At 38.1% G+C, this 144179-nt stretch overlaps 2 protein-coding genes and 1 non-coding gene across 15 annotated transcripts; 2 read left to right on the top strand and 1 right to left on the bottom strand.

Annotated features, from left to right (window-relative positions):
• Nucleotides 1–44407: 44407 nt before the first annotated feature.
• Nucleotides 44408–116639, bottom strand: PRCP (prolylcarboxypeptidase). Of its 10 annotated transcripts, XM_057749252.1 has the most exons (11): nt 114709–114836; nt 109003–109031; nt 106843–107104; nt 78404–78544; nt 75210–75311; nt 72297–72478; nt 71906–72063; nt 71033–71205; nt 55046–55210; nt 53952–54139; nt 44408–45154 (listed from the first exon to the last, which is right to left on the bottom strand). In XM_057749252.1, the coding sequence occupies exons 5-11, from the start codon at nt 75303–75305 to the stop codon at nt 44938–44940; spliced, it is 1179 nt and encodes a 392-aa protein (XP_057605235.1). In that variant the 5' UTR covers nt 75306–75311; nt 78404–78544; nt 106843–107104; nt 109003–109031; nt 114709–114836; the 3' UTR covers nt 44408–44937. The 10 variants fall into 10 exon arrangements, 8 of the variants coding, with proteins under 8 accessions (XP_057605235.1, XP_057605234.1, XP_057605230.1 ...); XM_057749251.1 differs by lacking the exons at nt 106843–107104; nt 109003–109031 and adding an exon at nt 116623–116639 and having other exon boundaries at nt 114709–114891; XM_057749247.1 differs by lacking the exons at nt 106843–107104; nt 109003–109031 and having other exon boundaries at nt 44408–44836; nt 44938–45154; nt 114709–116333.
• Nucleotides 61243–61315, top strand: TRNAG-GCC (transfer RNA glycine (anticodon GCC)). The gene has a single exon. It is a non-coding gene; the product is annotated as a tRNA-Gly (tRNA).
• A 103-nt stretch (nt 116640–116742) lies between the features above and the next one.
• DDIAS (DNA damage induced apoptosis suppressor) lies at nt 116743–135086 on the top strand. 4 transcript variants are annotated; one of them, XM_057749785.1, is made up of 5 exons: nt 116743–116812; nt 124028–124153; nt 129813–129974; nt 130935–131052; nt 132181–135086. In XM_057749785.1, the coding sequence occupies exons 2-5, from the start codon at nt 124044–124046 to the stop codon at nt 134773–134775; spliced, it is 2985 nt and encodes a 994-aa protein (XP_057605768.1). In that variant the 5' UTR covers nt 116743–116812; nt 124028–124043; the 3' UTR covers nt 134776–135086. The 4 variants fall into 4 exon arrangements, with proteins under 4 accessions (XP_057605768.1, XP_057605769.1, XP_057605770.1 ...); XM_057749786.1 differs by having other exon boundaries at nt 116812–116887; XM_057749787.1 differs by lacking the exon at nt 116743–116812 and adding an exon at nt 122705–122767.
• The last annotated feature ends 9093 nt before the right edge of the window (nt 135087–144179 follow it).

Genomic DNA, 144179 nt, shown 5'->3' with positions numbered 1-144179 from the left:
CACACACACACCGCAAGCTTGTACCCTAGAGGAGGGGCATGATGAGGACTCCGGTGTCTGTCTTACCCTACCTCTTTCATGGTCTCTCATCTTCCAACATTAACAATGTAACATTAACAGGTGTAATTTCTTCAGTCTCAGGAGTCAGAGTCTTTCCCTGTGTGCTCTGACTGTTCCCTGTACTATGATTTATAGTAGCTATTTAAATTATGTTATAAATTGTTAATTTGCTATAAAATCAATTTAGTGGGTCAAGACTAGCACTTTTGTAAATGAAATAAAATAGAATTGAACAAAACAGAAAATATTAGAGGGCATCCCCTAATGTAAAAAAAAAAAAAGTAAGAGTAATTTGAAATTTTTTATTGAAGTATAATTACTTACAGTATTATATTGTTTTCAGGTATATAACAGTGATTCAATATTTTCATACATTATGAAAAAATCACTACAATGAATCTGTTTACCATCTATCACCACACACAGTACTGACTATACATATTCCCTATGTTGTACATTAAATTCCCATGACATATTTATTTTATAACTGGAAGTTTGTACCTCTCAATCCCCTTCATCTATTTTGCCCATCCCCATACCCTCTCCCCTCTGGCAACCACCAGTTTTTCTTTGTATCTATGAGCCTGTTTCTGTTCTGTTGTTTGTTCATTTGTTTTGTTTGTCAGATTCCACATATAAGTGAAATTGTAGTGTTTGTTTTTGATTTATTTCACTTTGTATAATGCCCTCTAGATCCATGCATGTTGCTGCAAGACAAGGTTTCATTCTTGCTGAGTAATATCCCATTGTGTATATATATATACCACATCTTTTTTTTAATATAAATTTACTTATTTATTTATTGGCTGCGTTGGGTCTTCGTTGCTGCACACGGGCTTTCTCTAGTTGCTGCGATTGTGGGCTACTCTTCATTGTGGTGCACAGGCTCCTCATTGTAGTGGCTTCTCTTGTTGCAGAGCACGGGCCCTAGGTGTGTGGGCTTCAATAGTTGCGGCACATGGGCTCAGTAGTTGTGGCTCACGGGCTCTAGAGCACAGGCTCAATAGTTGTGGCGCAAGGGTATGTGGAATCTTCCCAGGGCAGGGCTCGAACCCGTGTCCCCTGCATTGGCAGGTGGATTCTTTACCACTGCGCCACCTAGGAAGTCCATACCACATCTTCTTAATTCATTTATCTATTGGTTGACACTTAAGTTGCTTTCATATATTGGCTATTATAAATAATGCTGTGATGAACATAGGGGTGCATATATTTTTCTGAATTTGTGTCTTCATTTTCTTCAGATATATGCCCAGGAGTGGAATTGATGGATCATATGGCAGTTCTAGTTTTAATTTTTTGAGGAACCTCCATACTGTTTTCCATAGTGGCTGCATCAATTTAAGTTCCCACCAATAGTGCACATGGGTTCCCTTTTCTCCACATCCTTGTTAACACTTGTTATTTCTTGTTTGTTGTTGTTAACCATTCTGACAGGTGTGAGGTGATATTTCATTTAAGTTTTGATCTGCATTTATCTGATGATTAGTGATGTTGAGCATCTTTTCAGGTGCCTGTTGGTCATCTGTATGTCTTCTTTGGAAAAATATCTATTCAGGTCCTCTGCTCATTTTTTAATTATATTGTTTGTTTTTAATTCCCAAAATTTTTGTTTCAGTTTTACATGAATATAGGCATGTGTGGTGTGTGTGTGTGTGTGTGTGTGTGTGTGTGTGTGTGTGTGTGTCAGGTGATGATTTTAAAAATGTATTTCTTACCACGGGTTGTGAAAACCACTGAAAACCACTGCCTAAAATTAAGTGTTCATGTTAGGAAATCTAAGTTTCAGTTTTGATGTATAAAGGTAGCTTCAGACCTTTAGAAATCAATCTTTTCTTTCAAAATTCCTGATTCTCAAAACGATTCTCCTCCGAAGGATTCATCAAAGAATTCAGGTCTGAAACTGAAAGCTGAATCATGGACAATTTGCTCTAGGTGGTATCTGCCCTTCCAATGCCCTGGGTCCCAGTACGCACAAGAACTTTGGCCCTCCAGGAGTGGAGCCGCTGTTTCCCCCAGTCCTGTGGGGCTCCTGCAATCAAGCCCCGCTGGCCTTCAGAGCCAAGTGTTCTGGGGGCTCTTCCTCCCAATGCCGGACCCCTAAGCTGGGAGTCTTACGAGGGACTCAGAGTTCTCACTCCCGTGGGGGAACTTCTGCAATACAATTATTCTCCAGTTTGTGGGCCACCCACCCAGTGGTGTGGGACTGGATCACATCACGAGTGTGTCCCTCCTACTGTCTTGTTGTGGTTTCTTCTTTATGTCGTTGTATGTAAAATACCTTTTTTGGTAGGTTCCAGTCTTTTTATCCATGGTCGTTTAGCAGTTAGTTGTGATTTTAGTGTGCTTGTTAAAGGAGGTGAGCTCGAGGTCCTTCTACTCCGTTATCTTGTCTCCCTGCCCTCCCAAGGAAAGAGTCATTGAGTCACTGAGCAAGGAGCTACAAGGCAACAAGATTTGTTCTGAAACTCATCTGAATAGCCCCAAAAGTATATTTTAGTAGTAGATCTGGCCCAAGGAACATATTAAGATGCAATGAACTGTTATTCCCTAGTGTTTTGCCAGACATCTCATAATCAAAGCTATCCTGGCTCAATTATATCTAATCACAAATGGTCTATTTTAATCCAGTGATTCTCTTCAGCCAAATTGAGTTATTCATGATTCCTAGAGTCAAATTTAGGGGCAGGCCAACTAGGCCACCTCCCAAGACCCCAATTTATAAGGAGCGCTAAAGCAAGTCTGGGTTATATAACGTCAACATAGATGTTTTAAAAAGTGACAGCAGCCCAGTTTACCAGAGAAACCCACCAACAAAGTCAGAAGAAAACCTCAGAGGGACTTCCCTGGTGGTCCAGTGGTTGAGACTTCACCTTCCAATGCAGGGGGTGCAGGTTCAATCCCTGGTCATTGAGCCAGGATCCCACGTGCCTCACAGCCAAAAAACCAAAACATAAAACAGAAGCAATGTTGTAACAAATTCAATAAAGACTTTAAAAATGGTCATCAAAAAACAAACAAACAAAAAACAAAACCTCACAGTACCTTGTGCTTTATAAATGAGAAGAGCACCTTGGAGTCCGGGTTGAAACACATAAGCCTGCCTCTCTCAGAATTCTGTGCTTCTGATGGGACCCTGGTCTCCTACTCCTCCCCATGGCCAACACTCACAGCCTCACACCACTATTTGCCTTGACCTTCAAGCTTAATCTCATATGCACTTCATACCGTTTAAGTCAGATACATTTTGGTTAGGGCATCCTCATCCTCTGGGCTCTCATCCCCCTCTTGGCTCTCTAGATCCAATTTTCTGATGCCTTTGACTTCAGAAGATACCTGAGGAAACCCTTCCACTGTATCCCCCTGGAAATCAGAGCAGTCATCAGCAAATCCCATATATCGTCAATCTTGTACTGTCCCTTTCCTTCTTGTTCTAACAGAAATCTGACCCTCTCAGCTGGTTGCTGTCTTATCTCCAAACTCCTTGTACCACAGACCCAGGTGAAGTAAATGTTCTCCTTTCCCATCCTGGTGCCTCTTGACCATTCTTACCCTTTCCTCCTAAAACTCCGAGCTTTAAATAATGTTGCCAGGCCACACTACACACTACCCTCTCATTATTGCTGTCATCTACTGACCTTTAAGTCATGCTCTTTCATTTCTTGGAGCTTGTACCTCACTTTTACTCTCAGTTATAATTCAATAATTTCACTGAGACATAATTTCAATAATCATATAGCTGTTCTTTCCCATGTCCTGGCTTCTGTGTTTTTGGACCTCATCTTCTCCAGTGATACTGTCTCATACCCCAACCTAATCACTCATGCCCATAGTCATATCCTACCCCTTATTATTACCAATAGTTGCAACTTCTACCTAATCTTAATTCCAAGCATGCCACTTTCTGATCACCACTACCTCTTATCTTTCCAGTTTGGGTATTCCAATTCCAACAAGTTTTTGACCCCACAAAGACCTACAACCTATAGATCCTACTTCTTTTCACCAGCCCCCACTATAGCACCCTGCCATGGCTTCCCTTTCCCCTCTGTCCAGCTTAACGTCTCTAATTTATCATAATAATTTCTCTCTTACATGCCCCTTCAGCTCTCTTTTCCTTTCTCACTTCATTGTACTCTTCTTGAAAAATTCCAGCCTCAGCGAGATCCACCTCTTCACTTCTCCTAGCCAGCACCTAAGCAGCTGAACCCGGCTGGAAATAAACACACAACTATGCTAACTGGTCTGAATTTAAGTTCATGACTCCTAAACTTGAGCAAACCCTTGGAGCTGCTCAGCAATTGTCTCCCTGATCCATTCACTCTCCCACTTTCTCAGATAAGTACAACATTTCATATGTTTTTCTCTCTGTAACCTCCACCCCTCTTTCATCATTGCTGTTTCTTTTGCATAGAACCTCAGAAGCTGCATCATCACATTTACCCTCACACGTGAGTCTGTGCTCACGTCCTCTGCCGTCCCTCTCATTATTGTGAATGGACAGTCTCCTCCTACCAAAGGCCAACCTGTCTACTCCTACAGTGATTCTTTCTCCTCTCCCTATAATCAACGGCATCACTCCAGAAATTCTCTTCTCTTTTACGTCATTGATCACTATCTCTCTACAAAATCATCCCCATGTGCATAAAAAAACACCTGAAATTCTTCATTTATAAAAAAATATTAATTTATTTGCTGTAAAGCAAAATTCTTGAAAATTTGGGCTTATGTTCTTTTTCTCCAGTTTCTCTCTTTCTGTTCTCTAGGGAATCCACCTCAGACAAGGATTCACTCCTACCATTTCATAGCTACTACTCTTACCAAGGTCTTTAGTAATCAACACTATCAAATCCAATGACTAATTCTTAATCATAGTTTACTTTGCCAATCAGGAACTTTTGATATATTTGGTCCCTCCCTCCTTCAAACATCATGTTTACTTGGAATCCAAGAAACTGAAATCCTCTTCATCTCACTGACTGCTCCCTCTTAGTGTCCTTTTCTGGTCCATCCTTATCTTCCTGACCTTTAAACATTGGAACACCCCAGGGCTTAGCCCTTAGATCTGCTCTCTTTCCTTCATATACTCACATCCTTGTGATCTCATCCAGTCTCATGATTTTAAGTACAACTGCCAGGCTGACAATTCTTAAATTTGTAAATCTAGTCCAGATTTCTCACCTGAGTTTCACACTTAAAAATCCAACTCCTTAATCAAATAACTCTATTTAAAAGTCTAATAGACATCTGAAATTAACATGTCTGAAGCCATGTCCTGATCTTCCCCTAAAACCTCTACTTCCACAATTTTCTCTATCTCAATTAATGAAAATTCCAAACTTCTGGCTTCTCAGGTCAAAAACTTTGGAGTCAACATTGACACCTTTCTCTAATACCAGACATCAAATCCCTCACCAAGTTCTGCTGGCTGTGTTTTCCAAATATCTACAATCCCACCTCTTCTCCACACCTACACTATTAGCTCTTTGGTCCAAGACAACAAACCTGGTTTGTTGTGATAAACCTACTACCCAGAGTCCCTATTTCCTCCCTTGCCTTGCTCTCTAAATCTATTCTCCAAACTTTTTTAAATGTGTAAGATTGTGTCACTCCTCTGCTCAAAACCTTTCAGCAGTTCCCATCTCACTCAGGGTAAGAGCCAAGGAGTTTCGTGTGGAATAAACTAGTCTCTATTTCCTCTGAATCCTGTATGTACCTGTAATAACACTTATCACACTGAATACTAATGAGCTTGCTTACCAGTCTGCCATTGCCTATTCTGTTAATTCCTTGAGAACATGGATTGTGGACACTTTTCTTTTTCTTTCTCATTGTAGTATTCAGTATGCCTAGTACACAGAAGGAGACCAATACATAGCCACTGAATTCTGATGGCACGTGGCCACAGTCTGTCCTCCTAAATACACAATTTTTCTTGAAGAAAAGACCCAGGTACATTCCCAGATAGACTATAAGCTCCATGAGGATAGAGGTTGCATCTGCTTCTTTCATCGTTCTGTCCTCAGCACCTAGTGTGATGCCTACTGCAGAGTGGGTGCCAGGTAAATGGCTATTAAGTGAATGAATGAATAAGTACTGCAGTAAAGGTCCTACAGCTCAGGCTGACGACCCACCCCCCACCAACTGTCATCTCCAGAACAGCTCCCTGTACTTTTCTGAGAGCAGGCTTCGAGCTGTTAACTTCTTTCAACAGTGCCGAGTTGGCAGAGAGAAACGGCTAGCCTCGTTTCCCCAGCTCAGCTGGCCCGGCTCCGAGCTGCATGGCTGGCCCTGGGTTGGGGCAGAAGCGGAAGGGCAGCTATAGATCACTGTTTCAGTGAAATGAGCAACACTTGCTTCCGCAGAGAAAATATCTTCTTTGTTCACCTTCGCCTCGACTCCGAAGAGCTCCTGACCAGCCAGTTTTGCCCCCAGATGCTTCCTCCTCCATCTCAGGAAGCCAGGAGCCAGGGCTTGCTCTCTTTTCTGGTGTGTGGTCTGAGTTTCAGCTCTGTCTGGCAGACAGTATGGAGGACTCCAGGTCAGCAGGGTCATCAGAATGCTGAGAGGAAATCTGATTGATGAGCAAGTGTCAGCAGGAATGAATGGGAGCCTTAATTAATGACTTCTGCCCTGTTTCAAAGAAAGGTTCCCTTACACCGAGTTCTCTCTTGTCTCTGAAAAAAAAATTGGGGTGGGGTGAGGAACTGAGGAAGAAAAGGAGGGAAAAACACCCCTATAATCCAAAGTTTTCAAAACGACATAAAGGAGACTTCAAAGACAGACATGGTCAGTTTTTTATGTGCGAGATTGGTTCAGTGATTCTCTCCTCTCTTTGTTTCCACGGACAGCTAGGCTCCATTCCAAAGCTAAAAAATAAAAGGCCACATTGTTCTGAGGGGAGCTAGCTTTTACAAGAAATTTCCTCCTCACCACTGGGGCAAATTAACTGCCTCGGCCCTGGGTGCTCTGGGAGCATTTCTTCCTGAGCTGGCTCAGCAGGCCAGCCTCCCACTCCTACTCGCTCAGACCAGAAGAAAAGCGTAATCCATCTAGTCTACTCAACAGACTTAGAAAACTGATCTGCCTAGTGGAAGATCACAAGTCAGGGTGATAATTGTGGTAATAGAGGTCTGATCAGGATTTATGTGCAACAAAGAGGTAACACTAGGGTACAGAAGGGTACCTAGAATAGGCAGTGTCTAAACTGAGGTTTACATTCAGGAACTTTAGCTTGCCACTCAGCATTGGACATCGGCAACATGCCTGGTCATTGAGTTGAATGATACAGCAGAATACAAAGAGGAAATTTCCAAATCACAGCTCAGTGAGTCACTTAAACTCTCTGTTCTTAGAATCTTCACTTCTGACTTGGACTCATAACATCTATTTCCAGGGGTTGCTGAGGAAGTGATAAAATAAGTACAATTCTTACATAGTACTTGGCACACAGAAGTTCATCAATAAATGAGAGCTTAGATAGGTGGAGGAGAATTAGCCCCCCTCAGAAGGATTTCACAGCCTAGTGGGAACAACAAGTGAAATGAAACATTGTGTCTCAATCAGTTCTAGCTAACAAATTACAGTAGACTGGGTGTATTGTAAACAACAGAAATTTATTTCTCACAGTTCTGGAGGCTGGAAGTCTAACATCAGGGTGCCAGCATGGTCAGGTCCTGTAAGAGCCCTCTTCTGTGTTGTAGACTGCTACCTTTTTGCTGTTTTCCCATTCATGAGGGCTCCACACTCAAGACTTAATTACCTCCCAAAGGCCCCATCTCCAATCCCATTGAGGCTGAGGATTTCAACATATATATTTGGTGGGAGACACAAACATTTAGTCCATTGCACACTGTGATATTACGAAGGCTATAAGAGGTATGCGTGAAATATAGGTATATATACAGATGGCCAACAGGCACATGAGAAGATGCTCAACATTGCTAATTTTTAGAGAAATGCAAATCAAAACTATAATGCAGTATCACCTTATACCAATCAGAATGGCCATGATTAAAAAGTCTACAAGTAACAAATGCTGGAGAGAGTGAGGAGAAAATGGAACCTGGAACCTTCCTACACTGTTGTAAGTTGGTGCAGTCACTATGGAAAACAGTATGGAGTGTCCTTAAAAAAAAAAATAGACTTATCATGTGGTCTGGCAATTCCATTACTGGGCATATATCCAGATAAAATTCTAATCCAAAAAAATACATGCACCCCTATGTTCATAGCAGCACTATTCACACTAGTCAAGACATGGAAACAACCTAAATGTCCACTGACAGATGAATATGTATAGAAGATGTGGTACATATATAAAATGGAATATTATATTTCAGCTATAGAAAAAAGAACAAAGTAATGTCATTTGCAGCAATGTGGATGGAACTAGAGATCATTATCCTAAGTGAAGTAAGTCAGAAATAGAAAGACAAATGCCATGTGATAGCACATATATGTGGAATCTAAAATATGACACAGATGAACTTATCTATGAAACACACTCACAGACACAGAGGACAGACTAGTGGTTGCTAAGGGGGAGAGGGTTGGGGGAATGAGGGAGTGGGAGCTTAGATTTAGCAGACGTAAGCTTTTATATATACAATGGATAAACAACAGGGTCCTACTGTATAGCACAGGGAACTATATTCAATAATATCCTGTGATAAGCCATAATGGAAAAGAATATTTTTTAAATGTATATATATGTATAACTGAATCACTTTGCTGTACAACAGAAATTAACACAACATTGTGAATCAACTATACTTCAATAAAAAAAAGCATAAAGCATAGTGTATAATATAGTAACCCTCAAGGGGAAGTTACAGCACAAATTTAACAAAGAGACCAAGTTTAATCTGAGTGTTAAAAATCAGGTAACATGTCACCAAGCAAAGGAAGCTGGGAGGATGATCTGAGGAGCGGGCACAGTGAAACCAGATCAAGCTGCTACTATGAGCTTTACAAATGGAGATAAACAGATGAGAGAGGTATTGGGATGACAGAGCAATCAACTTGGCAATGGGTTGGACGTGAGATTGAGGGCAGAGAAGTCAAAAATGGCTGAGATTGGGCTTGATGGCAGGAAGCTGGTGATGCTCCAAGGAACAAAAAACAAGGCAGAGTCAGGGCAAAAATGAAAAAACAAATTGAGTGGATCCAAAATCCAAACCAAAGGGATAATTTAGATTCTGATGAGCTGGAGGGAGGACATGTGGCTAATTTCGGCTTACGAGCTAAAATAATAACCGACCCCATTCTGCAATTCCATCACCTTTATGAATTACTGCTTCAGTACTGCTCCCTTCTATGACAATGGTTCCAGTGAGGGGAGAAGTGAAAATGCACAATTAAAGGGAACAGAACCAGATTGAACTGGACCCTCAGGGTTTCTGCTCCAGCAATTGGGGTTAGACCACATCCCCAAAAGAGTGGTGACAGTCAGAGCAGAGGGGAAGTCTCGCCTCACAAGTGGCTCCAGCTCTAGCACCTCCATCTCCAGCCCCACCCCCTATCAAGGTGATAGCTGATAGTACACCTTGAGAAAAGACATGACTTGTGTCCACATCAAATCCAGCTCTCTCACCAAAGGCATTGGGCACACTCAGTTTGTATATGAATGCTCCCACAAAAGAACACCTCTTCAAGACTGCAATAGGTAACTATTTCACCTAAATTTGTAGAGGCAGTGAAACTTAGACAAAAATGAAAAGGCACAGTAACTGCTCTCAATTGAAAGAGCAAGAGAAAATCCCTGAAAAAATAAGTAATAAAACAAAATAAACAACTTACCATGTAAAGAATTCAAAGCATTTGTTATAAAAATGTTAACTGAAATAGGGAAAAGAATAGATTTACACAGTGACAATTTGAACAAGGGACTAGAAAACATAAGAAGACCCAATCAGAAATGAAGAATTCAATAGCTAAAATGAAAAAAAAAAAACAAAAAACACCACACTAGACGCAATGAATAGCAGACAGTTGATGCAGAAGAATGCATAAGTAATCTGGAAGATAGAACAATGGAAATCACCCAATCAGAACAGCAAAAAGAAAAGCAAGTTTAAAAAAATGAAAACAGTCTAAGAGAACATTGAGATAACATTAAGCATACCAATATTCATATTTTATGGATTTCAGAAGAAGAAGACAGAGAGAGAAGGGATTAAATATTTATTTGAGGAAATTATAGCTGAAAACTTCCCAAATCTGAAGAAGGAAACATACATCCAGATATAGGAAACACAGAGAGTCCCAAACAAGATGAACACCAAGACATATCGTAATTAAAGTGTCAAAAGTTAAAGAAACCCACACAAAGACACATCATAATTAAAATGGCAAAAGTTAAAGAGAAAATTCTAAAGGCATCAAGAGAGAATCAAGATGGTGGAGTAGGAGGATGTGCGCTCACTCCCTCTAGCAAGAGCACCGGAATTACAACTAACTGCTGAACAATCATCAACAGAAAGACACTGGAACTCACCAAAAAAAAAACACCCCACATGCAGAGACAAAGGAGAAGCCACAATGAGACAGTAGGAGGGGCGCAACTGCATTAAAATCAAATCCCACAAATGCTGGGTGGGTGACTCACAAGCTGGAGAACAGTCAAACCTCAGAAGTCCTGAGGGTTCTGAGGCCCATGTCAGGCTTCCTAACTTGGGGGCCCAGCAACAGGAGGAGGAACCCCCAAGAATCAGACTTTGAAAGCCAGTGGGATTTGATTGCAGGACCTCCACAGGGCTGGGGGACATGGAGACTCCACTCTTGGAGGGCACACAGAAAAGTGTGCTCACCAGGACCCAGGGGGAAGGAGCAGTGACCCCATAGGAGACTGAACCAGACCCACCTGCTGGTGTTGAAGGGTTGCCTGAAGAGTGGAGGGCAGCTGTGGCTCACCGAGGAGACAGGGGCACTGGCAGCAGGGGTTCTGAGAAGTGCTCATTGGCATGAGCCCTTCCAGAGTCCACCATTAGAACCACCAAAGAGCCTGTAAGCTCCAGTGCTGGGTCACCTCAGGCCAAATGACCACCAGGGTGGGAACACAGCCCCACCCATTGGCAGACAAGCAGATTAAAGTGTCACTGAGCTCCACTCACCAAATCAGATTAAAGTTTTACTGAACTCCACCCACCCAGCCCAACCCACCATCAGTCCCTCCCATCAGGAAGCACCCACGAGCCTCCTAGACAGCTTCCTCCACAAAAGGGCAGACAGCAGAATCAAGCAGTATTAGCAGTATTTCATCTTGTGGAACTGAAAATCACAGCCACAGAAAGACAGAGAAAATGAAAAGGCAAAAGACTTTGTACCAGATGAAGGGACAAGATAAAACCCCAGAAAAACAACTAAATGAAGAGGAGAGAGGCACCCTTCCAGAAAAAGAATTCAGAATAATGATGGTGAAGATGATCCAGGACTTTGAAAAAAGACTGGATGCAAAGATCGAAAAGTTGCAAGAAAAATTTACCAAAGATCTAGAAGAATTAAAGAACAAACAGAGATGTGCAACACAATAACTGAAGTGAAAAACACACTAGAAGGAACCAATAGCAGATTAACTGAGGCAGAAGGGCGAATAAGTGACCTGAAAGACAGAATGGTGAAAATCACTGATGTGGAAAAGAATAAAGAAAAAAGAATGAAAAGAACTGAAGACAGCCTAAGAGACCTCTGGGACAACATTAAATGCACCAACATTCGCATTATAGGGGTCCCAGAAGGAGAAGAGAGAGAGAAAGGACCCGAGAAAATACTGGAAGAGATTCTAGTTGAAAACTTCCCTAACATGGGAAAGAAAATAGCTAAGCAAGTCCAGGAAGTGCAGAGAGTCCCAGGCAGGATAAACCCAAGGAGAAACACACCAAGACATACAGTAGTCAAATTGACAAAAATTAAAGACAGAGAAAAGTTATTAAAAGCAACAAGGGAAAAATGACAAATAACATACAAGGGAACTCCCATAAGGTTAACAGCTATTTCTCAGCAGAAACTCTGCAAGCCAGAAGGGAGTGGCATGATATATTTCAAGTGATGAAAGGGAAGAACCTATAGCCAAGAATACTCTACCCAGCAAGGACCTCATTCAGATTTGATGGAGAAATCAAAAGCTTTACAGACAAGCAACACCTAAAAGAATTCAGCACCACCAAACCAGCCCTACAACAAATGCTAAAGGAACTTCTCTAAGTGGGAAACATAAGAGAAGAAAAGGACCTACAGAAACAACAACAAAACCATTAAGAAAATGGTAATAGGAACATACATATTGATAATTACTTTGAATGTAAATGGACTAAATGCCCCAACCAAAAGACACAGACTGGCTGAATGGATACAAAAACAAGACCCATATATATGCTGTCTCCAAGAGAACCACTTCAGACCTAGGGACACATACAGACAGAAAGTGAGGGGATGGAAAGAGATATTCCATGCAAATGGAAATCAAAAGAAAGCTGGAGTAGCGATACACATATCAGAAAAAATAGACTTTAAAATAAAAAACGTTACAAGAGGCAAGAAAGGACAGTACATAAAGATCAAGGGATCAATCCAAGAAGAAGAGATAACAATTATAAATATATATGCACCCAATATAGGAGCACCTCAATACATAAGGCAAATGCTAACAACTATGAAAGAGGAAATCGACAGTAACACAATCATAGTGGGGGACTTTAACACCCCACTTACACCAATGGACAGATCATCCACACAGAAAATTAAGAAGGAAACACAAACTTTAAATGACACAATAAATCAGCTTGATTTAATAGATATCTACAGGACATTACATCTAAAAACATCAGATTACACATTCTTCTCTAGTGCACATGGAACATTCTCCAGGATAGATCACATTTTGGGTCATAAATCAAGCCTTGGTAAATTCAAGAAAATCGAAATCATATCAAGCATCTTTTCTGACCACAACGCTATGAGGTTAGAAATCAATTACAGGAAAAAAAACTGTAAAAAGCACAAACACATGGAGGCAAACAATACACTACTAAATAACCAACAGATCACTGAGGAAATCAAAAAATACCTAGAAATAAATGACAACAAAAACACAACGATCCAAAACCTATGGGATGCAGCAAAGGCAGTTCTAAGAGGGAAGTTTTTAGCAATACAATCCTACCTCAAGAAACAAGAAAAATCCCAAATAAACAATCTAACCTTACACCTAAAGAAACTAGAGAAAGAAGAGCACACAAAACCCAAAGTGAGTAGATGGAGAGAAATCATAAAGATCAGAGCAGAAATAAATGAAATAGAGACAAAGAAAACAATATCAAAAATCAATAAAACTAACAGCTGGTTCTTTGAGAAGATAAATAAAATCGATAACCCTCTAGTAAGACTCATCAAAAAAAAGAGGGAGAGGACTCAAATCAATAAAATTAGAAATGAAACAGGAGAAGTTACAACAGACACTGCAGAAATAAAAAGCACCATAAGAGATTACTACAAGCAACTATATGCCAATAAAATGGACAACTTTGATGAAATGGACAGATTCTTAGAAAGATATAAGCTTCCAAGACTGAATCAGGAAGACATAGAAAATATGAACAGATCAATCACAAGTAATGAAATTGAAACTGTGATTAAAAATCTCCCAAAAAACAAAAGTCCAGGACCAGATGGATTCACAGGTGAATTTTATCAAATATTTAGAGAAGAGCTAACACCCATCCTTCTCAAGCTCTTCCAAAAAATTGCAGAGGAAGGAACACTCCCAAACTCATTTTATGAAGCCACCATCACCCTGATACCAAAACCAGGCAAAGATGTCACACAAAAAAAAACATTGCAGACTAATATCACTGATGAATACAGATGCAAAAATCCTCAACAAAATACTAGCCAACAGAATCCAACAACACATTAAAGGGATCATACACCATGATCAAGTGGGGTTTATCCCTGGAATGCAACGATTCTTCAATATATGCAAATCAATCAGCATGATACACCATATTAACAAATTGAAGGATAAAAACCACATGATCATCTCAATAGACGCAGAAAAAGCTTTTGACAAAATTCAACACCCATTTATGATTAAAACTCTCCAGAAGGTGGGCATAGAGAGAACCTACCTCAACATAATAAAGGCCATAGATGACAAACCCACAGCAAACATCATTCTCAATGGTGAAAAACTCAAAGCATTCCCTCTAAGATCAGGAACAAGACAAGGATGTCCACTCTCGCCACTACTATTCAACATAGTTTTGGAAGTCCTTGCCACAGCAATCAGAGAAGAAAAAGAAATCAAAGGAATCCAAATTGGAAAAGAAGTCAAACTGTCACTGTTCGCAGATGACATGATACTATACATAGAAAATCCTAAAGATGCCACCAGAAAACTACTTGAGCTAATCAATGAATTTGGTAAAGTTGCAGGATACAAAATTAACACACAGAAATCTCTTGCATTTCTATACACTAAAAATGAAAGATCAGAGAGAGAAATTAAGGAAACAATCCTATTCACCATTGCAACAAAAAGAATAAAATACCTAGGAAGAAACCTAACCAAGGAGGTAAAAGACCTGTACTCAGAAAAGTATAAGACACTAATGAAAGAAATCAAAGAAGACACAAACAGGTGGAGGCACATACCATGTTGTTGGATTGGAAGAATCAACATTGTGAAAATGACTATATTACCAAAAGCAATTTACAGATTCAGTGCAATCCTGATCAAATTACCAATGACATTTTTCACAGAACTAGAACAAGAAATTTTAAGATTTGTACGGAAATGCAAAAGACCCCGAATAGCCAAAGCAATCTTGAGAAAGAAAGACGGAGTTGGTGGAATCAGGCTTCCTGACTTCAGGCTATACTACAAGGCTACAGTGATCAACACAGTATGGTACTGGCACAAAAATAGAAATATAGATCAATGGAACAGGATAGAAAGCCCAGACATAAACTACAGTCAACTAATCTATGACAAAGGAGGCAAGGATATACAATGGAGAAAAGGCAGCCTCTTCAATAAGTGGTGCTGGGAAAACTGGGCAGCTACATGTAAAAGAATGAAATTAGAACACTTCCCAACACCATACACAAAAATAAACTCAAAATGGATTAAAGACCTAAATGTAAGGCCAGACACTATAAAACTCCTAGAGGAAAACATAGGAAGAACACTCTTCGACATAAACAACAGCAAGATCTTTTTTGATCCACCCCTAGAGTAATGGAAATAAAAACAAAAATAAATAAGTGGGACCTAATGAAACTTCAAAGCTTCTGCACAGCAAAGGAAACTATAAGGAAGACGAAAAGTCAACCCTCAGAATGGGAGAGAATATTTCCAAATGAATCAACAGACAAAGGATTAATCTCTGAAATATGTAAACAGTTTATCCAGCTCAATATCAAAAAAACAAGCAACCCAATCAAAAAATGGGCAGAAGACCTAAATAGGCATTTCTCCAAAGAAGACATATGGATGGCCAAGAGCACATGAAAAGCTGCTCAACATCACTAATTCCTAGAGAAATGCAAATCAAAACTACAATGAGGTATCCCCTCATACTGGTTAGAATGGGCATCATCAGAAAATCAACAAACAGTAAATGCTGGAGAGGGTGTGGAGAAAAGGAAGCGCTCTTGCACTGTTGGTGGGAATGTAAATTGATAAAGCCACTATGGAGAACAGTATGGAGGTTCCTTGCAAAACTAAAAATAGAACTACCATATGACCCAGCAATCCCACTGCTGGGCATATACCCAGAGAACACTATAATTCAAAAAGACACATGCACTCCAATGTTCATTGCAGCACTATTTACAATAGCCAGGACATGGAAGCAACCTAAATGTCCAGCAACAGATGAATGGATAAAGAAGATGTGGTACATATATACAATGTAATATTACTCAGCTGTAAAAAGCTATGAAATTAGGACATTTGTAGAGACATGGATGGACCTAGAGACTGTCATACAGAGTGAAGTGAGTCAGAAAGAGAAAAACAAATATCATATATTAACACATATATTTGGACTATAGAAAAATGGTACAAATCAACCAGTTTGCAAGGCAGAAATAGAGACACAGATGTAGAGAACACACATAGGGACACCAAATGGGGAAAGCGGGGAGGGTTGGGGGAGAATGAATTGGGAGATTGGGATACCAAATTGTCACTCTAAATATATGCAGTTTATTGTAAAAAATAAAAAATAAAAAATTGAAGAAAAAAATAAAATAAAATAAAACTAAAGGCATCAAGAGAAACACAAAGGGTTATACATAAGGGAATATCCTAAGGCTATCAGCTGATTTCTCTGCAGAAAATTTGCTGGCCAGAAGGGAGTGGCATGATGTATTTAAAGTGCTGAAAAGGAAAAATCTGCAATCTAGGATACTCTACCCAGTAATATTATTATTTAGGATAGAAGGAGAGATAAAGATCTTCTCAGACAAACAAAAACTAAAAGAGCTCATCAATACTAAACCTACCCTAAAGGAAATATTAAAGGGTCTTCTCTAAGAGGAAAAGAAGTATATATAAGAAAGGGAAAATCCCACTAGGAAAAGCAAATCTATAGTAAGGACTGAGAATCAACCACATAAATAAGCCACTATGAAGATTAAAAGACAAAGAAACTGTAAAAGCAATTATAACTATAATAAACAGTTAAGAGATAAATATAAAGATGTAAAATATAACACTAAAAACACTAAATGTGGGGGAGGGTAGTGAAAATGTAGACCTTTTAAAATGTATTTTAATTTTAATTAATACCAGCTTAAAACAAGTAGATATAGTTACAGGTCAACATATATGAACCCATGGTAACCACAAATCAAAAACCTACAATATATACACAAAAACTGAAAAGAAAGGAACACAAGCATACTAAAAAAGAAAATCATCAAACCACAATGGGAGAAACAAAAAGAAGAAGAAATTAACAGAGAAGAACTACAAAAACAACTGGAAAACAAGTAATAAAATGGCAATAAGTACATACCTAGCAATAATTACTTTAAATGTCAATGGACTAAATGCTCCAATCAAAAGAAAAAGGGTGGCTGACTGGATAAAAAAACAAGACCCTTCTACATACTGCCTACAAGAGACTGACTTCAGAGGTAAAGACACACAGAGACTGAATATGAGGAGATGGTAAAAGATATTTCATGCAAATGAAAACAACAAGAAAGTGGGGGTAGCAAATAGAACTACCATATGATCCAGTAATCCCACTACTGGGCATATACCCAAAGAAAACCATAATCCCAAAAGAAACTTGTACCATAATGTTTATTGCAGCACTCTTTACAATAGCCAGGACATGGAAGCAACCTAAATGCCCATCAACAAATGAATGGATACAGAAGATGTGGCATATATATACAATGGAATATTACTCAGCTATAAAAAGGGATGAGATGGAGCTATATATAATGAGGTGGATAGAACTACAATCGGTCATACAGAGTGAAGTAAGTCAGAAAGAGAAGGACAAATATTGTATGCTAACTCACATATACGGAATCTAAAAATGGTACTGATGAACTCAGTGACAAGAACAAGGAAGCAGATACAGAGAATGGACTGGAGAACTCGAGGTATGGGAGGGGGCGGGGGGTGAAGGGGAAACTGAGAAGAAGCGAGAGAGTAGCACAGACATATATATACTACCAACTGTAAAAGAGTCAGTGGGAAGTTGTTGTATAACAAAGGGAGTGCAACTCGAGGATGGAAGATGCCTTAGAGGACTGGTGCAGGGAGGGTGGGGGGGACTCGAGGTGGGGGCATCAAGGAAGGGAGGGAATACGGGGATATGTGTATAAAAACAGTTGATTGAACCTGGTGTACCCCCAAAAAAAATTAAAAAAATCAAAAAAAAATTAAAAAAAAAAAGTGGGGGTAGCAATACTCATATCAGTCTAAATAGACTTTTAAAAAAGGTTATAACAAAAGACAAAATACATTATATAATGATAAAGGGATCAATCCAAGAAGAGGATATTACACTCATTAACACAGACACACCAAATACAGGAGCAACTCATTATATAAAGCAAATACTAACTGACATAAAAGGAGAAATTGACAATAATACAATAATAGCATGAGACTTTAACATGCCACTTACATCAATGGAGAGATCATCTAGATAGAAAATCGATAAAGTAACAATGGTCTTAAATGACACAATGGACCAGTTAAACTTAATAGATATCTACAGGACAATATATCCAAAAACAGCAGACTATACATTCTTTTCAAGTACACAAGGAACATTCTCCAGGATAGATCACATGTTGAGCCACAAAGCAAGCCTCAGTAAATTTAAGAAAATTGAAATCATATCAAGTATCTCTTCCAACCACAATGCTATGAGATTAGAAATCAACTACAAGAGGACTTCCTTGGCAGTCCAGTGGTTAAGACTCTCTGCTTCCAATGCAGGGGGTATGGGTTCAATCCCTAGTCAGGGAAATAACATCCCACATGCCACATGGGGTGGACAATAAATAAATAAATAAATAAATCTTTTAAAAAATCAACTACAAGAAAAAACTTCAAAAAACACAAACATATGGAGGCTAAACAATATGCTACCAAACAATAATGGATCACTGAAGAAATCAAAGAGGAAATTAAAAATTACCTAAATACAAATGACAATAAAAACATGATGATTCAAAATGTTTGCGATGCAGCAAAAGCAGTTCTAAGAGGGAAGTGTACAGCAATACAAGCTTACCTTACGAAACAAGAAAAATCTCAAATAAATAACCTAACATTACATCTAAAACAACTAGAGAAAGGAAAACAAAAAAAACCCCAAAGTTAGCAGTAGGAAAGAAATCATAAAGATCAGAGCAGAAATAAACAAAATAGAGACTAAGAAAACAATAGAAAAGATCAATGAAACTAAAAGCTGGTTCTTTGAAAAGATATACAAAATTGATAAACCTTTAGCCAGACTCATCAAGAAAAAAAGGGAGAGGGCCCAAATCAATAAAATTAGACATGAGGGAAGAGAAATTATAATGACACCACAGAAATACAAAGGACCATAAGAGATTACTACAAGCAATTACATGTCAATATAATGGGCATAGAAGAAATGTACAAAATCTAAGAAAGGTACAGTCTCCCAAGACTGAACCAGGAAGAAATAGAAACCATGAACACACCAACTACAAGTACTGAAATTGAGTCTGTGATTTTAAAACTCCCAACAAAAAATAAGTCCAGAACTAGATGGCCATACAGGCAAATTCTATCAAACATTTAGAGAAGAGTTAATGCCTATCCTTCTGAAACTATTCCAAAAAAAATTACAGAGGAAAGAACATTTCCAAACTCATTCTACAAGGCCACCATCAGCCTGATATCAAAATCAGACAAAGATACCACAGGAAAAAAGAAAATTACAGGCCAATAACACTGATGAACATAGATGCAAAAATTCTTACAAAATACTAGTATACCAAATCCAACAATACAATAAAAGGATCATACACCATTATCAAGTGGGATTTGTCTCAGGCATGCAAGGATTTTTCAATATCTGCAAATCAATCAGTGTGATATACCATATTAACAAACTGAAGAATAAACACCATATGATCATCTCAATAGATACATAAAAAGGTTTTGATAAAATTCAACATCCATTTAGGATAAAAACGCTCCAGAAAGTGGGCATAGAGGGAAGCTACCTCATATATGTTCATATATATGTTCATATAATAAAGGCCATATATGAAAAACCCACAGGTAACATCATACTCAACAGTGAAAAGCTGAAAGCATTTCCTCTAAGACCAAGAACAAGACAACAAAGATGTATAAAAAAAATAGAACAAGACAAAGGTGTCCACTCTTGCCACTTTTATTCAACATAATTTTGGAAGTTCTAGCCACAGCAATCACAGAAGAAAAAGAATTAAAAGGGATCTAAATTGGAAAAGAAGAAGTCAAACTGTCACTGTTTGCAGATGACAGAGAACTTTACATAGAAAATCCTAAAGATGCCACCAGAAAACTACTAGAGCCCATCAATGAATTTGGTAAATTTGCAGGATACAAAATTAACACACAGAAATATGTTGCATTTCTATACACTAGCAACAAAAGATCAGAGAGAGAAATTAAGGAAACAATCCCATTTACCATTGTATCAAAAAGAATAAAATACCTGGAAATAAAACTACCTACAGAGGCAAAATACCTGTACTCCAAAAACTATAAGACACTGATGAAAGAAATTGAAGATGACACAAACAGATGCAAAGATATACCATGTTCTTGGATTGAAGGAATCAATATTGTCAAAATGACTATACTACCCAAGGCAATCTATAGATTCAACACAATTCTTATCAAATTATCAATGGCATTTTTCACAGAACTAGAGCAAAAAATTTTTTAATTTGTATGGAAACACCAAAGACCCTGAATAGCCAAAGCAATCTTGAGAAAGAAAAATGGAGCTGGAGCAACGGAGCAGGATAGAAAGCCCATAAATAAATCCACGCACCCATGGTCAATTAATCTACAATAAAGGAGGAAAGAAAACACAATGGAGAAAAGACAGTCTCTTCAATAAGTGGTACTGGGAAAACTGAACATCTACATGTAAAAGAATGAAATTGGAATATTTTACACCATACACAAAAATAAACTCAAAATCGATTAAAGACCCAAATGTAAGACCAGATATTATAATTCTCCTAAAGGAAAACATTGGCAGGACAGACTTTGACATAAATTGCAGCAATATCTTTTTGGATTCATCTCCTAGAGTAATGGAAATAAGAACAAAGATAAACAAATGGGATCTAATTAAACTTAAAAGCATTTGCACAGCAAAGGAAACCATAAACAAAACAAAACAAAACAAGACAATACACAGAATGGGAGAAAATATTTGCAAATGATGTGCACAACAAGGGATTAATTTCCAAAATATACAAACAGCTCATATAGCTCAATAACAAAAAACAAACAACCCAATCAAAAAATGGGCAGAAAATATAAATAAACACTTTTTCAAAGACATACAGATGGCCAAAAGGTACATGAAAAGATGCTCAACATTGCTAATTATTAGAGAAATGCAAATCAAAACTACAATGAGGTATCACCTCACACCACTCAGAATGACCATCATCAAAAAATCTATGATTAACAAATGCTAGAGAGGGTGCTGAGAAAAGGGAATCCTCCTACACTATTGGTGGGAATGTAAACTGGTACAGCCACTATGGAAAACAGTATGGAGTTTCCTTTAAAAACTAAAGATAAAGCTACCATATGATCCAGCAATCCCACTCCTGGGCATACATCTGGAGAAAACTATAATTTGAAAAGAGAAATGCACCCCAATGTTCATTGCAGCACTATTTACAATAGCCAAGACATGAAGCAACCTAAATGTCCATTAACAGATGAGTGAATAAAGATGTGGTGTATATATAAATATACAGTGGAATACTACTCAGCCATAAAATATAATGAAACAATGTCATTTGTAGCAACATGGATGGACTTAGAGATTTTCATACTAAGTGAAGTAAGCCAGACAAAGGCAAATATCACATGATATCACTTATATGTGGAATCTAAAAATGATACAAATGAACTTATTTACAAAACAGAAAGAGACTCATGGACATAGAAGACAAACTTACAGTTACCAAAGGGGAAAGGGGGTGCAGGGAGGAACAAATTAGGAGGTTCTGATTAACATATACATACTACTATATATAAAATAAATAACTACTAAGGAACTACTGCATAGCACAGGGAACTATAGTCTGTATTTTGTAAGAAAACTATAAGGGAAAAGAATCTGAAAGCGAACACACACACACACACACACACATACGTGAATCACTGTGCTGTACAACTGAAACTACCATAATGTTATAAATCAACTATACTTCAATAAATTATTAGTTAAGTAATTAATTTAAAAAATTGTAATGGGCAGAAGACCTGAATAGACATTTTTCCAAAGAAGACTTACAGATGGTTAACAGGCACATGAAAAGATGCTCAACATTGCTAATTATTAGACATGGAAATCAAAACAACAATAAGATATCACCTCATACCTGTCAGAATGGCTATCATCAAAAAGTCTACAAATAACAAATATTGGTGAGAATGTGGAGAAAAGAGACCCACTGTACAGTGTTGGTGGAAATATAAATTAGTGCAGCCACTATGGAAAATAGTATGAAGTTTTCTCCAAAAAATGAAACCAGAACCCCCATATGATCCAGCAATTCCACTCCTGGATATATATCCAGAAAAAATGAAAACACTAATTGAAAAAATACATACTCCCCAATGTTCATAGCAGCACTATTTATAATAGACAAGATAAAGAAGCAACCCAAAGTCCATCAATGGATGAATGGATAAAGATGTGCTATCTATATACAGATATATATATGTATATAGATATACACACAATGGAATTTTACTCAACCATAAAAAAGAATGAAATTCTGCCATTTACAGCAACATGGATGGACCTAGTGAATATTATGTTTGGTGAAATAAGTCAGACAGAGAAAGACAAATACTATATGATATCACTTATATGTGAAATCTAAAAATTAAAACAGAGGATTGCATATAGCAGAATAGAAACAGACTCACAGATTTGAAAAACAAAGTAGTGGCTACTAGCAGGGAGAAGAGAGGAGGAAGGGGCAAGATAGGGGTATGGGACTGAAAGATACAAACTACTAGATATGGAATAGATAAGCAACAAGGATATATTGTATAGCTCAGGAAATTATAGCCATTATCTTACAACTTTTAATGCAATATAATCTGTAAAAATACTGAATCACTATGCTGTACATCTGAATCTAATATAATATTATAAATCAGATATACTTCAATTTTTTTAAAAAGGAGGGAAATTTGCTTAAAGGAGATCAACCTGCAGTGAATCCTTAGGCTCAGGGTAATTTGCATGCATCATGGAGTCCTTTGGGGAATGCTGATGAAAGGAGCTTCATTTATCCAGATTCATTTTAACAGGAATTTTAACAGGAATCTGGAGGCAACTGGAACTGCTATCTTTTAGAGAATGTGCTCTTGTAGACTGCTCTTGCTCTGGCCTTTCCCCCTCCCCCACTCTCTCCAAGCCACTAACACAAATACATTTCATAAGAAAAAGAATTGAGAGACTTCATTTCCATAGGACATAGAATTTAAAGAAATAACTTGAATCTCAATCAAGAACCACCTTCCACTTGCCGATCAAGATTGGGAAATCAGGGAATGATTTCCCAAATCACTCCAAACAGGAAGTGACTCTATACAGCTTCTTTCCATCATGGGTAGACCTCAAACCTTTTACCTTCGTTCCCACCTCAGTACTTTTTATACTATTGGGGAAATATAACTAAAAACAAAATCTCTTCCCAGTCCAGAAACCTCCACAAAGGCCAAAGAGAAAGAAAACAATTTTATTAAATTGTTTATTGAACAATTTAAAAAGTTAAATAGGTATTAAACCAGAATATGATGCAAGCACAGGCAATCCCCTAAGAGATTACAAAGACAGAAAGAAATCTCACCCTTTTATATAGCTGTTATGAGCTGAATCTTTTCCTCTTCAAAATTTATATGTTGAAGTCCTAACCCCCATAACCTTGAAATATGACTATATTTGGAGATAGGGCCTTTACAGAGGTGATTAAAAGAAGAGCCCTAATCTAATCTGACTAATGTCCTTATAAGAAAAGGAAATTTGGACACACAAAAAGCCACACAACAGAAAGACCATGTGAGGACGCAGCAAGAAAGCAGCCATGTGTAAGCCAAGGAGAGGCCTCAGAAGAAACAAAATCTGCCAGCACCTTGATCTTGGACTTTTAGCCTCCAGAACTGTGAGAAAATTAACTTCTGTCATTTAAGGCAACCAGTCTGTGGTATTTTGTTATGGTAGCCCTAACAAACCAAAGCTAAGCAGATGCAATCCATTTCAAACATGTTTTCAAGTGAAACAAGAGCTAATCCTCAGGTAAGAGGACTTGTCACTTGTAGTTTACTCTAGATTCACCTGGTAATTGAGGTGGCCATCTATGTCTACTAATTGGTTTTATCCAAAAGAAAAATAAACTTCTCATATCTTTAAGAAAGGAGGTAGTTTTACAACTTGGAGCAGGGCATCCCCTGAGGTTGGGCCCCTACCTTCTTCCAGAAATTGGGATATAGGGGTTCTGTCTCCTTTAATGGTTACCTTTCAAAGAAAAGGTTCCCAGGATGGATGATGATGCCATTGTACAACAATGAGAATATATCTAATGCCACTGAACCATTCACTTTAAAATGGGCAACATGGTAAATTTTACATTGTATATATTTTGCTATAATTTTAAAAAGAGAGATTATTCCCAAATCCTTGAAAGACATTCCTGGGTTGTAAAACCGGCAAGATGCTTTTAAAAAGATTTCCATACATGTCAGAGGGGTAGAGAAAGAATTTGTAAGTTTTCTTTTAAAAAATGCTTAAGGAAAATGAGGGGAGAAGTCTCTTTTCTTACTCTCAACAAGGAAAATTAAGGTCCTTATTTTTAATTTGTTTGTGCCCTTACAACTTAAATTCTATTCCTTAATTTCATACTTAAGGAAACTGAGGTCCAGAATGATAAAAAGAATTTGCCTGAGGTCACACTGTTGGTGAATGCCAAAGCTTGAACTTGAATTCAGATGTCCTGACACCCAGGCTAGTGCTCATTTCTGAGATCCCTCCAGAGACAGTAAAGCCCCTATACCTATATCTGGACAAGCAGCGTCTTATCTTGACGCTGACTGCCTGGCTGCTGTGCATATTAAGGAGTCAGTGTCCCTTGGTGATGTCTGTGTGACTAGAGCCAACACAACAACTCATCTCAGTTTAGGCCAAATATAAACCACCAAGAATCCTCTCCGGGGCCCTCACTCCCTGCTGCGAGGGCAGTACCCAGCCATGGTGCTTAGGGAAGGACCCCTGCTTTCCTTTTTAATCTGTCTTGACTTGGACAGATGGTATAAATTCTGTACTCCCCCTCTGCTTCTAAGCCAAGGAGAAGCCCTTTGAAGGCAAGGCTTTGAAGAAGCAAAGCTTTGAAGGGGTTAGGAGAGAAAAATTTGGTGTTTGGCCCAATGTGGTGCCATCCCCAAGAGCCTGGCTTATACTGTTTCAGGCACTAGCAGTAATAGCGACTATTTCTACAGCACTTAACAGTTTCCAAAACCCTGTAAAACCACTTTTATCATCACAATAACCTTCTGAGTAAAAATGGAAGACTTTATACACATCCACTACCTATCTTCCCCTTCCCCTAAAAATACACCTACACACACACACACACACACACACACCCCATACCACATATACCATTTCACACTCCAGTCAAAATATACACATACATCTTTTCCTTCCACATCCAACCTATTATTTTTTATTTAAAACCCTTCAGGACATTCAGGGGTTTGACCAAGTTGGTGACACAGGAGGCTCCTGAACTCTTGTCCTCCCATTCACACTCCAAATATACAGCTACAGACAGAGCAATCCCCTCTGAAATAAAGAAACTAGCTGAGCAACTCTTACACATCAGGCAAATGAGAAAATACCCACATTAAGACAGGCAGGAAAAACTGAGACACATTTTCACCATAGACTCTACTTCCAGCACAGCACCATGCATTTTGGAGGGAATTCCCAACACCCAGCTTCTCCCTGAAATGCAAAGAGTTTGGACCCACCTTTTGTGCTCTAACTTTTAACCTGAGTATAGGTCCCCAGAACACCAGGCTCTGAAAGCCAATGGGGCTTGCATCCACAAATCCCACAGGACTGTAGCAAACAAAGACACAGTTCTTAATGGGTTCAGGAGTATACTACCCTGGTTACACACCTCAGGCCAAGCACAGAGGCAGTAGGCAAAAATGCTCATCTACCAGCTTCTTCTTGGAAGGAGCTTAAATACATACTTTTCCAGCTGCTGCCTAAAGGGCCAACTTCCAATCAGCCTGCATCTAGGTACTAAATGTATTCCTCCCCTTTGGCACACTGACAGGTCTTGACACACCTACTAATAAACAGTCAATAAGAACAAAGAAGGCACTTTGGACAATCACAAAGGTTTGTGAGACAATTAGGAGCTAGGGTTGTGCTGAGCAATAAAGTTCATCTCCTACATGAGGCCACTCCATCAAGACTGGGAGAGGTGGCTCTTTTATCTAATGTACATAAACCAACACAAAGAGTCAAAGAAAATGAAGAAACAGAGATATATGTTCCAAACAAAATTAGAAGACAAAACTCTAGAAACAGACCTTAATGAAACAGAGATAAGTCATTTACTGGATAAAGCATTCAAAATAATGGTCATAGTCTCTTCAGCAAGTGTTCTTGGGAAAGTTGGATGCCACATATAAATCAATGAAGATAGAATACTCCCTCATACCCTACACAAAAATAAACTCACAATGGCTTAAAGACTTAAATATAAGACATGATGCAATAAAACTCCCAGAAGAGAACATAGACAAAACATTCTCTGACATCAATCATAGCAATGTTTCTTAGGTCATTCTCCCAGGGCAATAGAAATAAAAGCAAAAATAAATAAATGGGACCTAATCAAACTTACAAGCTTTTGCACAGCAAAGAAAATACTAAAAAAAAAAAAAAAAAAAAAACCCAACAATCTATGGACTGAGAGAAAATATTTGCAAACGATGCAACTGACAAGGGCTTAATTTTCAACATATACAAACAGCTCATACAACTCAATAACAAAAAACAAACAAACCAATCAAAAAATGGGCAGAAGACCTTATTGGACATTTCTCCAAAGAAGACATACAGATGGTCAATAGGCACATGAAAAGATGCTCAACAATGCTAATTATTAGAGAAATGCAAATCAAAACTACAATGAGGTATCACCTCATACCTGTCAGAATGGCTATCATCAAAAAGTCTACAAATAACAAATATTGGTGAGGATGTGGAGAAAAGGGACCCACTGTACAGTGTTGGTGGAAATATAAATTAGTGCAGCCACTATGGAAAATAGTATGGAGGTTCCTTTAAAAACTAAAAATAAAGCTACCATATGATCCAGCAATGCCACTCCTGGGCATATATCTGGAGAAAACTACAATTTGAAAGTATACATGTACCCCAATGTCCATTGCAGCACTATTTACAATAGCCAAGACATGGAAGCAACCTATATGTCCATTGACAGATGAATGAAAAAAGAAGATTTGGGGTGTGTGTGTGTGTGTGTGTGTGTGTGTGTGTGTGTGTGTATAAAATGGAATACTACTCATCCTTGAAAAAAAGAATGAAATAATGCCATTTGCAGCAACATGGGTAGACCTAGAGATTATCACACTAAGTGAAGAAAGCCAAAGACAAATATTATATGATATTGCTTATATGTGAAATCTAAAAAAATGATACAAATGAACTTATTTACAAAACAGAAAGAGACTCATGGACATAGAAGACAAAAACTTACAGTTACCAAAGGGGAAAGGGGGTGGAGGAAGAAATAAATTAAGAGATTCTGATTAATATATACATAGTACTATATATAAAATAGATAACTGTCAAGGACCTACTGTATAGCACAAGGAACTATACTCAGTATTTTGTAATAAACTATAAGAGAAAAGAATCTGAAAATGTATACACACACACACACACACACACACACACACACGTATGTTAGGCCACCAAAAAATGGTCTTAATAAATTTAAATAGACATATATCAAGCATATTTTCTGATCACAATGGTATGAAAATAGAAATCACTTACAAGAAGGAAACTTGAAATTCACAAATATGTGGAGATTAAACAACACAGTACTGAACAACCAATGGGTCAAACAAAAAAATCAAAAGAGAAATCAAAAATATCTTGAGAGAAATGAAAATGGAAACATAATATACCAAAACTTATGGGATGTATCAAAAGCAATTGTAAGAGGGAAATTTATAGTGATAAATACTTACATTAAGAAAAAAGAAAGATTTCAAATAAACAACCTAATTTTATATCTCAAGGAACTAAAAAAAAAAAGAAGAAGAAGACAAACTAAGCCCAAAGTTAGTAGAAGGAAGGAAATAACAAAATCAGAAAAAAATGACATAGAGACTACAAATACAAAAAGATTAATGAAACTAAGAGCTATTTTTTTTAAATAATAAAACTGACAATACTTTAGCTAGAATTACCAAGATAAAGAGAGTAGACTTAAAAAAGTAAAATTATAAATGAAAGAAGATTGTACCATAGAAATTTAAAAGATCATAAGAGACTACTGTGAACAATTATACACCAACATATTGGACAACCAATAAGAAATGAATAAGTTCCTAGCAAATTACAACTTACCAAGACTGAATTATGAAGAAATAGAAAATGTGAATGAATCAATCACTAGTAAGGAAACTGAATAAGTAATCAAAAAATCTCCCAACAAAAAAAAGTCCATAATAGATGGCTTCACTGGTGAAGTCCACCAAACATTTAAAGAACTATTAGCAATCCTTCTAAACTCTTCCAAAAAATAGAAGAGGAAGGAGCACTTCCAAATTCATTTTACAAGGCCAGCATTACACTGATACCAAAACTAGACAAAGATGTCACAAGAATAGAAAATTACAGGCCAATATCCCTGATGAACATAGAAGCAAAAATCCTCAACAAAATATGAGAAAACAGAATTTAACAATATATTAAAAGGATCATACACCATGATCAAGCAGGATTTATTCAAGGATGCAAGAATGGTTCAACATCTGCAAATCAGCCAATACAGTACATCACAATAACAAAGGATAAAAATCATATGGTAATCTTGATAGATGCAGAAAAATCATTTGACAAAATTCAACATCTATTTATGATAAAATCTCTCAACAAAGTGGGTATGGAGGGAACATACCTCAACATAATAAAGGCCATAGATGACAAACCTACAGCTAACATCATAGTCAACTGTGAAAAGCTAAAAGTTTTTCCTCTAAGATTGGGAACAGGACAAGGATGCCTACACTCACCATTTTTATGCCATATAGTATTGGAAGTCCTAGGCAGAGCAACTAGGCAGGAAAAAGAAATAGAAGACATTCAAATCAGAAAGAAGTAAAACTGCCTCTATTTGTAAATGATATGATATTTTATATAGAAAATCCTGAAGACTCCACCAAAAGACTGTTAGAGCTAATCAACAAATTCAGTAATTTTGAAGAATAAAAAATCAACATACAAAAATCAGTTGTGTCTCTATACATTAACAATGAAATATCAAAAAGAGAAATAAAGAAAACAATCCTATTCACAATAGCATGAACAACAGTATAATACTTAGGAATAAATTTAACCAGGGAGGTCAAAACCTATACACTGAGAATGATAAGGTTTTAATGAAAGAAACTGAAGAAGACACAAATAAATGGAAAGATATTCTGATATTCCATACTGATGGATTGGAAGAATATTAATAAAATGTCCATACTACTCAAATAAACTACAGATTCAATGCAATCCCTATAAAAATTCCAGTGGCATTTTTCACAGAAATAGAAAAAACAATCCTGAAATTTGTATGGAACCACAAAAGACTCTGAATAGCCACAGCAATCTTAAGAGAGAAGAACCATGCTGGAAGCATCACACGTCCTGGTTTCAAAATATATCACAAAGCTACAATAATCAAAACAGTATGGTTCTGTCATAAAAATCGATATAGAGACCAGTGGAACAGATAAAGAGCCCAAAAATAAACCCATAAATTTATGGCAAACTGATCTTCAACAAGGATGCCAAGAATACACAATAGGGAAAGGATAGCCTCTTCAATAAATAGTATTGGGGAAACTGGAATTCACATGCAAAAGAATGAAATTGGACCCCTATCTTACACTGTATACTAAAATCAACTCAAAATGTATTAAAAACTTAAAGTCAAGACCTGAAACTGTAAAACTCTTAGAAGAAAATATAGGAGAAAAGTTTCCTGACCTTGTCTTTGGCAATTATTTTTTTGGTTATAACACCAAAAGCACAAGCAGGAAAAGAAACAAATCAACAAAATGAAAAGGCAGCCTATGGAATGGGAGAAAATATTTGCAAACCATACATCTGATAAGTGGATAATATTCAAAATATGGAACTTCCCTGGTGGTGCAGTGGTTAAGAATCCGCCTGCCAATGCAAGGGACACAGGTTCAAGCCCTGGTCCAGGAAGATCCCACATGCCGCAGAGCAACTAAGCCCATTAGCCACAACTACTGAGCCCAAGTGCTGTAACTACTGGAGCCCATGTGCCTAGAGCCTGTGCTCCACAGCAAGAGAAGCCACCACACTGAGAAGCCTGTGCACTGCAATGAATAGTAGCCCCCACTCCCCACAACTAGAGAAAGCTCACGTGCAGCAACAAACACCCAACACAGCCAATAAATAAATAAATAAATAAATATGCAAGAAACTTCTACAAATCTATAGCAAAAATACAAATAACCTAATTTTTAAATGGGCAAAAGACCTGGATAGACATTTCTCCAAAGAAAAAAATATTTAAAGATCATAATTATGAGTTCAACTAAAACACAGCCATAGAGACATGATGCATGGGACTCTCCACAAGAGTCCCCTGATAAAATTAAATCTTACAGAAAATATTTTGAATGACTTTTTAAAAAATTCTCTTAAGGATGTGCCATTTCTACATGCAATGGAGAAAAGTAAATTCGTTACACACAATAGATAATTTAAGCATTGGGGCATAATTCCTTCATTAAATACACAAAAAAGACTTGCATTGAAAGTCTGAGGAGAGAGAAGGGTCAAGAAGAAAATCCGCGTTTCAGGCTTGGCACCTGAGAAGCTGGGAGTTCTATTTACTGAAACAAGAAACATAGTACTCCACCCCCACTGTTCTGGCTGTAGAAAGTTCTGCTGCATCCAGACAAGAGTGATACTTCTTGTCCTTTCTGCTCAATCTGTCTCAATGTCCCACAAGCAGAATCACTCCTCATGACCCAAAACCAAGTTCTCATTTTTCGTTCCCCTACATCCCTTCTTTATTCTCAGTTGGTTGGACTTTACTCTGGAGATGACAGAAAGTCAGTGTTTTGTAATCACCAGTTCAAGGGCAGGGCCTATGCAGGTGTATCTGTGCAATCCCACAGTGCCTGCCACAGGGCAGGTGCTCCATATCTATTGAGTGAATAATTAGTTATGCATTTATGATGACTAAATCATTTGGAATTTCTTAAGCAAGACAGTGACTTAAGATTTGTCTTTAATAGGATTACTCTGGCTGCAGTGTGCAGAATCTCCTAGAGGAGGTTTTCTCAACCTCGGCACTACTGATATTTGAACTGCTTAATTCTTTGTTGTGGGGGGCTGTCCTGTGCATTGTAGGTTGTTTAGCATCCTACGTCCCTGGCCTCTACCCACTAGTTACCATTAGCTCTGCTATCCCCAATTATGAAAGCAAAAATGTCTTTTCAGACATTGACAATGTTCTCTAGGAACCAAAATGTCCTGGATAAGAACCACTGTCCTGGAGGAAAAGAAGATAAAAGATCAGTCAGGAGGCCATTCACCAGATAATATCACCAGATAATATCACAGGAGGAAGAAGAGGGAAGTACAGTCACATTGATTGAAAATAGCTACTATGTGCTGGGCACTTTACATATCTTATCATATTTGAAAGAAGGATATGGGATGAGAGAGCCCTACTCCCATACCAACTGCCCCTTGAAATCCCTTCAGGGTTACCTAAGGTCAAGCTCCCAAATGATTAAACCCTAGAAAAGACACCATCACTTTCACTGGCCCCATATGAGTGCAGTAGAGTCTAATTCCCACGCCATGTCAAAGAGGAGTATTTGACATTGCTCCATGGATATTAATTTAAGTTATTCTGGGGAGGCCTCAAAATCACTTTCCAGTCAGCTCCAAGAGGGGACACGGCAGAGGTTCTTTGTGCAAGCTGCTCAAGCTCCAGAACTTGGGTATCTTATTTCTTTGCCCAAGCTCTCAGCCACCCTTGGGGAGCCTCTCCGTGGGGACCACACAGCAGCTGGGGTAATAGCTGAATGCTAGACCAACCAGTTTTCCTGGTGAGGTCCAGCTCAGAGGGCCCTGGCAGGTGCCTCTGCATTCGCTCAGCAGACTGGGGGCTCGGTTTGCTCTTCTCTGCTCCCACCAACGCCCGCTGATTGCTGTTGGTATTAATAACATAAGCAGCAGGAGGCTTTGCACCAGAATCAGGGCTGTCTGGATAATTATCTAGTGGCCTAGGACCAGTCAGTAAATTACTCTGTGACCTGAGAATTCAGCAGGTTACCACCATCACTCAGGCCTGCTCACTTTATTGCTCTCCCCTCCTGCTGCACTGACATTTATTTGTCTAGTTTACATTCAGAGCACTGATTTCATGCCTTTTGTTTTCTGTCTTAGAGGTGAGAAGTAGTTCCTTTGGGAAGGCTGGTTCTCAGGTCAGTGGGATGGCTGTAGTGACATGAGGAGGGGGAATATTGGAGTTTTTGTTTCGTGCAATCATTTTAGTGTGCTCCAAGCACATCAGCACCTGCTCTCTGCAGGACTCCCAAATGCATTTCAATCTTTTTGTCAGAGTTGTGACACTCTCCAGTAAACTGCCCATATATGTAACCTTGCATATTGAGAAAGAGGAGGTCAGAGAAAACAACTCCCATCTCACATACTACACTTCAGCTAAACCAAATGGGAATGGTACATTAAATTTAATTTTCCCAACCTACTTGGGGTATTTGCATAAACTGTTCCCTTTATCTTAGAGCACTCTTTGCCCTCTCCTGCACCACACTCTTATTCATCTTTCAGGTCTCACAGTTAGATGTCACTGCCATTCCCCCAACCCCCGCCCCCACCGAGGAAGATTTTCCTCACACATCCAGAATGTAGTTAATGATGCCCCTTCTGGGCTGTCATAGCATCCTATACCTTATTTTTATGACTAATTTCAGTTGGTTGCAATTACCAGTTTTCTTGTCTGTCCCATCTTCCAGATTGTGAGCTCAGTGGGAACAAGAACCTGTTCATATCTGTACCAGGCCCCCATTTATTGTAGCCAAAAAAATTTAATAAGCAGATGTAGGAAGATATCCCCTAACTCTACTTTCCAGACAAATCCACTTCCCAGCTTCAGCTCAGCCAAGACACTTACTTACATATCCAACACCACTCTCCAAAGAGAGCTATCATGAAGTTTCCCAGTGGGGAACCTACAGCTTCGGCAAAGGACTCCACCCCCATTCCCTGGAATTATCTACTTCATCTATCCCTTTTTTTCAATTCACCAATTTCTATAAACACATCTGAAGATAATCCTGTAACTGTCATTTATTACTCACCTTAACTCCATAATCCATCTGAAAAACACAAATATTCCTGGCTCACAGCTGATTAAACTGCTCTATAACCTTGATTAAGACATTTACATGCATTCAGCCTTGATTTCCTCATTCATAGAATGAGTCCATGATCTCTTCAGTATTTCCATCATGAAAGTTTTCTGATTCTAAAATTTGAAGTATATTTTGTGATTCTGCACCATAAAGGTGGCTACTGTTCCCACTTTACTGCAAAACTCTTTTTGATAAACAAAATATTAAACATAAATCAAGTAATTAATTAAAGCAAATAATTTACATACTTTTTCCACAAAGGTGCAGTGTAAGAGATCATAATCTGGCCCCTACTTACTCCTCCAACTTGCCCATACCACTATCATCACAAACTGCTCCTAACTCCTCTCTGCACGGATGCTTTTCTAGCCAGTGTGCTCTTTTACTATGCTATTCCATCTGCCTTTCTCCTCCATACACCTGGGAAACTTCTGATTCTGTTTTGAAACTCAGCTGTGGTTAACTCCTCAAGAAGTTTCCTTCATTTGAGATGCAGCACAGAACAATGAGTAGGGGTTTAAACTGTAAAGTCAGACAGATTTGGGACTCTAATTTGCCCCACGACCTACCTCTGTGGAAAATTGACTTAATTGATCTGACCAAACCTCAGCCTCCTCATCTGTGAAATGGGCATAATAGTTCCTACTTCATAGGGCTACAAGAATTGAATAAGGTAACCTAAGTAAAACATTTGACTCAGCTCCTGACTGAGTACTGTATAAGATTTAGCGATTATTATTCACTCATGGTTAAAATTAATCACTTTTGATGCATATTTATCAAGCTGAACTTTATATGTCTCTCTCCCTACAAGATTGTGACTTCCTTACAGTTCAGAAACATTCATATCTATATTCCCAGAACTGTGCCCAGCATACAGTAAGCAGTGAACAAGTGTTTTGTTAAGTTAAATTGAATTTATTCTTAAAAGAACAAGAATTCAAAATACTTTAAAGATAAAATAAAAAATAAAAGTGTACAACATGTTATCTGATCATGCTCTAGATTGGCGCTGACAATTTCACATTCATGTTCACATTTTCACTTTGGTTCTCACAGTGACTTTATGTGGCAGATATTATTATTTATTATTCTGAATCCACAATTAAGAGAAAGGACTTTGATTTTGCTCCAAATTCACAAAGCAATTTGCAGAACCCAAACCCGTATCACTTTTCTCCCCTCTTATGCTTCCCTTGCCCACCCTCACCACCTAAAAGGAGTAGCTCAACCACTTTTAAAACCCAGGTATAAGATTTTAAGCTTCCACAAGTGATCCCTCACCCAGCGCCCAATGAAAGCAGGCACCAGGAATGGGCCATTCTCCAAGATGCCATTCCCGCTTGTTACTGCAGCCCCTACTTCTCCACACGCTGGTGGGGAAAGCATGCATGTGCTGTATGCTTTGCCCTCGGCTTTCAGGAGACACTTGGTTTCTGCCAGTGCTTTGGGCTCCTTCAGGCTTTTCCTGTGCTTTTGTGCAGCTGAGAAGGTGAAGCGTAAGGGTATCAAAAGCTGCAAACAGTCCCTACCTCTGGAGACAGGCATTTACTAGAAGAAAGAACGGACCAATGGCTTCCCAGAGCATTGTTCAGCCACATTAGAGAAAGGATTAAGCAGATACATTCAGCTATTCTAACAGATTTTCTTTAAGCTTTGAATACGCCTCTCACACTCACTCAGATAATCACATTAGTTTTGTCATTAAAAGATCCCTTTTATAGAAAGTACCTAAACCGCTTAAACCACCCAGAGAGGTTGCATACATTATCAAACACCAAGACAAACAAAAGGGATTTTCCGTTCCACATCTCAGTTTTCCTTATTCCTCATAAAATCTGGGAAATCGAGGTAGAAATTATTTTGCAAATGGGTGGTGGCAGGACAGCAATTCTCACTCCTATCTTCCCTGGGCAGTCCCTTAACAATTGGAACTGGGAAGACTGAAAAACTTCAGCATTGGGGCCAGCATAAAATAAAAGTTCAGACAGAGATGAAGATCGCAGGGCTAGTAGGAGGGTAGAAAGAAGCATGCTTGCTTCTCTGCCACAGGAAATTGTATTTGGAACCAAGGAAGAGTGAAAAAGCACAGGATTCAGGATCAGACCACTACCACTTACAAGATGTGTGGCTAGTGATTGGGGGTGGGAGAGTCACTTCATTTTTCTTGGCCTCACGGTCCTCCTTTATAAAATGGAGGTAGGTAATATCCGCCTTTCTTCCCACACAGGGATGTTAAGGGGCTCAAATGAGAAAAGGACCGTGGCAGAGTTCATATAAACTATGACTCAAGCATTACAGGGAAGGATTCTTTTGGCTCTCTTTTTATAACCCCCATGATGATAGAAACTATATTTTTTTCACAGTAACATGATTGGTGCCTAAGCCTTGGTACATGAGGAGCACTTAATATTTTTTTTAAATAGTGCTTTTAATGCCTTTCTCACCAAGCTCCATCCACACTGCAAACTTCCATCCTTCAAGTCTCAGTTCAAATGTTACTTCTCCTTTAAAGCCTGCCTCAAATTTTCACGATGAATTCATGACTTCAGCTTTCATGCTCCACAGCATTCTGAATGCACAATAAATTCTTAGCCCGAAGTATTTAATCATCTGACATTGTGACCATCTCTCCCCATTAACAGTGAGCTTCTTGAAAACAATAGGGCTTTGCCTTTGAATTCTTACTACTTAACACCGTACTGCATAGAGTAGCCGTTCAATAAATGTTTGAATGAGCAAGTGATAAATGAACAAACAATCCAAAGAATTGCAGTTATTTGGCCCAGGGAAGAGAAATTCATGGAGTAACTTAAGAATCAGACTTCAAAATAAAGGTTATTAAATTTTAGCAAAGAACGTGTCTGTACCATACATTGTGCTATTGCGTTGTTTAGAGTGTAAGACTATTGGATGAGCTGAATTAACTGTCAGTTTTTCATCTCCTTTGTTGGGTAAAACTTGAAGAAAGGGCCTTAAATTATAATGGAGAAGATTTAGGTTAGACTAGAGTTTCTTAACACCAACATTATTGCCATTTGGGGCCAGACAATTCTTTGCTATGAGAGGCTGTCCTTTGCACTGCAGGATGTCCACTAAATTAGATGCCAGTACAACCCACCCTTCCCCCCATACATACACACACACACACACACACACACACACACACACACACACACACACCCCAACTTGTGATGACCAATAACATCTCCAGACATTGTCGAATGTCCCTGGGCAGCAAAATTGACACCAGTTGAAAACCACTGGCTTTGACCTAAAGAGTAAACTCCTGCAGGTGAGGGTTTTGTGGCATCAGAAAAGGAGACAGAAGAAATGGTGTAACTCTGACCATGAGTTCCTTAGAGATAAAACAGATGATTTACTTTACTGGTTTATACTGTAACTTCCATTCTGAAGGCAGATAGATTAACTAAATGAACTGACATCATAACATATTAAATGTCTCCTGTCGACCGTGAGATTTCTGCAACAAGAAAAATCCAAAAGCCTTTGTTGATGAAAAAGGAGGCCTTTATCAAGTCATCTGGCTATTTCCACTGTATTGCACTTTTCAAAGGCATTTACTAGACACCCTCAGTGTCATAGCACCTTACATATCACCTAAGCAAAAAGTTTCACTTGGAGTTTAATATCTTGGATTTATTCATTCGTGGTTTTCTGCACGCCTTTCTTTGGCTATTTACATCTAGATTTCAGAAGCTACAAAACAAAGAAAATGGTTAAAACCATTCTCCCAAAGCTAAAGAGGAGGTTTGGTAACAGATGCAAGCATCTCTGCATAGGAGTACCTGATTCCCTATCTCTACTCTGCCTCTACGTGGCTGGTGAGCTACCACTGGTCCCATAGTTCATCTGTGAGCCAAGTAGGGTGACAGCAGACTCAAATGTCTGAGTAGATTCAGAAGCAGCTTTCAAACTACTTCATTTGTGTTACAATACATGATTCCTTCCCCTTATTCAACTATCTACAATGACATTTAAACTGGCCAACAAACATCTATTAGGAAAAATTTTGACTGAGAGTGTTCCTCCAGATGTATAAAATCTATTTCTAGATTAAGCCAGATCAGCACACACACACACACGCACACACACACCCCTACATATATATACACACACACAAATACATAACAGTAGTATATTTCATTAGTTCATTATAGTATAATCATTATACTTTGGTGTTATGACTTTCCTTTATACTGAAAGATCATATAAGAATGCAGTGAAATTTAGCAGTATGTATAGAGAAATCAAAGATTTTATTCATTACATTACATTTTTCCGCTTTCTGAGGCTCTTCCAGGAAGTTGCTGTCTGGGATTCTCCAGGTTGATTAATCTGGTTTTACCTTAAGTCCAGTGTGAACTGTTTAACTGACTTTGTTGTCCTCTTTGCAGATGGCTGATAAAAAGCTGAGAGCCAAATTTTCTTGGCCTCTGTCATCAGCAAATGTCTAGAATTCCATGGCAGCATTTCCCAGTGGGTGTTTGGCAGAGCATTAGTTTCTCAAATGTTGATGAAAAAGGGGTTCTATATCAAATAAGTTTGGGAAAAACGTCACATTCTTGTTGATTCACAATGTACATGGCTTTACAAGATTCTATAGTAAAGATAACCTGTTTAAATTTATTTTAACCATGTTCAGTTTGATCATGTACCTCTTTTTTTATTTATTTTTTTAAAGGAAGTTTTTTTTAGTTTATTTTATTTATTTATTTTGGGTTTGTGGGGTCTTTATTGCTGTGCGAGGGCTTTCTCTAGTTGTGATGAGCAGGGGCTACTCTTGTTGTGGTGTGCAGACTTCTCATTGCGGTGGCTTCTCTTGTTGCAGAGCATGGGCTCTAGGTGCGCAGGCTTCAGCAGTTGCAGCACACAGGTACAGTAGTTGTGGCTCTTGGATTCTAGAGGGCAGGCTCAGTAGTTGTGGCACACAGGCTTAGTTGCTCCACGGCGTGTGGGATTTTCCCCAGACCAGGGATCGAACCTGTGTCCCCTGCATTGGCAGGTGGATTCTTAACCAGTGCGCCACCAGGGAAGTCCCCATGTACCTCTTTTTTATGTAACACCCATTTACATCTGGCCTTACTAGTATTTGGTGGAAACTGTTTGATAAATGCTGCTTTATGGTTTGCATTCTTAGATCCATTTTACATCTCTATCCCTTTTAAATCTCTTCTATCCCATTTATGCTGTGCTTACTATATATCTTTAGATCACCGGAAATCCTTTCAGAACCAGGTGAGAAAAATTTAAAAATAAATAATAAATAAACATGTGAGCTGTATGACCTTGGGCAAGTAACTTTCACATTCCAGGCCTGGGTTTCCTAGTTAAAATGTTAGCCATGTTAAATACACATGTAGAACTAAATGATCCCAAGATTGCTTTCCAGCTCTGCTATTGTATCCATCTCCACTCTTAGGCAGCAAAATCTATTAGAACCAGCCCCTTCCTTCCCCTTCCTTGCATTGAAAAGTGGCTCCAGAGAAATCTATCCACTCGAATGGCTGTTTCTCATCAGTGTTTTATTCCCACCTAACATCAAGGCAGAGTTATATTTAGCTCCCTTGATAAAAAGTGCCAGGCTGATGGAGACGAAGAGGGAGCCTGCAGCATGAATAGTTGAAGTGAGGGAAAATCAGTGAGTCCAAGTTCTAGAGGTATTGAGTGCTTGGACATCCCCCTTCCAAAATCCAGGGAACCCCAGGGGAGGAGGTCACGTGAGCACATCAGAGCTGTGAAAGATGCTTGGCTATAGAGATGGACAGAAAGCTTGGCCTTTCCACCCTGGAAAGTATCCACATAAATTTACTGAGCACCTACTGAGACCAGCTGCCCAGCCCCACACCATTACTAGATGCTGATTAGTAGAAGACATAAGGCATAGTCCCTGCTCTCAGATAGCTTGGTCTTCCTAAAAAGAGAGTGAGAACATTTAGCAATACATTACAATTTGGGGTATGTGTACTAAATTAGAGGTGGTCAGGCACTGCTCAAAGGTATTAGAGATATAGAAATGAACAAAACAGACAATCTCTGCCTTGATGAAATTTACATTCTAGCTGACACCCTAGGTGTGAACCTTGTTCTGTGATAGCACAAATTTAAAAGAACTACTCCTTTGAGAAAGCTGAGAAAACCTTCACAGGAGAGAATCAAGTTGATCTGGGCTTTGAAGGATGCAAAAAAGTTTGCCAGTGAAAACATACTGGAGGGTAGTGATGAGAAGAGAATCTTAGACAGAGGAGCAGTATTTTAGAATAATAGGAAGTATGGTGTGGCTGAAGTGCAGGGTATTAGGAAAGTGAAAGACAGCAGGAAGAATGGGAAATGAGTGCAGAGAACTATATCCCAATTTGTGCAAAGGCTGTACCAAGGACCAAGAGGTGGGTTGGCTCAGTGGAGTCAAATGTACTACAGCTGTAGGAGAATTAGGATGTTTGGGATGTTTGTGTTTTTTTCTTTTTTTCTTTTGGCTGTGTTGGGTCTTTGTTGTTGTGCGCAGGCTTTTCTCTAGCTGTGGTGAGCGGGGGGCTACTCTTCGTTGTGGTGCATGGGCTTCTCATTGCCGTGGCTTCTCTTATTGCAGAGCAAAGGCTCTAGGCGCTTGGGCTTCAGTAGTTGTAGCATGCGGGCTCAGTAGTTGTGGTGTGTGGGCTTAGTTGCTCCGAGGCATGTGGGATCTTCCTGGACCAGGGATCAGATCTGTGTCTCCTGCATTGGCAAGCGGATTCTCAACCACTATGCCACCAGGGAAGTCCCTGGGGTCTTTTTAAGAATGTATCGTGGTAGATACAGTATAGTAGTAGCTCCTGAAGTATATTTCCTGAACACTAGTTCCTTGAGCTCATATCCCATGCTTTAATTACCATCTATTCACCATGGCTTTCCAGCCCAGACTGGATTCCAGATCTTTACAACCAACAGCTTTTATCTTTACATAAAATGCAGCATGACAAACTGAACTCATTATCTTCCTGCCAAAACTGGTCACCCTACGGGGCTCTCTTTCCAGTGTATGGCACCATTGTCTATTCAAGTGCACAAGTCAGAAATCATGAACATTGACACCTGCCCAACTCATATCTCATACAGAACCCATCACCAAATCCCACTGACATTCCTTACCAATCTCTCTCAAATTCATCCACTTCCCATTTCCACCTCTACCACCCTAGTCAAAGCTCTCTTTCGCAACTGCAACAGTGGCCTCCTATATCACGTTTGCCCCCTCCAATGCACACTCCAATCTACAGCTAGAGTAATCTTTTTAAATGAAAATCTGCTCATGTCACTCCCCTGAAAAAGGACAGTCAATGGTTTCTCGCCACTTATAATGACTCCTTATCGTGGTCTACTTGAATGAGCTTCCTCCCCACCCACGTCTCTAGATTCATCTTCTGTCATGTTCTCTGTGGTCACGTGGTCATCTGCTGTCCCATACAGAGGCCTTCCTTGAATATGCTACACTCAGGGCTTTTGCACATGCCATTCTCTCCACTCCTCTTCTAGTATAGCCCCCATTTATCATTTAGATAATGCTAAAATGTCATATCTCAAAGTAGTATTCTCTTACTCCCACAGACCAGCTCTCTGTTAAATTTGCTAATAACCTCCACTCTACATGGCCCTTACAATTGTACCCACTCTTTGAATAATTTGACATTTCATGTCTTCCTCCCACTGGAATATAAACCTTATTAGGACAGATACTGTGTTTGCTTTTTCACCATTGTATCCTCCAAGTTCCAAAACAACATCTTACTCCTTATAGATGCTCTGTAAGAGGAGGAAAAGTTGTATTCTTGATTACCATTTTGGAAAGTTACAATGCATATTTACAGATTATTAAAAAAACAACAACAACAACAAAAAAACTAACTTTTTTTAACCCATCACTTTCCAAACTTGCTTAGCTATGGATCTATTACATAAGTCACTGGCATTTTGTTGGACACCTGTGTTCTAAGACACACTGTTTGATAGATACACACTGAATTGCTTGAGCTGCTCTTCCACCATCCTCATCTTAAATAGTCTGTCTCTGAAGCCATGCTTTTATGATCTTATCCCTCCCTAACCATTTGAGAGTTGTAGGCTTGTGAGGTGGTGCAGCCTCAGGGGCCTGAGGACACCATTCTGGGATGTCATCACAGGCCTTTTGCAAGCAAAAAAGAGGAAGCTGATCTGCAGAGATGAAGCAGCTATGGGAAAGCAAGTGTTTGGCAGGGCTCCCATACTCAAATGGGATCAGGTAGGATAACAGGAGTGAGGAGAACTGAAGGCACATGCCTTCTTTGAAGACATTCAAATTTAGAATTCTCTTAACTAATGGTTCTCAAAGTGTGATCCCCCAGAATCATCTGGAAACTCTAGAAATGCAACTTCTCTGGATCCACCCCAAGACATATTATAAACTCTGGGGTGGGGCTCAGCAATCAATGTTTTAACAAGCCCTTCAGGTAATTCTGATGCACATGCACACGTTAGACTGTTAGCCAAACTATAAATAACAGAAACAAATCTTACTCACAGGTTGACAACTGGTGACCTATGTTGTAAGCAAGAGAAACAGGAAGTAGCAGTCTTGGGACGTCCCTGGCAGTCCAGTGGGTAAGACTCTGCGGTCCCAATGCAGTGGGCCTGGGTTCGATCCCTGGTTAGGGAACTAGATCCCGCATGCATGCAGCAACTAGCATGCCACAGCTAAGAAGTCTGCATGCTGCAACTAAAGAGTCCATATGCCACAACTAAAGATCCTGCATGCCCCAATGAAGATCCCACGTGCCACAACTAAGGCTCAGTACAGCCAAAATAAATAAATAAATAAATATTTTTTTAAAAAAGAAAGAAAGTAGCAGTCTTGACTTTTAATGACTTTCTAGACCCTAATTCCATTCTTTCACAAATCCTAGTTACCCAAGTCCTGGAGTTATTCCTGCATAGCTTCAATAAATTCCCTCTTCTGCATAAGCTGGTTTAATAGGGTTTTGTTGCTTTAATTCAAACAAAGATTTAAGTTATACCAATAAAGTGAAAACAACAAATCAACAAAACAACAACAGACAAGCCTGGATGAAAGGCTTGGTTCTGCTAAAACTGAGCTGTGAGGTCTTAGATAAGTCCCTTCTCTCTGGGCCACAATGCCATCACCTGCAAATGATGTGGTTGGACTGGATGACACCTGAGATGCCTTCAGAACTCTCTAATATGCTAGACTAGACATTGGCTCCTCTAGATAATCTCCCAAATTTACAGATCCCTTAAAAAAGACCTCTAAGTTTCTTTAGTTCTGTCCATTGACTCCAGGTAGTTAGAATAACAAAAACAGAAAATAAAAAACAATGCAACTCTCTGTGTCTCTCTTTCCTGGTCTTTCAAAAGCATCATCTATTACTTAGAGCGATGCTTCAAATAAGGCTTATTTGATGCTTCAATTCTTTTTCAACTTAAAATTAAATTTTAGCATATTATAATTAGGCCAACTTTAGTTAAGGTTGCTATCTGTTATGAAATGCACACAGCAAAAAACATGTACATACAACCAACTTATACTTGCAGAAAAAGTCATTTTTTGGCAAATCTTCTCTTCATGGAAATGCAACTCATCAAACAATCAATATTAAGTGAAATGGAAAAGTATTTTAAAGATTTTAAGTAAAAAAGGTTTCAATGGAAAATCCTAAAATCAATACAGCCTAAAATAAATAGTAAGAACATCCTCCATTAAGCCCATAAACCCTGCATTATATAACTTCTTAGTTGACAAGGGATTAAAAACTAGTATTGTTTTGACCCTTAAATTCCCACCCCAGCAGACTTTTCTCTGATGCTGAAATGAAAATAGTGACCAAATGCTTTGATGGACAACTCATTACAATGAGAACTGAAGGCTTCCGAAACCAGACAAAGATTTTTCTGTATCTCCCAGATGCCAGGGAAAGTAAGGGAAATACTTCAGTCTCCCACCCAAGAATGAACATTATATCCTCATTTTATTAAAAAAAAATAAGTGCTTTGGAAATAATCAAGTTCAAGGTACAGTTTTTTAAAAGCAGAAACTGTCCCCAAGGCAGAGTGAAAAAAAAATTGAGAGAAAATAAAAAGAAACAGGGAAAAGAAATCTTTCAACAGAGTAGAAACTGTTAGTCTCTCTCTCTGTCCCTGAAAGGTTTTGATCCAACCCTATTTGTTATCCTAGAAAAGCTCTTCTGAAGAAAGGTCTCAGTGTAAGAACTGCTTGAAAGAAGCCAACCCCTTGGAAATAGGAACGGCTCAGCCATTTATTAATGTCAAATATGCTGCCTGCATGAATTAGTCAGCTTGTCTTTTGGAAGCCATACAGAAAAGTTCTTGTGCACCTGCCTCACAGTGTCCTGACACTTCTGGCTTTAATGATAGCATACCAACCACCAGAAAATAAAATTTAAAAAACAAAATGCTGAACATAACTACGTTCTACCTTCTGAGTAGCTGATTCATCAATTTTTAAAGGCTTCTTACTGAAGTATCATCAGTGACTACAGAATATAAAAGCTTGCTCAGATGTAAAAAGAAAACAGAGTCATTTTCCTAAACCGGCAAAATGTAACCAAATTACCACAAAACTGACCTTAGAAACAAAGAGAAATGGAGCAGAAAAAGGCCAGATTTCTTATTGGCAGTACCACAGTGGCAAATATCCCAGAACTAAGAAAAGCTGCCAAATAGAAAAGAGAAAATTAAAGGACTTTCCAAAAACAGCCAAGCCCAGTGCACACAGCATCCCCAACAGCTGGAGTGAGCTCCAGAAGCAACACACAGGTATGAGGTCCAGCCCTATTCTTTATTTACAGCACAGTTCAAAGTCATTAAATCAAGCACAAAAGAAATGGCTCCCATTTCCTGGTTTGGCATCAGATATCCTTCCTACCAGCTGCAATTACATCATTTTTATCCATCTTCTGCTTTTCCTTTTGGGAGAGTAGAGGAGGGGCGAGTGACAAATGGGCCAAAGAGACTTCAACTTCAAAATCAAGAGAAATCCCTGCTTTCAGAGAAACAAAGGAAGTGACTCTCCCTCTTGTGAAAGGCAGTCAACACTCTGCTCCAGTTATGAAGGCTACTGATGGTATGGGAAAGCTGTCGTGAAGAGATTCTTCCTGGAGGTGGCATAAAGATGGCGAGGACTCAGGTCATGGGATGGCTGCTATCACCACCATCATGTTCTCTTCTATCTCAACCTTCGCCACATCAAATCTAATAAACAAGGGAAAGTAATGATGTACAGAAAACCAAAGTGAATGGAAATGTGGGTGGAATGAACTTAAAAGAAGAAACTGAAAATGATCAAAAGTTACTCAGTGCATCTTTCTCAGACTGGCATAGAAATCTTTGATCCACTGCTTCATGTGTCTAACTTCCAAGGAGCGGGCTAATAGCACAGTGACAGGATCAAAGGCATTGTTGGCTCGGAGATCTAGATGATGGGCTCCCTCTGGGATGATGATAGCAAGTAAGGTGTCTGTAATATCCTTGGTTACTCCACCTCCTGACCAGGGGTCTAGTTCACCATTGCTAAGAGAGGGAAAGAAAAAAAAAAAAAGATTGTTAGTTTTTCATATCTACACAAAGATAAGATAGGAGAAACCTACTACATGCATAACACCTAAAATTATAAGCTTATAACCTGGAGAATTTGATCTGAGGATTTAATCTGTCATATAGAAAGGTGCTTCATCCTGCAGTTTGACAATACTTCTGCATCCTGGAGTTTGATAATATTTCTGTATAAGAAACAGGACCAGGGACTTCCTAGGTGGCGCAGTGGTTGAGAATCCATCTGCCAATGCAGGGGACACAGGTTCGGGCCCTGCTCTGGGAAGATCCCACATGTGACGGAGCAACTAAGCCTGTGCACCACAACTATTGAGCCTGTGCTCTAGAGCCCGTGAGCCAAACTATTGAGCCCATGTGCCACAACTACTGAAGCCCACGTGTCTGGAGTCAGTGCTCCGCAACAAGAGAAACCACTATAATGAGGAGCCCTCGCACTACAACAAAGAGTAGCCCCTACTCACAGTCGCTAGAGAAAGCCTGTGTGCAGTAACGAAGACCCAATGCAGCCAATAAATAAATTAAATAAATTAATAAATGTATTAAAAAAGAAAAAGAAAAAAGAAAGAAAGAAACAGGACCAGAGAAGACTGAAGGTGATGCCCCATGAATCAACCTAGATTATACTGGGACTTGGAATTTAGAAGACTGAATTCCAATCCTGGCTTCATCACTCAAAAGCTGTATGACTTTACACAAGTTACCTGACTCAGTTTCCTCACCTGTAAAGTAGAGTTAACAAGGCCTACCTCATAAGGTTGCTTCAAGGGTTAAATCAGATGGTACATATGGATATGTTCAATAAGTGTCAGACACAACGGGAGTCCCTCAATTAAAGCCAGTTTCCTTCTTTCCTAAGACCCAAATACCAAAGTGATAAAGAAAAATTTCCATATTTAAAAATGCTAATTATCTCAACTCTTTTTAAAAAAAAAACTGCATTAAAAAAAAATTTACCTCTTAGTATAGTACTTTGGGAAATAGTGTGGTAGAACTGAAAAAACTTCTCTGAATCTTGAATTAGAACTTTTGGGCATTGCTTAAGATACTCTTTTTTACATTAGTTTTAAAATTAAGGAAACGCTATTAGGTTATTAGTTCTGGCTGGTTCACACAACACATTTCAGAATGATGTAAACAGGATCAGTTATTGAAACAGGATATTTAGTTTAGCTGAATAAAAGACCAATACAAACACAGACAGCATCCTTAATAATATTTGTTAACAGCTTTGTTGAGATATAATTCATCTCCCACAAAATGGACACTTACATTGTACAATTCAATGGTTTTTAGTATATTCAGAGTTGTGCAACCATTACTACAATCAATTTTAGAACATTTTCATCATCCCCAAAAGAAACCAATACTCACTGGCAGTCAAATCCCCATTCCCCTCTACTACTTCCCCTCACTCTCAGCCCTAGGCAGCCACTAATCTACTTTCTATCTCTATAGGTTTGCCTATTCTGGATATCTCATATAAATGGAATTATACAACAGGTGTTTTTTGTGAATGGCTTCTTTCACTTTGACATATTTTCAAGTTTCATCCATATTGTAGCATGTATCAGCTACATTTGTACATTTTTCCTTTCGGAAAGTGTACAAAAGAAATCAGTACACTTCTTTTGAGAATGGAATTTCTGGGATATATGATGACTTAACCTTTTGATGAACTGCCAAACTGTTTTCCAAAGTGACTGCATTATTTTACACTCTCACAAGCAACATCTGAGGGTTCTAAATTCTCTGTATCTTCACCAACATTTATTGCGTGTCTTTTTGCTTATAGTTATCCTATGTGGGTGTGAAATGGAATCTCGTGGTCTTGATTTGCATTCCCCAAATGACTGATGGTATTGAGCATTTTTTTTCATGGCCATTTGTATATCTTTTTTGAAAAAAATGTCTGTTCAGATCCTTGCTCATTTTTAAATTGAATTATCAGTTAAATCATTTGATCCATTTTGAGTTAATCTTTTTGTATGGTATGAAATAGGGATCCAACTTTATTCTTTTGCCTGTGAATACCCAGTTTTCCCAGCATCATTTCTTGAAAAAAAACTATTCTTTCCTCGATGAATTGCCTTACCATTCTTGTCAAGAATCAATTGACCACACATATAAGGGTTGAATTCTGGACTGTCAATTCTCTTCCACTGATCTATATGTCTAAGTTTATGCCAGTATCACACTATATTGATTATGGTAGCTTTACGAGAAGTTTGAAATCAGGAAGTATGAGTTCTTCAAATTTGTTTTTCTTTTTCAAGATTGATTTGGCTATTCTGTGTCCCTTGCATTTTTAGATGAATTTTAAGATCAGTCTGTCAATTTCTGACTGGTTTAAAGTTTACAAAGCCTTTCACATTTGACCTCACATTATAGCAACCACGTGAGGTAGGTTTAATTACAACTCTTATAGATGAGAAAACTAATGCCTAGAGAAGTTAGAAGGCTTACTCAAATCAAGCCTCTGAGATACAAACTTAGATCTTGTAACCCTATTCTAATGCTCATTTTATACTACATTGCATTTCACAAACACATGATTGCTATTGGAAATCAACAGCACATACCCTCTTGGCTTGTATGGTACAGAGTAAGAACAGCACAAATTTCAGATCAGACATACCTGGGTTCCAGTCCCAGGTCTGCCTCTCATCTTCCTAATCTCATGGAAGCTTAGATTCCTCAGGATAAAACAGGGACTGAAATACCTGGATTTAAGTACCTGGCCCATGGCAGGTATTAGGCCACTTTTCCCTGTACAGCACCTTTTGGTATATCTTTATCTACATATCACTTGAAGTCACTTACAGAACATTTTAATGTGTTCTGACATTTGTTTACTGCACATTCCATTTTGCTGATGTTGTCACAAAGCCTGAAGTAACAAACGTTCAAGGTCACATTATCAGATATATAAAATTATTTCCATAATTTGCATAATCATTTAAGAAAAACCCTCTCATCTACAAGTACAATCTATACACAAATGACTATCAAATAATATCTCTAGTCAGGATCTTTCCCTTAAACTTCAGGACCAAAATTCAATTCTATACTTGACATTTTTACTGGCAGTCTAATTAGACATCAAGCTTTCAGGTCCAAAACAGAGCTCTTGATATTCTCCAACTCCCAACCAGCCCTGCCCACTATCTTCCCAATCTCTGTCAATGGCAACCCTATCTTTCTAGTTGCTGGGCCAAAAACTTGTTACTCTTTAATCTCTCCCTTTCATACCTAATCTGTCAACAAATCCTGTCAGCTATATATTCAAATGTATCCAAAATCTGAACACTTCTCACTACCCCACTGTCACTGCTCTGGTCTAAGTCACTATTATCTCTAGCCTGAATAGCCTATTAACTGATCTTCCTGCTTCTACTCCTGTCTCCCTGCAATCTAATATCAACAGAGTAGCCACTTTGGTCCTGTTAAAATCTGAATCAGATTATGTCACTCCTCTGCTTAAAATACTCCAAGTTTTCCCATTTCATTAAGAGTAAAAACCAAATATGGAGGACCTACAAGTCTCTACATGATCTTGGCCCTCTGCTGCCTCTGATTTCATCTCCTGCTACTCCCTCCCTCATTAACTCCACTCCAGTCACACTGACCTTCTCACTGTACCTAGAGGAGAACACGCTGGGACATTTGTCTCAAGGCCTTTGCCTTTGCTTGTATCTGTCTGCCTGGAGTATTCTTACCCCACCAAACTCATGGCTAGCTAGCTCCTTCCTCCAGACCACTATTCAAAAGTCACCCCCTGGTGAGGCCTTCCTTAGTCACCTCATCTGAAATTTCAAATTTCCTCCATTCCCCACCAACATTTCATAACCCTCTTCCCAGGTTTATTTTTTCCCCTTAGCACTTATCTCCTTCTGGAACTCCCCAAAGGCAGGGCTTTCTGTCTGTTTTATTACTGTATCTTCAGTGCCTGGCACACAGTAGGAGCCATATGGATATTTATTGAATGAATGAAAAAAGAATGTATCTAGTTATCTGCAGCCTTACATCAGATGCCTTGCACAAAAGAGATTTATAAATACATGCATGTAAGTTCAGGAACATGTAGATCATTTCAGTACTTTTTACATGAGAAAGCAGAGTTCACATAGCAATTCATATAAATACACAGAGCTGACATTCAGCTATGTGTAATACTGGCAAGAAACAATGAACTAAGTCAGCAGATCTAACTTTTATACCATAGTAAGTTATATGACTTTGGGTAAGTCACCTGACCCCTCTGAACCTCAATTCTGATGTGTATTACCAAAAAAAAAAAAAATGTTTTTAAAGGTAATGCCCCTCACTCACAGAGATATTGTGAGGCCCAAGTTGAATAATATATGTGGAAAAAAGGTATAAACTATAAAACACTACATGAATGTACAGCATTATTATAATTACTATCATATTCTATAAGCAAAAGAAGTGTTAATACTTCTGAGAGGTAAATAATGAAAAGGAATACGACAGCACTTCTCACAGAAATTTGGTCAGAAAACTAATACAATCAATTTTCTGGGTAAATGTACAAATTAAAAAAGAAACAAGCATTTAGGTACATTAAATACATGTGTGTTTGAAATACAAGTTTAAAATCCCTTGTTCTACCCTCACCACACTTTTAACCACATTTTTCTTCTTAAAAAATTAATTCAATTGCAACTTAACAACATCATTCTGGGGGAAAAGAAATCACTCCAAAAATGTGCTTTTTTCTTGGTTTTGTTAAAACCAAGGAAAAACTCACATGCAAAATAGGAGCCTTAGTTTTCAACTACGAGATAAATTTTTAAAGTAAACTACACAAGGGGTTGGATTCTCTTAAGTGAACAAATGGCCTTTATCATTATTCCAATTTGACAGGACCAACCCAGATAGGAAACTCTCCATTATTTGCAAAACAAAAAAGCTATCCCAACAGCCACATAATAAGCAAACTGCATTTGATTTAAAAGGTCATCTGAATCAGCCTAGTGGCTTAGCAACAGTGTTTGGAGTTGCTGAGAGACCTAAGATGCACATGGACTTGAATTTCTTGATCTTAGACATGTGAAAGCTAAACCAGTCACTGGGAAATTTACAGGAAAAAAAAAAGTACTGGCTTTCATGAGAGAATCTAGATGCCTGGATAAAATTCCCAACAGTGAGCCTCACTTAATTGCTGGCAACAATTAATTTGCCTGAGAAATGATGTTAAACTAACCAGCTTCTCAGAGACTCCTTTTTGAATTTATATTTAAATAACTGAAAATGACCACTGGTGAGATAATTTCTCACCAACTGGAGTTGGGGAAAAAATAAATCCTTCCAACAAAACCACTGTGGAGTAAGAAAATTGCTGAAATGGAACTATTAATAGCTACTATTAAATCCTCATTCTTTCAACACGTTTACTGAGCGTCTACTATATATCAGGTACTGACTGGGCACAGGTGACTCAACCGTGAAAAGACAAAACCTCTGCCTTCACAGTGCTCGCTTCTATAATAATCTATCTATTTCTTAAAGTAACCTTGGCAGGTAGTCATTATTTCTAACTTACATAAATTGGCAATTTGCCTGAGGCCACGCAGCCAATTCCATGTAGAAGCAGAATGGCACCCAGACCTCCCTCACTTCAAAGCCCAAGCTCTTAACTGGCAAATCTCTAATCCAGCATTTAAAAACCGACTGAATTTTGTAACCAGAAAAGCAATCAGAGTTGGATTTGTGTGAGGTGACTTAAGGAGAGAAGCATGAACATAAAATTCACGTTCCACATGGTTCCTTGGACATTTTCTTACTCATCAACCAGTAACATTTTCTAGCTGGTAGCCATTAAGCAGACAGAACAGAGACACCTAAGGTTGCTTTTTTACTTTTGGGATGTGCTTTCTGCAGAAAAACAGTAGAATTTTGAATTTTTAAATAAGTTTTACATTGAATTCTTCACACCTAGCAGCATATGGGAAAAGATTTCTTCCTAAAAGTAGACTTGCACTGCAGAAAGATAAACCAGTATCTTCATATAGTTCTGCCTTTAAACTTTCACATGCCTCTGAAGCCTTCCTGAGCTATATATCATTCCTCATCCTTATCAAACATATTGGGCATCCACTATGTGACAGTCACTGTAGCAGGTGCTAAAGGCACAGAGATGATTAAGACAAAGTCTTTGTCACTGAGAAGTTCACAATCTCATGGGGCAAAGAGAAACACAAACAGATAATTTCCATACAGAGCGCTAAGGCATAGTCAGAGGCCTTAGCAGAGCTAACTGTGCAGGGGAAACCTAACCTCCCTGGAGGTGTCAGGGAAGGTTTCTTGGAGGATGCCTGAGTCTTAAGAAAAAGAAAAAAAGAGGAAGGAAAAGGACATTCAGGGACAAATAGTCCCGTTGGCTAGAAGGTAAAAGTACAAGGCTGAGAGTATACTTCCATTTATTCATCCAACATACATGTTTCGAGCCTATATATCTGCTAGGTCTGGGCCAAGTACTTCACTGGGTTAACTCTTTTAAGTATCAAAACAACTCTGTGGGTGAGTGGTATTATTATTCTCATTTTACAGAAGAGAAAACTGAGGGTCAAGAGCTTAAGTAATTTAAGACAGCTCATTCTGCCTTTGTACAACTCTGTTAGGAAGTCCTTTCTTACACTGAGCTAGAAGTTTTAACACTGAGCCGTAATTTCCACCTACTGACTTCAGTTCTACGCCTCAACCTTTTTTCACAAAATCTGTCCTTTCCCCCGACGATGACGATGATGATGATGACAGGACAATGATGTCTGTTATTTTGATACCCTGAGGAAAATAGTATAAAAGGACAAATGGATAAATAAAATACTCATCTGTGATGGTTGAATCCAATAAAAAAGACAACGTATTTGACCAAAATGCAAATATTAAAACCTTCATAAAAGGATTTAAAGACTCCACTTTACAATTCTACTTGAACTTCAGCTTTATAAGGTCAAAGCAAGGAAGGATGAGCTTAGCATTAGCGTGCTAGAGAAAGCCACATAAATATAGAGGTGAGCTGCTAAAGAAAAACAAGAAAATGACAAACTACTTCCTCCTCTGAGGCAACAAAGACGAGCTTAGATACCCAAGGCTTATATTTAAGTCTCTTTCAGTCTTCTCAGTCCTTTCATATTTCCCTGATTTCAAATATCTTAATTTGGCAGTTTCTTTACATACCCTAAATATACTTATTTGCTCAACTGTCACTTCATAAGGCTGAGATGAAAAGAAGAGTTTTGAAGAATCCTATTGAGGATAAGGAAAACAACTTCAGGAAATTAAACAAAAAGAATCTTTAAATTTTCCATTTAGTGTCTCACATTTTTGGAGGGGCAGGTACCCTACTGAGTGAGAAAATAGCATGAATCCAATAAGACAGAGGCTCTTTTGCAAAATGGGCCATGCCAATGGCCTGAACCCAGAGAGTGATCCTTCAGTCACAACAGCATTCCTCACTCTTAAAAGCTATTGGCCATGTCTCAAAAGCCAAATGTGACTCTGTTTAGAAGAGTCTGTAAAAGAATGATATTTACAATTAAAACAATAAGTACAGGTTAAGAAGTATGTATGGGTATGTCTCTAGTATTTCCATATAGATTTGGGAAATTTTTTTTATTAAATGGTTGCTATTTTAATAACTAACAACCTAATATTCAAGCCAAAACATGGAAATTTTGAAGTCACAATCAGACACATACAGAGTCTACTCAATTAACTCCAACATGAACCAATACCAATTACAACAGTTCTAGCAGAGCAGTGTAACAGAAGAACAAGCTTGGGTTTTGTAGTCAGACAGGCCAAGGTTGAAAACTGGTTTTATCACTTGGTAACTAAAACAAAGCTGGATGAGTTTTGGCAAATGACTGTTCACAGTGACCTTCACTTTCCTCCTCAGTAAAAAAAGGACTATAAAAATTGCTTCCAAGGGTTGCTGAGAGAATTGAATTAAGTAATTTATTTAAAGTGCCTCATACAGTGCCTGGGACAGAACAGAGTGGGCACCTCAAAAGTGTCTGTTAAATATATACCAAAAATTTTTTATTATCATTGATAACAATAGCAACAATAGGGACTTCCCTGGTGATCCAGTGGTAAAGAATCCACCTTGCAATGCATGCGATGCCAGTTTGATTCTGGTCAGGGAACTAAGATCCCACATGCCATGGGACAACTAAGCCCACATGCCACAACTAGAGAGCCCATATGCCGCAAACTACAGAGCCCACGTGCTCTGGACTCCAAGCACCACAATTAGAGAGAAAAACCCACATGCCACAGCTAGAGAGAAGCCCGTGCACCACAACTAGAGAGAAGCCCGTGCGCCACAACAGAGCCCACATGCCACAACGAAAGATCTCACGTGCCACAACTAAGACCTGATGCAGCCAAAACAAAATAAATTAATTAAATATTTTTTAAAAAATAGTGACAATAGTTAAGACAAATTGAGCACAACAGATGATGCTTCATTTTGTGTTGGAGAGTATTGTTTTTAATATTTTAATTTTGTTGCTGTTGTTTCTAAGCCTTTAAGCATACTGGTAATAGAGCAAAAAATCGTATCACCTCTCAGCATCCTCTGTCTTTCAAGGAGTAGAAAAACATGATGAATACCACTGCTGTATTCTACATCATTTTAACTGTGCAGTATTTTCCTGGTTCTCTTTTCTCAGCTATTCTACAACAGTCTCCATCAACCAAAGTTTTCTTTGGATCAGCAAAAATTCACCTGAAAATGATGTTTGTGTGTGAGCTGATGTTTTTGCCTCCATACAAAGTAGGGATCCAAGAGGGCCTTGGTCTCACACCCCACTGTCTAAAACAGTCATCAGAAAATTCCTTAAAGTTCCACGAGTGAGGTTCAAACATGTCATCAATACCATTGGAACAGAAGGGCATGACCATTTCTGTGCAGGCCTGAAAAAGCAAACCAGGAGAGATTCCAGTGAGAAAATGAGATACAAAATGTTAAATAAATTGTCCAAGATCATACAGCTTGTAAGCAGTAAAGCCAAGGTTTGAACTCAGACAGTCTGGCTTCAGAGCCCCTGTTCTTTATCCATACCACTTCTCATTTTTCCTGGAAAGGCTCAGCTGAGAAGTCATGGAAGTTGGGGCTATACATTCCTTCTTTGAAAAAAGGTTTCATTTCACATCTATTATCATATTTAATCCTGAAAACAACTCTCATTGTACAGATGAAGGAATGGAGGCTGAAACAAAATCAACTTAGATGCCCCCTTCTTTTCTGTGTCTGTAAAATGCTACCTTTATAGGACTTAATAAGATCTATTATAGTACTAGTTTAGTTACCTATCTTTTCCACCAAGCTATATTTGACGATTAGATCATCATATCTTATTTATCTTTGTATCTCTGGAGCCTAGAACAGTTCCTGACTTGTGGTAAGTACTCAGAATATATTTGGCAATGATTAAATACCAAATTGAACTAGTATGTATAGGATGGATAAACAACAAGGTCTTACTGTATGGCACAGGGAACTATAGTCAATATTCTGCGATAAACATAATGGAAAAGAATATGAAAAAGAATATATATATGTACAACTGAGTCAATTTGCTGTAGAGCAGAAATTAACACAACATTGTAAATCAACTTTACTTCTATAAAATAAAATTAAAAAGCTGAACTGGTATTTAATGAATGTATGAATGAGGAAACTTATCCACAGTCTCAAAGTATACAGTAACAGAGCCCAGATTTGGATTCAGGTCAAGTGACAAAATCTTGCAAATTCTGTTACAGCACAACCATATCAGTAAAAAGTAAGTTCCACTTGGGGAAATCATACACACTTACCTGATAGCTCCAACCCAGGGCTCCCAGACTGCTGGTTGCTGTCTCTGATATATTCAGGCATTTCGTCTGGCCCGAATAATTGTAATATACATTCAGAGCTTGGAAAATATTCTGCAGCAGCAGTGTATCAGATACATTAGGATTTTTCAAATTCTGGCACACTACCTATCATTTTAGAGAGAGAAAAGGAAGAAGAGTTGAATATAAATATAAAATTAGTTTAATAAAACAAAGAAGAAATATGAGTTTGATTTGATCATAAAACAGTCTTAAACATCTAACTGCATTGCTTGACAATTTCTATCTATTGAGTATAACCACCTTCATAAATGAATAAACCTTTCAAATTACTCCCCAAACTATAGAAATAAACCAAAGTCATTTGCATGGTATGCAAAGTCCTCTCCACTTACCCCTCTAGTTTCATCTTCTGTAGCCTTTGCTCCAGCCTAGCAAAATCATTCCCATCACACCAACTTCCTTTCCTCCTCATTGCCTTCGCTCATACTGAAATGCCTTTTTCCCACACTCCCACTCCACTACTGCCTCGCAAACACCAACTGATCTTCCTCAATGCAGGTCAAGTATCACCTCCTCTATGACGCCATTGTTGCCTGTGCCCTCAAGTCGGGGAGAACTAAATCACTCCCTTTTTTGTGCCTCCACATTCTGTGCCTGTTTCATTCAGAACTGATACCACACTCATTTGATTCAAGAATGTTTCCCTCCACATTTTGCAAGGCATCTGGCAACTGTATGTTTGCTGAATGAATGACTATATTTTTATGAAAATGTAAAATTTTATGAAATTTCTTCTGGAAAAACTACACCGGGCTCCTATTTCTGTAGCGTTATAAGAAGCATATTAGTTAGCTCCCCAGTTCCAAATACTCCTAACACTCAACTATAATCAGTACTAAAAATCACAGGTAATACTTGGGGTAATACTTGGGGAGTGAAGGCAGGACTGACTAGTCAGGGACATAGCGAACTTTCAAGGATATAAAATATTTCTTATCTTCATAGGGGTCTAGATTATACAACAAACAGCACACTTACAATTTGTATGTAAATTTTACCTCAAAAAATCATAAACAAATATTGAACTCTAGATAATGATGTTAAAACTGAAGTATACAGTCCATATTTCATTTATTTCTGCTCTAATCTTTATTGCTTTCCTTCTACTGACTTTGTGCTTCACTTGTTCTTTTTCTTGTTCCTTGAGGTAAAAATTTAGGTTATTTGAGATTTTTCTTGTTTCTTGAGGTAGGCATTTATCACTATGAACCTCCCTCCCAGAAGTGCTTTTGCTGCATCCCATACATTTTGGTATGTTCCACTTTCATTTTCATTTGTCTTGAGGTATTATTACTATTATTTTTTTTTTATTTAGTTTTGGCTGCATTGGGTCTTCATTGCTGGGCATGGGCTCTTCTCTAGTTATGGCGAGTGAGGGCTACTCTTGGTTGCTGTGCGTGGGCCTCTCATTGTAGCACCTTCTCTTTGTTGTGGAGCATGGGCTCTACGTGCACAGGCTTCAGTAGTTGTGGCGCATGGGCTCTAGAGCACAGGCTTAGTAGATGTGGCGCATGGGCTTAGTTGCTTCACGGCATATGGGATCTTCACAGACCAGGGATTAAACCCATGTCTCCCGCACTGGCAGGCAGACTCTCAACCACTGTGCCACCAGGGAAGTCCCTCGAGGTATTTTTTTAATTTCTCTTTTAATTTTTTCTCCCATCGGTTGTTCAGTAGCATGTTGCTTAATCTCCACATATCTGTGAATTTTCCATTTTTTTCATCATGTAATTTATTTCTAGATTCATACCATTGTGGTTGGAAATAATGCTTCATATGATTTCAATCCTCTTAAGTTTATTAAGACTTATTTTGTGGCCTAACATTTGATCTATATTAGAAAATGTTCTATGTGCACTTGAGAAGAAATGTATATTCTGTTGCTTTGAGATAGAACGTTCTATAATTATCTAAGTCCATCTAGTCTAATGTGCTGTTTAAGGCTAATGTTTCCTTATTGATTTCTTGCCTGGATGACGTATCTATTGATGTAAGTGGGGTATTAAAGTCCCCTACTGTTCATGTATTGCCATTTCTCCCTTTAAGTCTGTTAATATCTGCTTTACATATTTAGATTCTCCAAGGTTGGGCACGTTCATATTTACAAATGTTATATCTTCTTGTTGACTGGACTCCCTTATCATCATGTAACACACTTCTTTGTGTATTATTATAGTCTTTATTTTAAAGTCTATTTTTCCTAATATAAGTATAGCTACTCCAGCTTTCTTTTGGTTTCCATTTGCATGGAATATCATTTTCCATCCCTTCATTTTCAGTCTGTGTGACTCATTTAAAGTGAGTCTATTGTAGGCAACATATTGATGCATCTTGGTTTTTTATTCATTCAACCACTCTATGTCTTTTGATTAGAGAATTTAGTCCATTTACATTTATTTATTTATTTATTTATTTTATTTTTTAAATTTTATTGGCTGTGTTGGGTCTTTTTTGCTGTGCGTGGGCTTTCTCTTAGTTGCAGTGAGTGGAGGCTACTCTTTGTTGTGGTGCGCAGGCTCCTCATTGCCGTGGCTTCTCTTGTTGCGGCTCCGTGGCATGTGGGATCTTCCTGGAGCAGGGATCGAACCCGTGTCCCCTGCACTGGCAGGTGGATTCTTAACCACTGCACCACCTAGGAAGCCCCTAGTCCATCTACATTTAAAGTAATATATATCGGCTTATTGCCATTTTGTTCATTGTTTTTTGGTTATTTATGTAATTCCTCTAGCTCCTTTCTTTTTCTCTTGCTCTCTTCCTTTGTGGCTTGATGACTTTCTTTAACAGTATGCTTATATTCCTTTCTCTTTATCTTTTATTTTGTGGTTACCATGAGGCTTACATGTAACAATTCATACGTCTATTTTAAGTTGATAACAACTTAAGTTTGATCCTATTGAAAAGGGGATCAACATTATTATCCCCCTCAACGTTATTACCCCCCCATTTTATGATTTTGAAGTCACATTCCACATCTTTTTATCTTGTGTATCCTTAACAAATTATTGTAAATCATAGTTATTTTTACTACCTTTGACTTTTTTAGCCTTCATACTAGCTTTGTAAGTAATTAATCCACTACGTTTACTATATATTTGCCTTTCCAGTGAGATTTATTCTTTCATAGGAGTTCCTGTTACAATTAGTAACAAGTGCCTTTTCTTTTCAGTTTAAAGAAGTCCCTTTTAACATTTCTTATAAGGCTGGTTTAGTGGTGATGAACTTCTTTAGCTTTTCCTTGTCTGGTAAACTCTCTCTCTCCTTCACATCAGAATGATAATTTTGCCAGGTAGAGTATCCTTGGTTGAAAAGATTTTTTTCTTTCAGCACTTTGAATACACCATGCCATTTCTTTCTGGCCTGCAAAGTTTCTGCTAAAAAATCTGCTCATATTCTTCTGGGAGTTCCCTTGCATGTAACAAATTGCTTTCTCTTGATGTTTTTAATATTTTCTCCCTGTCTGTAACTTTTAACATTTTAATTATAATGTGTTTTGATATGGGTCTGTTTGGATTCCTCTTATTTGGAATTCTCTGGGATTCCTGGATCTGGAAGATTAGGGAAGCTTTCACCTATTATTTCTTCAAATAAGATTTCTGCCCCTTTCTTCCTCTCTTCTCCTTCTGGAAACACAGAAGGAGAATGTTAGACAATTTGATGTAAATGTTAGTCTATAAGTCCCTGATACTATTTTCACTTTTTTTCATTCTTTTTTCCTTCTGCTATTCTGATTGGGTAAGTCCCACTCCCCTGTCTTTGAGTTGACTGATCCTCTCTTCTTTTTTATTAAATCTGCTGTTGAAACCCTCCAGTGTAATTTTTTTCAGTTATTGTATTCTTTAGCTTTGTGACTTCTATTTGGTACTTTTTAATGTTTTCCATCTCTTTGTTGCAGTTCTGTGTTTATCCATTCTTCTCCCCAGTTCAGTGAGCATCTTTATGACCATTACTTTGAACTCTTTATCAGGTAAATTAACATCTCGCTCATTAAGATTCTTTTCTGAGGTTTTATCGTGTTCTTTCATTTGGAACATATTCCTCTCTTTCTTCATTTTGTTTGACTCTCTGTGTTAGTTTCTATATAGTACAAAGAACCACCTCTCCCAGTCTTGAAGGAGTGGCCTCATGTTGGAGATGAATGCTGCTGTTCAACCCTGCCTTAGCTCTTGGTTGTCTTTCAAACCTTTGTGCTTATCCAAGCAGTCTATTATATTTTTAATAACTCCAAGTAATTGAGGACATGCCAAAACCTGTCAGCATCCCAAAAGGGAAGATCTTAGCTCTTTGATGCAGGATCACTAGAAGCCAGACGCTCAAGCATCAGCTTTTAAAAGTATGCAAATATATATAGTCCTGTGGGACTACAAGCATGAGCCCTGTTGGCCAGCAGAGTCAGGTGATCTGGAAGTGTCCACTGGGCAGTCACAAAAAACAGAGCTCCAGATGAGTGTATAAGCTCTTTTCTAGGTGATACCAGCAAGCTGAAGCAAGGAAGAGGGAAAGCACCAAGATGGCATCCACAGCCTACATTCCTTAAGAGCAGCTTTGCAGGCCACTAAATGTGTGTTAAACCTGAAGCCTGCCCCTCAGGCAGAAGCTCCAAACAAGCAAAGAAGTCTCCTTCACAAAAAGACTGTGGGGTGTACCTCAGCCTGCTGTCTGTGCAGTGCCCTGAGGGTGGTAGCCTGCCAAGAACCATATCTCCAATAGTACAGTCCCAGGGGACCCAGGAATGCAAGCTCCACCCCCGCAGCCACCAGAGCCAGGTGATCAAGGGGTGTCCCCTGGATAGCAGCCACAAAAACTGGGGCACCAGATGCAAAAATCAGGACACCAGACACATGCAAAGCTCCTATCCAGGAAACACTGGCAGTCTGGAACACAGCAATAGAAAAAAAAAAAATTTATAAAACTAAGACCTGGATCTTTGAAAAGATAAACAAAATTAGCAAATCTTTAGCCAGAGTGACCAAGAAAAAAAGAGAGAAAACTCAAATAAGTAAAGTCAGAAATGAAAGAGGAGATACTACAATTAATATCACAGAAATACAAAGGCTCATAACAGAGTACTATGAACAATTATATGTCATCAAATTCAACAACCTAGAAGAAATAGATAAATTCCTAGAAACATGCAACCTATCAAGACTGAATCATGGGGGACTTCCCTGTCAGTCCAGGGGTTAAGACTCCATGCTTCCACTGCAGGGGATGGAGGTTCAATCCCTGGTCAGGGAACTAAGATCTCACATGCCATGCAGCGTGGCCAAAAAAAAAAAAAGACTGAATCATGATGAAACATAAAATCTGAACAGGCTGAATACTAGGTAAGGAAACTGAATCAGTATCCAAAAACCTTCCAAAAAACAAAAGTCTAGTATCAGATGGCTTCACTGGTGAATTTTACCAACATTCAAGGAAGAATTAATATCAACCCTTCCTAAACTCTTTCAAAAAAACAGAAAAGGAGGGAACACTTCCAAGTTCATTTTACAAGGCCAGAATTACCCTGATACCAAAACTAAATAAAAATGCCACAAGAAAAGGAAATTACAGGCCAATATCCCTGATGACCAATAGACGCAAAAACCCTCAACAAAATACTAGCAAACTGAATTGAATGGTACATTAAAAGGATCATACACCATGATCAAGTAGGATTTATCCAGGGATATAAGGATAAACATCCACAAATCAGTCAATGTAAACCACCATATTAACAAAATAAAGGATAAAAATCATATCCTCTTAATAGATGCAAAAGATGTATTTGACAAAATTCAACATCCATTTATGATTAAAAAAACTCTCAACAAAGTGGATATAGAGGAGACATACTTCAACATAATGAAGACTGTATATGACAAGCCCACAGCAAACTCAACAGTGAAAAGCTGAAAGCTTTTCCTCTAAGATTAGGAACAAGACAAGGATGTCCACTCTCACCACTTTTATTCAACATACTATTGGAAGTCCTTGTCAGAGCAATTCAGTAAGAAAAAGAAATAAAAGGCATCTAAATCTGAAAAGGATAAGTAAAACTGCCTCTATTTGCAGGTGACATGATATTATAAACAGAAAACCATAAAGGGCTCCATCAAAAAACTCTTAGAGGGAATTCCCTGGTGGTCCAGTGGTTAGGACTCCACACTGCCACTGCAGGAGGCACAGGTTCAATCCCTGGTCAGGGAACTAAGATTCCACAAGCCGGGTGGCATGACCAAAAAAAAAAAGAAAAAACTGTTAGAAAAATTAATGAATTTATTAAGCGAGTAAAATTACAAGATACAAAATCAACATATAAAAATCTGCTGCGTTTCTATATACTAATAATGAACTATCAGAAAGAGAAATTAAGAAAACAATCCCATTTACAATTACATCAAAAAGAGTAAAATACCTGGGAGGAGGTATTTTAGATGTGAAAGACCTGTATACTAAAAAATACAAGAGATTAATGAAAAAATTGAAGAAGGCACAAATAAATGAAAATATATTTCATGCTCATGGACTGGAAGAATTAATGCTGTTAAAATATCCATACACAAAGCAATATACAGATTTAATGCTATCCCTATCAAAATTCCAATGACATTTTTCACACAAAAAAAAAAATTCTAAAATTTGTGTGGAACCATAAAAGACCCCAAATGGCCAAAGCAATCTTGAGAAAGAACAATGATAGAGGCATCACACTCTCTGATTTCAAACTATATTACAAAGCTATATTAATTAAAACAATACGGATTGGCATAAAAACAGACACACAGATCAATGAAACAGAACAGAGAGACCAGAAATAAATCAATGCATATATGGTCAATTAACTTATGACAAAGAAGTCAAGAATACACAATGGGGAAAAGATAGTCTCCTTGAAATAAATGGTGTTGGGAACACTGGATAGCCACATGAAAAACAATGAAACTGGATAACTATCTTATGCCAGACACAAAAATTAACTCAAAGTGAATGACTTGAATGTAAGACTTGAAACCATAAAACTCACAAAAGAAAACATAGGTGGTGAGCTCCTTGGCATAGGTCTTGGCAATGATTTTTTTTTAATCTGACACCAAAAACAAAAGCAACAAAAGCAAAAATAAACAAGTGGGATTACATCAAACCAAAAGGCTCCTGCATAGCAAAGGAAACCATCAACAAATGAAAAGGCAACCTACTAAATGGGAGAAAATATCTGCAAATCTAATAAGGGGCTAACATCTGAAATACGTAAAGAACTCATACAACTCAACAGAAAAAAAAAATCCAATTAAAAAATGTGCAGAAGATCTGAATAGAACACTTTTCCAAAGAAAACATACAGATGGCCAACAGGTATATGAAAAGATGCTCTACATCATTAATCAAAAGGAAAATGCAAATCAAGAGTACAATGAGATACGACCTCACATCTATTAGAATGGCTATTATCAAAAAGACAAGAAATAACAAGTGTTGGCAAGGATGTGGAGAAAAGGGAACACTTGTGCACTACTGGCAGGAATGTAAATTGGTCCAGCCACTATGGAAAACAGTATGGAGGTTCCTCAAAAACTTAAAAATGGAAATGCCATATAATCCATCAATTCCCCTTCTGGGTATTACCCAAAGAAAACAAAAACACCAATCCAAAAAGATATATTCATCTCCATGCTCACTGAAGCATTATTTACAATGGCCAAGATATGGAAACAACCTGTGTTCATCAATGGGTGAATGAATAAAGGAGATATGGTACATGTATACAATGGAATATTATTAAGCCATAAAAAAAGAATGAATCTTGCCATTTGTGACACCATGGATAGACTTGAAGGGCATTAGGCTAAGTGAAATCAGTCAGACAAAGACAAATTCTATATGATCTCTCTTATATGTAGAATTTTAAAAAAATAATAATTTTTTTTAATTTAAAAAATCATCCTAATAGATAAAGAGAACAGACTGGTGGTTGCCAGAGGTGGGGGTGGGGGGCTGTGGGGAGAAATAGATGAACTGGTTTTTTCATTTGTTTGTTTAGTTTTAACAAACTAAATTTTAAAAACTAAAATAATGTCACAGTATTTAGGAAGAAGTGTACTGATGTCTGCAACTTACTCTGAAATGCATTTAAAAAATAAGATAGAATGAAGGATAGACAAAGGGATGGATAGGTAAACATATGTGATAAGCAAATATAATATAGCAAAAATAATATAGCAAAATGTTATTTATAGAATTTAGGTGGTAGGTTTATAGGTATTCACTGTCCAGTTATTTAAACTTTTCTGTGTTTGAAATTTTTCACAATAAAATGTTGGGGAAAAAAATCACAGGCAACAGAATCATAGGTGAAATACCAACAACAGCAACAACAGCAATAGCTACTGATTATTGATGGCTGGGTTTACAACCATTATATCACATCATTTAATCCTCAAACAATTTCATCGGATATATTCTTGTCTACTAGTTCACATGAAAAAACTGATTCTTAGGTTAAATCACTCTATCAAGGTCATCTAGTCAGTAAACAGTAGAACCTAGACTCTTGCAATCCTAGGCCTCTCTGGTTGTGAAATATACGTCTTATCCATTATGCTACACAGCTTAGGACTTACCGCTTTGTAAAACTGCAAATACCCCCAATGGCAAAGAAAATACATTAAGCTTGTGTCCTCTATTAACATCTTGACATGAATTCAGTAATCTGATCCCTTCTCATTTCATACGGAAAAGATACATACAACAAGGCAAGTTCTGACAAAAAAGAGACAAGTCCAGAGAAGGAGCCAGGGAAGAAAGAGCCCAGTTACCCCACTTCAGAGAGAGATTCTGGGCAGCAGGAGCAACAGGGCCTGGCCTGGGGACATGCTCCCAGTTGGGAAAGGCGAGCACTGAGAAAAGAGATGAGCAGCCACAAGCAAAGCCAGCCTCTCATCACAGTTCTGCCTAGGATCAGCGTCCAGCCACACCTTCCTGAAAAAAAGGGAAACTCGAAAAGACAGAGGAAATGAATTATAGGGAAATTTTAATACCTCTCCCCAAACGTATTTGGCACAACAATATTTCTATTGTTAAATGATAAATGATACTTTGTGAAAAAAGATTTCATTGTCAAATAATTTTAGGAAATGTTGTAGCAGCAAATGTGAACAATTTTCTTAACTGCAAGATTTCTCAGAGCCTTTAACGTGCTCAACTGTGATGTGACTTTCCAAAAGTGAGATACAGTGTGCATTATTCTCAGTAAGTTTTTGTAAATGCTGAGTGTGAGGAAATCCAAATAACTGGATATACCTTTAAAAGGTAATTGTGACGTAATAAGGATATGGTACACCAGGGTTTAGGGTATACATAAATAAACAGAACTGGACTAAGCCAAAAGCTTCACAAGCCTATCAAGCCTAAAGCAATAAGGAAATGCAAGTTGAAGAAAAAAGGCAAAAGAGTGTTTTACTATTCTGACAACTCTCAATTATTCGTGGTAAGTCAAAAATACCTAATTGCATAGCCCTTTTCTCAGAATATGTTCCTGAGAAATATGCCAATTAGAAATACTCAAGAATATATGGAAATCAAGAACCAATCATAGAATTTATTAAACTATCTAATATCAACAGTTGATCCGCATTCTTTCTTGCATGTGGACATCCCCACTGGACTTAGCTCTTTCAAAATGCAGCACAAAGCTATGGAGTAGACCCATGGAATGCAGAGAACAGCATTATGTTCAAGCAGAGCACGGTAGATGAGGCAGGGTGACAGTGCAAGCTGGGCAGGGGGAGAAAGGGGTGCTGATATGCAGCAACAAGTGGCCTAAAACTCTTAAAGAGAACACTAACAAGTGAGTGTGACTCACATGCTGGCATTAGGTCCCCTCTCAGAGCTAGAACACTGGGCCTCTGTCAGGCAAAGAAAAGGAGTCCCCATGAATAGCCATCTCTGCAAACAGCAGTTACTGTCACTCCCTAAAGACATAAGTATGGCTGGGGACCGGCACCAGCTGACAATACTTGGGTTTTGACAGCCCCACTTACACAGAGAGAACACCCTGGTCAGAAACTTGGCCTCTGCTGATAGAAATTCCATGTCCAGATTAAGGGCAATCCTGGGCCCACTGTCCTCTGTGAGGTCAGAGCACCCATGGAGTACTCTGTCCAATTCTGAGCACCACGCTCTCATAAGGATACCGACCAACATGAGAAAATTCAGAGGGGAGCAATCAGGATTGGGAGTTGAGGAATAGCTGAAAACACTCTACAATTGGTCATGTGAATCATTCTCAATCTTTTATTATTACAAGTAAGGCTACAATAAATATCCTTGGGGCTAAATCAATGTATCTATCTATCTATCTATCTATCTATCTATCTATCTATCATCTATCTATCTACCTATCATTTCTCTACCCTTGTTTTCTTGAGATAAATTCTTAGAGGAATTTTGAAGGAAATAAACATTCTTAAGGCCTTTGCTATATCATGTCAAACTGCCTTATAGAAAGGAAGTACCAATTTATAATTCTATCATTATGCTAAAGAGAAGACCTGAAAAAATCACTTGAAATTTGTTTGCAAATATTTGAAATAAGAGAATTTTGTTATTTTAGGTGTTTCTAAATTTCCTCTCTAACTCAAAGATTCTCTGAGTCTAAGCATCATCCTCTGGACAAAAGACACACTCTCTACAACTCTTATGTACAGCTGACCCATGAAAAATACAGGTTTGAACTGAGTGGGTCCATTTATACATGGATTTTTTTCAATAAATAAACAGCCCTCCATATCCACAAGTTTGACATTCATGGATAGAAATTTCCACCTGAGGTTGACAGACTCCACAGATGGGAAACCCATGAATACGGAGGCCCACGGACTGTCCTACACCTTTTTATATAAGGGATTTGACCGTCCATGGATTTTGGTACACACACGGGCTCCTGCAACCAATCTCCTGAGGATACCATGGATACTGAGGGAAGACTGTATTCCATTAAGAATTTTGGTAGCCAAAAGTAAATAAAGTTTTCCCCAAAATACTTCCCCAAAGTACAGTCTTCCCATGCTTATTCAAAGACTAGTAATTCAAAAGGAGATATTCATATACTTTTATTAAAGATCTATAGGATGCACAAAATACTTATGTAAATGTTAAGCTGAACCATATGAAATTGCCATATTTATAAGTCAAACACAAATATTGGCATATTGGGTTCAACCTCATATAATACTTCAGCTTAAGCCTGATAATTTGCAGATATTACCCATCTGATGAGGGCAAGCACTTGGTCTGTTGATATTTACTTATGGACTGTGATCTAATCAGACAAGGAAAGATTCTCCGTCAACCAATTCCATCCAAAATACTTAGCACTGAGGTAGGCCCTGTACTACACCTTCCATTTATTTTGTAGGCACTAGCAAACAGTGTCTTCTAAACAATTTCTACATAAGGCACAGCCTTCCGACTTAGACTATAAATCCACTGATATGGGAGCAGCTGGGGCTGAGTCTACTAGTAAAACTATTGACTATTCCTTGAGGTCAGGTGCTTTCCCTACAGTGACCCAAGAAGAAACATATAATAACTATCCCCATTTCACAGAGAAGGAAATAAACTCAGAGAGGTCTGGCTACAGATACACAAACTTAAAACTGTGACTATAGATTCTGAACCCAAACTTTGGCTACAAAGTCCTGGTATAACAATGTCTCCCTGACAACATATAATAACAATTGTTGATGTATAACTAGCATCAGCTTAGTGCTTACTATACACCAGGTTCTATTAAATCCTCATAACGACCATAATAAGCATTACAAATACTATTATCCCCATTTTGCAGATGAGGAAACTAAAGCACAGAGAGGTTAAGAAACTTCTCCAAACTCATACAGCCAGGAAGCAGCACAACTGGGATTCAGATGCAGACCCACTCTGAAGCTTCCATTTGTAACCACTATACTACACACACTCAACCTAGAAGTTACAGTGTAAAAAACAAATAACACAAACACTATCTAAACATATCTGTGACTTCATGCTTAATTTTTTAAACAAATATTTTTTGTTCTTAGATTATATTTTTCTAAGTTTATCTGTTTTAGGTAAAAACTTAGATAGAAGGGATTTTGCGGCAATATAAAATTATAAAACTTATTATTATACAACAGTAAAAAGGAAACTGTAAAACAGTAGAGTAAAATGAGGTTCAAGAAATAGATAGACTTAACTCACTTTCTACTTCCTAGAACAAATGTGAACATTCAGAACAAACGTAAAAAGGACATAAGAGGTCCATTTTAATAATTCTGTTTCAAAGAGTGTAGAAATTATGGAGATAGTAGAACATTGTAATCTTAGTACCAAACTAATCAGCTCAGTACCCAAATATTTAGGTTCTGCCCTTTGACCCACTACACCAGAGAAAGTAAAGATAATGAATTGTTTAAAAGCTTTAAGTGTCCCTCTACCTATGAGGATAAGCATTTGAATAAGAGAAAGAAAAAAGAAAGCAAAGAAAATGTTTTTAAAGAAGAAGGAAAGAAGATAGGTTAAAAAAAAAAAAAAAAGACCAATCTCTTCTCAGAGAGTATGGTCCATCCACATTAGAGAAAGGATTAAGCAGATACATTCAGCTTTTCTAACAGATTTTCTTTCTCTAAGGCTTCAATACCCCTCTCACACTCACTCAGATAATCACATTAGTTTTGTCATTAAAAGCTCCCTTTTCATAGAATGTACCTAAACCGCTTAAACCACCCAGAGAGGTCGCATACATTATCAAACACCAAGACAAACAGAAGAGATTTTCCATTTTATGTCTTATTATTTCACTGTATCTTTCTGCATGCTCAGGAGGCTAAGCCAAAAGATTTGGTGAGTTATCAGCTGAAAAATGATTCCAAAATAAACAAACTCTACAGTATCCTTTAAAACTGCTGTTTAAGCTGAGACATGAGAACTAGCAGTTTTTATGCTGACAGAGCAGTCAAATGACAGAGGGGTTTTCTATTTCCCTTTTCTCTTCTTCCTTGTGTTCTGTCAGCCAAGTCCATGATTATTTCTGCATGAATGTTGCAGCTTCTGTTAACAGTAAACAAAAGCAAATGGAGTCTCAGCATGCATGGCTCAAAGAGAAATTAGAAAGAATGATACTTGAGTTGACATGGAAAATGGCATTCAGTTGCTGCATATGGATACTTCAGAACCATACAAGGTCCAGGCAAAACTGGAAATCACCTGCTTTTTTTCATAACCCAACTATTACATATTATCTCACCATCCTAAGCCTGAGTCACAGAGTCAGAAAAGGACGGCTGTTTGTCAGCCCTTTAAAAAGGAGGAAGTGTATCAGAGGGAGGAGGAGTCCTGGTTAAATGGAACTATCCAAGTGAAAGAGCAGTCCCCAACTGGGTAGTGTTCCAGGGATTAGGGGGTTGGGAGAACAGAGAGGGGGTCAAGAAAGGAGAAACAGAATGAACAGTGAAAGAAAGTGATCTGAAGCTAAAAGTTTGGGAGGGAGACACGGAATGGAAAAATTCTGAAATCAGATAGGATAATATTAGAGATAGATGGAGGCAATGGAAGTTTCTCAAATAAGAGGCAAAGAGAGATTACTTTTGGTGGGGTGCAGGCAGGAAACAATTATAAATATTTCATAAGCAATCAAGAATTCCTTAGTATGTCAAAAGAAAGGATAAAGCTGGTTAAAAAAAAAAATTAACTGAAGGACATGACAAGAACAAGTCCTAGATAAAAGAAATAAAAGATGGTTGTGAGGCAAAGACACAAAGTTATCTTGCCTTAAAAATAAACTTTTAAAATATATATATATGTACACAAAAGATAAAAGAACGATTGTGCTAAATCAAAAGCAGATGACAAAATATTTGAGATGTACTCCACTAATTCTGAGTGATTATTTAGGAGAGAGAAAGGATAGAATATATATTTACATTTAAGACTCAACAGCAAAATATCGCAAAGGAACATTAAAGAAGTAGAGATCATAAACAAATGAACATTAAAAAGCTGTATTCCCCTGGCATTTTTTTCTAAGTCAGGTCACCAAACTACAGGCCCAGGTCAAAGCCAGCCCACTGCCTGTTTTATAAATAAAGTATTGTTGGAACATAGTCTTCCTCATTCATTTATATATTTTCTATGGTTACTCTCTGCCAGAGCTACAGAGCTGAGTAGCTATGACAGAAACTATATGGCTCACAAAGCCTAAAATACTTACTATCCAGTCCTTTACGGATAAAGTTTGCCAACTCCTATTCTAAATAATGAGGGAATTCCCCATATGTTTTTATCATCTGACAACTCAGTTGTTCTCCAAGTGGGCATAAAGATGCAAACGTAATTCTCACTTTGTACACAGAGTTCAGAATTAATTCTGACAGTTGTCACACTGTGGCCAGCAATCTACCCAAATCTTCAGTCAAGTCTTCTAGTGCAGTGCAATGTGGGAGAAGGTCATAGGCTCTGAACAATAGCAGACTCGCGTCCAAATCCCACTTCCATTACCTCTCAGCTGAGCTTAAATTTCCTCTCCATAGAACTGGAATTATAACTCTTTTCCCACAGTATTTTTGCAGGGATTAAATGAGATAGTGCACATGAAAGTGCTTTGTAAATAATAAAATAATATAGAAAATAAGACATTATTAGCACATAGACATTTATGGAGACTAACCGGTTCAGATTTAGTTTTTCTCATTATTTTGATCTAAGTTTTCTTACCATGAGAGAGATCTGCTCTTTAAAATAACTTTGTATTGTCAAAATTCAATTTAATTCAGTATACATTTACCTCTGACTTGCTATGTGCAAGATACTCACTGGTCATTCTACTTTTTAGATGAAGAAAAATATCCCTAATAGCAAATGATCTTGGTCCATTTGAGTTACAAAGTTTTAAGCAAGGCGTGCATTTAATAATTCAAAGGGACAGTTAAATTAAAAGTGCTTTTGAAACCTGGTTCTTGTATTACCAATTCTATCTACATTCACAGCACTCATTCTAGCTGTAGAGTCTGTTATACTCTCTAAATTTAATAACCATCAAGTTGGCCAGCCTTTGTTTTTAAAACTAAGAGGAATGCTCTTTACAAAGGAAATCTTAAAAGAACATATACAATAAAGAATTCTGGCATGAAAAGAACCTTAAAATTTATTGTGTCATATGTCTTTAAATTTTCCAGAGTGTTTTTACATCTAGTATTTTATTTGATCCTCAGCACAACCCCATTGAGAACATAAGTATCGTTATCCCACTGTGCAGAGGAAGACACGGAGGCCCAAGAAGAGAACAGATCTGCCCAAGATCACACAGCTGGTAAATGGTAGTTCTGGACAAGGATCCAGAGTCAGTGCTCTTTCCACTCCACTTTGCTGTGTGGGGATCATGCCTTTATGATGTATGTAGCACTTAGAATGTGTTAGCAATTGAATGAATCATAGCACTATGATAGCAGCTGCCATTTATTAAGCACTGACCATGTATTATATAGCTCTAGGTATCTCACATATATAAATTGTGTATATGAAGTACATAGCACAGAATTTGGCACATAGTAATTATTCCAGTAACAGCAACTATTGCTCTTATTTCTAAGAGTTAGTTCTTAGTTCTAAGAGTTGTAATTTATACAACTGTGTAATCTATGCATTTTATGTCTATTATTGAAGTGAGGAAACAGATTCACAAGAACTAGGTAACATGTCCAAGTTTGAGCAACCAGAAAGTGACAAAAAAGCCAGGATTCCTGCCTAAGTTTGAGGTTTGACTAACTTCAGAGCCCCTTTGTCACTGGGACTTCTTCTGATGCTGAAAGTCAGAGAATGAACCAAAAAAAAAAAAGGAGAGCGAAAGAGAAGCATGTTATTAAAAGTGACGGAAGGACATCTTCTTGTTACCTTAATAGGCCAAGCAGGCAAAGGCTGTAAAAAGTTGGACTCGTAAGGGTAGTCCACCATTGCCAGATTTACCCAGGTTTCAGAGATCCAATCTTTCAAATGCTGAACATCCTGAGATTTTGTTAACGGAGTGCATAAGTGAAGGGCTTCAGAAAGCCAATGCAAGCCAGTGCCTGAGAAGAGAATCAAATTGTTGGAATCTAAAAAAGCACTGTTCAACAGAAAGGCTTTACAGATGATTTATTCTTCACTTGGTGTTTTAGAAAACTCAGTCTTCTATACAGTTTCTCCAAGAATGCTTTTTCAACACTCAACAAAATACTTTTAGAACAACTAGTTAATCTCATGATAGATAAGTTGCCTATCTTCATGGAGCTTACCAGAATTAGTATTCTGAATCATTCCCTTTTGTAAATAAACAAATGGAATACTATAGAGCAATGAGAATGCATAAATTAAAATTAAAACAAATGGATTTATCAAACAAACAGTGTTGAGCAAAAGACAGCAGAGACAAAAAATATACACTATGCTATTCTGATGACTAAAAAATTCAAAAGCAAGCAAAATTAATCTATGGTTCTAGAATTCAGGATAGTGATCAGCCTGATAAACACAGAGGCAGTATCTGCAAAGGGCTTGAGGGGATGTCTGAAGGGATTTCTTGATCTGCATGCTGATTACACTATATATTCACTTTGCAAAAATTCACCAAGCTGTGTATTTTGATTTGTACTCTTCTGTACATTATACTTAAATACATATGTTATACTTAAATATATAAAAAGTTTACTGAAAAAAGTGGGAAGTGTTAAATTTAACACTTAGAAGGTAAAAAAAACCCATGACTCCATTCTCTTAATTAAAGCTTACCCTTTACTGTGAGTCGATTAATGGCATCCCAGGACCTGCGGATACTCTCTGAACAATTTGGGCCACTGTTCCTAAAATCCGTAGTTACAATCTTCATAAATACACCACAAGGTACCATATTCTCAAACTGCCAGATGGGGGCAGAGGATGCAAGAGCTCTAAATGGTAAGAAGACCAAGGAAGGAAAAAAGAAAAAAACGTAACTCATTGAATTCAAGTTTTAAAATTGAAACTGGTACTGAACAAAAATGGTAAGAAAATTAACAGCTGTTAATAAAATAGAAATTAGAAATCTCAGTACAATAAAACAGAACATATTTCACCCAAAACAAATCACTAACGTTTGCTTTGACAATTATTAAGTGCTCACATCCAACATAAGTGCATTTACCCAACCACCAAATGAGGATACTTCATCCTGAACCAGGCTGCAAGCATGCCACCATAAGAGCCCCCTAGGGCAATGACAGGTTGATTTTTAGCTCCTGGGATTGTTCTTTTCAAGTATTTGATTAACTGTGCAAAATCAGCCAGAGCTTGTTCTGTTGTCAGAAAATTCAAGTGTCTGGAATCCTAAAGAAAAATAACAAAGAACATGGGTATAAATGTGCACATAATAGCAGCTTAGGCATAGCATAGATCCAGAAAAAAGCCAGATAAGCTTTTTTCCAAATAGAATTTCTAGGCAACTGAGTTAAAACACTCAGTCAAAGTAATAGCAATGCTGATTTAAACTCATGAAAAGGTGATTTTAAATTTGTGGGAAGAAGATAATGTATTTTGCATTCAAATGTAATTTCTATTAAATGCTATTTACCAAAGACTTTGTTGAGGTAGTAGAAACAACAGAGACAAACTGTAAGTAACATTTAACAACAAATGTGATAGAGTACAATACTAATCTTAACAGACAACTATCATAACTTTTATTTCAAATCTTGAAACATTTACAATGGCTACCATATAGGAAAAGGTAAACTAAATCCTATGGAAAACTAAAGTAAGAATCATCAGTAAAAATAAAACCCATCCCTCCACATCAGAAAGATTATTACTATGTCTGATATACCAACAACTGGAACAAATTAGCCTGCCTGTAGTACAACTATAAAAGTGGAGTTAAAAAAAAAAGAAAAACAACAACCTATGGAACAACTATTTTCAGACATTGGAAAACAGGCAACACACAACTTTGATCCCTGACATAAGGATACCCAGCAAGTAATTTCCATGATCATCTAGTTCTCTGCTTAGGGAGAATTTCCTCACTGCAATGTAGGGAGGTGGAACTCAAACAGAGTCCTGCTTAGCTGAGAAGGCTAATGAAGTGTCTCCTTTTAAAAAGTGAAGCCTAATTCTTCTCCCTGTGAACTTGGGCGGGACTTAGAGACTTGGCTCTAACATGAATAGAATGTGGCAGAAGTGATATGTGACTTCCAATGTCAGGTCATAAAAAGCACTGCAGTTTCCACCTTTCTTTCTTGGATTGTCAACTTTGAGGGAAGGTAGCTGCCATGTCATGAGGTCACTCGAGTATGCCTTTGGAAAAACCCAAGAGGGGACAAACTGAAGCCTCTTGCTAATAGCCAGCACCAGTTTGTCACTCGTGTGGATCCTCCATAGGAGCAGAAAGGGTCTTCCAGCCTCAGTCAAGCCTTAAGATGACTGAAGAACCAACAGACATTTTAACCTCATGAGATCCCCTAAAACAAAACCACATAGCTGAGCCACTCCTAATTCCTTACCCACAGGAACTGTAAGATAATAAATGTTTACTGTTGTTTTAAGCCAGGAAGGTTTGAGGTAAATTGTTATGTAGCAGTAGATAACTAACACACCTACATACCCATATCAGGCTATCTCATTTGACCTTCATACTTTAGTCTCACCACTCTGACTACTCCCATCACCTGGTATATTTTGGAACCAGAGTTCCATCTTTCCTCTTTCCTATGTATGTCACCTACTCCTTTAATCTTCTCCCTTATCCAAGATGTATGCTTTCTGACTTCTTACCTTCTCTCTCATTGTCTGTCATTATTCTTTACTTCTAGTTTTCATGGCACTATGTATAGTTAAGTGCAGTTTTTTCCCAATTCTCACAATATATTTATAGTATTCCCCTACGCTACTGACAAATTCTGTGAGCACATGAAGGGAAGGAAGCATATCAAAGAGAGCCCTTACTGCTATTTTGCTAGCAAAGTATGAACCACACGGACCTAGCAGAGGAGGTTATGTTTCCATCTACGACAAACTGACTATTTCCCAATGGTTTCAGGACCTGTCAATTCACCTAATAAGATAATTATGCAAAATAATAAGCTCAAGAATAGAGTTTCCAAAAAAAAGAATAGAGTTTCTCATGCAGCCTAACAAATATCAGCAAATTGCTCTGCTTTTCATTTATAACACAAGCACTATTTATTTATTTATAATATGAGATAAAACCTCTGAAAATAAAAATAAAAAGTCCTTTCAAAACAGGAAGCCTAGAAAATGACTAACCTCAAGTGCTTCTAACTCAGATTTCTCCAAAAGCATGGTTTGTGTATAATGGTGGTATGCATGATGATCTTAGGTAGTGTGCAAACATTTTTAATTTAATACTTTAATTTCAATATAATTTAGGGAAAAAATAGTACATAAAGCCCTTACTAAGATAACACTAAGTTTGAAAAGTGAGTTGTTTAAAGAAAAATAGTGAGTGAATAATAATACAGATGGCAAATTCAGATAGCCAGAATCACAAGGGTAGTACATGAGTGACTCAGCTGAGGAAAAGGTGTCCTGGCTTATTAAGTGTAGATTTGTGGCTGAAGCCAAAGCTCCTTGTGAGAACAGAAAGGCCAAAAGGGAAGCCAAGTGGCCAGTTGGCCTCACTGAATCATAGCAATGATTTGCTCTTATTTTATTGAAAAACACCTCACTAAGCAAACATTTGCACACTCATTACATTTTTTCCAGTGGTAGACCCAATAATTTAAGTGTATAATTTATAAAGTGGATTATTTACTGACATTTTTTAAGCAATGAAATTTCCCTCCAGTCTCTTCAACCATAAATTAAGATTTACATGGCAAAGGCTAGCCTCATCACACTGAGTTAAAGACTGATCAACATTATAAATAGTAATAACATGGTTTTTAAAAACCTCAATCTGTTAAAATTATATATAAAAAGTAAAGATTAAATACAAATCACTGAAATTTCAGGCAGTTCAAGTTAAAGCTATCATTTCTTTCTTACAATGGGACATGTAATTAGAAAATGTTCTAAACCTAAAAGTAAAAAATATACTTACCTTGAATGAGTTGGCACCAAAGGGTAGGGACTCTCCATAGTATCGATGTTCAGCAAACACCAACATAGCTTTCAGTTCCTCAGCCACGTCCCACATGAAACCCTAGGAGGAATTTACAAACTCACAGGATAAAATCAGGATGTGAAAAAAGTCTGAATCTTTTTGCAACTCATGAAATGGACCAAAAAGAGTTCTCTGAGAAGTTGCACAATTCATACTTGCTCTACAGGTAAACAATATAATTGCTGTTTCATTGTTAACACACCAATCTCACACTGTATTAGAGTGAAACAATTAAAAATAAGCACAAGTTGCTCAACTACCAGTCATTCCAACTCTCCTTATTCTGACGCTCTAGCCTCAGAATCAGCATATCTAAAATTGCCTTCAAATTGCACCGTGTGCCAAAGACTCTAGGAAAGAGCTGCAGATAACTAAGTTATCTGTCTACTCACAGATAACTTTTATTTATAACATAAAAGAGAAAGGTACAAATAAACATACTGGACTTCCTAAGGTTTTATGTTAATCTTATTTACATGAAGATAAACAGTAGCTAACAATAGCTAATATTAATTGAATGCTTACAACTTGTCAGATACTGTTCTAAACACTTTATATGTATTAATTCACTTAATTATCACAACAATCTAAGAGAGAGGCATTTTGATTTTCCCCATTTTACAGACAAGGACTCTGAGACACAAGAGTTTAAATAACCTATGACAGTCACACAGCCAGAAAGTGGCAGAGCCAAGATTCAAGCACAGGCCATCTGGCTCCAGAACACAATCATCAAGTGCTGCAAGACCTCCTTATTTCCACACATGATGCTGGTCATTAACCAACCACTGCATTTTTTCACCTACCTCAAGTTGTGACCTCAGAATCCTTCTTAACAAAGCATCCTAGGTGGCCAGCATCAATTGACTAGATTTAGATTTAGCACAGATTAAAACTACTCATCATTTCTAGTGCACATTATTGCTTTTTAATAAGCTGCTGCTCTCTAACAAAGACTAAGAACCTCTAAATTTTATTTGTTTGTCTTGACCAAAAAATGAACAATTAAAAGAGCTGTATGCATGTGAGGATGGAGAATTTAACCTGATATCTGTGATGGTTACAATAATCCCCATTTTCTCTCTTAACACCTTGCTCATTCCCAGCCATGTATCTACAGATCCTGTAACACCAGCTTCAAGATGCCCTCCTCTGCCTGCTCCCACTGTGGCTTACTGATCACACCCTTCTCTCAGTACCACTGTGCTAGATATAGATCTCTATCACTTTGTTACAATATTTGCTTACATGTGTGTCTGACCCTACCAGGCTATGAGTTTCTTAAGGGTAAGATCATCCATCAAAAAAGCCAGAGGAGTTGACTTCAGGATTTGAGAGGGAGCAACTGTATTAAGTGATTATTTGCCTATACCTATTTCAGGATGTTTTTATTTTTCAAAAGAGGTCCATGTAACATGGTAATATTAAATAACATTATGTGCCAGCATTGCTCTAAGGTCCTCATTCTTATCTGCCCTCACAAGTCAACTAACTAGAAATTACTATACTCACTTAACATGTGAAAACTGAGGCACAGAATAAGAAACTTACTCAAAGTCACAAAGCACAGTGGCAAAACCGGAATCTAAATCTTATCAGTCTGGCTGACATCTTCACCCTTGACCACTATGCTATACTGCCTCTCAACAAATAAATGTCCAGAATACGTAAATAAGCAACACAAACATTTTAGTATGTAAAGGAAGCTGTGCCCAAGGGCTGGGAAAGGGCTAGGATCTGTCTTTCAAGGATCTGCCTTACTCAGTTACCTGGATTTGTTCCTACCCTGAGTAGCTCTTCCTTTCTACCACTTCTGAGGTCAGAGATTCCCAGCAAGTCTTAAATTATGCTGCAGTGCCTGTCAGAGCAGTGGGGTCTGTGGAGGCAGGAACAGCTGCCTACCTATGATAAAGAATAGGAGCTGGGAAAATAATTGGATAGGAGAAGCTGCCCATGGTCTTGGCATAAAAGAGAAAGAGAAAGGGAGACAAGGCAGCCTCAGTTGTTTCACAGAATAACAGAGCAGGAATCTGATGGAAAATAAGTCCTGATTTCATTTGTCACTCATCTAAGAGAAACAGATATCTAGGATCTCAGTTCTTAAGGAATTATTTTATTTGCAACTAACATATTTAGATTATTAACATTCCTAAATAAATAATCAGAAATATGGAATGCGATAAAACAGTATAATTGGGTTCATATCTTTGCTTTCAGTGCAGTTCAGTTCAACATTTACTAAGACCTCCTGAATACCAGGACACCATGCCAGACACTGGCAGTGGAGAAAATAAGATTCAGTCCCCACTTTACGGTAATTCACAGACTAGCTTTTCATAAAAAGTGGACACGTTCTAGTCTTAGCTCTGGCACACTGAAAATTTCTTCCTTTCAGGTGTCCTCCTAAATTAAGTTTTGTTAACAGAGTTAAGCATTATTATAAAAGACGATAGAATATATAGTCAGGGAAGCAAGCTAACAGCTACACTATTTTTTACCCTCACAAATATAAGAAAAATGGCAGAACAGGAAAGCTAAAATATAGCTGCAATTTTATCTTTGTCCATTCCTATTTGACAATCAAACCTGTATTTTTTTCTCTTATTTGCACTGGCTTGTTTAGATTTTATTAATTCATTCATTTAACAAATATTTATTGAGTACCTACTATATGCCTAGCACAGTCCTGGATCTGAGCATAAAACACAGAGCAAACAAACAAAAATTCCTGCCCTTATGTTCACATTTCAGAGACCATAATAATAATAATAAACTATATGCCATAACATTCCTATTCCCCTTTCCCTTATATCCTTGTTCAGTTGTGAAATAAGCTGGGATTTTTTTTAATCTTTTAAAATTCAATTTTCCAAAAATAGTATTTTATTGTTTCCATGTGTAATTCTTTAAGGCTGAACAGGCTTATTGGATATCTGTGTTTATTCTTTTGTGAACTGCCTATTCACGTACTTTTGCTGTTTTTCTATTATTCATGAGTTTATCTTTTTGTTACTTTGTAAAGAACTTCACAATACAGAAATACCTGGTCATATATACTGCAAAAGATTTTTTCCAATTGATTATAATAAAAAGGTAACTGAGCACAGGAGTTTCACAAAATCTGCACATACCGTATTATTACAAAACCAGATAATGTCCCCTTCATTACCAGTGTAGAAAAGTATTGATCCACCATCTTCCCTCCAGTATTTATCAGCTATTAGGTACCGTTGTTTAAAAGTTTTATCAGTATGAAATCCAAAATGATCAACCTATGACAAAAAAGAAACAAAGACATATTTCAAAGGAAAGTAAAGATCAAAAAAGTACTTATATTTACTCTTCCATTAAAATCAACCTATGCTACAAAAATTACAAAAACTTTTAAACTTCTTTTGGTTTCATTACTAGTAGTAATATTGATATCGTTATTTTGAAATTATTTTCTCTATATTTTAAGATAAAGCAATGTTATCGGTGGTCAAGATTTGCACTATAAGACAAAAGATACAATTATAAAATCAAGCAACTTCTTAAAAACACAATAATGTTAAAATTGAATTGGAAATAGTGACATAAACCCCTTAATTTCTAAAATACAGACCTTCCTTACTACCTGAAGTTTCATTATTGAAACTTTCAATATCAAATTCAAGGACTAAACAAATCACTGAGAAGGTGTATAAACACTGTCACCCCAATAACAACTGACATTCCCAGGGCCAGGAATTGGCTTTCTAATACCACTCCCAACTAAAAGGAATCAGGGCTTATTAGTGAAATGGCTGACTGACATTTGGGACAAGGAAGCTACAAGATAAACCAATGCATCTTGCTGTGCAAGGAAGCACTCAAAAATTAATGGAGTTATATCTAACAAATATGGGCACCAACTACAAAGGACTATCATTGGCCAAAGTTTTAATAAATTGAACACAAAACAAATTGAACATTAAAAAAATGTAGTTGATTAAACATTCGATTCATGAAGATCCATTACTCCATAGGGTATAGAAAAAGAGAAAGCAAGAAAAGTATACATTTGCCACTATCTGAGTTATTTATTAAACCAATTCTTCACTCTGAAGTTGTAAATAAAAAAGTAAAGAACTCAACATCTAACCTGTCTTTCCAATAGAATTGTATTTCAGAGTACCAAATAGTCCCAGTTGATGAAAAAGAGCTCTGTTTCACCAAATGTCAGCTAAAGCAGAAGGAATCAGACAGAATTAGAAAAATGATATTCAGCAAACCCTAGTGAAGTTACTGGTTCAGGCAAGAATTACCAAATGGTATTAAAAGCATTAGGAGAATGGATGAAAGGAAAATGAACATTCAAATTACTACCAAAGTAATACCATAAAGGATACTGTCACAAGATCAGCATGTCATCACCTTAACCTAGCGATCAAAGTTAGTCACTGGGACTTCCCTGGTCACACGGTGGTTAAGAATCTACCTGTTAATGCAGGAGACAAAGATTCGATCCCTGGTTCGGGAAGATCCCACATGTCGAGGAGCAACTAAGCCTGTGCACCACAACTACTGAGCCCACGTGCTGCAACTACTGAAGCCCACACACCTAGAGCCCGTGCTCCAAAACAAGAGAAGCCACCGCAATGAGAAGCCTGTGCACCGCAACAGAGTAGCCCCCACTCGCCACAGCTAGAGAAAGCCCACACAGCAACGAAGACCCAACACAGCCAAAAATAAATTAAAAAAAAAAAAAGTTAGCATCACTAACATTGGTGTGAGCAGGAATTATGTATAATATCTCCTCACATGGTACAACTCAAAGCACATTTCACCAATGATGAATTCTTGCCAAAAATGTTCAACTTCTAACTTAGTCCAATCTTTACATCTAACTTCCAGTTTCTGGGAAATACAAAGGGTAGAAAAACAAGCTGAAGATACTCTGAAGAGGCAATCAGACAAATCCAAAGGTAAGACATTTTATAAGAAAAAGACAAGGCAATTTCCTGATAAAAGGACTGTTTTAGACTAAATAAACTTTAAGGAACATAATAATCAGATGCAATGCATGATTCCAGATTGTATCTTGGTTTGAACAAACAAGATATAAATGACAATTTAGGGACAACTGTGTTGATTTAAATATGGACTAGGTATTAGTTGAGACTAAGGACAGTTTTGTTAGGAGAGATCATATTGTTTTGCCTACATAAGAAAATGTTTTTCTTTTCTACAACTGTACATTGAAGGATTTAGAGAGAAAATGTCATGCTGCCTGTAATTTACTTGAAAATACTTCAGCATAAAAAAGTGAAATGAATTTAAAATAAAAAATTCTACTGAATGGGTCAAGTACTTGTTCTAGGCCAAGTAGTAAACTAAGCAACAGGATAAAGAGTTGGCTGAGCCACAGCTCCTTCATTTAACTGAAATTCAACTATAGTCACTAAGCCCAAAAGTAAAAAAGAGAAACAGGCAAACAGTGACGGGAAGATAGACAAGTGATTTCACTTGCTTCCATTCAAATTAGCACAGTGTTTCTCCATGTGAGGTCCCTAGATATCAGTATCAGCTTCATCTGGAAACTTGTTAAAAATGCAAATTCTCTGGCTGAATCCCAGGCCTACAGAATTAGAAACTATGGGGAGTAAAACCCAGTGACTTGTGTTTTCAGAAACCCTCCAAGTAATTCTGATGTCCAGCTAGTATTCTGAGAACCAATGAGTTAGCATAAGCCCCCCAATAAGGATCTCTCATATTCATAATATGAATCTGCTATTCCTTCTCTTGGTCTAGGTTTCAGAAAACTTCTAATAATAAGGATCTCACTATGCTGAATTAGAATCTGATGTTTAAAGATGTGAATTACTACCCAACACGGCCCCTAAATATTGGTTGGCCAAAAAGTTCATTTAGTTTTAAGTAAAGATAAAAGAGACATTTTTCATGTTCATCAAGAACTTTACTGAACAATGTATTCACTAAACAAACGAACTTTTTTGGCCAACTCAATACAAGCCAACTGCATCATTTGAAGCTCAACAGGAAAAACCAGGATTTGTTTCAACAAAGGAGTAAGGACTAGTTGTACTGGACTTCAAGAAAGGAAGTACCCAGCTCTCTAACAAGATGCCTTCCCCAAGTTTTCTCAAAGATAATTCATAGTGATTTTCAACTTACCCACCGACTTTAGAGCCTAGCCTTCTTATAAAATGAGATATTGCCGTTCCTTTTAAAAGCAGCCCACAAAGAAACATACTTCAGTAATATAGTCTAGGGACTTTCCTGGTGACACAGTGGTTAAGAATCCACCTGCCAATGCAGGGGACAAGGGTTCGAGCCCTAGTCCGGGAAGATCCCACATGCCATGGAGCAACTAAGCCCATGCACCACAACTACTGAGCCTGTGCTCTAGAGCCCAAGAGTCACAACTATTGAGCCCGCGTGCCACAACTACTGAAGCCTGAGCGCCTGGAGCCCATGCTCCGCCACAAGAGAAGCCACTGCACTGAGAACCGCGCCCCCCCCCCCACTGCAATGAAGAGTAGCCCCCGCTTGCCGCAAGTAAAGAAAGCCCACACACAGCAACGAAGACCCAATGCAGCCCATAAATAAATAAACCTTTACAGTCTAAAGGTTTCAAATTTGAAAACATGGGTATGTGTTTGTATATATAATGTTAAATGTATATGGTAAAAAAATTCTTGCCAGAGGAAAAGCTTGCATTTAGAATTATAAGAGCCACAAGAACTTTAGACAGAGAAAGCCAAACTTCCTTGTATGGCCACTCTCAGGGCACTCCTGCTCCTAGCAATCCCTAATTGTTTAGGTTGGCGGTGGGGGGAAGGGGGTGGAACTCTGGTATGATGAAAGAAATTAGGTTCAAGAGTTAATAGATCTGAACCTGAATCACTACTGTGAGGCCTCAGGCAAGTCACTTAACCTCTCTGAGCACTGTTGTCGTCTTATACAAAATAAGGATAATAACACATAACTCAGAAGATTGCTGTGAAGATTAGAGATAATATACCTAAAGTACCAGGTATAGTTCCTGATATATGATACATGCTCAATAAATGTTCACTCTCTACTCCATCCCATTTGCATACCAATCCTAAGTGTGGAGTACTTAGATGGGGTAAATGAGGTGGAGATTGATGAAGCTCTTCACAGAATTATAAGACATACCCTTAGAATGTCAAAATCTCTTATTTCTTGAGTGCTTCACCTAAATATTATACAGCTAGAAATGGGCAGTGAAACATCCTTTGCAAAACATTAATTTACAGAATTTTCTTGACTCTTTCTAATCATCAGAGATATCAACTTCAGGCTACACAACTGTAGACATTTTCCAATACCTAATGGCCTGGCATACAAGGTGCAGTGTGCCCTCTGCTGTTGAGAACTGAGGCCTGCATGCCACTTCCAGCTCTGTGCTCCTGAATAGAGATTTTATAAATCACAACATGAAAGGAGACAAAGGCACTTAAAACCATTTGATCTGCGTTGTTCAAGTGAAGAAACCAGGCTCTAAGAGTTGCAGTGACTTGGCCAAGGTTACAAGTCAGAGGCAAACCTGAAATTTTTAATTATTTTTTCAACTTGGTGTATTGAGAGAACTAAAATAATTAATAGCACTGTAAAAGCATGCCTCAAAAAGGAGGTCACAAGCATGACCTCAAAAAGGAAAAACACCTCTAGTCACACACAGCAGTTCTTTCTAGAACATGGTCCTATAAATTTCAAGAGATGCTTCCCTTCCTCACCTTGTAGAGGATAAAGAGATCCCTGAGGACAGGTAGGCGAGGAGGAACAAAGAGAATAACATCCTTTAAATAGTTTATTGTGGCAAAAATAACTATCTGGACTTTAAAATAAATAAAATAAATCTGTTCAAAAATAAAGTTTACATCCAGAAAAGCCTGTAAGAACATCATATCTATCAGAAACAGTTTTGGTGGCAACTTGGAGTGGGAGTTAACATAGAGCACCTATTCTGTGTCTGGTACTGTGCTGGTGCTTTACACAGATCACCTCACCATCCTCCCCATTACCTTCTGGGGGCACGTTCATTACACCAGTCTTATAATAAGGACACTGAAGCTCAGAGAGGTCGGACAATTTGTCCAAGGTAATGTAACTAATAAATAAAAGTCAAATACAAACTTTTTCTTGTGCTTTATCCACTACCCAATTCTACCTCTGATAAAATTCAGTCTGCTTTTTTCACTATTGCAGATAGGGTGGCTACAAATTTCAACCTTCAGCAGGGGACACTACACTATCTTTCTCTCCTAGAACTGCAAATGAAGTACATATCCCCAACCACATACTAACAGTTATACTGAAGAATATGGTCTTTTCACTGACCTGACTCAATAATTGTTACTATATTGTTTTTTATTAATTAATTTATTTTTCGCTGCTTTGGGTCTTCGTTCCTGCACGCAGGCTTTCTCTAGTTGTGGCAAGCTGGGAATATTCTTCGTTGTGGTGCATGGACTTCTGAGGTGGTCTCTCTTGCTGCGGAGCACGGCTCTAGGCACGTGGGCTTCAGTAGTTGTGGCATGTGGGATTTTCCCAGACCAGGGAATGAACCTGTGTCCCCTGCACAGGGAAGTCCTACTATATTGTTTTAAACTCATTTAATTTGGCTACTGATTTTTAAAAAATCACATTGATTCTTACTCAGTAGCTTTTCGTTTTAAGAAACTCAGTGTACAGTTGGTTTCATTTACATATCAGATATATGGTAATAGTTAACTAAAATTTTACTAAACATATGAAAAATAAACTCAGAGATATAAAGGACAAAAAAAATAGACTCACCTCCAAAAAATTAAAGCACCTGGAAAGAGGGCTCTCTGGTCCCCAATTCTAATCCAAAGATGTTAAAATGAAATACAACCTCCTTTCTTCCATTTGATGGAAGATGTGTGTACCCTGTATTAATTATAGAATTATGGCATTACATTCTATTAGAGTTCCTAAATGGAGACTGACATTGTTTCTGGGCAAGCTTGATTTCCCCTGAAGACATAGACACCTTCATGTTAGAAGGATACAATTTCTCAAAGAAGGAACCAAAACTTGCAAGGAAGGTGGGATTTAGGCAGGTGTGAGGCCTATAATTGGAGAAAAGTCCTATGAGTGGGGTCCTAAGCTGTCCCTCACCAAGAAGTAGCCCCAGAGCTGGGACAAGATGGGAGAGCAAGCCGTATCTTATGAGTCAGATTATGGGTGTCTCTTGGTTTATTTCTACTATTATGTCAGAACCTTTCAAGAATCCTTTGGATGTTCTACCTTTGTTCATCTGTAGTATGAAGATAACAGGAAAGATTGGATAGTAAATTTGACTTAAAAGAATTAAAAGGGAAACAGTATCCCTCGATGACAGAGTGGCGGTGGTGACAAGGAAAAGGATCATAAGTCCCTCCAAGAGGAAGGTGAGTCCAAGAAACAGGAATGTCCTACCCTTCCCACAGGGATACTCCTTTCATTGCCACCTTTAGCAGGTCTAGTTTCCATTTTAACAAGGAAGGTGGAAGTTTCCTCAGATTCCCTCCAAGTGAAATCATCCTTCTATGTAATAAGATGCTGCATATCTTCACACATCTTTCTGTCCATATTAATATGAGAGAGAACTGTATTCCTTCCTTCATATATATTCTTTGTAACCTGCTGCTAGCCTCAAAAAAGAAACTCTTAGATATAAATTATTTACTTAAAGATAAAATAAACTGGGAAGGGAATAAAAGAATATGAGAGAGTCCACCATGGAAAAAGTTTGGCTATCCAGCCTCCTACACCTACAAATGGATTGTCAGAAATGCAAGAACACAATAGCTACCACAGTGCCCCTGTACAAGAGAGATACTTTACAAATAATTATTAAATGAATGCAGTTCAAATCTTCTAATTGTGGTTCCCCACATTTCTGTGTATAAGGTCCTCTTGTTAATGTTAAAATTCTTATATTTTATATATAACATTATATCAAGCCACTGATTGAGAAAATATAAGAGAAGCTATTATAAATTCAATAATGGTATAAATAAATATCACACCAGCATCTAGGCACATTTTAAATAGTATATACTTGGCAGGAAAATGGATTCAACACAATTCTACAGTGTTCAGGAAGCCTCCTTCCCCCTGACCAAAGACTTTGGGCCCCAAAAGGAGAATCACATTCTAAATTACCAAAATTCTATGACATCACAATAGTCTCTGCTCTGCTACTAAAACACAGGTGAAGATACCCTGCCCTTGAGAACATCTAAAACATTCCAGTAAATCAAATGACAGGTTTCGTCAAACAATAGTCACATGTTTCAGCAGAGGAAGATTCTGGTATCATCTGCTGTCTAAACATCTTTGTGATAGCACTACGTGATTAATAACTTTCTGTGGCTTCAGGAAGCTCTGTAGCACTAGAATTACCTGACTACAGTTTAAGCTCTCAAATTAGAGATAAAGTGTCATTGAAATTATTGAATATCTAAATTTTAGGAAATGTTACATCATCAGAGAGCGCTGTTGTTTAAGCATTGGGTTGGCCAAAAAGTTCATTCAGGTTTATCTGTACTATCTAACCAACAACTTTTTGGCCAACCCAATAGTAAAGTAGGAGAACTGTTAGGTTTTATATATTAGATTCACAAAATTTTAGGACAGGAAGGGAACTTAAACCTCAAGTCCAAATTCTTAAATGAACAAACCTGAGATACAGAGATGTCAATTATTTTAAATCTTTCTTTTCAAATAAAGATATTCACGTAGTTTAAAGTCAGGGTTCAAAATGCATGCTGTTACATGTCAGGATAGTGATTACCCTTGCAGGAGGAAAGTAACTCTAAAAGAGAATGAGAGAGCTTCCTAGGTGGCGCAGTGGTTGAGAATCCGCCTGCCAATGCAGGGAACACGGGTTCGATCCCTGCCCCAGGAAGATACCACATGCATCGGAACAACTTGCCTGTGCGCCACAACTACGGAGCCTGTGCTCTAGAGCCTGTGAGCCACAACTATTGAGCCCATGTACCACAACTACTGAAGCCCATGTGCCTAGAGCCCGTGCTCCACAAGAGAAGCTACCACAATGAGGAGCCCATGCACCACAATGAACAGTATCCCCCGCTCACCGCAACTAGAGAAAGACCATGTGCAGCAATGAAGACGCAAAGCAGCCAATAAATTAATTAATTAATGAACTTAAAAAAAGAGGATTCTGGAGTTAGGATGGTGACTTTTTCTATACCTATAAGATAATTAGCAAATAGATTTGTAAAGACTTATTTCCTTTAAGATATATGTATTATTTTATAATGTACATATGATGTTTATATTTCTATTTCACTATAGTCATATGTAAATTATGTTATACTAAATCACATCTATATTAAATTTTTTTTCACTTAAAAATGTATATTCACTAAGTAACAGGCATTAGGAAAGAGACCTGAGTAAGATACAATTCCATCTCTCAAGTTTTGAATCTAAAAAAAGTGATGAGCATACTAACAATCACAAGATGGTGTGGTTAAGTTCTATACACAAAGTGCTGTGGGAGCTAGAAGTCACGTTCTGACCTGAGGGAATCATGGAAGGCTTCACCAAGGAAGTGATATCTAAGCTGAACCCTTTAGAGTAACTAGAATTTTTTCAAGTACAGAAAAGCACATCAAGCAAAGGGAGCATGATGAACTCTGCAGAGCAAGCATATTCAGGAACTGTTGTTGTTTGTGGCAGAAGATACATAGTTTATGGGGAAAAGAGATGGGAGATGAGATTAGATTCACCAGGCTGCCACCTGATATAGATAGAAAAATCTCCCTATAAAGAGAAACCTAACTGAAATCTGAGATTGCCTCTCTAAGCCAACAGTGAATGAAACAGGTGCACTAGAAATAGAGCCTTAATGAGGCAGAGACTTTTGTCTGTTTTGTCCACTGCTAAGTCTCCAGTGACTAGAATAATGTCTGGCACATGGTAGAAGATCAATGACTATATACAGAATAAATGCATGCAGGCATACATCCTAGCTCTGCAATTGGTATTAAAACAAACCCAACACAGCTTCAGAGGAGAGCATAACTCAAAGCAATGAGAACAGAAATCAAAGTTCCCAAGGTCAAGTTCATGCAGGTTCACTTATTGCATGGGTCTGTTACTGGCTTTGAAAGAGGTACAGAATGATGTAGACAGATGCCTTTTGCCCAGTGACAAACCACATGCCTGAGGAAGAACCCAAGCATAAAATCTAAACCCGACTCATAACAGTTTAGCTTCCTTCATCCAGGCTGCTGAGGAACCAGGAACTGCACCCCCTCTTCTGGGAGGAGAAACAGGAAGATAAATACCTACAAATTAGTACAGACAAAAAGCCAGCATCTGGGTGGAGGGGTAGGGGAAGCACTAATCAGCATTTTACTGAAGTATGTAACCTAAAAGGTCAGGTATGACCTTGTAACAGGGTAGAGCCACAGTTTTTAGGGCCGTAAAGGACTTCAAGCCGTGGTTCTTGGCCAGGGCAATTATTTAACCTGAATGACAGCTTCCTGTAAAATGTATATTATACTGGCTCATTCAGCAGCATACCAGTGTTCAGTAAACCCAAATGTGCTGCAAAATGTCAATTTGATCAATGTGTAAGCTACATTTTTCCAACAAAGAGTTTTATGAGGAAGGAAGAAACATGGTAGAGGTATGATGTGTAAAGGCAAAAAGCAATTAGAGGGAAGAGTTGAGACTATAGGCGAGAGAGGGATTAGTGATGCCAGGAGATTCTGACGAGATGGGAGAAAAGAGGGTCAAAAACACAAATGGAGGGATTTGATTTGGACAGAAGTAAACCCTCCTCCGTTGGGAAACAGATGGGTGCAGAAGGAACTACATCTCTAGGTGGAAAAGGGGTAAACTGAAGGGGTTCTAGCTAAAATGTCTCTCATACAACAACTAAGTTTTTTAATCAGTGAAGTAGGGGGCAAGGCTATCTATTAAAAGAGAGTAAAAGGGCATAGTGTGGCAATGATTTGAAGTTAGAGGTGAAAGTGCAGCAAGGAAGAAGGAACTGATGATGCTCAGGCCTTCATAGGATCCCTGAGGCTAAATTTGCAGGCACAACAATCTGCCTAGCTGTGGCTTTGCTTCAACAGACATCTACCACCCAGGATAGGAGTAGAGAAGTTTAATGGCTGGATAAAACTAGGATGGAAATTTCATAAAGAGGCTATGACAGAGAACAGGAGGCAAGAGAGTTGAGGTCATCCCTGATGTCCATGCAACCATGAATACCCAAAGCCATGAAGTCCTCTCCATCACAGGCAAATGTTCCCGAAATTGGCTTGCTGAATTATAAGGGAACCTAAACTATGTTATATTTATTCCATTTTAAAAAGTGAAAAATCTTGCCAGAACTCATATACAGTAATTCCCCCTCATCCATGGCGAGTACATTCCAAGCCCTCCAGGGGATGCCAGAAATTACAGATAGTGCTGAAACCTATACAGTCAGCAAGCCAGTCAGGCCCCCATATCCATAGATGCAGAACTGAGAGATAGAGACAGCCAACTGTATCATGCCATTGTATGATATAATATATAAGTGCCTTAAGCATGTGTAGATTTCGGTATCCACAGAGGGGTCCTAGAACCAATCCCCTGCGGGTACCAAGGGAACATATTCTATGTTTTTTCCCATACTAACAGATGGGTAGCACATACAGTGTGCATACACTGGACATAGGGATGATTCAGGTCCTGGCAGGATGGAGCAGATGGCGTGAGATTTCATCATACTACTCAGAACAGCACGCAATTTAAAACTTATGAATTGTTTATTTCTGGAATTTTCCATTTAATATTTTTGGACCAAGGTTGACTGCAGGTAACTGAAACTATGGAAAGGAAAACCACAGTTGAGGGGGACAAACTACTGTTTTTCTTCCTTTATGATAGAAGAGATGGAGGCTGGTATCTGCTAAAATGTAAAACGATAAAGACCTCTACCCCCACCCCCAAAAAAGCGAGAAACCATGCTTCTTAAGTACAGGACACAGACCTGTGACATATGTAATTTACAATCCAATCTTCTGTATTCTCCCTCCTCTGAAGGGATGGTCCTCCTGCAAAGGGCTGTGAAGACTCTCCAAACCTACCCTTCTCCAACTGAGCAAAACCCCAGTTCTTACCCATATAACATGATTTCTAAAATCTTCACAACCTCATTTACATCCTAGTTCAATTATCTTTCCTCTCATGGATGGTGTGCCCAGAATTGAGTACAATGCATGAAATGTAGTCTAATGAAGTGCCTTGCTCTCCAACAGCTAGAAATAAATAACTTGTGAGTATGTTTATAGGTATAGTTCCACTAATACAGCCTACTTTAAGTTGAGAGTCAGGGAAGGTGTACTGGGTTGAATAATGTCTCCCTCAAAATTCATGTTCTTCCCAGAACCTCAGAATGTGACTTTATCTGGAAATAGGGTCATTACAAACATAATTAATTAAGATGAGGTCATGTTGGAGTTGGTTTGGCCCTTAGCCCAATATAACTGCTGTCCTTACAAGAAGAGCAGAAACACAGAGAAGATACAGAGAGAAGGCCATGTGAAGACACAGATATACAAAAGAAAGACAGCCACACGATGACAGAAGAAGACCCTGGAATTATGCAACTGCAAGCCACTAAGGACTGCCAGCAACCAGCAGAAGAGAGAGATGGAACAGATTCTCCCTAGGAGAAACCAATCACACTGACACCTTGATTTTGAACTTCTGGCCACCAAAACTGTTAGAAAATAAATTTTTGTTGTTTTAAGCCTCCCAGCTTTTGATACTTTTTTACAATAGCCCTAAGAAACCAACATAGACAGCCTCTCTGTGAAGGTGGCACTGGGAGTAAAGCCTGAAGAAGCCAGCCAGGGGAAGAACTCTAGAAAGAAGGAACAGAAAATACAAAGGCCCAAGGGACTTGGCATGCTGTAAAAACAGAAAGGAGACCACAGTGTCTGGAACATGGTGAACAAGGCGAAGCATTGTGGCATGGGATGACGCTCAGGGCGGGGTAGGCCACAGGAGGGAGCTTAACACGAAGAGCAATGAGAAAGCCTTAAAGAGCTGTAAGAGTTACTCTGATCTGTGTTTTAAACAGATCGCTCTGGCTGCTCTGTGGAAACTGGCCTGGAGAATGCGATGATAAACAGAGAAGAGTAAACAAAAGGCTACTGAAAGGTTCAGGTGAGATATCATGGCAAGACTAATACATAAGCCAGGTTTCTTCAATCACTACATATATAACACATATAACATAATAAACCACTTTCTAAAATCATAACACATATAGGAAAGACTACAATGAAAAAAGACCCACTGTAGGACACCAGCAATATTTGCATAACAGTAATCAACGAAAGGAAGTCTTTTGAATAGCTGTAACCACCACTATTGTCCTTTAATAACCGATTCTGCACTGACCCTGACTCTGGGCATTCTAAATAGTAAGAGCCCCACTAAAATGGTGAAAAATTCTAAGGTCATCAGGCTCCCAGTAGCATTTAATAGATGTGAACAAAGCAGATTTTACTTCTACCCTTTTCATCCAAAACCTATTTAAAGAAATTATACAATGTGAGAATCTAATTGTTCTCAAACGTGACGGTCTCTGTTCCTCTCTGGTGAGACAAAAGACATCAGAGACGACAATCTTTACTGGTTACCTCTGTCAAATCAATAAACCACTTTTTTAAAAAGTTGTACATACAAAAAAGATACTACCACACAATGCTAAAATGCTTTTCCTCCTCTCCCACAAAGGATCTTCTGTGAATCACATTGTAAGAACTGATGAAAGAAAACTTACGGCATTCTCTCTTTAGAGATTGCTTTAAAGAAATAATTTTTTATTACATTGACTAATACATGATTTTAAAGACTTTTAGCATTCCAAAAAATTAAACTTTACAAAATGCCCACATGAAGATCATCCACAAAAGGAAGCAACTGAAGAAAGTAGCAGCCTGAGCTTTTTCCTCCTGGGGAACTCCAATATCCAATTTTCAGTCCTGGTTTCACTATAAAATGGCCTCTAGAGACTCTTAATCATCAACTTAAAAATACACTCTATAGACTACTCATTGTTTTCAGCCCTTCATCCAGTCTGAATGATAAGGGCACTGTAAGAAAGATAAAGGAAGGGAAAAGGATATCCTCCGCTGAAACCAAAAAGCTCAGAACAATGACAGCAAGTTCAAACACAACCAAGTTGTTCCTTTGATTACTTCCAGGTGTTTTTGTCATTGGGCCAACGTCCTTTATAGCAACTGCCCAGAGCTAATATAATATACAGATAATGACAGTCAGTGGTTACAGTCATTCATTCATTTAACAAGTATTTCTTGAGTGCCTACCAGGGATTAGTGCTAGAGACACAACAGTGAACAAGCTAGATATGGTCAGTGCCCTCATGCTGCTTATAGTCTGATGAAAGAAGTAGATAATAAACAAGCAAATACATAAATTAACACCTAGAAACTGTAATTGTGCAGGTTTGACTCTGACTGAGAATAACAAAGATAGACCTAATTTTAATTGGGTGATCAGAGAAGGGGGTCTCAGAGCAGACAATAGTTAATTAAGCCTTTAATCTCCACAGCCTTCTAGTTAGATATGTCAACTGTGTGAATAGGTGATTTTATTCAATGCCACTTCCTCCACAAAGCATTCCTTGACCTTCTTGCCTTCTTTGTGCTTCCATGGTAATTTTAGCTCTATTATAGTGCTTTTCAAATGTAGCCTTTGCACTGTAGTTACCTGTTTACACATTATATACCTGCTCTACTATTATAAACCCTAGACTAAAGTAACCCTATATAAGATGCTAGACTCTATTGATCAAAACCATGTATATTATTCCCACCTGCCCTGTGAATAAAGTAAGGGCTACACTAAGGGCTAAATGTACATTCTCTCATTTGTTTGTCACAGGAACGCTGTGAAGTTCAGAGGCTGCGTTTTTCCCACCATGCCATACTGCCTCCCCTTTCTTGTTCATGTCTGAATCCCCACAGCACAAAGTACAGTGGGCACAGGACTTGCTCCATCAATGACTGTTGAGTTGAATTGAGCAGAAAAAGTGAGAAGCATGATGTGACACCAGAAGGGCAAGTAACCCAGGCTGAACTTCGACTACACCAGTTAACTCTGCTCTGGCCCCTTGGGGCCACCAGTGAGGCTCTGTTAGCTTTCTATCAGGTATGTTAGCCTCAGGAAATGTGAACAGATCCTAAAATTATCAAGTTAAAATCCTACTCAACCTTGAAAGGGTAGAGGAGTGGCAAACAGAGGTAACCATAATTAATATTGATTCTCCTTTCTTTCTCTTATCACTTCCTGCGCGTCTACTGCATGTGCGTGGCTACACTGGATATAAGGATAAAAGGCACAGTCTTTGCTTTCAAAGTTAGTGGAAACAAGTGAGCAAAGAAACTATTACTATACAAAGGATGCACATTATGTACAGGATGCTTGTTATGGCAGCCAAGAGGAAATATAATCCAACTAATTGCTGGTTACAGGAGACTAGAGAAGAGGAAAACTCAGAGAAGCTAATAATGCCTGTGTTGACCATATCCACCTCTTTTCCAACCTCATCTTCTGCCACTTGCCCCTCTCATAATTTAGAAATCATCTGGATATAATATGCTTTCTCAAGTCTCCAGGCTGCTGCACACAGATTTACCCCTGCCTGGAATGTCCTCCTGCCTCAATTCATTACAGAAAACTCCTACTTCACCCTCCATCCATCCAGGTGTTCACTCAAGCACTGTCCCCTCTGTTAAGCTTTCTAAGACAATCCCAGACCCAGGGGTGAGTGCACCTTCTCCCATGGGAAAAGCCCTGCTTTGTAGTCTGGCAATCCTGAGTTGAAATGTTGATTTCCAGTGAGGTGGATTACAGCAAATTTTTTCACATCTATGAACCTCAGTTGCCTCATCTCTAAAAGGGGTTACTAATATATTCCTGCCAAGGTTGCCAGGATTCAAGTACGTATACAAATCCCTGACCAGAGCAAAGGCTTAAAATTTAATGAATTATAGCAAATACCCCCTGAGGATTGACAGCCATCAATAATTTTATTTTTTGGTATTTAAAAAAAACACAAAAGTATGTTACAACCATATGGATATTTTTACAACGTTTAACATGTGACCATGGGAAACCTAAAAAGCAATTTGATAACGCATTTTTCCCCAGGTACAATTCTGTCTTCACTAAGGCAGCAGAAATCATGCAAGACAGCCTTTACATAAAGAATCTTCTATAAGAGAAAAGAGCTGCCACAAAGTATATTATAACCAAGAAAAACTTCACCTCAAAGGCTCATTTCATTAAAAAAAAAGAAAAGAAAGGAAGAAAGGAAGGAAGGAAGAGAAAGAAAAAAAGAAAGAAAAAGAAAGAGAGAGAGAGAGAAAGAGAGAGAGAAAGAAAAAGAAAGAGAAAAAGAAAAAGAGAGAAAGAAAGAAAGAAAGAAAGAAAAAGAGAGAAAGAAAGAAAGAAAGAAAGAGAAAAAAGAAAGAAAAAGGACGAAAGAGAGAGAGAGAAAGAAAGAAAGAAAGAAAGAGAGAGAGAGAAAGGGAAAGAAAGAAAGAAAAAGAAAGGAAGGAAGGACGGAAGAAAGGAAGAAAGAAAAAGGAAGAAAGAATGGAAGAAAGAAGAAAAATGAAAACAAACAGCATATTCTTAGGGAAATTATTCAGGGGTAAGAATTACAGTCTGTCAACATTACTACTGAATATCCCCTCCCTTTTAAACTATAACTCAAGAAGCCTACAGCAAAAAGGTAATTACCACCATTTGCAAGTGATGGTGTTTTCATCTCATAGCCTAATGCCTCGAAGAGTTCCCCATTTAAAAAGGTCTTTTTTGTTCATCCCAAAATGGATGAGTATTAAACAAGAAATAAATCTTCTCCCTTATGGTATCCTGCTTTGCTCGTTAGTATTTAGAAATACAATCCAAGTCAGGAAACCTCAATTACAAGCCCTGCTATTATGCAAGCACCTAAATGCTAAGGAGGAAAACAAGATGGTGAATAAATAAAGAGGAAATGAATGTGTATTATTCCCGCCTGCCCTTGTGAAAAGAAAAACCCCTAAAAGGAATAACTTAACTACCAAAGGAAAAATCTATAAGACTGCTAAGGGATACCCAAGTCCCCAAGTCCCTGCTTCGCCAAACAGAATCATCTTCCTACTGTAGGAAGTCGTTTTCACTGTGCAGTTCTCTCCTCTGAATTCTCATGCTACATATCTCTCCTGCAATACTTTACACTCACCCTATAGTAAAGATTTTTGCTTCCAGGACTTAACCTCTCCATTACAGGAGAAAGATTCATCTTTCTAGGGTCCATATAGTCTAGATTAGTGTTTTATAAAATGAAGGCTGTGATCTATTAGTGGGTTATAAACTCAATTTAGTGGGTCACAGTCAGCATTTCTTTTTAAGAAAAGAGCACATTATTCAGAAAACTAGCTACAGAATTTATGTCTATCAAGAAATTTTACAAACCTAATAGCCTGAACCATTATGCTCCTGTGGGCGTATTAATTCTAGGGCTTTCTACTTGAGGGATAGCTACCTATTAAATCACATTCTAAGATGTAATTATAGTTCAGGCAACAACAGCCATTTCACAAAGTAGAGCACAATTAACAGCCAAATGAATGCTACAGACATTAAGTACTAGGGAAGCCTGGAGATGTATAGCTCATGCTAGGCTGGGGTCAGCTGGGGAAGTTTTCCCTGAGGAAGTGAGGCTTAAGCAGGGCCCAGTAAGGTCTGGAATGGAAAAGAGAAGAAGAGAAAAAAAGAAAAGGAAAAGAAAAAACAGCGCCAGCTGGCTGGGAGTGAGGCCAAAAGAAGAGAGGAACTCAAGAGGCTACTGTAGTAGTTTACTTTGAGCCTATACAAGGTAAAAACCCTGGGAATGTAAAGGAAGGGGCATAAACTAGGAAGAAATCATGGAAAGTCCTGGTGATTGATTGGAAGGTGAGGGAATCAAATGATTCAAAAGTTTTCTATGCTGGGTGACCAGGAAGAGAGTAGTGCCATTAACAGTGATGTGAAAAAAAATCAAAGGAGTTTTAGAAGGAAGTCTTATGCAATATGTAATAAAACATTAGTATTTGTTAAAAAAGTTTATCTTGTTCTGAACACTTACACCTCTGAGTTGTACCTAGGTATCCATATGAGGGATACTAAGCAATATAAGCAGCATCCTATTCTCTTTTTTTTTAAGCTCTTTATTGGAATATAATTGCTTACACAGTTGTGCCAGTTTTTGCTGTACAACAAAGTGAATCAGCTGTATTTATACATATATCCCCATGTCCCCTCCCTCCCGTGACTCTCTCCCACCCTTCCTACCCCACCCCTCTAAGTCATCACCCATCATCAAGTTGATCTCCCTGTTTTGTGCAGCAGCTTCCCACTAGCCATCTATTTTACATTTGGTAGTGTACATATGTCAACGCTACTCTCTCACTTCGTCCCAGCTTCCCTTCACCCCCCACCCCGTGTCCCGAAGTCTGTTCTCTACATCTGCATCTTTATTCTTGCCCTGTCACTGTGTTCATCAGTACCATTTTTTTTAGATTCCATATATATGAGTTAGCATACAGTATTTGTTTTCTCTTTCTGGCTTACTTCACTTTGTATAACAGACTCTAGGTCCATCCACTTCACTACAAATACTTCAATTTAATTCCTTTTTATGGCTGAGTAATATTCCATTGTATATATGTGCCACATCTTCTTTACCCATTCATCTGTTGATGGGCATTTAGGCTGCTTCCATGTCCCGGCTATTGTAAATACTCCTTCAATGAACACTGTGGTACCTGTTTCTTTCTGCGTTAGGTTTTCTCAGGGTATATGCCCAGTAGTGGGATTGCTGGGTCATATGGTAGTTCTATTTTTAGTTTTTTAAGGAAACTCCATACTGTTTTCCATAGTGGTTGTACCAGTTTACATTCCCACCAACAGCGCAGGAGGGTTCCCTTCTCTCTGCACCCTCTCCAGCATTTATTGTTTCTAGAGTTTTTGATGATGGCCACTCTGACCAGTGTGAGGTGATACCTCATTGTGGCTTTGACTTGCATTTCTCTAATGATTAGTGATGTTGAGCATCTTTTCATGTGTTCAGCATCCTATTCTTAAGGCACTCATTACCTGGAAAAACCAAGGTTGACAGCCAATTCTTTCATACCTGTTGGCAAATAATTACCTTAGCACTTTGAGTGATGCCAACTCCCTCTCTATGCCTACCTTCCCAACTACCCCAGTCCCTTCTCCATACCTACAGACCTAAAGAACTAACCTACAGCACTGCAAGAGGCCTCAGCTCTACGACAGCTTCTGCTCTGACTGGGCAGTGTCTGTGCCATATTGGTAGCACTAGAAAAAATATAATAAAAGCAAATGCTAACAGCATTCAGAAGAGGGAGTAATCGCTTCAGCTTGGGCCAGTCATTCATTCAAACAACTGTTGAGGGCATACACTGAAGATACACAGAGGGGTGTGGTCCCAGCACTCAGGCTGCCCATGGCTAATGGGAACACCAACATACAAACAAATCACTGCAATCCAGAGTAGTAGCACAGAAGTACCTGTAGAGTGCAATGGGAGACACAAAGGAGATGTAGTCAATTGCCCAGCTCATGGGAAAGAAGCAAAGCAGTCCCATAAAGTTTCACAGAGAAGGGGCTGCAAGACATGAGTAGCAAAGGATGAACAGTTTGCCAAGAAGAGAAAGGAGGCAGACAAACCATTCCAAGCAGAGAGATACCAGCAGGGTATAAACCACAACCCAGCATAGTTCGTACAAAACAATGAGATGGCCAATGTGTAATACCTGGCACGAAGTGTCTATAATAAATAACAAATAATAAATATTAGAGACTTTTTCCTAGCGGAATTATGTTTTTAAAGGTTGATCCTAAAATTTATTTCCATTGTCTAAGCCTACACCAGCTAAGCCAGGGATGGGGCAGTCAAGATATCCTGGGAGACATGGGGTCAGTCAGTTTGGAATTTTAATATGAAGCACATGGAATCCGCATGTCAACTAGAGTTGCATGCAATTGTTAGATATGTGTAATCAAAGATGAGGGAAGGACAGTAAATGAATTGGAGTATGAATTAGGAGCAAAAGAACAACAGAAGACCTCACTACTTTTCCAATTAACAAAAAAGGGCTTCCTAGAGGGGGACATTGTTTAACAGAAGGGAACATGTGGGTATTAAAACAGGCCAGACACCTCTAAAATTGAAGTATTTAAAGAATAAAGCTTTGCAGGAAGATTAAGAGAAAAAAGTATACATATATATTTGCCTGGAGTGTGGAATAGAGAAAGGTCACATGAAGGATAGAGACTACAGATAAATGACTATAAATTCAAATAAATAAAAGGATTTGGCAATGTTATAGAATTTGACTGCAAAAAGCCTTTCTGGACATCTTATTTTTTTTTTTTTCTTGGCTGTGTTGGCTCTTTGTTGCTGCGCGCAGGCTTTTCTCTCTATTTGTAGAGAGTGGGGGCCACTCTTTGTTGAGGTGCGAAGGCTTACTATGGTAGCTTCTCTTGTTGTGTAGCACAGGCTCTAGGCGCTCGGGCTTTAGTAGTTGCAGCATGTAGGCTCAGTAGTTATGGCTCAAGGGCTTAGCTCCTCTGCAACATGTGGGATCTTCCCAGACCAGGGATCAAACCCATGTCCCTTGCATTGGCAGGCAGATTCTTAATCACTGCACCACCAAGGAAGATCCCTGGAAATCTTTAAAATCCTGATCCATATTTTTTAGAAAGTAACTCCCCTGGCATCTCAGCCAACATCCATTTCACCATGGTAACACATTCTTCAGAGATGGACCGAAGCACTGGGGGTATGTAAGTACAGCAATAAGCTCTCCTATCTGCCTAAGGTCAGATATTTGCATTTAATGTTTGCAATAAAACAGGATATAATATGCAGTGTCATTCCATCAGCTCAGTCCCACATGTACAGAGCTTGGTGCTGTGGCCTCCCAGATCCACGCATGAGTGAAACCCAAGGTTGTTGCCTTTGAGGAGATCACAGAGAGATGCTCAGCAACTACGAATTCCCTTCTTTTTAAAAGTGTGATCATTTTCTAGATATTTATATAGTCTAGACTATATAAAAAGGCAAACAAAAAGCCTGTTTTGGTCTGCACTGTCTGCACTGGCTGCACCGGTCATTGTCATTTAAGGTCAATTGTTCAAGAGAAAGGAAGCATCCGACGCCAAGGAGAAGGGAGTCATCACCACTGCTTTCCAAAATTGTTGTATGAGCGGCTCCCTCAAAGGAAGAGGCAATCAGTGCTCAGGAAGTGACAGAAGTTTCCGACAGTTTTAAAGCACAGTGTCTGCACTGTGACCCATGGTTCAAACTGCATAAAAATAAAAATTAACTGACAAATGATAACAAGTACTTCCTCACTTTCCTATCTGCTGAATCAGCCATTGTTTGGGTTGTAGTTCCTTGTTTAAATTAGGTTATTAAATCACAATGATGCTGGCCAAACATGCTAGTCATATGCCATCAGGAAAAGTTATCGAAAATGCCAAGTGTGTCAAGGCTTAAATACACAAACACACACACACACACGTGCGCTTTTGCACTAATGAAATCTAACCAGTACCATCTTTCAAAAACGTTGGTTTGGTTTTTTTTCCTCCTGAAAAGCACAAATGTTCTGTGATATAACGGAAAGAGAAGGTAATTTGAAGACAGATTTGAGTTTGAGTGCCAATTCTGCCATCTACTGGAGCTATCTGAATTTGAACAAGGTACTTCATGCCTTTGGGCTTGTTTTCTTACATATAAAATTTTTTGAAATAATACCTATCCCAGAAGTGTCTTGTGATGATTAACTTGGATAACGCATTCATGCAAGTGCCCAGCAAGGGCATGCAGGAAATGAGAGCTTGGTGTATTATTAATATATTTTGTGGTGTATTATTAGCATGCACCTCCCAGGTCTGAAACCACTTCCAAACACACATGTGAACATACACAACAATTTATGTTATGTGTTTAGTATTGCCACTTAGGAGGAAGAAATTTATATATGAAACCTTAGTAATTTGTTCTAAGTGTTCACTTAAAAACCCATGAGCTTGCAAAGTAAAATTTTTTTAAAAATTGTTTTCAGCTCTCTTGGGTAGTAACTTGGTGACAGTGAGAGCCTCTTACAAACCAAATATGTGGTGGTCTAGTATGGGCTAGGCTTTTGCTTCTGATTTTCTGTCCAGTTACCAGAAACCAGTGCTATGACAGTGCAATACACTTTTAGCACACATTCATCGCTGTATAAACCACACAGCTCTGAGGAAAGGTACATACTGTAGCAATGAAACATGGTGGTGTTCGATATCTTATTTATAAAGAAATTTAAAATAATCTGTTATATTCCCTTCATCACTTCATATGCTGAAGATTATAAATCCACATCTCAAGGAACTACTTATTTCCTCTTAGGTGCCAAAACAATGGTTCAAACAGCCGGACTTATAAAAGTGGTTAAAGAGATTACCTTAAAATTTCAGTCTAATATCCTTTAAAACAATAACACTTTATTAAATAAACAGGAGAATAGTACTATTATTCTAAACACTGTGTTTAAAGATGAGACCAATATCCAGACTTTTAAAGAAAACAAAATAGATGGGTAGAGTTAATTGGGCTTGACTCCCCAATCCAGGGACTGGGAGACTCAAAGACAGAGTGCCAAACAGAGACTTCTGTCCTTTGAAGTTACTGGGTAGAAGTGGGGACATGCAAGGACCTCTGCAAGTGGAGTGGAAGATGAAGATATGGCAGGTACTAGTCCATGCAGCATAGATTAGGGACCTTTATGTGAACTCTTATTAACTTATTCCAAGTCAAATTTTGTACACGTGCTGCTGGGAAAGCTTAAAAAGGAGGATTCACTAATGCATTTATGGTAAACTGTATTAAGCACCAAGCTTAAGGGGCCAAAGTTCTACAATAGTGACCTCATTCCTCTATTCCCATGGAGAATGCCTTTTGGTGATCATCAGTGGAGGTCTCTTAATATCCTTTTCTCTAGCGTGTACAGAGCCACCTAAAAATATCTCATAATATGTTTTATCTCAGGTGTCATAGTTCCCTTCTGCTACTCACATAGTCCCCACTCATTTTTTAAATTATTTTTATTGGAGTATAATTGATTTACAATGTTGTGTTAGTTTCTGCTATACAGCACAGTGAATCAGTTATACATATATATATATATATATCTCCACTCTTTTTTAAATTCTTTTCCCATGTAGGTCATTACAGAGTATTGAGAAGAGTTCCCTGTGCCATATAGTAGGTCCTTATCTATTTTATATATAGTAGTGTATATATGTCAGTCCCAATCTCCCAATTTATCCCTCCCAGCCTTTCCCACCTATTAACCATAAGTTTGTTTTCTACATCTGTGACTCTATTTCTGTTTTGTAAATAGGTTCATTTGTAACATTTTTTTAGATTCCACATATGTGATATCATATGATACTTGTTTTTCTCTCTCTTACTTCACTCAGTATGATAATCTCTAGGTCCAACCATATTGCTGCAAATGACACTATTTCATTCTTTTTTATGGCTAATATTCCATTGTACATATATACCACATCTTTATCCATTCCTCTGTCTATGGACATTTAGGTTCTAAAAATAGAACTACCATATGATCCCACTCATTTAAATTCTTCTTTTCATAACACAAAACCAAAGCCAGAAGAAAGTTCTGTATTGTTAAAACTTCTGTTATGATTTTTTTTACTCTCCAAAATTACCCAACTTGCTGTTAAAAAGAGAAATGAAACTCCTCTTATTCCTCAATTTCATTAACGTCTAATCTGGACTCCCTTAATAAATGTGACTTCCACAACTATCTCTAAATCAGGCTATAAATTACAAATTCTTTTATCTATTCCAGAAATACAGCTATTACAGAGGCAACATGGAGTATGGGTTCTGATGACACCAAAGCTCAGTTTAAATCCTGGTGCTGGGCTTCCCTGGTGGCACAGGGGTTAAGAATCTGCCTGCCAATGCAGGGGACGCAGGTTCAATCCCTGGTCTGGGAAGATCCCACACACTGCAAAGCAACTAAACCCATCTGCCACAACTACTGAGCCCACGCTCTGCAACTACTGAGGCCCACATGCTCTACAGCCCATGTGCCACAACCACGGAGCCCGTGTGCTACTGAAGCCCTCATGCCAAAGCCCGTGCTCTACAAGAAGAGAAGCCACCGCACTGAGAAGCGTGTGCACTGCAACAAAGAGTAGCCCCCACTCGCCACAACTAGAGAAAAGCCCTCGTGCAGTAACGAAGACCCAAGGCAGCCAAAGAAAAAAAAAATCCTGGTGCTATCATTTATCAACTATGTGATCATGGATAAATTACTTCATATCTGAGCTCTTTATTCCTCTGTAAAACAGATGTAGTACCTCCGTGCAGGGTTAAAGTATATGAAGAGCACGTATGAAGTACCTGTAACAAGGTGAATGTATCATACTCTGGTGAACAGAGCAGTGCTCTGCCCCATACCAATTCAACACCAAGTCATGTTCTTAAAGTCAATGAAAGCTTCAGAACAGGAATACCCACACCATGAGTGTGTAAGTGGAAACAGTGACAACACTGACTTCACAGTGTTGAAGGCCCACCTCTTACCTCATCATCTCTGCCCCCTGTCCCAGTTTTACTGATCTCCTTTCAATTCCTCCTACTCTTTCCTAAATTGGTATCTTGTACATAATACATCTTCTACCTGGACAGAAATCTCAATCACCTCCCTTCTCCTGGCCAGTTCCTACTTAGCTTCCTGTTTCTGCTTTAACACCACTGCTGACCAGAGAAATACCTAATACCCAAGACTTAGGACCCTACTTAGATTCTACAACAAATTGTTTCCTAAAACATGTCACACTTGTAATCACTTGTCACTATCTTCTTTCCCACTGAACTGTAAGCTTCATGAGGTCCGTCTCTGCTTTCCTCTCATCCCTAACTACTGACACAGTACATGGCACATAGGAAGAGTTCAATAAATATCTGTTGAATGAATATATGATTGTGCTGCTTTACTCTATAAATGTTAGATCTATCATAATTTCTATAATAGTTATACTTTCATACATATAAATTGTATCATATAACCAAACTGCGGGGCTGCTCTGCGAAAGTTCCTAAAGAAATCTGACTTTAATAAATCTGCCTTTTCCTAACCCCATGTGGGCAGTCTTCACAATATAAGCAGCAAAAAAGAGAACATCATGAGCCTGACAGAGACAAGGCAGCAGTTTCTCTCCAGTCACAGCACTGCAGGGCAACTTGGAACTAACTGACTCATACAATAGATAGCAAGGATTTATGAATACACATAGTTAATGAGCCTCGGTTTGCAAATGAAAAGCCAGAACCATAAAAAGTGACTGCCTTTACTTTAGCTCTCTAATAAACAAAGGCAGTACACAGTCACCACAGAAGTAGCTTTTAAGGAGATGTTGTTCCTGATAATGTTCATCCTTTACCCTTCCCCTAGCCCACATCCATACACAAAGCAGGAAAAGTGGGGACTGCGGCACTCCCTCCCACAACCCCTTCTCTGTAGATATGTTGGGAGAAGGGTCAGTACAGACAACCAGCTTCCAGATCATCAAAATAAGATGAGAACAAGGAGGCCTGTTTTTATTTGCCTGCCTTCCCGCAAAGCATTTTAGACAGTTTCCATACTCTTTCCTTCCCTGTACACACACACCCCTTCCTTACCTCAGTGTACAGGGAAGCAGGAAAAGGGAAGGGAGGAGATACAAATTCAAAAAACATTTGTGCAGATGATACTCTAAGTAAAACAATGCACAGTATGCTGTGGAGGGGTATGGATACTTACAAGACAGGCTTCCTGCTTTAAAAGGGGAACAAACAGTTTTAACACAAGGCTAAAGTAAAACACATGCCATGAAAGAAGTACAAAGAAAGATCTGACCAATCACATACTTTCTGGGAGATTAAGAAATGGCTCCTGGAGGAGGCAGTGTCTGAGAAGGGACTTCAGAAATGGAAGGGGTTGATAAAGGAGGGAAGGGCCGGGGAGAGGCAGTCCAGGCAAAGGGAACAATGTGGGTTAAAGCATAGAAACAGGAAAGGAATGGGCATGTGTGGAGAACAGATTAGCAAACTGGAAAGGTGGGTTGCAGCCAAAGGGTGGAAGGCCTCAAACACTACAGGATTTTGTTCTTAATAAAGCAAACCATCATGAATCATTGCAGGTCCTGAGCAGAAGAGTGGTTTGACTGCAGGGGGGGTGATTAATTAATTAGCCCATGAGGACTGCAGTGGAGAGGGATCTACAGGTTGCAAGGAGGATCAGTTAAAAGACCCTTCCCGTCCATGAAGGCCGTAATAGGAGCCGCAACAAAGCGTAAGGGCCATAGGAGTGAAAATAACAGATATACTCTGAGAATGGAATCAACCCAACTTGTTGTTACAAACAGTATGGGAGAAAGAAGAGCCAAAAATAACTAACATTTCAAGTTTTGGGGACTTTATACTTTCTGCTCCCTCTCTGCCCCAGTGTCCAATTGTAACAGGGAAGAGCCAATTTTGCTCTATGTTATATCTGTTTCTTTGACTTTAACCTCTGCTTTTCGTTGCTTTTGTTATTATAATTATACATAACGGCCTGCCTCAGAGCATGCTGCCCCTCTGCCTGAATGTTAAACTGAAGTGCCTTTGTTTAGCTCACAGGGAGACAATCTGACCCTGCCCATCTACGAATGGCTGCAGAAAAGAATTTCTTCTTAACACATCACCTCCCCGTGCTGGCCAAGCCAGGCAAAACTAATGGCCTTTTTACTTTACTTCCTCACCTCACCTCTGTTCTATAAAAGAAACTGGCATCCAGACCCCTATAAGATGGTCATTTTGAGACATTAGTCTGCCATCTTCTCCGGCTGCCAGCTTTCCAAATAAAGTCATATTCCTTGCCTCAACACCTCATCTCCCAATTTACTGGCCTGTCCTGTGGCGAGCAGAGGAAGCTTGGACTCAGTAACAGCTTCCTCAGAGAAACTTCCTGAGATAAGCCTTTCCCATCCACTGTACCCCATATTTACACATACATATCACCTTGCTTATTTCCTTCAGTGCAATCATTATAATCTATAATTATTTTTTTCTGTAATGTTTATTTGCTTATTATCTACTTCCTAACTGGAAAATAGGCGCCATATGAGCAGTCCAATTATGTAGGCCCTCAATATTTTTTTTCAAATGATAATAGTGCCACCAGGAGAAAGTAATCATCTAACCAGATGAGTCTGGTTCTGACTCAGAACTACAGATCCAAGTAGAAATATCAGGAGACAGAGTGAGGCAGTGATTAAAACACACTCAGTACCTCAGTTTCTCCATCTATAAACTGGGGATAGCAGTACCAAGACCTCATGAGGTCACTGTGAGAATTAATGAGTTAATAATATGTGTAAAATGTTTAGAACACTGCCTAGGACAAAGTAAGATTATTACCCTTATCTATTATTATCTATTATTACTATTATGATTATTCTTAGAGAAATATGTCAAAAGTGAGAGAGAGAGAAAGATCGATCTGCAATTATGGATTTGAGAATGATCTGCAAAGCAGCCCTGAGAGGAACCACAGGCTCCTATCTAAGAAAAGTACAGACAGGGGGGGTTGGAGACTTATGAAAAATACATGCCCTTGGTCCTACTTAGGTGGCCTGCTTGACTCCCCCTCTCTCTGAAACAAGTACAGATTCCTCTGGAAATGTTTCTTCTTTCCTGTCACCCTCTTCTCCCCTTCCATTCAGTAAAACCTTAGGTTGAAATAGGGTTAGAAGGGACATTGTTCTTTTTTACCTGTCTCCACTCAAATGTTATTCATCCTTGTCTCAGCTGTGTATGGAAGATAAGGATATAAAATATTCGAGGAAAAAGTGGCTAAGCAGCCATAGTCAGGCAGTGAAAAAGAAACAAGAGTAGTCGGAGTATTTACCCAGAGATGCAGTGCTGGGTGGTGCAGTCTGGAGTCCCGTGCCCTGGGTTCTGGCACTGCCACATACTGCCTGTGTGAGCCAGGACAGGGCAACTGCTTTTTTTCTAATAACACTTTAAATGGATTACAAAACAATGCAGGTTCATCACAGATAATGTGAAAAATACAGAAAAGTAAAAAGAATAAAATGAAACATCACACATATCTTTCCACCATTGTTAATATTTTAGTATATTTTCTTCTACTCTTTCTCTGTGCAGCTAGAAACATATTTTTAAACATATTTAACCCTCTCAATTGATAGCTGATTTTTCTCTCAAACCTCTCCCACCACTGGGCCTGAAGGTGGGATAGGTATTTTCATTGTTCCTAATTCCTCCGTCTTCCACAATCCACTGCCTTTAAGTATCATGTCATCAAACTATACCACCCCACTACCCTTTTTGCTACAGTCATCTACTGAGCCCTGTTCACTTTCTCTCATGTCTTGAAGATTTTAGCTCCTTGATCACCGTCACTCCAACATAACTCCTTTCAAAACTCTTAGTAACTTCAATATCTTGGCCCTTTAGTTCCTTTTGCTCCTCTCCTCCAATGACCTTGTCCTTCACCTACCCTGGTCACTAACCCATGGTCAAACCCTAGATCTTGTCACTCCCAGTAACTGTAATCCTGCCATACCCTCATTTCAAGCATTCTACTTCCTCTATGCTTCCAGCTCATTCCCTCTTCTACTATGATTCTCCAAATCCTTCAACCTCACATTACCCACCTTTTCACTGTCCCTCACCCCATCCTCACTCACATCCCTACGTGGCTTAAATTCTGTGGTCCAAGAGTATAATCACTCCTTTACATACACCTCTCAGCTCCCATGTCTCTCTCTCTCTCGTTTCGTTTTACTAATTTGGCAAAAGGGCATTCCTAGTTGAAAAGAATTCTTCACCAGCCCCACACCCATACCCAAGAAACTGAATGTAGCTAGAGAAACATACAGCCCTGTCATGTGGTCTTACTAAGTTGCATGAGACTTCACAACTGCCCTTCAATCAAAGTCTATTTCCCCAGTTCATTTGCTTTCCTTCTCTGCTGGAGGAACATATATGTTCTCTCTCTTCCTTATTGTCCTCATCCCCTAATACTCTCTCCCTTGCGCATGTCCCTCCAGCCATATTGGCCTCCTTGCAGTTGTTCCCACCAGGCACACACCCACCTCATGGTTTTTGTACTTGCTCTTCCCAATGCCTTGAATGCTCTTCCCCCACTACCTAGAATAGTGCCCAACATATCATAGGCACTTAAAAAAACTGAGTAAATGAATTTGGAAACACACTGTACATTCAGTTCTCTATTTTGTTTTTTTCACGTCATTAATTCATGACTATTTCTCCACATTGTCAGATATACTTCAATGCCATCATTTTTAACAGCTGATAATATTCCATTTAATGGACATACTACAAATCACTTACAATGATATATTTATAGTGAAAAACCAGGAGATTTACAAGTTCCTTCTTTGATCTTTTTGAACCTCGGTAGTTTCATATCCAAAAATGAGGATGAGGGACTTCCCTGGTGTTCCAGTGGGTAAGACTCTGCACTCTCAATGTAGGGGGCCCAGGTTCGATCTCTGGTCGGGAAACTAGATTCTGCATGCTACTAAGAAGTCCACGTGCTGGAACTAAAGATCCTGCATGCCACAATGAAGATCTTGCTTGTTGCAACTAAGACCTGGCACAGCCAAAATAAGTAAATAAAATAAATAATAAATAAAAGCTCAACAGATAACAATTTTCTTTAAAAAAATAAAATTAAAATGAGGATGACATCTACCTAGGATCGCTGTAAAGACTGAATGTGGAATATAAATAGATATAGAGACATCAGTTTTGTTACTACTGCTAACAACATAGAGGCATCATGGCGTCAACTGAATGAAAGATCATAGATCTTGGAAGCAACAGATTAAAATATAACTCACAATATTGTCCCTTAATAGATTGATTGAGACACTTAGCCTATATGAACCTCAATTAAACCATCTATTTTTAAAAGTGATTGTAATAATTAAAAATAGATATGTAAAAGAGTTTAGCATATCTGGCCCAGATTAGATAATCAATAAATTTCATGGTTCACTGCTCATAAACAATAATTAGGACTTTTCTTAAATTGTTAACTAGAAGAAAAAAGATTTTTATGTATTCCCAAATAAAATATATATTATTAATGAAGAACTTTCCTTTTTTGATGAACAATTATCCAGTACTTACAAAGAACATGTAAGTTTTTTATATAAATCTCTATATCGATTTTTCTTTTATTTTAAAAAAAGCAAAACAATTATTTGTAATTACTGAATGACAATATGAATAAATTCCCTTTCTTATTATGTGCTTCAATGTGTACATATATATGTATATGTACATATACATGATGATGATAACAGCTGAGCAAGAAAATACTAAGTAGACCAGCCTCACTTTACAGATATTTTTTGAAGCAATCTGTGAGTTGCAGCCATATATTGGGTTGGCCAAAAAATTTGTTTGGGTTTTTCTGTAACATCAATAAATGCCAAGACATTACAAATTTAGCAGTGCTTTTCCATATTTTTCAGATACAAGTTCAAATGTGTGCTACTGGAATGGTCAACAAATGTAATGTGAAGTCCTCCAGGATGCAATTAATCATCTTTGTCGCCCCAGGACCTAGCCCAGTACTTGACATATAAAGGAATTGGATCAACACTGAGTAGGTGGATAGGTGCATGGATAAGTGACTGATTGAGTATGGTAGCCTCTAGTGTCTTCTCTCCTTCTAGGCACTCCAAAGTCAATACTTTTTGTCTCCCCACCTTGTGGTTAGATAAAACAATGTGACCTGTTCTGGCCAATGACCTATGAAAGGAAATGACCTGTCATTTCCAGGCTAGAGCATTTAAATGCTGGCACAAGTCCTATGTTCCTTCTCCACTGCTACAGTGGTCATGATAGCATAAGTTGAGAGGAAGCCTCCATCCGTCCCTCAGTCTCTAAGTGAATGTAATGGGCAGAACCCTCTGCATACCTCAATGGAAGTACAGCATGAGTCATACATTTTTGTTGGGTTAAGTCACTGAAATTTTGGAGTTTTGTTACTGCAGCACAACCTAGCCTATACTGCTCAGTATAACAAGCAGGGTAATGACATTCATTTTAGAATTAGAAACTCATGAGTTTATTTTTAGAAAAACAAAATGGTACAGACAAGTCGTTTATCTTGAACATGTAACTTAACCTCTCTGTAAGACAGTTCTCTCACCTATAAAGTTGGACAATAATAGCATCTACCTTGTAGGACAGCTATAGGGATTAAATAAGTAAATGTCTATTAAGTATTTAGTAGAGTACCTAGGCATTATAAAGCTTTCAATAAATGGTAGCAGATTATTATTATTATCATTAATGCATTAGATACTTATGCACTGCATATTTCAATTTACTCTCCCCCCCTTACTCCATATTCATTTTAGCCAATTTTTTCCATTCAAAAAATCTTTATTAAGAAATACTACATAGAGGGTACCATGTAAGGCACTAGGAATGAAAACCAACAAAATAACACATATCATCAATTATTCTTCTTACCTATGATTCTTCTTTCTTCTCCAATCCACCTACAACCAAGCAAACTTAAAGATCATAAACATAAATACAATGCTCTATGCTATAAATATTGTGTCAGTGGGAGAGCTAATTTTTAACTTAAAAAACATTTTACATGATTTGAGTCTGTATCTTATTCAAAGTTGAGATGGAAAAATTGTTTGGGTCTGATTTACCAAAGGCAATCAATAGTAGGGCAAAAAACAGAACTTGTGCTCGCATCCCCACCACTCAATATAATGCCCTATAGACAGGAGGCAGTCGTGAACAGAATTACAAATGCATCAGAGATTAGCAGATCTAATCTTCTTATCCTACATATTAGTACACTGAGATCTACAGTGAAGCAACTTGCCCAAGGTATCAATAGTAACACAAGTGAGTAGCAGGGCAGAAACTAGCACTCAAATTTTGAAAATGTTATGTTTTATGTGCCTAAAGCACAAAGTCCCTATAATATGCTAATAGATATAAATATGATAGTACAAAATTAATTTTTGCTGAAATTACATTTTAGCATTAACTGACAAAATATTTAAAACTCAGCTATAAGAAAGACACTGTTAGATTTAGTATTATTATCAAGAAGAGAAGGTATTTGCAAAAACCTAAAACAATACATTTATTATCATATATTTTCCCCTCCACAATTTCCCCTCCAAAAACTCAAAATAGCATAGAAAAAAAAAAAAACCAGAAATAGCTTCATATGCCTTTCTTTATCAGTCTTATGTGAAAGAAGATGATTTGAAGTGAGGAAAAAAGTTAATTTCTATGCCTTATTTACAAGTGTACTATATTAAATCCCACTGGTAAAAAGACACATGCACTACTAATGTAACAGAAAAGAATTCACAAAGATTTTCACATTTTCCAGAATAACTATTTTACGTATGATAAGGAATGACTTAAATATTTTATCCTGAGTGGAGAGGAGGTAAGTTAAAGCCATATTAAGAAACTGCAAGACATAATAAAAATAACATTTACCATTTACTGAGTGTTTACCGAGTGATCTAAACTGTGCTAAATAAGCACTTTACACATCAGCTCATTTCACAACATATCTGTGAGATAAGTAGTATAATTATCCCTATTTTGCCGATTACAAAACATATATTTCATAAAATACATATTATAAAATACATAAAATTACAAAAATAGAAGCTCAGAGTAACTTTCTGAAGTTACTCAGGTAGTGTTAGAAACAGAATTCATTCTCAAACCTGTATGGTATTCAAGCTCTATCAAGTTCCTAACCCTCCATAATTTTGACCATAATCAATTCATCATATCTAAGGGGTAGACCTACATGACCCCTTCTGACAATGATTCTGTGAGCCAAAGAGAAATCAGTTCAGAATTCACATAATATTTGTGACAGTATGCTCCAGGCCTAAGGGGAAGGCCATCAATAGATGAACCAATAAGAAGAGGAGGAGGAGAAGGAAAAAATGAAAAGAAGAGGAAGAGGAAGAGAAAAAGCAATAGGCCCTTCTAAGAGCCCTGACACAGCTCCATTTTACTAGACATCAGGGCCACCGTGACAAGAAAGGGAAACCTAGAATAGGAATTTAAAGTAGAATTTATAAGGGATGTACATAAATCAAAACAGCTTAGTCCACTGTGATGGTCTCATAGCAGACAAGGAGGAAGCTGTGGGAAGGCCCTGAAGGAGTCAGCAGCCATGAGCTCAACGCTGGGCCAAGATGCAGAGTTCTCACATACACGCTGGTCAGTAGTTAAATAAGAATAGTTGAGTATAGATGACCAACCTCTAGGTTTCTAGAAGAGGCATTACCATAATTGTCAGCATTTGGATCAAACTGAAATGTATAGCACTATGGAGAGTGTGGTTTTAAGACAGAGCAAAGGAGTAACCAGCATTTACTCTGTTAAGTTTCTTAATTTCCTAATGTTCCAGGCACTATGTATGTGCTTTCCTGAATTAGTATATCTAACCCTCACAACAACCTTGGTAGATGTAATGGTTAATATTACACGTCAACTCAGCTGAGCCATGGTGCCCTGAATGGTCAAACATTCTAGATGTTTCTGTGAAGATGTTTTTTGGATGCGATTAACATTTAAATCAGTGGACTTAGAGTATAGCAGCTTCACCGTAGTACAAAAGACTGACCTCTCCTGAGCAAGGAACTATGCAAGTTGACTGCCTTTGGACTCAGAATGCAACTCTTCCCTGGGTCTCCAACCAACTGGCCAACCCTGCAGATTTTGGATTTACAAGGCTTCATAATCATACAAGCCAAATTCTTAAAATAAGTCAATCTCTCTCTGTGGAGAAAGAGATGCATACACACACACACACACACATTCTAATGATCCTGTTTCTCTAGAGAACCCTGACTAATACAGTAGATACTGATTTCTATTTTCACCAGTGAGGAAAATAACAGCCTGAAAGGACCCATTCTCCCTCCTTACTACATCACATAGTAAAATGCCCTCAGGATGCACATTCCGGTCTGAGGCGCTAGAGTGGGAGTAGGAGGGTAATGAGGAGCAGGCAAACCTCATAACCACAAGCCATGCATCCCAAGGAGCCTTTTACAACATTGGCATCACACATGTACCCAGCGCCTTGATGTGCCCAAGTGATGTGCTATCCTTCATCTGGTCTCCTGATTCAGTTATTTTGGATAAAAGAAATCAAATATTTGAAGACTTTGAAAGAAGAGGAAACACAATTGATAAAGAAAAGAAGTAAAAGATAAAAAGAAAAATAAAAGAAAAATAATTTGTGTCAATTAAATAATGGTAGACTTTGGGCTTTCTTTGGATAATCATCCATTCACTCCCTCAACAAATATTTTTATGGGCTCTTCTGGGCACTGGATAGTGCTATCTATCTGAGGAGACACTTACAAAACAGTAAACGTGAAAAAAGACCAACTAAAGTCAAGAAAATTTCACAGAAGGAGTAACATTTCAGCTGGGATAGAGATATGAGTTTAACTAGCGGAGAAAAGGGATGGTATTCCAGACAGAATTTCTGACACAGTGAACTTCAATTGAGTCTATGCTCTATGTTGCTAAAAGTAAAATGTGTGTGGGGACTTCCTAGGTGGCGCAGTAGTTAAGAACCCGCCTGCCAATGCAGGGAACACGGGTTCGATCCCTGCCCCAGGAAAATCCCACATGCTGTGGAGAAACTAAGCCCGTGCACCACAACTATTGAGCCTGTGCTCTAGAGCCCATAAGCCACAACTATTGAGCCTATGTGCTGCAACTACTGAAGCCCATCCTCCACAACAAGAGAAGCCATCACAATGAGGAGCCCATACACCACAACGAAGACTAGCCCCCACTCTCCACAACTAGAGAAAGAAAGCCCGTGTGCAGCAACAAGACCTATCGCAGCCAATAAATAAATTTATTAAAAAATAAATAAGTAAATAAATAAAATAAAAGTACATGTGTGCGGGGAAGGAAGGGGGAGGTAGGGGCCTATGGCAGAATATGAAGCTGAAAGACCAGCTGGCATTATGCAATGAAGAACAATACCAAGGACTTTGACCTTTATTCTGCAAGTGATCAGTTATGAAGGAGGGTTAAGCTTTTTTACCAAGACCATTCATGGAGCTTATGTCTATAATGATAGCTGGGAATAGCTTGGTCAGCTGGACAGATATAACTGCAGATAAATAAAATTATTATAAAGTTTAATGAAAATTAAACCTTGAATAAAAACTAAGCCTTAGTTACAACAATAATGTTTATTATTAAAAGGGGTAAAAGTATCTCATGTGCTCTAACCAAAAAAATTAAAGTTGAGTTTACACATACTTTTCAGTCCCAACTAAAAATCTATGGTCCAGAAAAATTGGCAATTACTATAAAACCATTATTATGCAACAAATACGTATGTGAAAGCTTTCCTCAAAAAAAAATGAAGTAAAAATGAAAAAATGAAATCAAACTCAATTGGAGTTGACGTAAAGAAAATTACTGTGGTAATAAATATATTTGTATTATCTGTGTCCTAACATATGAACTAAATATAAGCCAGAGGGCAAAACAGGGCTGAGTAAGGCCAAACAGATCACCAAAAATGGAAAAAGAACTACCTTTAACTTAGATATCTAAAGAGTGAAGTGGTCAAGAAAGGCATCTACAATGAAGGAATATAAATTAGGACCTAAGAGATCATTCGGTCTCTTCCACCCTTTCATTCCCCCCTTTTCTGCTGATAGTTCTCTCTCATCAATCCTAAAAGGATTGTAGAGATCGTCATTCCAACAGTTCCCCTTCAATTTAATTTTAGTTACGGAACTCTGCAAAATCCCAGTATACAAAACAGATAAAAACATAAAGCTCAGGCTGAAAGAGGTCAGGGAAAGAGAGGGTTCTGAGGTACCCTAACTTGGCTTCCACTTGGGCCTTCACCATCCCTGAGACAGCTCCCCAAAGAGCCCTTAATCTTCCTCAGTAAAATGTGAAACACATTGGTCCTTGTTCAAACCTCTCAATTTACAAATGAGGAAACAGTAGCCTAGAGAGTTGCCTAAGAAAAAGACCCCTGCTTCCTAGTACTCCTGCTAAAACGTGAATGCTTTCTCTTCCTCATAATCTCTATTGTTCTGGGTTAAAAACGATTTCTTATGAACTATTCTACAAGTTCACATCATCCCTCTATCTCAAATTCCTATTCAAAATTCACATAGGTCAGTAACCACAAATGTAATAAATGCCTACTCGAGGCCAGATACTCTGCTAACAACATGTCATCTGCTCTCATTTAACAATCACCAAATCCCCCAGAGATCAAGAAATTGGGCTCAGCGAAGTACTTGAAACTTCCCAAAGTCACAGAGCTAGTTGATTGGAATCCTGGGCTATTTGACTCCTAAAGCCAAACCTCAGACTCTTGCACCTCTAATCCCAACCTTTCCCAAATCTTTGCCTATCTTTTCACATGCTTCCAGAAATACAGAACTGTAAGGGATCCTGTCATCTCACACAGGATGTACTTCTTCATCCAGGCTGCTCAGGGAATACCTACCTCATGCTTCAGCCAAGCACAAAGGCATCATGCCTACCTTAAACCCCTAAACTCAGGCTTCAGGACTATAGAGATGCTCACCCCACCCCCCTCCCCAAATCTTGAGGACTCCTACAACTTCCTTTACAAGCATGAGCTACATATATGCTCAGTTTCACAGAGAGTAGGGAAGGTTAAAAACCCTTAATAAAAGGGCTACAAAATCAGCTCTGAGCTGAGCATGAGACAACAGGCTGGCATTTTAGGTTGAATACATATTAGATATTATCTAATAAGATATTGGAAATTTGAATTTAGGGGCTGCTTTGGGACAAAGGATGACTGTCACTAGGCGCCAGAGCAGGCATTAAATAATTTGAATTTGGCGGGAGGCCAAGGGAATTTTAATTAGGGCAGCCTCTGGGAGCAGAAGGCGTTTAAGTGACTGCTGTGGCCCATCACAGAAGAGAGTGTAGAACCAGGACTGATAATAAATCATTGGTAATGGAAGGAGAGAGTTTAAACAAACTAGGGACTCGGGGCCACCATCTGTAAAGTATGAGCCAAAGAGCGGACAAGTCCTAGGCATTAGGGATCTGAAATTCCGGGTGGGCTCCGGTGCCTGGGAACTAAGAAACCTCAGTCGTCGCCACTCCCTCGGACACTGCAAACCCCTTCCGCCTTACCTTCTGTTGGATGTAGTGAATTGAGTACTTCATGGCAACAACGGGGCGAGATTTGAAGCTGGTTGACAAGTGCAGGCTGCTGAGGGCCCTCAGGGCTGGCGGTACGGGGGTGGCGGCCCCGGGAGTCAGGAAAACCAGGAGCAGGAGCAGGAGGGAACGACGCCCCATGGCTCAGGCGGGCCGCTGCAGTGAGGGTAGGAGGGAGACTGGCAGATGCGCGCAGCCTGAGCCTGGCCAGCCCGCAGCTCCGCCCACCCCAGACAGGCTCCTCCTCCACGGGGGAAATCCAAAACCACTCCGCCCCTTAGCAACTCCTCTCAAACCCGGATCACCCAAGCCATACTGACCCCGTCCCCGTCCTAGAGGGTGCGGCCAGATTTCATTTCTCTCTTGTAACATCCCCTCTTTATGGAGTCCACCTTTATTCCCATCGCACTCAGTCTGTCTTTATCATCCCAAGGTCCCTCCTATCTGATCGCTGCATCGCATTCTTAACTATATCAGCCCCCTAAGCCACCCTCCCCTGCCACCCTATATCCTTGCTTTTATCGTCATTGCCAAACCCTGCCCTGTCCACCTCAATTCCATTGCCACACACTTGTCTCCCAATAGTAATAATATCAACAATAGTACTGCCAACTAAAAACTGGTACCCCCATCAGCCTCTACAAGGATTACATCACTAGCCACTGAAGCCCTTGACCTTCAACACACCCTGAAGGGAGGAATTCAGGGTGGAGATCAGGAAAAAGACACTCGGTGCTCTGGCAAAAACTGGCAGAACAGGCCTTTCAGATAGTTTCAGGAGAACTCATGAGCTCAAATCCTTGTCTCTTCTCATATCTATCGGGTCGGCCAAAAAGTTCATTAGGTTTAAATTAAACCAAGAATTTTCTAACAACATATTCATTAACCAAACAAACTTTTTGGCCAACCCAATAGAAAAGCACCAAAATCATTAACGGTGACATTACTCCTTGTCACTAGCAGCAGGCTCTGCCAAAATGTGTGCTTGACTGTGCATACCCCCCTTCACTAAAATCATATATAATACTGACCTTCCCCCCTACCTCTTTGGAACTGGTTCCTCAGAGCTACTGAGATGCTATCTCTCTGGCTATAGTCCTCCTTTTGTCCCAAATAAGTTAACTCACAACTCTCACATTGTGCTTCCCTCCCTTCCACAGTGGGCAGTACCATGACAATTTATTGATGGTTCACTGTAGGTCACTATAGCACTAGGCTTAGTGGCACACACATCTCATCTAAATCAACCATCCCACCTATCTTGTGGGAACTGTATGATGGTTATTCCCATTTGCAGCTGAAGAAACTGAGGTTCGGAGAGGTGCCCAGACTTGCAGGAGGTCACTCAAGAGGCAGCGGGGCACGGCTTCGCAGACCTCTGGGTCTAGCTCCTCTTTGCACCCCACCTCCATGATGTCAGCCTAAACACCTCCTATGGTACTATGTCAGTGGGTCACCCCAAACCTCCGTGTAGCCCATACAGGCCATCCCTCACCCTCAACGGCGGTCGCCCCGTAATCCCACTAGGTCCCGGTCCCTTCTTCCAGGTTACGCCCCCTTTCTTCTTCCTGCAGCCCGCAGCCCGCTCCAAGCCCCGCCTTCCCCTCCTGCCCGTCCCCCCCCCCGCCCCCTGGCAGTGCCAACCCCGGCAGGCAGAGCCCCCTTCGGTCTCCGCGGCTTCCCCACCACCCACTTCCGCTTCTCCTTCCAGTCAGCCCGCCGAACCCCAGTCTGAGAAGCGTTCCCACCCACCCACCCCCAACCCTTCCCGGGGTTCCTACGCCCAGCTGGCTCAACACTGCCCCAAAACCAACTTCACACTGCTCCACCAGCCGCGAAAAAACACACGCCTAACTCTGACAAAAATGGTCGTGCCCAAAGGCTCACAGGATGTCGTGCTAAATCTCCACCCTCGGCGGCGCCTTCTTCTGATTGGCTCTAAGGAAACGGCCAAAGCGTCACTTCCGGCGGAAGGAGGCGCGGGAGATTCAATTGGAGGGCGCTCGCTTGGGGCTGAGTTCTGCTGTTCCGCGTTGCTGAGCTTTGCCCGGGCAAGGGTCCCGGTCCTCTGCCTCAGGTGAGGAGCTGCGGGAGGAGTTTCTCGGGGAGCAAGGACCAGAGACGCCTACCGAGACCCTTAACGTCGTTCTGAGTGAGACAGCGCAGTCCATTCTATGTTGTTTTTTCAGGAGTCAGTGTCTTCTATAAAAGGGTGGTTATGAGGACAGAAGATATAAGAAGGTCAATTATTTTAATTTTAGACAGTGCTGCTGCAGTCACTCAGCTCGCTTTTGTATGTGCCATGGAGGTGGACACAGTTGAGTGGCTGGAATCGGAAATACAGGGAGGAAAAGGTGCTACTGCAGCTTTTGAGGTGCTCGGAGATTAGGCAGCTGGCTTTTCCAAACTGCTCTGATGATCCAGAGGGAACAGTGCTTAACTGAGCAGTATGCCCAAACCAGAAACTTGAACTTTTTTTTTTTAATTTTATTCAAGTATAGTTGATTTACAATGTTGTGTTGATTTCTTCTGTACAGCAAAGTGACTCAGTTATACATATATATTCTTTTTCATATTCTTTTCCATTAGAGTTTATCACGAGATGTTGAATATAGTTCCCTGTGCTATACAGTAGGACCTCGTTGTTTATCCATCCTTTATATAATAGTTTGCCTCTGCTAATTCCAAACTCCCAGTCCTTCCCTCCACTACTTCCCCTCCCCCTTGGGAAACTTGAAAGTTTTCTAGGTGCCTTCCTTATATCTCACATCCAGCCAATCATACCAACCTCTTGAGTATCTCAGATATGTTCACTTCTAGAACCGCACTTTTACTGTTAGTACTTTGGTTCAGCACTACTACTGCATTAACTATGACAGCAGCCATGCCCCATTAAAAACCTTTCCTTCAGTCACTCCTATTTGCCCACAGGTTTAAGTCTAAACTTAATCTGGTTCACAGGGTCCTTCCCGTCTTTCTCAGTTCCTCAAATGCACCATCCTCCCTCACCTCCAGACCTCTTCTAAATCCCATCTCCAATCCAGGTAATGCTTACTTGTTCCTTGGGTCTCAGTTTATGAAGCCTTCTAAGTTAGGAAACCTGTCCTAACTCTACAAGACTGGGTCGTAAAGTACCCAATAGTTAGTTACTCTTTCTACAGATAGTTTTTTTTTCCTTCATATCCTTATTGAAGTGTAATTGCTTTACAATGTTATATTAGTTTCTGCTGTACAACAAAGTGAATCAGCCGTATTTATACATATATCCCCTCCCTCTTGAGCCTCCCTCCCACCCTCCCTATCCCACAACTCTAGGTCATCACCAAGCATGGAGTAGATCTCCCAGGGCTATGCAGCAGCTTCCCACTAGCCATCCCTTTTACATTTGGTAGTGTATATATGTCAGTGCTACTCTCTCGCTTCATCCCAGCTTCCCCTTCCCCCTTTGTGTCCTCAAGTCCAGTCCGTTCTTTATGTCTGCATCTTTATTCTTGCCCTGCCACTAGGTTCATCAGTACCATTTTTTTAGATTCCACATATATGCGTTAGCATATGGTATTTGTTTTTCTCTTTCTGACTTACTTCACTTACAGACTTACTTCATTTGCCTCCCCGCTCTGTGCCAAGAACTGCTGGGTACTAGGATTACACTGGTGAACAAGATGTGATCTTCCTGTTCTGAGGGAACTTAAACATTTTATGGATGGCCTTAAGAAGAATAAGTGGAATCTATTTGAGTTGGTTGGTCTGAAAAGGCATCTCTGAGGAGCTGACACTTAAATTGAGGCCTAAAAGATGAGAATGATCCAGCCATGCAACAAAAGAAAGAAGAACATTCCAGAGTGAATAGGTTATGCAAAGGCCTTAAAGCAGGAAAGAGCTTGGCATCTTAGTGTTCAAGAACCTAAAAAAAGACCAGTGTTGCTGGAACATATTCAGAAAGAACAGCTGTATGAGATGAGTCTGGAGAAATGGTCAGGGACCAGATCACACAGTTAGGATGCTAATACAGCAGCATAAGCAGGAGATGGTGGTGGTTTGGACTAAGGTGGTGGCAGAATATATTAGGGGGAAAGTGAATTATTGTTTTTAGATGTGGAAATAGACTCGAGGGTGTCTAAAGAAGACTGATGAATGTGATGTGGAACTGAGGGAAAGAAAGGAATGAAAGATGACTTGACTCCTAGGTAGCTGGCTTGAGTTACTGGTTGGAGAGTACTGCCACTTACTGGAGAAAATTGCAAGTAAAGAGGTTTGAGAGGAAACTAAGAGTTCAGGTTTTTTTAACCTATTAAGCCCCAAGATGGCTATGAGACACCCAAATACAGTTAGTTGGCTGTCAGGTAAGCAGTTGAGATATGGAAGTCTGGACCTTGCACATATTCTGTACCTTTGTGTTACTTCGTTGGTACTTACATATTGTCTGTCTTAGCCAATTCATTGAACATAAGAGCCTGTTTTTTCTATCTGTAACCCTGTCCCCTTCTCCATCCTTAGAATAGTACTTTACCTATCATAAATGCAACGGACAAACTGTGCATTATACTCACTAAGATTTTTCTGGGTAATGTTTTTAAAATATTTTTCACCAGCATTTCTCCAAACAAAAGAGGTTTTGTCTGTTTTTTGCTTATTTAATTTTTTTATCTCCTGCCTGCCTCTTCCCTTTCCAGAATTTTCATGTTAATGTCAGAAAATCATTTCTCAGGGACTTGTTATGACTGCCTTTAGAAAAATTAAACAAAGTATACACCCTTGCAGGAGACCATTAGTTAGTTTTAAGAAAGCAACTCAAAATAACCACCCTTCCCATAGCTGAGGACTCTTTGTCCTGTAATATATGAAACAGGAAATCTGAGAGCAATGAAGTGACAAAGATTTTCCTGCAAAGCAGGAACAGTTTGGGGAGAAATGAAGAAAGGAAGAGGAGTTAGTCATATCTCTTTTTCTGTATACCATTAGAAGTGGGGACTAGTTTTTTAAAGTGATTGCATCCTTTGGCCAGTCTTGAAACAAATACAAATACTTTGGGTGAAGCTTGAGCAAACAATGTAATGGACTAGAAAGACTGGTGAATTCCAGAGCTGATGCTACCTGCTTCTGGACCTTTAATTAGTTACTTTGTTTCTCTGAGTGGATCAGATAATCATATAAGAGAGAGAACTGGAAAGCATTCAAAAGAATTTATGAACCCAACCAGATTATAAATTTCATTAAAATAGAATCCACCTCTTACACTTCTCTTCACCACCCTCCCCATAGGCCGATTCACATTAAATAGTTACATTTTTTCTCCATGACCTAACACTTAAGAAGAATTATTCTAGATTCTCTAGCCTAGCCCAATTATTTTGGATTTTCTGATCTATTTCAAAGGAGAAAAAAAAACCTGTAAAAACTTGGTAAGGAGGGGGTTAAGCTGAAAAGTCACCAGATAATAGAGCAAAGAATTACAAAATAATTTGAAAGGGACTGAAATGCTCTCAGGCTTTACAGTGTAACTATAACCACATTAATCACAAGTGTTGTTTACCATCAGACAGCCCCAATGGCTGGGCCAGTGGTTTTCAAGTGTGGGCAACATAGGCCTTATCTGGAAACTTGTGAGACATGCAGTTCTCAGGCCCTCATCCCAAACTTAATGAAATCAAACTCTGAAGTTGGGGCCCATAAATCTGTGGTTTATCAATCCCTCTAGGTCATTTTGATGCACACTAAAGTTTGAGAACCTTCTTGGCTAGTATGAAAATGGGATGCAGGGGTGTAGTAAATGAGCTTATCTATCTGGGCCCATTGACAAAAACATCTCTAGTGTGAAAAGGATGCATCAACTGTATTAGCCTGGGGACTTTCCTGGTGGCGCAGTGGTTGAGAATCTGCCTGCCAATGGAGGGGACACCGGTTTGAGCCCTGGTCCAGGAAGAATCCCACATGCCATGGAGCAGCTAAGCCCATGTGCCACAACTGCTGAGCCTGTGCTCTAGAGCCCGCGAGCCACAGCTACTGAGCCCACGTGCCACAACTACGGAAGCCCACACTCCTAAAGTTCATGCTCTGCAATGAGAAGCCTGCACACCGCAATGAAGACACAATGCAGCCAAAAAAAAAAAAACAGAATGCATTATAATATGTCCACTTGGACCCAGCATATTTTCATAAGCGTAAATCTATCAGTCTTCAGTCCTGGACATCGACTTGAGCAATCTCTGGGCCTTCAAAATAAAAGCCAACTGAGGCCCTAATTAATTCCTTAACATTTATACTTTTCTCCCACTCCCTCCATCTCAGCCTCCTTGTTTCTACTTCTATATATGAGAAATTGACAGGACCCAAGGTTTTTATTATGTTTATTGATTTTTCTAATTATAAAAGTAATACATTTAGAAAATATTTTAAATATAAAAGGAAATAAAAATCACCTTTAATCTGACAACTCTGAGAGAAAATACATTTTAAAAGCAGGTTATCTGTGTGCCTAACTATTCACTTCTTTCTCCCCATCCCCCCAAGCTAAGACTAGAGCAGTCCCCAGTCCCTTTGTCGTATTTTCTCATGGTATTAAGTTTACTTTTCCTTTATAGAATTTTCCACAATTTCAGTGTTTTGGTGTGATTATTGGTTTAAAACCTGTCTCTTATGCTAGACTATAAGTCTAGTGACCAGGTAGGGACCTTGTCTATTTTGTCCATCACTTACATTATTCCTATCACCTGGCATTTTTCATCTGCATTTATTTATCAATAAGTGACTGATAAATAAGTAAGTATATTGAACTTATTAAACTGGAATATGGTTTGCTGACTGTGATGGAACTGAAAACAATGTAATGCTGTATCACCATCCTTCCCAATAAAATCAAGAAGATAAATTGCAGTAGATACCACATATGGAATTGTTCCCAAGTCTATGATCATGTTTTCCTGACTGTAGTATTCACTCATTCCTGATGCTTCATTCAGTTATCCATCAAACATGAATTCAGCATACTTCAAGTCAGGCAGTAGGGATAGACAAACTAGATGGCAAAAATAATAAGGAAATATTATGAAAACAGCAAAGGGAATAACTAATAGTGACTGTCTAAAAGGATCCTTATTGCATTTTTTCCACCAGCCAATGAATGGAAAGTCTTTTTGCCATTTGCTGGAGTTTACCAAGTGAAATGCCAACAGTAAAAATACTTTGATGACCTTTTTCATTTCAGTTCTCAAATTTACTTATTTCTCCACTAGAGGGCAATAAACCCTTAAATAATGACAATTTAACCACCCTTCCTTTAAAAATACAGCTGTTAGTGCTTGCACAATTAATTTAGAAATTAATTCCCAATATTTCTGATTATACACGTTTTTCATTTATTGGTGACTTGATAGACCAGGTCCCCATCTTCATGAAACTTTCAGACTAATGGGAATAGAACCAACAAAACAAGTAAGCATATATCATCTGATATATACATTTTCATGATTGCATATATCACAAGCATGATTGGTACAGTGAAGGAATAAAATGGGTGATATCACAGAAACTAAGAGGAAGGGAGTATTTACTTGAGATGAAATGGGGCTCTCTAAGGGGTAATATTAAAGATTAAAGGATGAGAATGAGCCAGCTATTTGAAGAACTAAGGGAAGAGCATTCTAGACAAAGGGAAAGGTAAGCACAGAAGCCTGGGAAGAGAAATTATTTGGTGTGTTTGAGGAGCAGGGAGAAGGCTAGCATGGCTTGAAGTGCAGTGATTAAGGGAGCAAGTGGTACAAGGTGAGGTCTAGGAGGTGGGGCTAGATGATCTAAGGCCTGACAGGCATTGTGAAGAATTGAGGCTTCATTCTAAACTGCAAGATTTTAAACAGATAAAAGACCACATTTTCAGGAGGGCATTCTACCCTATTTTATCTCCCCTAGCTCATAGGTAGATGTACCACCATGTTACACCCTACCCCAAACTGAACTTCAGAGGAGATGTAGAGGGAAGATGCCTTTGCTGATATACAGTTCCACAATTTGTTTCATTGGCAAGAAGGAACTTGAAGTTAGTAGCACTAATAATAGCAGTGTTCTCTGGCCTTTCTTTCTGCCTTTTCCTTGTATCCTATATCACCTCCTCTACCTTGTCCTTAGATATTGCCATGTGGCCTGAGGTGACCACCAAATCTAGGAATATATATCTGCTTTTAGTAGAAACTTATTAGTCATGTATACCTAAGGGTCTAAAAACAAGGGTAACAACAAGAATTAAGCAGGGTTAGATTTTTTTTTCCTATGCCCCTTTTCATAATGTAGATCAGTGACTTATATAAATCCATTTGTCTATAATCTTTATAAGTTTCCATCTTACTGCCTTATGTGGCAAGATTTTATTTTCACAGAAATATTTTGATTGATGCGCAGGATTAGTACACTTTAAGATATCCATTCCATAATCACATTTCTAAATCTTTGATCATCCCAGGAGGAGCTATACCCGAAAGATTCTTTTATGATTTTTAAACTGATGACTTCCACTTTGTCAAAATTTGATGATGCCATCTCAGAAAGTTTCACACATTTGAAGAAATTGAAATCTTTTGCCATGTGTTTACAAATGGAAATTTATTGATACAGCTTTATCTTGACCGTGTTCAAACTTTTATTTCAGAGCATTTATATTATGCTATAAAGAAGCTAATCAATTTTTAAAATTTTGATAAACCATTTGAATTTTTAAAAAGAAGGTGTAGAAGAGGCTAACTGCTATTTTATTGTTTTACTTCTCTGATGTGTTTTATACAAGGCTCATAAAGCACTTCGAACTCTCCTTTGACCATGCAACATTTTTATTTTTCTATTTTACACTCTAAATTGTCTTTTTTTCCTCTTCAAGCTGTGTAAAAATGTACACACTGAAATCTAATGAAGTGATTTTTTTTTCCAGCTAAAAAGAACTATTTCCCACCAATTTAGTTTCTTTTAAATATTCATGTAAGTTCATTTAAGTTCCTTCCTATTAATGGTAGAAATGAGTTATATATAGCTCTTCTTATAAAGATGTTGAAAGAAGTTAAATGATACCTTTTTTGAATTACTGGGGTGGAGCATTTATTAAAAAAAGAATATTTACTTGAGATACTCTGTTCTAAATCTTATTTTCTTAATTAAGCAAAAAAGAAAATTAGTTTTCCAGTATACTGACACTTACTACAAAAAACATCTGTTGGCTTTGCAGTGGAGATTACGTGATTTTCCTAAGAAATGAATAATGCACATGCAGTTAAAGATTTGCCATTCATCCCATGACTATTTTGTTTTTTAGGCCACAGTGAGAACACATGAATAGAAGAAAATTTCTTCTTGCCTCAGTTCTTGCCCTCCAGAATTCGAGTTTTATATATCCTTCATGTCAAAAGTGCTTCTCTCGGATAATCCTGGTCTCCAAAAGGTAAACATAAAGCCTGAAAGTGTGAGAAAAAAAATACAAGTGTATACTGTAGATTTCCTGTGGCTCAAAGGCAAGTAAGGATTAAATTCATACCAGGATGTAAGATTCTCTTAGGTTGGTTCTTCTGTAAATCCTGGAATAGAATTAGCTGGTAATTCTCTGTTCCCAGAGGGACGCTTCAAATTATCTCCAAGTCTTTGCTAAGTACCTGCTTCAGAGGAGAAAAATAATTTCTCAAAGAAGTCACGATCCTGATGCAAAAACTTAGCCCACTTCTGGGATACCCCTGGAAATAGTATAGGAGTTTTTTGTTTGTTCATTGTTTGTTTATTTTTGCATAATCTCCAGATTATTTTTTTAATAAATAAACTCCCTGAGAACAGGGACTATGTTATAACCTCTGTATCCTTCAGCAGCTAGAACAGTGTTTGGCACGTAATACTTTATTATGGTGTTCAGATTCAGGCCAAGTAGACCTGAGAGCCTAAGATTCTTTTCTGATGTTTAGAGTACAAGTGAGAGGTTAGGGTTGGTATTCCTTAAGATCACATTCTGTCTTCCTGGAGGAGAGGATAAGAATATCTAGTAAGTACCTAATAATAGTTAAGTAGAGTAGTAGGCCAGCAATATTTCTTTTTTTTTTTTAGGGTATAGTTTTGTACAATATTATGTTAGTTTCTACTGTTCAGCAAAGTGGAGTTCCCTGTGCTACACAGCAGGTTCTCATTAGTTATCTATTTTATACATATTAGTGTATATATGTCAGTACCAATCTCCCAATTCATTCCAACCTCCTTCCCCTCCTGGTGTCCATACATTTTTTTCTCTACATCTATGTGTCTACTTCTGTCTTGCAAACCAGTTCATCTGTACCATTTTTCTAGATTCCACATATGTGCATTAATATATGATGTTTGTTTTTCTCTTTCTGACTTACTTCACTCTGTATGACAGTCTCTAGTTCCATCCACGTCTCTACAAATGACTGTTTCATTCCTTTTTATGGCTGAATAATATTCAGCCATATATATACATATGTGTATATATGTATACAAGATGTATATATGTACATCTTCTTTATCTATTCATCTGTCGATGGACATTTAGGTAGGCCAGCAATATTCTTAACTAGTCTTTTTGTCTAGTTAGCATTGTATCAGGAGGAATTGACAGTTCCAACCCACACATGGACTCTAAGTCATCCTTCCAGTAGTCATCACTATTCTTTTATTAAGCCATTCTTTCAAGTACTCATTTGTAAACTGAGAGAAAGAACCTATTTGGGTTATTCTTCTTTAAATGCTCAGCATTCAGCTTGTGGTCTAGTTCATAGAAAATATGCAATAAATGTTTGTTAAATGAATGAATAAATTACAATGTGATAGTGTCTAGGTTGTCTTAGATCTGGATTTAGGTTCACTCATTTTCAGGTTCCTGCCTATTTTCTGAAAAAACTAAAACCCAGGGACTGTTTGCCTTTGATCAGGACCTATTCTTAGAAGCAGTGTGGTATATGGAACAATTTCAAGCTTTGGAAAACACAAGGGGGTTGCAGATAGGCTCTGACACTTAATAGTTGTATGATCTTGGGCAAGTATACTTTACCTATTGCATTATATCCTGGTGATTAAAAAAACACAGTTCTCTGGAGCCAGACTGCCTGGATTCAACTCTAAGCCCTGCCACTTAAATCTGGTAGCTTTGGGCAAGTAATCTAAATTATCTGGATCTCAAAATGGGAAAAGTAATAATATCTGCTTCATACAGTTGTTGTAAGGATCAAATGAATTAATAAATGCTTCAAACATTGTGTGATACATAATCATATGTAAAATATTTTTAAAACTAAATTTTTTCCCCCAAGTCATTTCTTTTAAAGATAATCTACAACAACCGTTTAGGGTGAACAGTACTGCCATTTTTACCTTTTTAGACAGTAATAACAATAGATAACAGTGACAAAACCATAATAGGTTTTATGTTTTATGGGATTAACTTTTTTCTCTTTTTAACCTCCAAGATTAGGGCAGTGGTGGTTTTCAGATTCCATTCTGCAGAGCCTTAGAGCTCTATGCTTCTACAGGAGATGGGATTAGAGAAGTAATAGTGGATTGTGCTGACTAGTAGGTAGGGCTTTAGGGCCCCCACTTTAGTTTCAGCAAGAGCTCCATTCTCAGCCTTTGTATTAGGGTTCCAAATTAGATTTCATTTCAAAAAGGATTCCATGACATAGATAAAGATATAAAGATATAAAAATGTAAGAAGTGTATATACAGTTGACCCTTGAACAACATGGGGCACCAGCCCCCCGCACAGTGTAACTTATAGTTGGCCCTCCAAATGTGCGGTTCCTCCATTCATGTAGGTCCTCCATATGCACAGTTTCACATTCAAGAATTCAACCAACCACAGAATATATAGTACTGTAGTATTTACTGTTGAAAAAAATCCATGTATAAGTGGACCTGTGCAGTTCAAACCTGTGTTCTTCAAGGGTCGGCTTTGTAAAAGGTTAGTTTGGTCCTTCATTTGAGAAGATTATCATACTCATGTATATATGTGTGTGTATATATATGGGGGAACTGTATGTACTCCCAAAAATTATGAGTAAGGAAGAGGACTCATTTGTCCATATAAGCAATCCAGCCAGCCCAAACATGTAAATTGCCCTTTAATTGACTTAATGGTCTAGAAATCTGACTCCAGCACTAAAAACTTTCTTTTCCTATATTATTTTTTAACATTTTTCTTTACCTTCACCCATGAAATATGTAAAATAGTGTTTTATGGTTATGTGTGCAGTTTTCTGGGAAAGAGAGAGTCCATTGCTTTCGTCAGATTTTCAAAGGGTTTCAAGATCGAGAAAACACTAAGAATTACTGTCTCATCAATTTTTCTACTTTGGGGCTAAATATAAGTACACTAACCTAGAAAATAAATGAATGAAACAATGTTTTAACTGGTATCAAACAAAAAAGGTAGCAAATACAAGTATTATTTTAGATAGATCCTTTCAGAGGCTTTTTGGAGTCAAAACTTTTCATAATAATTCTAAGGCATTATTTGCCTTTTCACTCTCATTCTCACAAAAGAGCATAGTGGAGTTTTCCATAGGCTCCATGACATGATATCACAGCAGAGTGAGCAGAGGAGGAATGAGAATCCAGCTGTCTATTAAGACAAACATTAAACAGGTTTGCAAAATATAAAACAATGCCACTCTCTTCTCATTAATTTATTTTGGAACACATAGTGGTTTTCCATAAAAATATACTCTTTTTGTTAACTATGCAGTGGATCTATTTTTTAAGAAATAAAAAATAATAAGTGTTTTTTAGAATTCTCAATTTTAATTTCTCACTTTCATTTAATTTCTCATTTTCAGTTGGAAACGTAGATAGATATTACCCACATAAACAAAAGCTCTTTAGTATTCTCAATAATTTTTAAGAGTATAAAGGGTCCCTGAGACCAAATATATTTGAAAACTGCTATTCCGTAACAAATGACATTTTGGAAATAGGGGTGCCTCTGAAGGTTAAATCAGGGAACTGTGATTTGAATGTGTTGTCCCTACCCTTGCTTCTCAGAATACAGTCTGAGGAATAGCTGCATCAGCATCATCTGGGAGCTTGTTAGAAATGCAGAATATTGGGCCTTGTCCCAGACTTAGTGAATCAGGATCTTCCTTTTAACAAGATCCCTAGGTGACTAGTATGCATATTGAAGTTTGAAAAGCTCTGATCTGTATTATACTAACATTTATTTATTTCAATTCAGAATTATTTCCAAAAGGATTAAAGGGAACTACATAAATATCTTCATTTTATATATAATATAAAAGTATATAATAATATAATTTAGTGTATATATGCATTAATGCTAATAATGCATTAATACTAGTAATGCATTAATACTAGTCTTTCTTAGGCTATCACTGATACTCTGTTTTTAAGATAGTTCATTATTAACCATACTGTTCTTGTAGTTAACATTCAAGAAAGAACTCCAGGCAAGGAATCCAAAGCCTTGGATTTGGTTATAAAAATCACTAACTTTGTCACATTGGGCAGAAATTCACCCCAATTTCCCAGTTTGTGAATGAGAGTAAATGCCTTGTTTATGTATCAGAAGGAAATAATGTAAATTGAAAACATTTGTAAACTGTAAAACACTGATGTGTATTAATTCTAAGATTTGCTAATAATTTTACATTAGACTTGAATGCATTATTAGTACATAATTTTTAAAGAAGTTCTAACATATATTTAAAACATTTAATTCATTTCACTAGAGCTTGGTACTAATGAGGTTTTATCCCCTGGTAAATCCATTACCTTCACTTCATTCTATGGCCAGACTACACCACAAACTGCAGCCAATTTGATTAAAATTATATGAATGGATTGTCACAGATCCATCATCAGTGTGGGAAAAAAATTAATAATTGGCACAGATGTAATGATGGTGAATCAGTAACTTCTCATATGAAGGATTAACCTTTGTTCAAAATAGTACCTTGTGAACCATGGAATTCAGGCTCCCCCTAGTGGCTACCTGGCAGCAATCAAATTTATACAACTGTCTTTAACATTATTTTCTATTTGCATTTTTAAGCCAGATCATTGGTGACGTGAAGAAAAAACGGTTATAGGATTAACCATAAGATGTTTTAAGGGGTCAGTTTGCTAAATTAAGAATGTGAAAGATGGATAGCAGAGTTCTAAGATATTGCAAACTACTAGAAAAGAGAGAAAAATAAGTAGAAGTGACAGTGACCATCACAATATTTAATATATTTATGAGGGAGAAGTGGACTAAACACATAAATTTTATAAGATCTGTACTAGATTCTTTCTTTACTTTCTTTTCTTATACTTTGTCTCATTTCATCCTTCAGCCTTGGATTTCACATTTGGGGGAAAAAAAAAAAGTTTGATAGAATCCATCAGTGAAAAAATAAGCTGATATCTACACATGACCTAGGCCATCTTCACTATTAAACATGGACCCAAAAAAAGAAAAGAAAGCCCTTGGCCATAATTGCGTAAATGCCTTACAAGCAAGTTAAACAAGGTGTTTTGTACCTAGTTTTTGTAATCTAATAAATTTTCAGCATATTTCAGTGAATTAAAGTTATTCTTATAATAGTGAGAAAAATATGACTAGATACTTTGTGTATAAATACTTATTAAATGTTTAAGATTATTCATTTTTCTTTTAACAGAAGATAGACAGACATTAAATTTCAGGTCTTCTGTTGGTGTGGCCCTCACTTCATTATATTTAGTTTGCCCAACCCCAACCTCAGGCTATAATATGCCTCAGTTTGTTAATGATGATTTAGCTACCCAATAACAACCAACCAACCAACTAACCAACCTCCCTCCCCCAACCCCTCTCTCTCCTCCATGCATGCACACACAGTTTTCCTTCAATTTCTATCAACTTGGTGCTGCTGAATTTAAATCAGTAAAGTAACTGTTATGAATAGAGAAAACTTAAAAGAGGTTGATATGAAATTGTTTAAGAAGAATGTAAGTTGTACATTTTGTACACAAAATATTATTTTTAATCTTTACTTTTCCAGATTTGTTTTACGTTATATAAAAAAAAAAGTTGGTGAACATCTCTATGCTTTTTTCCTCCCCTTTTCCAGGTCTAATTGTCCAAAATGTGGCTGTACTGGTGAAGCTGAAAATGCCAGTTACAGATATAAACTTACCCTGAAAGTTGCAGAATCAAACAAATTATTTGGCATTACTGTATTTGGAAGCTGCTTAGATGCATTTTTTGGTCTTACAGCTACTGGTTTGCACAGGTAAGGATATTTAGAGCATTCTTTTTCCTAGGTACTACTTGAGTACATCAATAGAATTTGAAGATATGTATTTTTAAGGTAATATGCATTTAGTAAAAAGATGATCACTCGACCTCAGGTCATCAGTTCATTTAAAAGATAATCAAGTGAGAAATAGAAAGATGTTTATTTCCTGAATACATATTGTGATGATGTTAAACGATGCTCCAACCAAACTGTAATTTGGTTGTAAACTGTAATTTGGTTGTAAGTATTAAATTACAAAACTCCAATCCAAGTTAGAGAAATATAGACTAAGAAAGTAAAATCATTTCAAACTGAAGGATTATTCAAATCAAGTGGCTAAGGTCTCTTGAGGTAGAAGAAGCCATCTGAAGGAATATTTGCATATCAGAAATTGAAATTTTATCATTTGTTTTATTTGCATTGCAACTTCATCTGCATAGTTGGACCTGTTAAGATGTTGTTCTGAGAATGTAAGGATATATATATAAGCAATTGAAGCTTTTTCTCCCCTTCAGTCTTCTACCCTCCTCCCCTAATCCTTAACAGAGGAAATCTCCGTTCATCTTGTAGTTGAGAGCAAACTGATTTGAAGAAAAGGGAGAGCCAAGGGACCACAGCCAGGATTGCCAGCAATGAGGAGAGACTTCCCTCTGCTTTGTGGAGAAGGGCTAAAGATCCCGCCACTATGCCCACTCACACTTTTAGAATAATTGCTGGGCCTGTTTACTAGACAGTCATCTACTTTATTCACACTTAATCAGTGGTTTTTGTCTTTCTAGGCTATAGGCACCTCAAGGGAACAAAATGTGTAGCTTTTGAAGTCACTTTTTTTCCCCTATGTGTAACTCAAAAGTTTCGTGCTGTATTTTCAAACTAATTGTGTCTTCTGACTTTATGGCAAGTTAAAATTTCAAAGCTTATCTCTTCCCATTTTTTGTTTTCTTTCCAATCAAGGTACATTCAGGATCCTAATGAAATTCCAGAAACACTGGACAGTGATACAACTCAGAAACTATTAACTAAAGCAGTTGAAACTTGCTTTGTTGGACAAAGCTTTATTTTTGGAGTGACGGTAATTGAGACTAGCTTTCTTTTTAGTATTATGCTAACATTTCCATTGTAATGAAATGATTTAATTTTCTAAAACGTTTTTAGGAGTCATAAATGTGAGAGCCTGTAGAAGCACTTTAAGCTGTGTAAACATAGGCTATAGGTGATCTGTTAAAACACCATGTATGACAACTTCCTCTTTCAAAAGTTAGAAGAGCCCCATTCAAATGCATGCAGAGCTTTAAATATCTAAATTTATTATAAATTCACAAGTGTTAGATATTTTGTTTTGATATTTGGTATTTACTGTACCCTCTAAATTCAGTTAAGATTCTGCAGTAAAACTTTCATCAGCTCTAGCTTTTTAATCTTATCTATAAGAAGAGAAAGAGGGAACTAACGTTGAAGGCAAAGTAACTGGGTATTGATAACTCTAAGAATAGGTTAGGAAGATGGTCTTAAATAATTATAAAAGTGACTATAGAAAAAGTCTAAAGAATGTGCTGACTCTGAAGGAGTAATCACTTTCCATCTCTTATACACTAAAGGGAACAAATAAATATTTTGCCTATACTGCAGTCAGGTTTTTAAAAAGGGAAATAGAGCACTTAACAACTGAACAGTGACAAAACCCAAAGGGAAGCTGAAACCAGGAGCTACAGAGATTTTCTTTGTTAAAATCTTGGATGGCTTTTTCTTTTTCTTCTTTTTTCTTTTTTAACAAGTGAGTACTTTCCTTCTAACACTCAAAGTTTATGGAAGCTAATTAGAAATGTAATAGTAGCCACCATTTATTGAGCAACTACTATTTGCTAAGCCCTGCAGTTTTTTGTGTGTTGTTGCTAATACAGTAATCTTGCATTTTTATCCTTATTTTATAAATGAGAAAACTAAGGCTCCTAATAACTTGTTCAAAGTCCCACTAGGAAATTTTAGAATGAAAATTTGAAGATAAGTCCCTTTACTCTGAGGTTTACTTCCCCTAATTTCAATTCCTCTAGCATTATAACCCTATAAATGCTAGAGGAATTGAAATTACGGGGGTAGGGGTTATAGTTGCATCTGTTTGAACCTTTTAAATTCCTGTTTCACATTTGAGTCAAAGAAAGAACATTTTATTCTGATTTAAATTCGTTTACTTCTTTCACAGAATTTTGAAAGTCAACATGGACACGGTTTAGGTTCCAGCAACCTCTTAGAGCGGTACCTAGACCACAAGAGAGAAGTTAAAGCGCTAGTAGCTTGCCAGATTGCTCTACCAGACCCCAGTGTTGTAGGCTTCACTGTCATTGACTATTTCCATCGGCTTTTGCAGCTTTCTGGTATCAGGAAACTTCACTGTGGCTCCCAGGCACCTTATAGCCACTTACTTGCTTTAGAAAATTCAGCTAGTGGTCTCAGCAGCATATGTGGCCCTGACAGCAGTTCTTATTGCTTTGAGCCCTATGGCAGAGATAATTTTTCAGGATTCTGGCAGCTATCACTTGAACTCACTTCCATTGTTTCACAACTAACAGATGATGATGATCTTTCAGCTTCAAAACAAAGCAAGGCCATTGATACTCTTCACCAGAACCAAACGTGCATCTCCTCTGCAGAGGCCACTAATTCCAGTAGCTGCCATGATACCATTCAGGGTTCACAGAGCCTTGTTTCTTATATGGATAAAAAGAGTGCAGCACAAAAGCTGGGTGAAGAACTTGGCTTACAAGCTAATCATCCAAGTGGAGTTCATAGCAATCATCATGAAATTGGAGTTCCTGGCTCTAATTTATTCCCTTTGAAAGTGCAAGAGCCCCTTGAGCCAAGTAATACAAAATCCTTCCACAGTGCAATAGATGTTAAAAATATATATTCCCAGTGTGAGCTAACATGTCACCAGTATCATGATGTAGATATCCCCCCTAGCTTTCAGGAGAGATCTATGTGTTGTCCAGCTTCATCACTCAGACTTGAAGAGATAGCTGGTGGTTCCCAGGACTGTGACCCCAAGATCTGGGATGACCTGCCACTCTCTGAAAGCCTAAACAAATTTCTGGCAGCTATCGAAAGTGAGATTGCTATAACCCAGGCAGATGCCAGTAGCAGGAAATGTCATCTAGATAATGACATCAGTAAATTACATGCAGACCACAGCAGGTTACCTGTGACTCCACAGAGAAGTACTAGAGCCTTGCATACACCACCTATAGCCTTAAGAGCACCACAAGCAATAGTCAAAGCAAACTCTAGCAAAAATAACTTCCATTCCAACCATGAAGCAAATCCAAGTCCTAGTGTTCATAAGGAGTCACAACCAGAGTACACGGCAGAGGTTGTCTCTATAAGTAATAGTGAAAGAGACATTTCTGAAAATTTTCTACCCAGTGTGTATCTATCAGCTCTGTTTCCATCTTCAAAAGGCTCAGGCACAACAGCTACTCTTAAATCTATTAGAATTCCACCACATGAGGCTGAAATTTTGCTTAAGCACAATACTTCAGAGACTGACCATTCTTGTCTCCATAGAAAATATTTTAATGGATGCAGAGAAAAATCGCTATCAGAAATGAGTGAAAAGTTGACAACTTTGCGTTCTAAGAGGTACAATATTGTTTCCAACATTCACAACTTAGAAAATAAACAATACTGTAGGCAGCCAAAGAACCAGGGTGACAGTTTGACAATTTGCAGAAAACTCATATATCCTTTAGAAGATCTTTGCAGTACTCCAAATAGAAGTACAACTACATTAAAAGAAATGCCTTTTGAACACACTGGTAATAACCTAACCCAGAACTGTTCTGGTCATGAAGGTGGCTACAATGCTTCTGCTGATCTCTTTGATGATAGTCCTAAAGAAATGGACATTGCAACAGAAATGACCAAAAAGTCGCAGGATATTTTGTTACAGTGGGGAAAGTCTTTGACAGAAAGTCAGCATACAGAATCTGATTTTTCACTGAGATCACTCTCTGAAAACTGCAGCCAATCTTCACAAAAATTATCCTTAGAAAATACATCTGCCTCTTTGTATCCAAGAACATGTCCCTCTCCACCTCATTTTCAATCAGATTCAGAATATGATTTTGAAGAAAGCCAAGACTTTGTTCCGTGTTCACAGTCAACTCCAGTTACAGGATTCCACCAAACTAGAATTCATGGAATGAAAGGAGCTTTCACAAAATTTCCTGCCTTTTACTTGGACCTAGATGCTAACTATAAAAAAACAAGGATTTCCTCTGTAAGTGATGTACAGCAAGCCACCCCTAGCTGTCCAAAAAATATGAAGACACCCAGCCGGAAATCCAGAAGCCCTAGTGTATCTGGTATTACACAACCAGCGGCCTCCAACAACTGTCCTGTTGCCAAGAGTCTTGAAACTGATGTTGATGAATGGGTCCCTCCTACCACACAAAAAGTATTTCCTTCAAAAGTACTTGGATTCCGGGCCATGGGTCTAAGGAAATGCCCTGCTGCTTATAATTCTCCTGATCAAAAAGAGTTACGGAGAAAAAAACTGAAATATGTCAAACAAAGAACTAATAAATGTTTAATTAAGAAGGACTTAAATTTGAAGATTATGCTTACAGCAGCAGAACAGAAAACTCCTGACTGTAACAGTACAAGGTCAGGCTGGATTTTCAAAGAGTCGGTTTTGGGACTTGGTTCTTGTTCAGAAGTCAAATGTTGCCTTCCCTGTTCAGAAAATTGGTCACCTTCCATGCCTGAAACTAAAAGTGCTTGGTCTCCTGAATTGTTCTAATAAAACGTCACCTGGACACAATTTCTGAGCTTTTAAAGCTAAGTCTGTTTGGAAACTCTTGCCTCCAGTGTCATGGAAGTCATTCTTACCATTTTGAACATTTGAAGAGAAGCAAATAGATAAGAGGTGCTACTGTGCCTTTTTAAATGATGGGAAGCCATTGTTTTTCCCAGTGTTTTTTTCAGAATACTCTAATTTCAGATAATTTGGCACTTTATCTTATATTGTTAATTGTACTTAAGTAATATTATTAATTTTGCTTATTGAAAGTATTTGTTAAAATCACATGAACGTTCAGAAATAAAGCCTTTGCAAACCAAAACTTAATATCTTTCTTAATTGTTCAGCTTAGATCAGAAAACACCTACCATGTATTAAGCCAACTACTGTTCTGAGTTTGTGATACAAAGCTACAAGATCACTGATCTCAGAAGATTTTAGTCTACTGGGTAAGAGAAATATAATGGACAATTTCAATACAATGCAGTAAATGCAATGGTAGAAGGTTTTAATGGGTATTAAATTTATGTTGCTCTGGGAGCATTATAGAGAATCAGTTAACCCAGCAGCATCTGTGGACTGGGATAAGAAGAAAGATCAATAAAAACTTACTATTGAGAGTTAAATATGAAACTGTCACTATTTTATTTAGTAATTATTTGTTGAATGCTTACTACATCCCAGGCACTATGCTGGGTGCCAAGAACTCGAAAGTCGAGCTCCTTGCCTCAAGAAACTCATGGTCTAGAAGAGTAAACAGTTCTTTGATAGGGAGATACACTAGATGGGCTAAGAAGGAGCACAAATGAAGGATAGTTTCTAGACATTCAAGTCCTTAGCAGCACCTCAGCTGCACTCTGTAAAATGTTTTGTGTATCTCCGGTCAGCTCCCTTTGCTATTCCCCACAGCAGCTATTCCAAATAAATCTTCACTCTCTTCGTGCCACCGACCTACCTGCTCTCCTTGCCTCGTACTTCATGGAGATCACCTGGTATTCCCTTATCTTCCCACACCCACACTTACCCACTTGTCTGTATCTACTCACCCACAACTTTTTTCCTCTAACCGTAGAAAATAATGCACACCTCCTATTTAGCACTAATCTTTCTGTTTGGGCTGCCATCTTCTTTACCTTCCCGCTCTCCCGGCTCTCCCCTTCCCCTACTTTTAATTTTGTAAATTTGCAAACAAAAAAGTTGAAAGAATGGTACAATGATATAGCATCTATACATCCCACCTACATTCAGTCATTTTAACATTTTGCCTTTTATGTATGGGTGTATTTGTTTCCAGTGTGTCTGTATATATAGTTTTTGCTGAACCTTTTGAAGGTAAGCTGAAGACATTTTACCCTAAATACTTCAACATAAGTTTTCTTGAAATAAGGACTTTCTGGGACTTCCCTGGCAGTCCAGTGGTTAAGACTGCCTTCCAATGCAGGATGTGAAGGTTTGATCCCTGATGGGAGAGGTAAGATCACACATGCCTCCTGGCCAAAAAACCAAAACATAAAACAAGCAATACTGTAACAAATTCAATAAAGACTTTACAAAAAATAAATAAGGACTTTCTTCTACATAATTACAATATCATCACACTAAAAATTGTAACAGTAGTTCTGCAGTATTATCTAATGTTCAGCCCATATTTAAGTTTTTCTACTTGTCCCTAAATTGTGTTGTAATTGTTAATGTTTAACCAGGATTTCATTAAGGTGACTCTGTGGTGTTTGGTCATGTCTCTTGTCTCTTTCTAGAACTTTACTCTTCCACCATATAGGCTTTATGAAAAAAAATCAGACCATTGTTTTGTAGAATGTCCACATTCTAGATTTTTGTATTTGCTTCTTTATAGTATCACTACCTTGTCTCTCTGTCTCCCAGTATTTCCTGAAAATAAGGTCTAAAGACTAGATTAGATTTAGGGTTTTGGCAGAGAGAGTTCATGAGTTTATGTTGTGCATTTCATATTGTATCACATTAGGAGACAATGTCAAGTTGTCCCACTATTAATGATGCTAAGTAAGATTGCTTGATTAAGATGTTTTCCACCAGATCTCTCTATTCTATAAGTACTTTTTTTTTTAACTTTTTAAGAGCAAAGAGTCAATATTATAGTTGCCTATCAGTGGTGTTAAATATTTGTTTCCTTTTCATACTCTCTATCACTATGTACTCAAGAATTTTTATTTTCTCAATGATTTACAGTCAGTTTCACTCATTCTTTTTGATACTCCATGTAATACTTGCTCCCTCACTTCTGGCGACTGTTTACAGCCAGTTTCCATCAAAAAATAGCACTATCAAGTTTCACATCACTCACTCTTCAACCTGCTGCAGTCTGTTCTCTCTCCCCCACCTCCAGTGGCTATGGTGTTGGTAGTTTTCTAACCCTCAAATCCAATGGATTTGTCATTTCTTATTTTGTTTGATCTCTTTGCACTGTTTACAAGATAACATTTTTGTGGTTTCTGGTTTCTCCTAGTCTCTGATCAGGTATGCCTGCAGGGCAATTTGATTTTTTTTCTTTTGCAGGGCCCTATATAAACAATTTGATTTTAAGATGAATTACAAAATTCATGGTCCCATATGAGGTAGAGTGGTTTGTCAATGAAGATTTAGAATAACGGATAAGGAAAAGGTATGTGCTTATTGCCCATTCAGTGCATGTGAAGATTATAGTATACAGGCAGCATCTCTTTCTCAGGCCAAGGATATAGCCTCCATGTTCTTTATTGTCAAATGTGCCCTTCCTGGCTAATTTCATATCTCCCAATGTGATTAAAGAGTAGTAATGCAGTTACTACTGTATTGAACTATATAAATCCTATCTCTACAGTTCCTTACTATCATTTTTTTAATGCTGGTTACATCTTTACTCATGATGCTGCATCCATTGTGCCACCATGAGTACTGGCTTCCAGTAACTCACATGTTGTTACTCTGCTTCATTGATGATTACCAAAAATGCAAATCTTACCCAGAGTATGCAGGAAATGTGAATAATAATTCATTTTCTGGTTATATTTCGCATTCAGACTTTTCTAGCATAAACATAGAACACATTCTAACCATGTCTTCTCTTGAACTTTTTAGGCTGTAATTACTGCATTCCTAAACTGTGATCTCTGAGCCATGCCCAGGATGAATAGTCAAGAGGCCCATGGGTGGAGCAAGAAGAGTAGTTTCATTTGTGCAAGGACTATCCATTTTCCAATTAGCATGGCTTAAGCCCAAACCTAGAGAGCACAATGTCACTGTCAATTGGGAATGAGAGGACATTGATTGGAAGAGCCAGTTGGCATAGCAGAGCAACAGTCTTGAAAGGCCTCAGGTAAGATGGGCCTGTCCTGACACAGTGCAGAACCTGCAGAGAGGGGTAGGGTGGTGGGAGGTGGACAGAATTAAGAACAATGTCACTATTCTCACAAACATGGCAGTCTACAGACAAAAGACTACCATAGTTGGAACACAGACCAGTGGGAGCCAACGCACAGACCCACACATACAACTCAATCTCAGGGATCAATAGTTTGTTAACCCAAAACCCTGAATTCTTTCTGCGTCCAATATGAGAGTCACCTAAAAGCCCCATTCTGGCAGCTCAGTCTGATACTATTGTGTGAAAGAAGTATTGCTTCAGCCAGTAGAAACGGTCTACTCTTTAGACCAGGGAAATTCCATAGGCATACGACCCAGAGCTCCTCAGCATTTGCTCCACATGAAGAGTGGGTGAATGTGTTAGAAGGTCAGAGAATACCTCAAATGGGAGAAAAGGTGCCTGTCCCAGCATCAAAGTGGAACTTCAAAAACTCGCGAGGCATTCTGGTGACCAGGTCCACATGAGACCAGATCCAGGCTCGGGGTGCTTTCCTTAGTCCCAGGAACTGGAGGTGGATTTAGAAAATCTTGAGGAAGGCACTCCAAAGCATCAGTCTCCCTGAAACATGGGGCTGGGGAAGGGTCCCTTACTCAGGTCTTAGAGATACTGCCTGATCATCCCCTCTTATTATCCTTGACTGCTTCATTTGCCTGCCTTTTAGAAGGTGGTGCCTCTTAGTGTTCAATTATTGGCACTTCTTCAAGTATTCTTTGGTTGAATTTATCCACTCATCTATAGTTACCACCCATAAGCTCTTTAATTTGAAGTCTATATTTTATCTAGACTCTCCGGAGACCAAACTTGTTAGGTCAGCTCAAAATGTTTTGTAACTTGTATGTGGGTTCTTTGACCCATGAATTTTTTACAAATGTATTTCTTCATTTCCAAAAAGAAAGGATTTTTTTCCTAGCTATCTCTTTGTGAATGATTTCTACCTGAATTACATTGTGGTCAGAAAAATTATTCTATATTATTTCAATCGTTTGAAATTTGAGACGTTTTCTGGCCCAGCCTATAGCCAGGTTGTAAACGTTCTAGGTGTGCTTGAAAAGAACATATATTCTGCAGTTATTGGGCACAGAATTTTGTGTATGTATTAAATATATTATGTTCAAATGATCTATATCTGTACTGAGTTTTCCCCTGTTTTATTAATTATTGAAAGAGGGATTTTTAAATCTCCCTCTATGATTGTGAATATGTATATTTCTCCTTTTAGTTCTGTCAATTTTTATTTTATTTTGAGGCTCTTTGTCTTTTTGTGTCTTCCTGATGGACATGGTGAAAGTCCTGTTTCATTGCCATTAATGCTTTTTGTCCTAAAATCTAATTGTTATTACTGTACTACATTAGTTTTATCTTGGTTAGTGGTTTCTGTTTTTGTTTCTTTTTTAAATCTTTCTGTATCTTTATGTCTTAGAAAAGGTTCCTGTAAATCTCATATAGTTGGGTTTTGTTTTATTGTCCAGTTTGACAATCTTTGTTCTCTAGCTGGAACACTTCATCCATTAACAATTAATATAATAATTTAAATATATTTGAATTTATTATATTTCATGCTTCCTATTTATTCCTGTCTATTCATTTCATGTTTTCTCCTTTCTTTTTCTTATAATCTTTTCCCAAAAACCTTAAATCTTTTTAATCCATTTACTATTTTTTTAAATTATGTTTGTCATGAGTTTTAATTCTATATTTTTAACCCTACAAGATATAGTTTCTACAGTCAGTTTTTTATTTTTGTTTTTTTTTTTAGGGTTTTGTTTTTGTTTGTTTTAGATTTACCCACATATTTACCATTGTTTTGCTCTTCAATTATCTATTTCTTTGAAAGTGTGTTTATTTTCAATCTCAATCTTTTTTTTTTTCCCATGCCACATGGCTTGCAGGCTCTTAATTCCTTGACCAGAGATTGAACCTGGGCAGTGAAAGTGCCAAGCCCTAACTACTGGACCACCAGGGAATTCCCAATTTTCACTCTCAATCTTGAAATATATTTTCTCTGGATATAGAATTCTAGGGTAGGAGTTATTCTCTTCCCACTCACAATGCCATTCACCTGTCCCTGGCTCTCATTGCTGTTGGGAAATGAGCTGCCTTTTTTTTTTTTTTTAAGTATTCTGATATTTTTCTTTCTGGATATTTTTATTCTCTTTGTCTTTAGTGTTCTTCAGTTCTATTAATGCTGTGTTGAGGTATGGCTTCCTTTTTATTAATTCTTCTTGAGATTCATTAAGTTTACTGAATCTATGCATTAGTGCCTTTCACCAGTTCTGAAAATTTCTCAGCCATAATCTTTTAAAATATTGCCTCTACTCTATTGGCTCTCATTCAAGAATTCCAATTAAACATGTTATGCATTCTTACTCTGTCTTTCATTTCTCTTAAACTTTCCTTGATGATTTTCCAATTTATATGTGTGCTGCATTCTATGCAATTTCTTCTGACCTCTTCATCTGTGACTAATCTACTTTTCTACCTACATATTTGAGTTTTTCTTTCAAAAATTATATATTTTCTGAAAGCTGGATTCTTTTCAAATTCACTACATCACATTTTAAAGTTTTCTTTTTCCTCTACGCATTTTCAGGTTTGTCTGTTAATGCTTTAAACACAGTAAGCATAGTTGTTTTATATTCTGTGTTTGACAGTTTCAGTAACTAAAGTCTTGATAGGTACCTACTGTCATTTCTTTTTTCTGCTTGTTCTCACTCAGTGCCATGTTTCCTTGAGACCTTGTTTAGCTGGAGCTACTTGTTTTCTTTGGAAAATTATTTATGAGAGAATTCTGAGGCCTAAGGAAGTGTTTTCTGGGAAGGATTTCCATTTACTTCTGCCAAGTGCCTGAAATCACAACCAATATAAAACAAACTAAATTCATAGTTGAAAGCTTTTTATTTTTTTAATTTATTTTATTGAAGTATAGTTGATTTATAATGTTGTGTTAATTTATACTATGAGGAATTTTTAGATCCACCAAATGAGCTGAATTTGGGTTACTAAATCATACAGGGATCAGATTATGACTATAACTTTTTAGGGACTGTTTCCTTCCTCCACTGCTGAGAGTTTATATCTGATTACCCCTACACTGAAGATCTTCTGAGGTCCTGCCTCAATGGGCAGTTCCTAAACCTATTGATTTCCTTACCACGAGCAAGTTATCTTCTGTCCCTCGTGCCTCACACAACAATGAAAACTGAGTTAAGATTGTCCCCTAAGCATTTTGAACATCTTTTATGGCTGAATTACTTGTGAATATGTTACAATATTTGACCTGTCATGAGTTATCATTTAGTAATAAATGTCCCAGGATTTTTACTCTTTTTAGATGATTAAAAAAAAAAAAACTACCCTCAAAGTTGCAACTACCTTTATTAGCCTGTCAGTTATTAAATTTCTAAATATTGGAACTCATCAATTCTTAACATTTTAGACCTGGAGGGACCTTGGAAAACATCTGAATCAGTGGTTCTTATCCACGAGGCTTCTCATTTAAATCACTTGGGACTTTTTAAAACTGTATTGATGCCTAGATCCCATTCCACACCAAATTTATCAGTTTGTAAGGGTAAATCTTACATATCAGTAGTTTTTAAACTCTCCAAGTGATTCTAATGTGAATCCAAGGTTAAAAAGCACTGATCTAAACCTCACAGATGAGGAAACTGAGACCCAAAGATGCTAAAAGTCTTCCCAAAAGTCGCTTTTACATAAGGTTGAGGTTAGTACATGAGGTACCCTAACTCTTACTCCAGGACTCTATTACCCCATTCTGCCTTTTTTATTATTAAATGTTAAATAAAGATTGGCAACATTTCTTTTAATTCTAGAATTCATACAACAAGGGCTTCCTTGGTGGCGCAGTGGTTAAGAATCTGCCTTCCAATGCAGGGGACACGGGTTTGAGCCCTGGTCCGGGAAAATCCCACATGCCGCGGAGCAACTAAGCCCATGCACCACGAGTACTGAGTCTGTGTGCCACAGCTACTGAGCCTGTGTGCCACAACTGCTGAAGCCCATGCCTAGAGCCCGTGTTCCACAACAAGCGAAGCTACCTCAGTGAGAAGACTGTGCACGCAATGAAGTGTAGCCCCCGTCAACCACAACTAGAGAAAGCCTGCGAGGAGCAACAAAGACCCAATGCAGCCAATAAATAAATTTATTTTAAAAAAAAAGAATTCATACAACAAACATCAAGTGTCTTCTGTGTACTTGGCACTAATGATAGGATGATTAAATAGAAAAACACTCTGGAAACTTAAGGTTAGAGAAATAGCTGATGGAAAACTATAAGGATTATCTAGTTAGCATTTGTTCTTTAAAGTCACTGCCTAGTCTGGATCTTCTGCCTAAGGTTCAACAAAATGTTTTGGTTATAATTTAATGTCAGCAGCAAAAAAACCTGTCTTCCATTAAAACTGATATACTTAATTATTTTCTAATAATGAGAACTGCATCCTTGACTGATTTTCCTTTTTCTTGAAAAGAATTCCAAACCAAACATGATGCTCAGTTATAGCCACTGCATTGGGTCTTATGGTTTGTTCCCTCCTTTTAAGTGTTCTGAATTTTATTTCCTTTTTTATTAACATTGTGGCATAAGTGCCCTTTATTATAAAAATGACATATTAGTTTTGAAAGAAAGTGAAGTAAATTTTTATATATAAATTTAAAAACCAACCTCAATTCATTAATAGATTGTTACCATTTAATGAGTAAAATATATCTAAACTGTTTTTTATTTCCCTAGAGTGTTTACCAAGGAAAACGTAAAATATAGACTCCTAAATTTATCTAAAGAAGAAATTTTAGATACTTGGTTTTCTGAATCAGCATTATTCACTTTATCGATTACTTTGGTAATTATCAGTTATGAAAGTCATATCTATACCTATTAGATGACTGATTATGCAGAGGTACCAGAATCTAATGTGATACCAGGGCCAACCAGATTTTTCTTTTAGCTGCTGACCTTTAAAGAGTCAACCATTTCTTGATAGCCATAACTCATGTGGCAGACCCTTTATTAGGTTCTATCATTCATTAAAAGTATTCAGCAAATTGTTGAGTTTCAGAGTATACCTGACACTGTGCTAGATTTAAGATAACTGCTATCAAGAAGCCAACACTCTAATGATGTCACATACATTATATCATTTAACCTTCATTCAGTCCTGTGAAATAGATATTGTTATCCCCCCAGCCTCTACTTTATTATCTGTAAGACAGAAATAATACCTCTTAAAGCTACTTTGAGAGTTAAATAAGACAGTAACTGTGGAACATTGTTCCCACCATCAAATTCAATGTTCTTTCCACACCACCACACCTTCCAATACCAGAATTTTCTGTTTGCTTTCACCCACCCCTTTATTCTTTGGATACCATTTTAAATTAGCATCTGCTCTGTGCTTGTAATTCCTTTACCCAAGTCTAATTCCTCACCTCCACCATGACTTTTTCCCATCTTTCTCCCTCTATTAAAATCCAATCCTTTTTTTCTGATCCCTCGCTTCCCCCTTGCAACCCAAAGTATTTTTTGAAAAGATGTCTTATCACTGATACATTCTTCATGGCAATGTAATTGGTATGAATTCTGTGCAAGATAACTTGGCATTATCTGTGAAAATTTTAAAAGCAGCATTTCCACTTCTAGGAAGTTACCCCACAAATATATTCATATGTAAGGAAATATTAAAGAAAGATATTCCATATAATATTGTTCTTAACAGCAAATAGTGAAACAAATAACCATCAACATTTATAAATGGTTTTATATGTGTAGAATATTACGGGGAGGATACAAAAAACCAGTGAAAAAAGTTTTTTAAAAAAGTGAAGTGAAGATCAGAGTATATGATATTATATGTATATACACACATATATACACATATAGATATATATACATATATATACTTCATGAGTATAATGATACCTTTTTTTTTTTTTTTTTGTCCGTGCTGTGTCTTCGTTGCTGCATACGGGCTTTTCTCTAGCTGCGGTGAGCGGGGGCTACTCT

This window comes from Hippopotamus amphibius, chromosome 9 (genome assembly GCF_030028045.1).
Source record: "Hippopotamus amphibius kiboko isolate mHipAmp2 chromosome 9, mHipAmp2.hap2, whole genome shotgun sequence".
Taxonomy (NCBI): Eukaryota; Metazoa; Chordata; class Mammalia; order Artiodactyla; family Hippopotamidae; genus Hippopotamus; species Hippopotamus amphibius.
This window is presented reverse-complemented; position numbering and strand designations above follow the sequence as displayed.

Bases quoted from the DNA above. Each gene is read 5' to 3' on its own strand.
- PRCP (XM_057749251.1), bottom strand. From the start codon at position 114,876: ATGGGGCGTCGTTCCCTCCTGCTCCTGCTCCTGGTTTTCCTGACTCCC. The intron at 55,211-71,032 runs GTAACAAGAAGA...CTAAAATGATAG, and splicing joins TGCCTGCTTGGCCTATTAAG to GTAGTGTGCCAGAATTTGAA. The intron at 45,155-53,951 runs GTGAATTTTTGC...TCCCTCTCTTAG, and splicing joins CACACAAACATCATTTTCAG to CAATGGTGAACTAGACCCCT.
- DDIAS (XM_057749785.1), top strand. From the start codon at position 124,044: ATGAATAGAAGAAAATTTCTTCTTGCCTCAGTTCTTGCCCTCCAGAAT. The intron at 129,975-130,934 runs GTAAGGATATTT...TTTCCAATCAAG, and splicing joins ACAGCTACTGGTTTGCACAG to GTACATTCAGGATCCTAATG. The intron at 131,053-132,180 runs GTAATTGAGACT...CTTCTTTCACAG, and splicing joins GCTTTATTTTTGGAGTGACG to AATTTTGAAAGTCAACATGG.